Here is a 144,179-nt window from a genome sequence, read left to right on the forward strand (position 1 = left end):
AAATATAAAAATGGGACAGGGGATAACAAAATGCTCTGTTTGGCATTCAAAGCCCTTCATAATCTAGTTGATTACTACCTTTCTCGACTTCTTTCACCTTAATCTTCTCCATGCACTCTTCCATTTTTGTGACACTAGCCTCCCGGGCTATTCTACCAAAAAGATATTCAATCTCTCTTCTCTTGATATTATGTTCTACTTCCTCACCTCCATAGCATTCTGGCTTCCCTTAAATCCCAACTAAAATCTTAAATAGAGACAGACAGAAAGTGAGACAGAGACAAAGAGACTGAAACAGAGAGATTAAGGCACAGAGAGACAGAGAGGAAGAGAAGGGTCATGTATATTAACTATTAGATTGATGAAGGAAGGAAGGAAGGAAGGAAGGAAGGAAGGAAGGAAGGAAGGAAGGAAGGAAGGAAGAAAAGAAGAAAGGAAGGACAAAAAGAAGAAAGGAAGGAAGGAAGGAAGGAAGGGAGGGAGGGAGGTAAGGAGGGAGGAAAAGAAGGAGAGAGGGAGGGAAAGAGGGAAGGGGGGGAGGGAGGGAAGGAAGGAAGGAAGCCTTTCATGACCCCTTATAATCCTAGTGCTTTTTCCCTGTTAATTATTTCCTATTTGTCTTGTAGAAGCTTGCTTAATATATATATTTGTTTGCATGTTGTCCTTCTCCATTAGATTGGAATATCCCTGAAGGTAGACATTGTTTTTTGTATGCCCAGTGCTTATCTCTGGTGCTTGATAAATGTTATGACTAGATGGAATGTCACAAATAGGAAATTCAAGAAGTCCACTCTGATTCCGGCCCAGAATCCAGGAAGAAGAATAATGCTTAATAAGACTGGAAAGGTTGAATGAAGCTCTTGAAGATCTTGAAAAGACAGAGAAGCTTGAATTTGATCAAAGAGACAAGAAGGAGTCACTGAAGTTTCTTGGGGATGGAAGGAGGAGAGATGGGGTCAGATCTCTGCTATGGTCAAATACTTGGGTCATTATGTATCCAGAATTTAGAAAATTCCTAGCCAGTTCTGTCTTTCCTTCCCACCTTATAACTTACTCTACTTAGGAATTAAATACATTTATATTTATTAAATTGAATTTAGCATTGATACTCAGGTTCTTCCCTTCTCCCTGACCCTCCTCCACCCTGCCCCAACATTTCCCTTTACAAGTACCGATATCATTTCAACAAAAATAAATTCAATGCTTATGGAAATCTCACTGACCTTCAAACTTGCCTTGGAAACTCAATTCTACCAGTGACACTGTGTTAGTAGGCTTTATCACTTCCCAAATAAATATTGACAAATAAGCAATAATTGTGCTTTTGGATCTGATCAATACAGATCATATGAGGTGCAGATGTGAATTATGAATTACTATCCCTCCCTTCCCACAATATGGTTATCATGTAATGGGGAAGACAAGAGAGAGAGAGAGAGAGAGAGAGAGAGAGAGAGAGAGAGAGAGAGAGAGAAAGAAAATAAGCTATAAATAGGAAATAAAGGAAATAATACAAAGAAGGTACTGGGATTAAGAAGGGTTAGAAAAGTTTCCTTGTAAAATGGGATTTTAGTTGGCTCTTAAAGGCAGGTACAAAGGAGGGAGAGCATTCCAGACAGGAGGGACAGCCAGAGGAAAAGTCAGAGCCAAGAAAGAGAAGGTTTATAGAATAGGAGGTTAGTGTCACTGGGCTTTAAGAGTACTGGAGACTAAGGTCTAAAAAGACTGGGAAGTTAGGAGGGGACTAGGTTTTGATTACCAAACAGCACATTTTGTATTTGATCCTAGAGGTAATAAGAAGGCACTGGATTGGGTAGGGAGGGGGAAAGTTGACTTTATAAGATTTATATTTTACAAAAATTACATAAGTGGCTATAAGAAAGCTGGATCAGAGTAGGAAGAGACTGGAGGCAGCAGACTATTGCAGCAGTCCAATATGAGGCAATGTGGGACCTACACCAGATTGGTGGCAGTGTCACAGGAGAGAAAGGGGCTCTATTCATAATTCTTACAATCTCAATACAATATTCAAGAGATGTAATAAGGTGAAATCACTAGGTCTTGGTAACAGATTGAATATGGAGAGAAGGGAGACAAGGCAGCAATAGTGAAAAATGCAGGATTACTCCTAGATTGTGAGCCTGAGAGACTGGGAAGATGGTGTTACCTTCTATAGTAATAGGAAAGGTGTATGTGGCGGGGAGAGAGGGGGGTTTAGAGAAAACGATAATGAATTCTACTTTGGACATACTGAATTTAAGATATCGGTTTTAAAATTTTCCTTCTTTTCTCTGGCCTCCATCAAAACTCCCAGCCCCTTTTATCCAGTTTCCAAATTATCTCAGCTGTATATTCAAATGATTTAAAATGTAGTTAAACATTCCCAGGAGGGAGAGAAAGGAATTTGAAATTTAACCTAAATAACTCAAATTAGTGAAAAATTTGAAAGAAAATAAGTAGATACTAGAGGGGAACTCTTTGGGGCTTCTAGCCAGTTCTGTCTTTCCTTCCCACCTTATGACTTACTCTCCTTAGGAGTTAAATACATTTATATTTATTAAATTGAATTTAGCATTGATACTCAGGTTCTTTCCTTCTTCCTGACCCTCCTCCAGCCTGTCCCAACAGTTCCCTTTACAAGTACCGATATCATTTCAACAAAAATGAAGTCAGTGCTTATGGAAATCTCACTGACCTTCAAACTTGCCTTGGAAACTCAATTCTACCAGTGACACTGTGTTAGTGGGTACATCACTTCCCAAAGTGAGGTAGAGTTTCTTCATCTATAACACAAGGGCTATAAAATTCTTCTCTCTGACAGCTTTTATAATCTATGATTCTGTGGGTGGCTAGCCAACCCTCCTTGTCTTTAAGACTTCAAATAAAACAATCCTACTACAAAGGGCTTTCTATTGGAAAAAAGGCCAAAAAGGTTAAGTCTTGAAGCAGAAAGTGTTGGGTTAGGGGGCATTTAAGAGGCTTCACTCACTTAACACAGGGATTCTTAAACTGTGTGTGTCAAGAACCCCTTTGGTAGTCTGATAAAGCTACAAACTCCTTCTTAGAATATTTTAAAATAATTGAAATAAATACTAGATTTCAGTTAGCAAAGTTCATAGACAGCTAAAATCTATTGTCCAATGGACCCTAGGTTAAGAATCTCTGACTTAAAGAATTGTCCCCTGTGGAATAGAATGAGTTGACATTTTTTTCCTTGTAGAAATGTACTATGATATAAATGATTAATTAATAACAATGTAAATTCTGTCTTGGGCTTAATAAATGTGTTATAATCTATAATTGTCTCAAAGTGTAGGGAGATTACTTTGGGAGTGGACATCAAAATAAACATTCTCATGAAAAAAAAAAAGAAATGTAGCATGAAAAGCTGTTTGAATTGCAATAGGAGATATTTTTATGATATAAGAAAACTTCCTAATTATAGTACTGTTTCCCATTCTCTTTGAAGTAGGATTATAAGATCAAAAGGCTGACGGGACCTTAGCAGTGGGTGTATTTGGCATATAAGCTAGTGGATTTTCAATATACTGCACTCAATAGCTTCTCTAGATAATTCTTCCTTTTCTTTATCAGAATTGTTTTATTTGATAGCTGCCTAGCCTTCCTTGGCTATTGAATCTTCAAGCTATGGCATGCTTTCTCTGAACCTTTAAAATTTGCTCTCTCCAAATCAAAGTTAAAGAATAGACTGCCTTTCCTAACCATCACAAATTTTTAGATAGAATGCTTCCCCACTGCCCCAAGTTTCCTCAATCTACTCCATTTTCTCCTTATCAATCATCTACTACTGGTTGATAGACTAGGACCAGCATAGTAATTCCCTACCTTAATTTTTTTTATTTTATGAATGATGAAGTTATTCTTCAGACAAGGCAAGAAAGTATTAGCTACAGTGCTTTAGGCAAAGGAAACCATTCTAACAGATGTATGGTTAATTGAATCCATCACTAGTAAACAATCATGCTCTCATGCCTTCCTTGTGATTGGTTTCCTCTATTCTTCCTCTATCCTCTTTCTTTCTCATTTGTACCATGTTCTGAAAGCAATATTGGTTCTCTTTTCTGTCACTACTGATCTTCATCCAGATGCTTTTCACAATATCTCTGACTCAGATGAACGTATTTCCTCGTATTATACAGTGCTATTCTGCCTTTTTCCTACTGTTTTTTCTCCTATTCCTTTTAAAAAAGGTTTGCTCTCTGCAAAGATGTAGGTTATAATCCACCAAGCCTCAGGGACACTCATGGTTTTGTTGTGGGAGTTTCTCATTCAGGGTTCCATAGGAACTCAGTGAATTTCAGATAAATATTTTATATATTGATATTTTAATATAATGTACTCCATGTTGTTGATGTTTTGTCCTTTGTTCTTAAAGGGGACCATGGCCTTAGGAAGATGAGGTCATGACTTGCAAGGGAATTGGATTTAAGTTAGGGAGGAGTGTGCAAAGTCACCAATCTCATTCTCTCTTCTGAAGTCATCTGGTTCCAGGAGCAAGATATAGATCAAGATGATAGAAATGGTCCCAGATGCAATTTAAGTTAAGGTCTTTCCTAAGTCTCAGTTTGACTGAGGTAATACCCATTTAATGATTAAGGGTAGGTAAGAAATGAGGCCAAAAAAATGCCTCTTTTATCTAGTCAAAAAAAAAATTAATCAATCTGGGAGGGGAAGACCCTCAGGATTTCTGGCAAAACAGAAATAATTGCTCAGTCATCAGAGCCCAAACAATGACCAAATGAGACTTACACATCAAGACATTACCTTCCTGATGTCATAATCCTCTTCAAGAATGAAGGACAAACAATAATTTATGAGTAGTTGCAGTGACCTCACTGGTGCAGTTACCCCACCATACAATACACTTGGACAATGAAGTTTGGTTTCTTCCTTCCTTCCTTCCTTCCTTCCTTCCTTCCTTCCTTCCTTCCTTCTTCCCTCCTTTCTTTTTCCTCCCTCCTTTTCTTCTTTCTTCTTCCTCTTCTCCCTCAGCCCTCATAGGGAATCATAACCTTACCCATGAATGCTCTGCCCAAAGGAATAAAAATTTTGATTTCTGAAACCTCTCAAAATATCTTGAAGTTTAGGGGCTAGATTTATTTTTTTAAAGGACCATTCTTTAAACCTAAATTACTCTGGTTCTTATTGACTGGCCAACAAGAGGGCCCAGCCCCAAGCCTCACTTGTTCAGTGTTTGGGTTCTAATGGCTCTGAGTGAATGCAAATAACAATTGTTTTTACTTTGGCCAGAAACCTGAGGGTCTTCCCCTCTCAGACTGATTTTGTTTGGGGTTTGTTTAGTTTTGTTTTTTGTCATTTTTAATAGGTAAAAGAAACCATTCTTTGCCTTATTTCTTACCTAGCATTAATCACTGAATGGATATATAGATGTAGATGTTTTCAAGATCTAAGAAAAGATTTTGACATTTGATCAGTGTCTTCATTTTCTTTGATATCATAAGTCAAAGTACATACATACACAAGCACACATGAAGACATACATATATATATATATATATATATATATATATATATATATACACACACACAGGCACACAAATACATACAACAGTTGAATACTACATTGTTCAATCCCTTAAGTTTTTACAAGTAAAGAAAGGGACTCAGAGAGATTAAATGATTTACAAAAGTTCACACAACTAGAAGTAGTAGAACTATTTTGGGGGTGGGGAGAAGTGGGAGAAATAGCCTGAACAAAAATGAGTAAATTCAAAATACACACAAGATTAATTTCCAGGCAGTGAGGGACCATAGGAGCTGGCACTTGAGTTGAATCTAAGGGAGCAATGGTTTCTTAAAAAAAAAAAAAAAAAAAAAAAAAAAAAGATAAGGACGGAAAGCATTCTAGGCTTAAGACAAGCCTATATTAAGACCTGAAGAAGGGAGATAGAAGGTGCTACACAGAGAGAGATGAGAGAACATGTGATAACATGTGTCAGGGGGAATAGTGGGAAAAGAGACTGTAAAGATAAGTTGGTACCAGATTATGAAGATATTTAAATGTCACACAATGGCTGGGGATTGTAGTGAGGGTAAGGTGCTTTTATAGACAGACATCTGCCTTGTATTTCAGAAATATCAACGTACATATGGGTAGAAAATAGATTGGAAAAAAATGGTTAGAACTGGAGGCAAGAAGACTACTTAGGAGACTACTATAGTAGTCCAGACACCTAGTGATGAAGGCTTGAAAATTAGTATTAGCCATGTAAGTGGAAAGAAGGGAATGTGTGGACAAATATACTGGAGGTAGCTTCTGAGGCAGCTGATAAGATATCTGGAGAAGGAAGAATGAAAGTAAAAAGGCCAATATGACTAAGCTAAATTTCTGGGGACTAATTACCTCTGCTCTGAAAATTAAAGTCTATCAATCCTAAATTCTAGGTGCATACTTCAAAAAAACTTTCCAAGGAGGCAAACAATTCTTTTTCCATTCATACAAAAATCTCCTATTAAAGTACAGTATCTTGGAGAAAAGAAAGGGTGGGGAGGTGATTCTAGTTTGAAAAGTTACATGTTCTGTATCAATGGAGTAAATTGCTTTTTTTTAATCTACAGAGATACAAAGGTACAGTGCCTGGTATGCAGGTACTTAATAAATGCTTGTTGACTGAGTGACTGACCAAGGTTGCAAAGATCTTTAACAATAGAAGCCTTTCGCCCTTTGCAAGGGCATGACTGGGTATACTTCTTCTTTGCTTTGTTCCTTTCTATAGAGGTAAAAAAAAAAAAGGGGGGGGTGGAGTTTCCTAAAATTTAGGTCCTCTTCTTGGAAATTTGAGGAAATTCAAGGAAATCCTCAGTGTTAACCTATGAATTCAAAGTCACATTTCATTGACTCTATATTAAAATTGCTGCATTACCAATACTTTATGCACTTATATAGACATCTGAAACCTTGAGTTTTGGGGCTCTGTTACTGGATTTTGTCACCCATGACTTTCAGACAAATATTTACATGGGCTCCTAACCTGAGATTTCTAAATTTTAAGGGGAAAAAATGTTAACTTCATTTGGTATCTCATTTTATTTTATGCCTTTAAAAATATTAGAAGGGGTCTATAAGTCTCCCAGACTGCCAAAGGGGGTTGATGTCACAAAAGAGGTTAAATCTCCCTGCAGAATAAGTTTGAAGGAGCTGTTGCTTCATTGTAAAGTCCCCTCCCAGCTTCAGAGAGTAGATGAAAGGTGAATTCCTGATTCAACTTGCTATCATGATGGGTGGAATTGTTAGAAATAAAGAAAAGGTGAGCCTATGTAAAGGCAAGCATTATCTCCAAAAGCCCAGGGCTCTTAGTTCATCCCTGTTTAAGGGAGAAAGAGCTTTCAACTTTAACATAGGAAGGTTTTGAGAAGATAATCATGCTTTGGAAGAATAAAGAATAGGGATGCTGATGGGAGATGGAGGAAGCTAAAGCACCCTCAGGAAATGAATGTGCAGTTAGCACCACTCAGAAATAATAATGCATTAGGAGAATGTGGCTGATGAGAATGACTAAGGAAATTGTGAGAGCTCTCATGTATAAATGAGAAAGCATGTGTCACTCATAGGGTCACACCACAAATTGCAAAAGGAACAAAAAAGAGTCAAGAACAAGAGCATACTATGAGGACAACTATGCTCTGTGATGGGAGACTTATTTTTGAAGGGAACAAATGGAAAGAAAAGTTATAAATATGTGTAGTTGGAAAAAACAAGCTATCCTAAACTTAAACCCTACACAGATTCAGGCTCAGGCTAAAAGAGCAGATATGTAGATGTTATTAAAAGAAATGTGGTTGAAAAAAAGATGAACTTGTCATAGGACAAGGAATATAAAATATGGACAGACACAGTCTATCATTATGGTACATTCTGTATATCAAGGGAATGTGAATAAGGTCCCCACATTTTGGGTGGATGTCCTATGATGAATTTATGGAACAATTAGTATAAAATCAAAGGCTAGACAATCAATAAGAGTGTGTACTCAGCTCTGAAAGTACAAATAAAAAAGAATTAGTCTTTGATCTGGAAAAGTCTGTATTTTACCAGAGAAATAGAACATGTTCATAGATAAGCAAATATAATATATAAAGAAAGCAACTGGATGAATCATTTCATTGGCATAAGGAACTTCTTGGTGTGGAAATCCCATGAAGCAATACAAAAAGACAGTTTCACTTAAATGTATCTTTTTAGAGAGTTGTGAACACTAGAACACTGTAAAGATCATAGGATAATGTAATTATAGGTCTGGAGATCAAATATTCATAGATGGAGACGGATGAGACCTCAGAGGCCAAATTCCTAATTTTCATTTATTTTAAGTTAATTTTTAAAAATATCATTTTCAATGAAAAAAAAATAGATTTTTCTCTCTAGGCCATCCCTTCTGCCACTGAGAAAGAAACAAAACAAAACAAAACAAAACAAAAAAAAAAAAAAACCAACCTTGTAACAGATATGCATAGTCAAGCAAATAGAAATTCTCATATTGGCCATGTCAAAAAAATCATACTCTATACTCTAAGTCCATTTTACAGATAAAGAAACTGAGGATCAGGGAGTTGTTAAGTGACCTGCTTAAGATTATATATGTACTAAATATCTGAGATAGGAATTCAGGTGCTTTCAGTCCTGAGCTAGCAATTTTCCAATGTGGCTTATACAACACTACCAAGTGCAGCCCCAAACAGATTAAAATATAAATGGGGAAATATTTAACAAAATAAATAAAGAACCAAACAGAGATAATACTAATATATGGTTTTCTAAATCAATGTGCTCCTGTAGGGATCTTTATATATTTAATATTTAATGGACTTTGTTTCTTTCTGGGTTTGATATTATACCATATCACTGAGTGACTTGGCTAGGATTCACAGCTAAAAAGTGTCAGAGGTAGGACCTGCATCCATGTTTTCCTGCTTTCAATATAGGCTGTCTCCCTCATGTTATGCTGCCTCTATGCAGGGTTTATGTATGTATGTACATGCAAGCATATTACATGTATGCATATATGCACATATACACACATGTATCTATATTTATACTTACATATGTATATATCTATATATACATAGATTATATATGCTATAACTTAGATGAGTTAAAGATTGTACCATTATAAGGAATAGAATCATAGTTCCATTTGTACACCAGAGCAGATACTATAATGTAACACAAATAATAACAGTTGTTAATGGATATGACACTACCTGCGTTGGATTGGCAGGTACCTCTGTTTATCCTTTATGTTCTAGAAAAGCTAAATGCATGAGATTAACATATCCCTGCCTATACATTAATAAAATGGATATCAGAGATAGGTTTTAGGTGCTTACAGCAGTAACTAAATTGACTGGCTTCTCATTGAGACTTCAGGTTTAATTGTTTTGACCTCTGGTGGGGGAATTGGGATTTCTACCATCTTTTTTCTAATAACTGGCAAACTAGCAGCTTAGCTCTGTTACAGCTAGATTTTATAACAAAGAAAAAAGCCAACTACTAATAGCTATGTTTAGAAAATTAATTAATATTGAAAATAGTGGTGAAATTCATATTATTACCATTTCAATATACTCCATCAGGGAATATCTTTAGTGGAAAATAAATTTTGACAGTAGGTAGCTGCTAACAGTGGGAAGGTTTGTACTGGATTTCAAAACAATCATTTGGTAAAAATGTTATGGTTAACATGTCATGCTTCCTATGGGCACTCAAAAATATGTAATCTATGAAGAGTATGACAATAATGATCAAGATCATGTCCTGCAATTAGCATCTAGAGCTATTTAGTGAAAGATATGTACTTTATTAGGAAGGATGGAGCTACCGCCTTGAAACATTCTGGGTGCAAATTTGTGACCATACAGGTCAAGGACTTGTAGGGAAGAGGAGGGAATTGTTGAGAAGATAGAGGACTCTTTTTGCAAACCAAGTATTTTTACAATCTGACAAGAAACTATTTTAAGTCTCTGTTCAGGAACCTTGTTCACATTTTGTTCAGAATGGTCTGCATATCAAAAATTTCTCTGAATAGGAACTGAGAAAATGTACCTCTCTCCCGTCTTAACAAAGGTAGCAATCTATGGGTGTGGAACACAGCAGATACTGTCAGACCAAATTGATGTGATGATTACTTTTCCTAGACAAATGCACATTCTCTCTTTCTCTGTCTCTGTTTCTTTCTTTGTCTGTCTGTCTGTCTGTCTCTCTCTGTCTCTCTCTTTGTATCTCTTTTCCTTTCTTCTTTCTTTCTTTTCAGCAGATAAATATACTGATGATTAAAATGGTAATAATAGAATTCTCAGAAGAATCCTAGAGTTATAAATAACCTCAGTTAATCACCAAAATTAACTTTTGTCCTCCTTCCCTCACTCCCTCCTTCCTTCCTTCCTTTCCTTCCTCCCTTTTCCTCCTTCTCTCTCTCTCCCTCTCTCTCTCTTTTTCTTTCTTTCTTCTTTCTTTTTAGAAATGACGAATCTGAAGTTCAGTGAGGTTTAAGAACTTTAATCAATAAACATTTTTTAATATAAAATATGAGGCAAGATCCTCAGCTAAGAGGATGGAAAGAGGATGAGCCATGAGAGGTTTGAGGAGGACTGAAAAAGTTTGAAAGAGCTACTACACTATGAAAAATGTAGAAGGATTGCCCAGCAGCCATAAGGTTGCAGTTTGGATTGTGTAACATAAATTTTCAGTGAACCCAGGCAGAATGGTTATGTGATTTTCTTTTCTTTCTCTCACCAATTATGTGTACAGGAAAGAAAGTGGCAGACCTTCGGAGTCAGCCATCATTGAAGTTTGACAAGGTGCAATGGGTAATTATGATAAGAGGATTATGGACCCAAGAAGACACTATAGATGCAATTGAACTGGTTCACCAGAAACAATGGGGAAAAGAGAAGTGATGGCTAGTGAGGAGAGAGGGCCCAGGAGAGAACTGAGGGGATAAAGAAAGTGGGAAATCATAGTATGGAAAAAGAGTAAGATTTTGTAAGGGAAGACAGAGGAAGAGGTGAAAAGCCAATAGATTATGTTCAGAGAAAGGGATTTCAAAATTCTTAAATGTAGAGGTAGTATATTTGTGGGTGAAAGCAAGATCAATGACCACTTTGTATTTAATTGGGAAGGGATGAAGGAATAACACAAAAAGGAAATGTTAAGGAACTGTGCAGTTGAGCAGTTGAGGAAAAGTCAACATGCATGTTGAAGAGGAAAAATGTGTGAGCTAAGTACTGAATTCATTAAGGAAGGAAGAGGAATGATTTGAAGGTCTGTAGATAGCAGCTACCAGGATAGATATAAATAGCATGAATCTCAAAGGAAGAAAGATGACTTGATTGTGAAGGTAGAGGGACCATATGGTAATGGTGACAGGAAGCAAATAATGTTCCTACTCTTTTATTTAAACCAGCCAGCTGAAGGGAATGAGTGAAAGTACAGTCAGTACTAGAAAGAGGGGCAAAGAGATTTTCATCCACAGAGAGACGGGTTCTAGTGATAGATAGAAAAGGGAAAGAATAAGAGAGGGAAAAAAAAGATTTATGATGAAAGGAAGATTGTTGCCTATGGAACTTGTCCAGAATCACATGGGCAACAGATGGAGGGTTTGAACCAGGTCCTCTAGCATCCTACTCCCTTTCTATGATGTCATAACCTACCATGGCTGGAAGATCATTGCTTACAAAGTGTAAAGAAGGAGAGAAAGAGGGAGGAAAGGAGAGGGAGGAAGGAAGGAAGGAAGGAAAGAAGGAAGGAAGGAAGGAAGGAAGGAAGGAAGGAAGGAAGGAAGGAAGGAAGGAAGGAAGGAAGGAAGAAAGGAAGGAAGGAAAGAAGGAAAGAAGGAAGGAAGGAAGGAAGGAAGGAAGGGAGGCACATAAAGATTAAGCCAATATAGCTAAACAGAAAGGTAGACAGATAGATGGATGGATAGATAGATGGATAAATAATTAAGGTGGTAATGATAGAATCCTCAAAAGAGTCCTAGAGCTACAAGGAACCTCAATCATCTAATCGAACCTAATTCCCCATACTGTGAGTTGATGGACAACATTCTCTGACAAGTGGTCCTCCAGTCTACAGTTGAAAACTTCCAGCTGTATTATTTTAGGCATGTCACTTAACTCTCAGAGTTTCATTTTCCCCATTTATAAATTGGGTCATTTATACTTGCTACCTCACAAGGTGATTGTGAGAAATGTGCTTTGTAAAGCACTATGTAAATATGAGTTATTAATACAGCCCAGATTCATTTTTATACTGCTCTAATTAGGAAGGTTTTTTTCCTTCTATGAATTCTAAATCTTCATTCCTGTACATTTTCCTCATTGGTTCTGGTTCTTATGATCATAGTTGTAACCCCAGAAGAGACCTGAGAGGCAACCTTGTGATTTTAAAAATGATAAAACATGAAAAATGACTTAGCTAAGATCATACAGTCAACATGGTTACTATTTCATATGTGTTATGAATTTTGCTTATTTAAGAAATAGATCTTATTCATGTGGGATATGAGGGAGGTCAGGACAGTTTCAGGTCTCTCTGGTAATTCACCATATGAAATAACAGGGAGATTTTTTTAAATGAGACAAATGCCCATTACTACTTTTCTGAATACAAGAAGTGGGGGGTGCAGTCCATTCAACTTCCCTATATAAACATATGTAGGGACATTACATACTATTAAAATGACAACTATTTGGATTATTAGTATTAGCAGATTTCATTGGCAGATGGGGGAGGGGGGAGATTTTACAAAGCTTACAAAGGATTTTCCCAGGATTATACAATATAGAATGCAGTTTTCATTACCTAGCACACTCCTCACTTCTCTGATTTGTCAGCTTCACTTCTATATTCATGCCCAACACTGTAGTGTCCTCAGCTCCCAACAAGCTTGTTGAGATGAATTTAATTGAATTCAAGGATGATAAAACTGCAACTGGGGATTCTCTAGAGAGGGTCAGCCTTCTATTCTCTTGATAGAATGAATTTATTTAAATGAAAAGATTTTTCTCACCTGAGAAAGAAATAAAACACAATTCAGTTCAATTCTCTCATGGAGAATCTACTATGTAGATCCCAAGTACTTAAGGGATTCAAAAATGAAGGAGGCACTGCTTTCACCATTCTTTTTAGTCTAGTAGAGAAGACAAAACATCTATACAAATAGCTATAACTGGTTGCCATAATTTGGTAAGCTTTATAGGAAAGAAGAAATTTTAGTTTATATTTATTCTTCATATATACTTATATGTACAAGTTATCTTCCCCAAGAATGTAAATTCCTTGACACTTGAGATAGTACCTGGCACACATTATGTATTTAATAAATGTTTATTGAATGATTAAATGATTAATGGAGGAGATGCCTAGGGATGGCTCAGATATAATAACATCTGCAGTGAATATCAGTCTCAACTCTAGGGAGCCTATAAAGCAGAAGTCAAATGTTTCTGAAATTATATAATTATTTTATGATCAAAGAAAATAATAGAATCAAATAAAAATAGTTTAACAGGAAATTTAAATGTATCAGAGTAAATTCATAAACCATACAGATTCTCAATAACAATATTCTGACCCTTTTTAATGTTTTTTTTTTGTTTTGTTTTGTTTTGGTGGTGGTGGTGGTTGGTGGTTGGTGGTCGGAGTGTTTTGGTTTTGGCCCAGACCTGTGATTTCATGGATTTAAGGAACTTCTGGTTTGGAAATTCTCTTCATAGATCCAGGTAAATAACTAACTTGTTAATATCTTACTATTCATAAAAAGTTGCCTGGGAGACTTACCCATAGTCAAATAATTAGTTTTTGTCAAAGGCAGGAATCAAATCCAGGTCTTTCTAGATTGAAGTAATATATCTACTATGCCAGGATGTCCCTATAAAGTCAGAAGAAAACACCTAGAAGAAAAATTATGAAAATTCCCAAAACAAGCTGAAAATTCTTGTGGCATCTCTATGTTTATCATCTATGTGCTATGTGGATAGAAACTAACCAAATAAAAAAAATGAATTAATTTTTTTTCAATTAACAAGTGTTCTCTCTCTCTCTCTCTCTCTCTTTCTCTCTTTCTCTCTCTCTCTCATCTCCCTTTAAAAACCAGATTTGCATTGTCAAGCAAAATAAATTCCCTTACTGACTACGTACAAAAAGAAATTTATAAAGTCAGAGAAAAGTAAAACTGTAGTCTGAAGTTATATTTTGATTCTCAATTCAAAAGGAATTTGCAACTAAGAAAAAACTTTAAAATTTCTTAAATTATCAGGCTGAGTAGTTCTGGTTTTCCCATTCATCAGAACATTTGGAATCAGTCAGCTTCAGTTGGCACTCCTTGCAGTACTTACCTGAAAATGAAACATTAAATCCAAGCTGTATTGTAGAAAATTATTGACTGTCCTTCCTTAAAACAATTCAACTTCCTACCTAGTTTGAAAGGCATTTCTAAGGTGAGGTTTGGGCTAAATTATTTTCATATCTAAAACCTCTACAAATGTGTTTCTGTAACTACCATGGCCTTCTCTATCTTGCTGGCTGGGCTGCTTAACCCTTCTGTGTCAGGACTTTTGAATTTCCAGCATGTCAAGATAATCTCTTTTGTAGGATAGGTCAACCTCAGAGGCAAGTTCCAGAAAGCACATGCTCAAGAATTAATGCATGTTATTTATAATCAAGCTGCCACATAAATGTCGACTGAAACAAGCTCCCCTATCTGAAAGACACCATAATTCCAGGCATAGGGCTCTAGCTGCTCCCTTTGAAAGCCAATACACGAATAGAATACATTATTTCTCAACTATTTTAATCTAAATGAGAGTTCCTTAAAGGTGAGTGCTTAGTTACCTCTGAAGAGCTTTTAAAAAAAAAAGTCCATATTTTCCATTTGTTTCCCAGGTGATACAGTTACTGTAAATCCATTGAATGGACATACTTCAGGTATATGTGGATAGCAAGGAACAGAAATTTCCCCAAACTTTTAATGCCAAGTAATTTTGTGAGACAAAGTAAGCCTATCCTGATCCATGTTTGCCCCTTTTACTGGTGTCCTCTCCCAGGAAATTACTTTGTAGTAATGCCTGTTGTATCTATTTTGTCTTTACACATATTATAATAATAGCTAATATCTATATAATGCTTACTATGTGCCAGTCCTTATTTTAATACCCATTTTACAGAAAAGGAAAAAGAGGAAAACAAGAGGAACTTCTTTCTGAGTCATACAGCCACAGTTTCTGACTTCATGATCCCATTTAGGATTTTCTTGGCAAAAATATTGGACCATTTGTCCTTTCCTTCTCCAGCTCACTTTATAGATGAGTAAACTGAGGTAAATGGTTCTGTGACTTCCTCAGGATTACACAGCTATCAAATGTCTGAAGCCAAGTTTGAACTTCTGAAGATGAGTTTTCCTGACTCTAGACCCAGCACTCTATAGCACATACACACAACTAGTAAGGGAAATTTAACTCAGCTTTTCCTGACTTTGAGCCCTCTCTATCCTCAGCACCAGTCTAAGCTGCTACCTGTTACTTGCCCCCTGCCATTTGAGTAAATTCCTTGAGAGCCAAAACAATTTCATTTAAAAAAATTTTCTATACCTATTCCCCTGGGCTATATGCTCATAATAGGCAATTAATAAAAGCTTGTGGAATTGAATATAATAGCAGTTTGGTTAAGATACATAATTGGTGGTGTTTTTCTAACTGATGAATGATTATCCTTTTTTCAGATTCAAAGGGAGTACTATATAAGTTATCATTGAGACTTCACTCCACATAGAGGTGAATTTGGTGATCAAGTCCTGAAATTTCTTTCTATTGCTTTTTGACATCCAGGGAGATGTACATGGATAGAGCTGACAAAGTCCTCTCCCTCAAGTCCAAATGTGATTGAAAAGACTGCTCTGTGAAGAGCAATCCCTACCTAACAGATTTTATTAGGAATTTGACCTTTGGGTAATGACAAAACCTATTTCTACAGAGCCTGCCAATGTTTGAGTGTCATCATAATTCAGTGGAGTATTTTTGTTCAAACTTTGCTTACCTTTGATTGCTTCATTCTAGCAAAGTCCATCTGTTGCTGTCATTTCACAGCTGACGGTCCTTGGGGTGTAGCATTGCTTCAAACCACGCTTCATTGGAATCAAAGATAACTTGGAACACCTACAGAGTGCATTTCAAACTAACAATGTGTTGGAAAGTGGGCAGGAATCAGAGGGGAAAACCTGCCCTGGCTTTGTATCTGTAAGAAGTCTTACTTTCATGGAGCTATTGTGAAATACAGGCAACCTGATTTGGTAATGCTGTGATTTTATCATTGTGAGAAGCTCCAGGGGCAGAATTTCTTTTATCAATGCAAATCAGCATGTTTACTACAGACTGAGATAATGAGGGGTTAAGTGATTTGCCCAGGATCACAGAACCAGGATGCATAAGAGGCTGGACTTGAATCCAGGTTGTCCTAGATCTGAGGTCAGCTCAGCTCTCTATCTAGTTACTACATCATGCTGTTCCTCCAGCTTCAGAAGAAAAGGGAAGGTATGTCATGTGAATGAATAGTTGGTTACAAAGATGGTTTCTAGGACAGGGATGACAATTTAAGTGCAAAAATGGTAGATTTTTTTGTCTCTCTCTCTTCCTTTCCCTTTTTCTCTTCCTTTTCCTTTCCTTTCCCTTTCTTCCTTCTTTCCTTCACAGGAGAGAGTTCAAGATGTACATTATGCAGTTAGAGGTACAAAATTGAAAATTAGGAGAAAAAAATAGATGAGGGAAAACATATTTTAAAATTGTTATCAGAGAGATGGTAATTCCTCTTCTGCTCCCCTTCCCTTCTCTCCTCCCCTCATTCCTTTCTTCACCAGGAGGGACTCCAGCTACCTAGGGCAGGAATGAATTTATTATGATTACAATTTAATCAACACATCTTTTAATTTCTTTCTGTTTTAGTGGTATCTTTTCTTTTAAGATGAAAGTTATTTACAGATATAATCCTCCAACAAAGAGGATTTCCCTCCAACAAAGAAAAAAACAAGTAAAATCAACCCACGCCATCTAAGCGTTACATTTGCATTTCCAGCTCTTAGCACAGTATATAATAAGTTGTTGTTTGTCATTCTGGAAGAGGACCAGGGGATCAGGGAAGTGATACCATGACATGCAAGTGAATTGGATTTAAGTGAGGCAGGGCTGTGCAGGGTCACTTGCCTCACTTTCCCCTCCAGAATCATTTGATCCAGTGGCCAGATATAGATCAAGATGATTGGATATGGCCCTGGATGCAAGATCTTCAACAGGTCTCAGTTTACTGAGGCTGTGACTATTGTGATTAAGGGTAGGTTGCAAATGAGGCAAAGAATCTCCTCTTTCACCTGATCAAAAAAAAAAATCTTAATAAATAAATGATTGAACGAATCTGGGAGTGATAGAGACCTCAGGATTTCTGGTCAAGCAGAAATGATTGCTATTTAAATTCAATCTGAGTCAATCAGGACCAAACAATGAGCAAATTGGGTTTGGCCTAGGACCTGTTCATGGCCAATTAGAATCAAATTGATTTTGGTTTAAGACCTGGTCTTTAAGAAAGAAATCTAGCAAGGAAATTCCAAGATATGTTGGAAGGTTTCAGAGGTGCAAAAGAGAAAAAAATTCTTTGAAGAGCATCTGTAGGTAAGGGTAGGATGCCCCATGTGGACAGGGGGAGGAATGTGTATAATAATAAGTACATATTGACTAACTTATCTGACAGATTATAAGATTTCAGATCTTAATCACCTACCTCTTCAACAAAAGAAAGTTCTGTGGAAAGGATATTAACCTAAAGAATTTCAGATCTGATGAAAAGGATTTTAAACTGAAATTGGAAGATTTGAGGAAGGAAAAAACTGTCCACAGTAATAGAGAAATTAGGAAGAGAGAAAATCATGTGGGAAAAGATAATGAGCCCAGTTTTGAATAAGTGGAATTTAAAAGATATATAGGATATACAGTTTAAGATGTCCATTATGCAGTTGGAGGTACAAGATTAGAAATTATGAGAAAGAATAAGTGAGGGAAAATAGATTTGTCATCAAAGAGATGGTAATTAAATTCATATTAGTGCATAAAAGACAGCTAGGTGACAGAGTGAATAGAGTTCAAAGTGTGGAATCAGGAAGACTTCTTGAATTCAAATCTGACCACTACACACCTGTCAGATTGGCTAAAATGACAGGAAATGATAATGAAGGGGATGTGGAAAAACTGGGATACTAATACATTGTTGGTGGAACTGTGAATGGATCCAGCCATTCTGGAGAGCAATTTGGAACTATGCTCAAAAAGTCATCAAACTGTGCATATCCTTTGACCCAGCAGTGTTACTACTGGGCTTATATCCCAAAGAGGTCTTAAAGGAGGGAAAGGAACCCACATGTGCAAAAATGTTTGTGGCAGCCTTCTTTGTAGTGGCAAGGAACTGGAAACTGAGTGGATGCCCATCAATTGGAAAATGACTGAATAAGTTATGGTATATGAATGTTATGGAATATTATTGTTCTGTAAGAAATGACCAGCAGATAATTTCAGAGAAGCCTGGAGAGACTTACATGAACTGATGTTAAGTGAAATGAGCAGGACCAGGAGATCATTATGCACAGCAACAAGAAGACTATATGACGATCAGTTCTGATGGACGTGGCTCTCTTCAACAATGAGAGGATTCAAACCAGTTTCACTTGTGCAGTGATGAAGAGAGTCATCTACACTCAGAGAAAGAACCATGGGAACAGAGTGTGGAACACAACATAGCATTCTCACTCTCTCTGTTGTTATTTGCTTACATTTTTTTTTCTTTTTCTTCCTTCTTAATCTGATTTTTCTTGTGCAGTAAGATAACTGTATAAATGTGTATACATATATTGGATTTAGCATGTATTTTAAAATATTTAACATGTATTGGACTACCTGCTGGCTAAGGGAGGGAGTGAGGGGAAAGGGGAAAAATTTGGAACAAAAGGTTTTGCAAGGATCAATGTTGGAAAAATTACCCACGCATATGTTTTGTAAATAAAAAGCTTTAATTAAAAAGAAAAGTTCTAATCTGCTGTCAGATATTTCCTAACTTTGTGTTCTTGGACAAGTCACTGAATCCTCATTGCCTCAGTTTCCTCATTTGTAAAATGAGCTGGAGAAGGAAATGGCAAACCATACCAATATCTTTATCATGAAAACCCATATGAGGTCACAAAGAGTTGGACATGACTGAATATGAGTTTTTTATTGTTAGTATTTGAATTAAAACTTCTTAATATCTTTATGTTTGAATATGGACAAGAGGTATAGGTTTTTATCTGTCACATTGCATTTTATTGCCTTCTTTTAAGAAAGTAGACCATTTAAAGTGTTTCAGTTAAAGGAAGAAGTTTCTTTTTATTTACATAACTGCCTTGAACATGTGAGTGAATGAGACTGATTGGATGAAGTATTTCTCAGTGTTGAGTCACATGATCCCTGATTCCAGAACTGGGACCTTGGGGAGGTCATTTACTTTCTGGAGGAATGAACTTTGAACTTGGCTCTAGTCTTTTGCTTTTAAACCCTGGACAAGCGGGAAGCAGGTCATGTTCCAGGAGCACATGGTGGGAGTTGGGATGGCTCCCAGGGGTATGTCTGGGTCTCTCCCTGCAGGGATTAAATAAATGTTTTCTCTTTGTACCTGATGATGTCTCTGATTAGTTAATTGGATTGGGAAGGGGGTCTTGCATCTGACCGGTCCCAAACTTGAGTAAATATTGAGGTTCTGTATTGTAACCCCTAAGTTGGTCATGTTTCAGTTCTTTGCCCAGTTTGCTTTGTATTTAGTTTACATTTATGCATTGCTGTTACGTTTGTTCAAGGAAAAAAAAAAGTATTTTGAAGTTTACATTTTATTTATAAAGGTTAAAACAGTATTTATTTTGTAATTATGATTTGGATTGGGGAAGGGGGGCTACATTATAAACACTTATTGTAAGAAACTGGAGAACTTTACCTAAAGCAATACCTTGCCAAAGATATAAGAAGAGCCTCTTTGATGTGGACATGACAACAAAAGTTCATGAGATCAGGAAAAGAGATAATATTGAAGGACAAGAAAAGAGGACCCAAAAAAGGACCATAATACAGAGAGAAATTCTGTGTGTGTCCTCTAAGCTGCATTGGGAAACAGAAAACCTAGAAAGTCCAAAGGTTGTTTGAAGCAACACTGGTTCAAAGAATAAGAACTATATGTTTGACCCCAGTCAAGTCACTTAACCTTCAGTGCCTCAGTACTGTCCATGGTTATTCAAGTTAATAGTCCCTCCTGACCAGATACATCTCCATGAGACTTTGGAAGGTAATGGGAACCACACCCTCATGATCCAACACCATATCTTTAAGGCATATCCTTTTAATGCTATTGTTGAGTAAGCTGATTTGTTAACTCTATGGGATAACAAGCAGGGATACATGAAGCTGACTTGTACTGACTCCCAAGAGCTGATTGTTAAAATTTCAGAGTGAGCATTTACACCTCAGAAATTGGAAAAAAGACTACAAATCAGGGCTTGATTTATTGTTTTATTGACTGTCTAGACTTAAGAGAGTGATGGAGAAAATGTTAACAAGACAGATGAAGTTTTAAAGTGTGTCACACATTTTTTTTTTCTTCCTTCTCAGAGAATCAGTTGTTAAACTTTTATCATCATTGTACTCCTGTCTACAAGTGTCTCATTTTGTTCCAATTCTGTGCCCAAACCACTGAACTGGGCTGAGTAAGAACAGCCCTAAAAATGAAGATATCTATAAAATCCTACACTTACAGTTCAAACTGTAAATATAAGAAGCAATAGTTCATGACAAAGACTGGGGATGTTAGTGGATTTCAAGTTTAATATCTATCAATTGTGTGACACTTCAACCAAAAAAACCTTTATGTCAATTTGACTATGCAAGCATATAAAATTCAATTCAAGGAAGGCAGATTATATTCTGGCTATACTCTGTTCAAGAGTTTTGTGTTCAGTTCTGGCCACATTTTACAAAAGACATTGACAGTGACGCACAATCACAGGACAGTCAAAGGATCTTTAACTGATGACACATTAAGATTTGTTGAAGGAGCTGGAAATATTATCCTCAACAAGAGAAGAAAGGGAAACAATATTTGAATTTAAATATTTGAAAAGTTCAGAATGTTGATGAAGGTTTCATATTATTGTGCTTACCATCCAGAAGGAAGAACTAAGAATAACAAATAAAAGTTAATACAAGACAGCAATTTGGCTCCATCTAAGGTTGTTAAACCTGTGGTCTCTGCACTTGGTCTAAAAAAACCACCACACAACTATTTTGGTAATCACATTTCAATATAATGACTTTCTTTTATAATCCTATGTATTTAAAAATGTTATTCTGAGAAGGGGTCCATAGGCCTTACAAAACTGCTCAAGGGATCTCTGTGACAAAAAAAAAAAAAAAAAAAAAAAAGGTTAAGAAAACATTCTTTTCCCAAAATAGAATGACCTAATTTGTGTTGTTGAGTTAACCTTCCCTGGAGTTCCTTAAGGAAAGACTGAATGACTGCTTGTTCCATGTATTGTCATACCCATGCCTGTGTAGAAATATCCTTTGTTTTAGATGCTCTTGAAATTCTCTCAAAACCTAAATCTGTTTTTAACAGACATATTGTTAGTTCAAATGTTTTAGTTCCTTGCATTAGGCCATAATAGAATTACAAATGAGTACTTTCCTTTTGGTTTTCCATGTAGGATAAATCAGTCAAAAGAAGTCAGATATATAAGGGTCTTTCAGCAAAGAACTCTGGCTCTATAATAGATTGCACACATGATGTTCAAGCAATCTGATAGAGGAAAGATTACTAAGTCTTGGTGTGGGAATACTAAATTCAAATCTAGCTTCAGACATGAATTAGCTATATTATCCTAGTTAAGTCAAATGCTTTATATACTCTCTGAACTTTACTTTCCTCATTTGTATAATAGTGATTATATCTGCAGAGTGACTTAGTTGTTTTAAGTATTAAATAAATAAGAAAATGCTTAAGCACTTGGCAAATCTTAAAGTCCTATAGGAATGTCAGTTATTATTACTGTTGTAATTAGTATTTTTTATTATTATTGTATTATTTATCACTAATAGTATTCTTGGTCCTTCCACCACAACCATATTCCTAACAGTGCCATGTATATTTGTCTATTCTTAACTCTTCTGTGAAGCTATAAGGCTTCTTTTTTTTTTTTATTGTGGTAAATTGCAATAAACTCTTGATTTTTGCCATATTAACTTCTAAAAATGCAATGTTACTGCTTTGAATCCAATTTTCTTTCATGAAAAAAGTACTTGATTATTCTGCTGAAATTATCCCCTCTTGAAGTTTCAGAGACTATATTGCCTTCTCATTTTTCACCAAGTTGTTTAAGATATGCAGAATTTAATAGTTTTCAGTCTATAAATTCAGAAATTGGGATATTTAAAGGCCTCCCTAGTCTTAGCCTTGCATATACTAATCACAAAGATTATGAAATGTGCCTAAGGAGGAGATGTTTAATATTCATTTTCCTTCTAAATCTAAGACTGTTCCTTGGATTGTACACTGTACTTTTTGCAAACCCTTTGGCAAAATTAGGCCTGTATAATTAACTAACGGTGTGGAATTTGTGGTGCATTGCGATTATTACCCTTTAGAAAAACCCTATTCCAGTATTTCATCATGATAGAAGTGACCCAGGATTTTCAGAGGTTATGCCAGCAGAGCACAACTTCTGGCCTTTTCTCAGGCTTCATGTACTTGACTTCTGTCACAGTTTCACACCTCCTTCTTGAGCACATTTCTGGGTGCTTCTCCTACCTCTCTGACCACTTTTTAAAATGTCATTTCCTGGATTATCATCCATTTCCTAACTTCTTAGTGTGGGTATTCGCCAAGGTTTTGTTCTAGATTCTCTTCTCTTTTTAGGTTCTCCTCTCTGTATAAAAACTCAAGTCTATATACAGGCCTTACCTCTCTCTTAAACTTCCCACATCCCCATCAACTGAATGCTGGATGTCTCCTCTTAATGTTCCTGAGTATGTCAAACTCAAAATGTCAAAACAAAGCTCATTTTACCCATCTAAGCTTTGGGGATATATTTTCCATCTACAAGTTCCTGGGAAACATTATTTCATAAATTTATGAAAACATCCTGTCTTTCCTATAAAACAGAAATTTGAGTTCATTATTTATTATCAATTTTTATTTATTAATTTCCTCGTTTGTAAAATGGAAACCATAAGTAAACTTATCTCCTAGGGTTGTTATGAGGAAAAATGAGTTAACACAGGGAAAGAGTTTTGTAAACCTTAAACCACTACATAAATATTGGTTTTGTTATTACTATTATTGTAATTGCTAGTGTTATCATATTGCTAAAGACTAATCCTATTCCTTTAGGAGGAATGTGGAAAGTACCCAAGAGGAAAATTTGGGTATTTTAGGATTTGTTCTTTTTTTCTGAAATAAACAGTGAAGGAATATGCAGAAAAGCATAAAAACAGGATACTTGTTTCCTTTCCTAAATCATGATTTTGTTGGGGGCTTTCCTACTTTATTTTATTGTTTATTTTTGCCTAATGCAAATAATAAAGTCCTTGAAGGTGAATACCATGTCTATTTACATATCTTGAACAGAACCATTTTTTGAATTTTTAAATGCAAGTTTATTTTTTTTCAGTGAAAATATGCCTTTTCTCATTGAGGAAGATTCCCCTTTCCCCCATAGAAACATGTATAATTAGACAAAACAAATTTTCTCCTTGGCCATATGGATGTGTGTGTGTATATGTTTGTGAACGTGTATGTGTGGAAAGAGAGATCTATATAGATCTATATATGTATATAACATATATAGACCTTTCTACACACACACATACATGCACATACACACATGTGTGTGAATATATATTTCTCTATATATACACATACATTCCATATCTTATATATCAAGATGACATATATTTGAAATATGCACATATTATATATATATATATATATATATATATATATATATATATATACCTATTCCATTTCTCTTAATTGCTAAATCTGATGAGTTTTTCTCAGTCTTCATCCTTCTTGACCTTTCTGTAGCATTTGATTTGTTGATCTCTCTCCGCTCCTAAATTCTTATTCATTTTTCACTGGTTTGCTGAAAACAATGTAAGTATGTCTCCTATGGAAGGAAATGTGTGTGTGTGTGTGTGTGTGTGTGTGTGTGTGTGTGTGTACACATGGGGGAATTTCCTTTATCCCTCCAAAATTGCAAATGGAATTTTTAAGCTATTTAAAATTTTTCCAAATGAAAAATTTCAGTGGGTCCTGAAGTAATTTTTGAAAAAAATTATAAATACGCAATTCTTTTCAATTAGTGTACAATGATAATTGATTGACCTAAGAGAAGAGGGACATTTATTAGTCAAATTTCAACAAAACCTTTTGCATAAGTGGTGAATGGGACTGAAAAATTATTATAATGATTATCATATTATTATCATGAACTATAGCAATGAGCCACCAATTTTTGTGAAGGATATTTTTAAACTGTAATAATGATTAAAACCAATTATTAAACTACATTGAACCTAGAACTAGACTTTCTAATCTCTATATCACAGTGTTAAACTAAGACTTTCAAAAATTAAAACTTGATCACATTGTTTTACAAAAAGGTTTGTGTCATTAATGAACAAAATATTTTATTTCCTCTTTAACTGAAACTTTTAAATTTCTATTTTATGTAAACTGTATTCCATACTTATTAGTAGAGTAACATGTATATAAATTCTAAATAATTAAATATGTTAATATCTGTGTTTGAAAATTTTTGATGATGGGTATATAGTTTAAATAGCTAACCACTCACAGTTAAACATTTTAAAAATTCCTTACAGTATAAAGTATAGAATACATAGTTAGGAAAAACTAGAAATAAATCTCCTCTCTAATACTAGCTGCATAATAATACAAAAGCCACTTAGTCTTTTTGAAGTTAAGGTTTCTCATTTATAAAAAAGGGAACCAAAATAACATAAGATCTCCTCACAGGATTATTGAAAGATTCAACTAAGATATGTATACAAAATATTTCCCCAATTTTAAATTGCCATATAAATATCAATTATTACTTTCATCATTATTATTCATTGTAATAGTTTTGAATTGATGGCTTTAGTTTCTTGCTAATTCTCTGAGGTTTTCTAAGTATATCCTCATTATACCAGCAAATCGGGATAATTTTCCTGTCCTTTTTTGGTGTGTATTCCTTTAATTTCACTCTTCTATTTTGTTAGAGCTAATGTTTTTTTGGATGATGCTAATAGGGGACAGAAGGGCATCTTTATCTTATCCCTATTTGTCCTGGGATTTTGCTATGGATTGATTGTTTTTTGTTCTATATGGAAAATGGAAGTGACAGTATGAAACCTCAATGGTGACAATTCCTTGCCTTAAATCCAGAAAAGAGCACAGATTAGCAGTACACAGTGAAGATAGTTTTACTTATAAAACAAAGGCAGTTTTGTACTTCAGGTCTCCACACTTTCTATAATCTTGTTAGATTATACTGAGAGTCTAGAGGTATTCTTCTTTTCCTCTTGGTGGAGCCCTTGTGACTTGTGAATTTCCACAATTATGTGGAACAAAAATAAACAACTTGAGAGGTTCCTACCTTTGAGATTTACTTCCAAATACAAAAGTGTCTGTTACAGAACATTTTATTATATGTTGGATAGTCTGATGCTTAAAAGTTTCTCTTAATGTGAAGAAGTGGGAAGCAGTTTAACTAATACAATGCAAAACACCTGCACATAATGCCCACTAATGACAGTTTCCTAGATCCAAAGCTCAAATTGTGGGGAGTTGAGTGTGGATAAATGCCATTTCCCCTTGTTAAATTGATTCAGTTAATTTATGTGAGAGAGCAAAAATTAAGAAATCTTCCCCATGTGATAAGTTTGTCATCCCTTTTGGGAACCTGCCCACAGCCCATATAAGGAGAAGAGTACCATTTCATCACCTGTAGCAGATTAAAACCTAGGATAGTACATGAAGACATTAGAGGTTTGTTGTTTGTTTTGTTTTGAAATCTTGCTAAGTTGTATGATTCGATACTCACTTTCCCATTAAATCTCAGGTAACTTAAGATCCTGTCCTGTTGTTACTTTTAATTTTTTAAAAAATTGTTAAAAATATATGGGGATGAAAAATAAATATTGAATATTTTGATATTCATTTGATTTTTTTATTCAACGACCATTGTATTTGACACTGATGCATTAATAGTGCTTTAAAATTCTGATTTGATGCAATCCAACCAAATTTAAGAACTGTAATTTGCCAGTTATTCCTTTGTGATAAAAAAGGCAAATAGAAATTCCAAGTTACAGTTGTAGCTTGAAGTACATTCTGTGGATCTATTGGGATGTTGAATATTTCCTAGAGAAAAAAAATTATTATTCTATCAATTTTATTGCCACAGCAGTTCTCACATTTCTTCCTCTTTATTTCACAAGAACACCAGTATCTCCTTATCTCTTGCCCAGACTACTAGTACCCTAATTGTACTTTTTGCTTCCAGTCTCTCCAATTTCCAATCCATTCTTCACCTACATGCCAAAATAATATTCCTGAGACATAGTACTGACCACCTCCTCCTACTCAAAAATGTTTAGTGATTCTATTATTTATCGCCTCTAGGATAAAATGCAGTCTTATCATTCTGGTACTTAAGGCCTTCTACAATTTAGTTCCAAACTATCTTTTCTGTCTTATTCCACATTCCTTGGTCTTCATGTAGGAGTTATGTCATTTAAAAAAAAATTTATCCCCAAGGCCCAACACAGTGCTGGGATGTAATAGATACTTAGTAAATACTTGTTGATGGAGTTTGCCATTTAGCCAAAAGGGATTACTATTTTTCCAGTTTTCTCAGATTATAGTTTTCCAGATTCCTCATTCCTTCTTCCACCTATATATAAAGTATACACATGCTTTGAAAGGATGTTTCTCATTTGTGTTTTTCTGAATCTGTATCTTTCATTCAGGCTCAATGCACATTCCAGTTTATCTAATTTTCTTATTGTTTGTGTCTCCCTCTTTAGATTGCCTTATGTGGAATTCCTCATATGTCTTAAGGCAGTTTTAAGTTATTAAAGCTGTATTCTTTTTATAGCTGTACTTAGCATTTACTCACAGAGTTGTGGTGAGGTCCTATTGAAAAAATGTCTACAAAGAATTTTGCAGGCCTTGTTTATATAAAAGTTTAGCTATTATAAGCATAATTATAACATATAATTATGTTTTCGTTACTCCTTTGGGAGTATTGCATTTCAGGATCAGAAAACCTGGCTTGGCAGCCTGATTGGTTTTTAATACCCATGGGGTCTTGGGCAGGTTAGTTGATTTCTGGGGGACATGGATTTCTGGGTCCTCAAACTACAGCCCCTGGGCCAGATGCAGCAGTTGAGGACATTTATCCCCCTCACCCAGGGTTATGAAGTTTCTTTATTTAAAGGCCCACAAAACAAAGTTTTTGTTTTTATTATAGTCCGGCCCTCCAACAGTCTGGGGGACAGTGAACTAGCCCCCTATTTAAAAAGTTTGAGGACCCCTAAATGGAATGGTCTCAATTCAAGGGAATTGAGGCTTAAAGTCATTTGCCTAGTTACATAGATAGCAAGCTGGTGAGGGGAACCTCAAGTTCCCCAGTTTATCGTTGTTTGTACATAATTATCTCTAGGAGATTGTGAGGGCTTTTCTGGGCATTTCCGCAGTTTAGTGCATTATCTGGCCCATCTCAGGCACTGAATAAGTGTTTATTGATGGGCTGATAAAATTCCACCCAGAAGACCTCTCTAATCCCGACAATAATTCAGCGATTCTAAGGGCCTGGTGAAATCAGGAAGTAGAGATTGACACTGGAGCCGCACGAGCCGCCTATCCCAGCTCCTAGTAGACCGACAATCTAGCTCCCGTCCCCTTGCTCCCCTCTCCCTCCGGGCCAATAGACGGACTCCCCAAGGCGGGGATGGGTCGGGGCCTGAGTGGCCGAGCCAGCTGGTTGGGTGGAAGCCCCGTTTAGTCGGTCCTAAGCGGACTCCGGAGAGGAAGACCAGAGGTTGGGTTGGGCGGAGCTCAGCGCGCGGGAGATTTGACTAAGAGGCGCGGGGAGCTTCCTGGGCTGGGCACGGCTGTCCGGGCTGTTGCTTTTTGCTGGGACTGGCAACGCAGCCGGGGAGAAGCCAGTCGGGGCGATGGTGGAAGGGCCGGGATGCGCCCTGAATGCAGAGAAAATCCGGGCCCGGGTGCGCCCGGGACAGGCAGTGACCAGTGTAAGAGGAAGCGCGATACAGCCGCCCGGGCCCCCCAGGTCCCCAGCAGCTTTTCCGGGGACTTCTGCGTCCTCTCCCTGGGTAAGCTTATCCTGCTTCCTTGCGGCTGAAGAGGGAGAAATGTTATATGTAGGATTAGAAGAAACGTTTGAGCTCATCTAGGCTTGCCTTTCTCCCCCCCACACACTTTTTACTTTTTTTATTTTTTACAAATTAGAAAACTGAGGCCTGTAGAATAACTTGCCCAAGATCCCCCAGGTAGTAAATGACAGAATTTGAATCCCCTTTGGCTCGAAATCAAACATTCTTCCCATCCACCGCACCTACAGGTCTAAAAGAAGAAACTGGAAGTAAAGGACCACCCTGCCCTAAAGAGCCCTCTGGGACCTAGATTTTCCTGGGGTCTGAGTTAGAGGCTTCCTTCCTTGGTTCAGATCTCTCTGTGCTTGCAAAACATTGGTCCTCCTGGTGCACCCAGTTTCCAGAGGGGAACAAGCCTCAGCCTTGTTTGTTCCTAGGAAATTTAATCTCAAATTGACCTTTTTGTCTCTGTTCTAGTCTCTAGTGTCTTCCTTAGATGTATTTCCTGGGGCGAAAATGTGACAAGATGGGGAGGGCTTTGATTGCCGGAGGGGTGTCATCTAGTTCATCCCATTCATTTTACAGTTAGGAAAATGGAATCCACAGAATTTAAGTGATTTCCATAGTCAAACAGATTAAAAAAAAAAATCATGACCTGGATTTGAACTTAAGGCCTCATGCCAAAAACAGGGTTCTTTCCATTATACCAGGTGTTTCATTTAATAGATTATTAGAATAACAATAGACCTTAGACAGTATCTTCAAATTGCCTTTTGTTTATCTTGGTATATCTTTGTTTAAAATTATAAATGGCTTCTTCAACAATAGAATATGAGGCCAAAGATTGTTTCATTTTGTCTTAGAATCTTCTGCTGTTACAACCATAGCCCCAGTCCCACAGGAAAACTGGGTTTGAGAACTTAAAATGACCCAGCAATCCCAACCCCCTTTTTGCACTCCTTAAAAACTCTTGTCTCCTTCCCTCCTGCATAAAATTAGCAGCTTAAATCTTATGCAAGACTTCTGTCTCCCTGCCCCTGTCTTTGATATATCCCCTTAACAAACAGTTGCAAATATGTCAGATAAGAAGCAGGCTAACAAACCTGTTTGCTGGTTTCTTTCGATCCTAAAAAAGGCCTTATGTTCTTTTGTTTGACGCCACGAGCTTTGGATGCGAATCTTGTGTGGCCAAAGTTGACTTTAATAAATTCCCCAATTAAAAATTCTCTGTATGTTGGCTGATAAAATTCCACCCAGAAGACCTCTCATATCTCTAACAGTTCTGATGCATATTAGACATTTCATAAATACTTTTTTACTGAATGATCTAATGAGAACTGATGAATGATAGGGCCACAATTCCTACTCAAGATCTTATAGAATCATAGGGTAGAAGAATCTTTGAGATGATGAAAAAGCTGAGGTGAAGAGAAAGGAACTGACTTAGCCAAGATCACACAGCTAAGAAGTATGATGTAGTGTAAGGGACAGACCAGAAAACCAGCATCACATTGGAACTCGGTTTTCTCATTTATAACAAAAGCAGATTACAGGATGGTCTCTGAGGTTCCCCTTCAAGTTATAACTGTGATGCTATGACGTGGTCTTAGGAATAGGAAGTTATTTTTCTGCTCTTTTGCTCTTCTTTTAAGTTGATAGATATGCTTTGAAGCTTTTAACTATAATTTATTTCCCTTTTCTGCCTCTCTTAATGTTCCACAACTCTACAACTGATAGATATTTCACACCTAATATGTAACACTTCAAATGCATACCAGAGGCTTAGTTCAATTTTCCACTCATCACAGTTTTGCATTCTAATAAATATGTCTGGGGACTTCTACTTCCCTGAAGTGAAGTTAGTGGTTTATTTATTTATTTATTTATGTTTAATTTGCCTTAGCACAAGTATTACTTCTTGCTTTGTGATGCTCTTAGTATTCATTGGAGATGGGGGGCATTTCTCTAGTAAGAATTTAGAATCCATCCTCAAAAGATTCAGGTTAAACCATCCTGCACAAGAGCCCCCAGGAGATGTGGTTGTTGACTATTATTGGGTGGTTTTCACATTGTATTATACATTAATTCTGACTGCAAAACTTTTCTTTAGGTCCTCGAAGGGAAAAGAAAGTAGCTAATCATGAAACTAGCACATCTTCTTTCCCAAAAAACCACACCCCCTCCACAAATCTTAAAGAAATTCATTCAACAAATATTTATTGACTTCCAACAAGGTCTCTTATAGTAAGAGGAGTCCAGTCAGGAATTTCAAGAAATCTGTTCCCTGGCTTTCCTGACTTTAGTTCCCAGCTAAAATTCCACTTTCTATAGCAAACCTTTGTTAATCCCTTCCCAATGCTAAAGCTTTCCCTTTATTTACTCTTTCCAAATTATCCTTCCTGTCTATTAGTTATTTGTTTTTAGTCTGCATCTTATCTCCCTCTGTGACTCCTGGAAGAGGGAAGCTCTTTGGCAGTCTTTTGCCTCTTCTAGCACTTCTTGGTGCCTACAATATAAGAAGGTACTTAAACATTTGTTGACTAACTGATTAATCCAAAAGAAATGGAAAAGAACTGGAAGAATTGAAGTGACTTACCCAGTGATAGGGGTTCATGGATTTCAGAGCTAGAAGGGACTCAGAGATATCCCGGTTCAAACTGCTCATTTTACAGATGTGGAAACTGAGACCCAAAGGATTGAAATTATTTGCTGAAGGTCATATGGGAAACAAACAGCAGAGCCAAGATTGAAATTAGGTTTTCTGACCGTAAATCCAAATCAGAGAATGAAACCCATAAATGGTGGATCCAGGACTCTCAACTCAAGTCTTTTGACTATAATTTATTTTATATAGTTTATGTAGAATTTAAGGTTTACAAAGGACTTTGCAAATATTATTTCCTCTTGTCCTCTCAACAATCCAGGGAAGTAGATACTATTTTCCATTTTTACACATGAGGAAACTGAGGCAGGCAGAGTTTAAGTAACTTGCCTGGGGTCATGCAAGCTAGTAAATGCCTGAGGCTGGATTTGAACTCAGGTCTTCCTAATTCCAGGCTCAGCACTCAATCTATTGGCCACTATTATTTAATTCTTTTACCTTACAGGTTTTTTCCTGTGAGTGATCTGTGTACTTTTTTTTTCCTATCAAGATTCTGTTTTTGGTTTGGTCATAAGAACCTTGATTTAAATATAAGACCTTAGAAATCAACTTGCCCAACTTTCCTACTTTTATAGCTGAGGAAATTGAAATAACATAACAATCACAAAAAATATCTTAATTCATACTATGTTTTAGGTATAATGCCAAGCATGGAAGATGCAAAGAAAAAGGAAAAAATAGACTTTGCCCTCAAGGAATTTACATTCTATTGGAGAGTTAAAAGGAATGTTAAAATGAAGGGGGAAGGAAACTCTTCCCTTTAAGATTATCACTCTGCAACTGTGTTCCTTTTTGATCTGTGATCCCTTTGGAATCTCCCCCCAGATAATTTATCTTTGGGGGATGCTAGACCCTTTGATTCAATTATAAATCCTGGTCAAAAAGCACCCCTTTGAAGTGTTATTAATTCCAATAGGAGATCTGGCTAGATACCGATAAGCATCCAGGCTTGGGAACCTTGGCTTTCTGAAGCCTCAAGACTCCTTTTAAAAGGGCAGTTTCTTAGCTCACTCTTTGCAGAATGTCCAAAGTAGCTTACTCAGCTGCTAGGACCTTGCCCACTGAGAAGGCATTCTCTTCTCAGTGTCAGTCTCCATTTCCCTAATATGACTTTGCTACTAAAGAAGTCAGTCTCTTAGCAGAACTGGCTTCCTGTCCAACAATAAACTTTTCATTTTTGCCAATTAATAATTCAGGGTTTCATGAATTCTTTCTTGAAGAATCTTTGTGCTGACCATAAGGGGATTTTAATAGCTCTCTGACTGCCATTAACCTCATCAAAAAGACTAAAAGATAGGAAGGAGCCATATTTGGAAGGGCTTTAAATGCTAAATGGAGCTTATATTTGAGACTAGAAGTTATTTGTCCTTCATTCTTGAAGAGGCTCATGATATCAGGGTGATGATGCTATAACATGCATGTGAATTGGATTTAAACTAGGGAAGGCTCTGTGAGGTTACCTGCCTCACTTTCTCCTCCAGAGCCATTTGGGTTCAGTGACCAAATATAGAGCAGAATTATTGAAGATGGCCTTTGACCAGAAATGATAGGTAACAACTGAAGTATATTGGGTAGATGGGGATGATATCTCAGATCTTGTTTTAGTAATATTCACCTTGGCAGCAGTGGGGAGGGTTGATTGGAATGGAGAAAGACTTGAGGCAGGGAAATGAAGAGCCCATTATATTAATCCAAGTGAGAGAAGATGGGTATTGAATTAGTATGGTAACTTTGTGAACAGAAGGAATGTGATGTATGCAAGAGATCTTGCAAAGAAAGTATTACAAGATTAGGTAGTTGATTGTTTATGTGAGATGAGCAAGGGAGAGGAATCAAGTATGACACCTTGGCTGTGAACCTGGGTAATCAGAAGGATGACAATACCTTCAAAAGAAAGATGGAAGTTCAGAAAAATGCAGGGGTTTGGAGCAAAGATATGAGTTCTGTTTTGCACATGGGATATTCATCCATTTTGAAATGTCTAATAACCAGTTGATGGTGATGGACAGGATCTTGAAGAGAGATTAGGATTGGATAAATATGTCTGGGAATCATCTCTGTTGAGATGATAATCGAACCCATATGTATATTCTTGTTTATGAATTAATTCAGTAGCCTTTTTTCCTCCTAATTGTCACTTGTCTGATTTCTAAACAAAATGAGAACTAATCTTTCAAATCATCAACCATGTCAGTTGCTAGGAAAACAAAGATAAAAATGAAACAGTAACTGTTCTCAGAGTTGATGGTCTATTGGAGTGAAAGAGAAATGTGAAATAAAGATGGAGAAATTGGTTGTAGATAGCTTGTGGTTAATGTTTGTTTTTCACATTGTCTCTCCTGGTAAAAAGTGACTAAGTCCTTTCATTATATCCCCAACAATTAGCATAGTGATTGGCACATGGTAAGCATTTTATAAATACCTGTTGACTATTTGACTAAATAGGGAAACACTGGAATTTAGGGGGATGATTAAAGGTAAAAGATAGTCAAAACTCTTTCCTATGACGGTTGTCATGTGGGTGAAAACTGTATTGGAATGGGGAGATTAGTGACATGGAGAACCTGAAGAGATTTTCATGTGGCAATTAACTTTTTGTATTTCCTCCTTTGAAAATTATTTGCAATGTCCTTTGACCAGTTTCCTATTGGGTAGTTTATGTTACTCCTATATTAGTTCCTTTTAAATTCTAGATGTCAGATTTTAATCTTTCTCAACTAAGGAGCCTTCCTCCTTCCTAAGAAAACTGACTCTCCTGAACTCTTTTGAACTCCCTCTTCTTTCCTTTTCTTTTTTCAGAATCCCTTTACACTGTCATAACTCATCCCTGCCCTTCTGTCTCTGACAATGACATGGCCCTTCTCCATGCAAAGGCCAGTTCTTCTATGTGTGTGCTTGATCCTATTCTCTCTTATTTCCTTTTTTTCCTCTCTGTCACTTTTTTAAAAAGAAATCTGTCATGCTCCCCCAACCTTCACTCTATCTTTATCTGTGGTTTCCTTCCATACTGCCTTAAAAATGTCCAGTCTTCCCAAACATTAAAAAAAAAAAAAAACCTTCCACAGATCTAAAACTCCCTTAAGCTATTGTTCTCTATCTCTCTTCGCTTTCACAAATTCCTAAAAAAAAAACTACCTACATTTGGTACCTACACTTACTCTCTCATTCTTTTCTAAAATATCTGTAATTTGGCTTTTGACCATTCAGCTAAAAGTGTTCACTCTCAGGTTACCTCTGATCTCTTACTTGGTACATCTAATGATTTTTTTTTTTTTTTTTTAAATCAGTCTTCATTCTTCTGGGCCTATTTGCTGTGTTTGACTCTGTTAACCACCCTCTCCTCTTGAACATTCTCTCTTTGGGTTTTCTTAATGCTCATTTCTCTTGATTTTTCTCTTACAAGTCTGACTCTTTTTCAATTTCAATTTTAGCTCATTTAAACCCTAACTAAAGGGCAGTTAGGTGGCATAGTGGATAGAGTCACAAAGTAGCCAGCCCTATTCTCTCTCCTTACCTACCGAATATTTACCTACCGAATATTTCAAACTGGATGTCCTAAAGATATCTCAAATGCAACACATTCTAGATTGGATTTCCCTCAAACCCCCTCCCCCCCAACCTTCTCTTTTAAACTTCCCTATTTTTGTTGTTGGCCCACAATTATTCTGAGCCCGCAAGATTTTAACCTGAGCATTATGCTGTTTTCATCATTGTACCTTATTCTGCATATCAAACAGTTGCTACATCCTTCCATGTCAAATTCGACATCCTTCACAACTCAAAGCTTCTCATTACTCACAATCACCACTCACTACTTCTCTCCTAGACTATTTCAGTGGCTTCCTAATTCATCTCCTTGCCTCAAGTCTTTCTCCCATTGTGATTCATCCTCCACACTGCTTCCCAAGAGATTTTCCTTAAGCCCAAAGTTGTCTGTCATTCAGCTATCTTTTAAAAAATAAGTTACATTTCTTTCAATTAACAAAACTATTTTCTCTTCCTCCCACAAAAAAAGTTTTAACAAATATAGATAATCAAGCAAAACAAACTCCTCTATTTAGCCATGTCCATTTTGTAAACTTAATCCATCTTGGAAATAACTCCCTTATCAGAGAAACTTGCTTCAATTGGGGCAAACTTCACTTAATAAACTCTATTGCCTGGCTCTCAATTGCCTTTAGGATAAAATATAAAACCAATCTATTTGTCAAGGAACAGTTCAGTCCTTTCTAAATGCATATGTAATATTTCATGCCTATACCACTTCCTTCACTCCACCTCTTTAACTAAAGAATGGCAGCTCATTTTCTCATGCTTTCTCTGGGGCCATGCTTGGAAGTCTGTACTTTCAGAATACTGGTTTAGCAGCTGAACAGATGATGCTTTGAAGAGCAGAAGAGATTGGTTTGGAGAGCAAAAAGATTAGAGGTCGGGGAAACCATTTAGGAGGCAATTGTTTATTATTGGTGTTTTGGGTTTATTTGTTATTGTGTTAGTTACAGGCTATCATCTATTTCCTTTGCCAGGCAGATTCCATTCATTTGAATTGGCCTCTCGTGCAGTGATTGTACAAGAGAGCAGCACTATGTTTTACTCATGCCTTCCTAATGATTCCTCAATTATTATCATGTCACGTATAATGTAGTAATGAGATAGCCCAAAGAAGTCCAACCCCACAGACAAGAGGAAATAAACCTAAATTGTGCTGGGAGGAACTTAGCTGAGAAAATAAGAAATGATTACCTCATTGGGAAAGATAACAGAAACTAGGATGGATCACAGAAGTTAAAACTGTAAATCTACTTCTCTTTTAAAAATTAGATTTTAGAACAAATGTTATTAGACTCTCTGAATTCTCAGTACAGCCTTAAATATTTTTTCTGACTTTTCATTTTCTGGTTCTTTTGATCTGAAAGATAATCTTTAGTAAAACATAATGAGTGGAAAGATATTTTGGGGAAAGATGAGCTCTGAATCATGGCAAAGTTTTAATTCTCTCAGGCAAGATCATGTTATTGTAATAGATAGTAACTATTTACTAAGTGCCTACTATGTGCCAGGTATTATGCTAATTGCTAGAGATACAAAGAAATGCAAATTATACAACTCTGCATATCCTTTGATCCAGTAGTGTCACTATTAGATCTACATCCCAAAGAGATCATGAAAGAGGAAAAGGACCCACATGTACAAAAATGTTTGTGGCAGCTCTTTTCATAGTGGCAATTAACTAGAAACTGAGTGGATGCCCATCAGTTGGGGAATGGCTGAATAAATTATGGTATGTGAATGTAATGAAATATTATAGTTCTATAAAAAATGATAGGGGAAACTAGGTAGCGCAGTGGATAGAGCACCAGCCCTTAAGTCAGGAGAACTGGGTTCAAATCTGGCCTTAGATACTACACATCCTAGATTTTAGAAAAGCTTGGAAAGACTTTCACGAACTGATGCTAAATAAAGTGAGCAGAAGTAGGAGAACATTGTACATAGTGCAACAAAATTATATAATGAGTAATTATGATAGATTTAGCCCTTCTCTAGTGTGGTGATCCAAGACAATTCCACTAAATGGAATGGAATGGAAAATGCCATCCATATCTAGAGAAACAATTATGAAGACTGAATGTGGATCAAAGAATATTATTTTCACCTTTTTTGTTTATTTGCTTTTCTTTCTTGTGGTTTTTCCCTTTTGTTCTGATTTTTCTCTTGCAACTAATATGGAAATATGTTTAAAATGATTATATATATAAAACCTATATCAAATTGCTTGCTGTTTGGGGAAGGAGGGGGCAGGTAAGGAAGGGAGGGAGAAAAAATTTAATCACAAAATCTTTCAAAAATGAATTTTGAAAACTATCTTTATAAGTATTTGGAAAAATAAAATACTGTTAAGAAAAAAAACCCAATAACAAATAAATGCAGAAGTCTCTTCTCTGGAGGAGACAACATATAGACAGATATGTACAAATGAGCTACTTACAGCACAAATAGGAAACGGTCAACAAGCAGAAGCAATGAGAATTAAAAGGAACTAGAAAATGCTTCCTATGGAAGGTGAGATTAACCGAAGGAATCCAGGGAAACCAGGAGATGAAGCTGAGGAGCAAGAATATTCTTGGCATGGAGAAAAGCCACTGAAAATGTCTGGAGCCAAGTGTCTGATTCAAGGAACAGTAAAGAGACCGGTATCACTAGCTAAGGGATTATTTGGCCAAGGTATAAGATATATGAAGACTAAAAGGGTGGGGGAGGTGAGGTTATAAAGGGCTTTGAGTGCCTTTCTAAATTTTTTGATTTTATATTTCACCCTGGAGGTAAGAATTTTTGGAGAAGGGCAATGACTTAGACTAGTGCTGTAGAAAAATCACTTGGGAAGCTAAATGGAGTGGGAAGAGACTTGTGGCAGGGAGATCAACCAGCAGGCTATTTTACTAGTTCAGGTGAAAAGTGATGAGAGCCTGCACTAGGTGGTAGCAATGTCAGAGAGAGATGTTGCAAAGGTAAAATTATTAGGCTTTGACAACAGTTTGGATGTGAAAGAAGAGAAATGGGAGAGATAGTGAAGAGTTGAGACCACTAAGTAGTGATTGTGGGGGATTGGGAGGAAGATGGTACCCTCTATTGTAATAGTGAATTTTGAAAGGGGAGAGGTTTGGGGTGGGAAAAGATGTCAGTTCAATTTTCAGCATGTTGAGTTTAAGGTGTTCAATTGGTATTTGGAGATATGATCCTGGAAGTAAGCAGAGAATTTGGAGGTGGTTAAGTAGATTTGGGAATCAGATGAATACTTGACTCTGGAGAGCTAAGTAGTATAGAAGGAAAAGAAAAAATCTTGGGCAGAACTGTGTGGTTGGTACACCCCTGATTAGGAGTGTTGTGGGATGAAGATCTAGTAAAAAAAAAATTGAGAGAAGTCAAGTAAAAGGAGAAACACAAGGAAGAATTAAGTGTCTCCAAAAGCTAGGAAGAATAGAATGATCAACAGTGTCAAAGATTGTAAAGGTCAAAAAACATGAGACAAGTTCCACATATTTCAGGCATTTATGACAGAAAGCCAAAGATGCTAAAAGGTTTCTGCTATGTATTTGAAACACTAATTATTCTACAGTGCAGCATTTAAAACATACTTAAGGAAACCACATTTCCCATACCATTGCACTAAGCAATTGAAGCCTAAATTGCAAAAAATAAATAAATAAACAAACAAACGAACAAAATTGTAAGGGACATTTGTTTAACATTTGATTATGGTGGGGTGAGATGGGATGGAAGGGCTGAGGAATAACATGAAATCATTACTAAATATTAGTACTAAAAACAGGAGATTTCCTTTCTGGTACAAGAAGGAGGGATTCCTACAGCCATCTTTCCATACCTAAATTGACTGATATGATGATGGCTCAATGTGTACTATACACAAAAGTAGGCTAAAAATAATGTTTATTCTATTTATTATATGATGGTGGTCATTCTTTCAACACACTAAGAGATTTGTCCTGTAACAACTAAGTTCCATAAAAAGGGATGAGGTTATCTTTGCTGAAGAAGAGAACTGCTGAGAATTATACACTGAGCAACCTAAAGCACTTTCTGGAGGCAAATGGAACCCCTAAGTGACTGGACCAGGGAAGAGAGAAGAGCTGATAGTAGGCTAACTAACAAAAGCTGCCAAGGATGTCAGTTCTCTATTTTCCATATAACACAGGATCTTGGCTTTGAATCATTGAAATGAAAAAAAAAATTGATAACTGTATTTCAACATAATGATTTTTTTGTATATTCTTTTATGTCATTAAAATATTTTTCAAGTCAACAAACATTTATTACATGTTTATACTAGGAACTGGACTAAATTTTGGGAGTACAAATGCAAGAAAAAAAAGAAAGACAGTGTTTGTTTTTTAGCTCACATTCTAATTGGGGAAGACAATTACAAAAAGTTGAAAAATATGGAATCTGGAAAGATGATCAGAGGCTTCGTCGGACTGCCAAAAGAGTCAATGACATACAAAAATATTAAGAACATTTGCCATAAAGTATATCTCTTCAGTCTAATTAATATATATATATATATATATCTCTGTATATATCTATATCTATATATGTGTAACAGTCTACTTATCAGATTGTTTTCATGTAATAACTCAGCTTTGTTTTTATTACACAACAGTATAAAGCCATTGGCCATATAAGGAGTACCATCTTTAGTAGTTAAATATTCTATGACTTTGGAACTATATATACTACTGTTGCATAATCTTATGCAGATAGCATTATAAGCTTATTTTGTAAAACTATTGGATGCTGCAAAAACCTTATGGCAAGAAACAAATCTAGAATATCAATGAAGCATAGCTAATTGACGAGCTGTGAAGAATCATTCTTCCAATTTCATTTAGCATCACAGAATTTTAATAGTGGAAGGGGATCTTAGCATTGATTGAGTCTCACCTCTTCATTTTACAGATGAGAAAACTGATTTTGCCTTGCTGAAACACATTTGCTCCATATATTCTTCTTAAAATACAATCAAAATCAACCTGTAAGATAATGCTGAGATAATGTAATCTAAGAATCATTAGCCTTCAAAAAGTAATGAAACAAAGCCTAACTAATATTTTTTCAGGCCTTATTAAAAATAAAATATAGCTAGAAGTATTTCTACCAAAGGGTGAGGTGTAGATTAATTGGATAAAGGACCAACCCTTCGAAATTATTTAGGAATGTAATTGGGCAGGTAAGTAGCACAGTGGATAGAGCTCTGGACTTGAAGTTAGGAAGTTCTAAATTCAAATCTTTCAGATACTTATTAGCTGTGTAACCCTGGGCAAATCACTTAACCTGTTTGCCTTAGTTTCCTCATCTATAAAATGAGCTGGAGAAGGAAATGGCAAACTACTCCAGCATCTGCCAAGAAAACCCCAAATGGGGTCACAAAGTCAGACAGACTGAAAATGCCTGAACAGCAACAACAAAAGACATGTGATTACCAAGCTCCAGAACTTCTAGGTCAAATAAAAAATAATGTACATGATCTAGTTAATACATCACATACTGAGTACTTCCAGTCAAAATCACTTACTATCAACAAGAAATAAAAGAAGAAATTGAAATGTGATATTGTACTAAAGAGGAAATCAGTTGTGCCGAAGGAGAAGTTATAGTTCAAAACAATATAATTTTGCAAGAAAAAAAAAAAAGAACTTTTTAACAACTCCAAATTTCCAAATGTTCCTTTCTGGGAAACTTTATTTTGTTTGAAAGTACCATATATAATGAAACAATCAATATTCAACATATGTTTGCAAAATTGTATGACATCTAAATACTTAAAAAGAAAAAAAATAACTATATTATTTAAATTTCTTTCCTTCAGACCTCATTAATATACCCACGAAGAAACTATAACATAAATAGAACTGTATAAAAATTAATATGAGGGCTTTGGAATAAATAGTATTCCCACTTTTTAACAAGACACAATATCTTAAAAGGGAATAAAGGTTTCTGACAGTATCTTCCCTTCTGAAACTTATAAAGTGCTTATAACTTACAGTACCACTCTGGGTAGGCTTCCATTTATGGAGGTTACAGGTCTGTCTCTACATCCCTCTGCGCTCCATATTGCTTACCTCCTTCAAACACTTGGCTGCTCTCAGCAAGCGTCACTTGTCAGTACTCCCATTGTTCTTTTCGTGTGATACCTTGCATTCTACTATAGTTTCCCTTCACTTCCAGCATTTCATAGTCACTTTGCTGTCACTGACATCCTTGGCAGCTTTTGTTAGTTAGCTTACTATCAGGTCTTCTCTCTTCCCTGGTCCAGTCACTTAGGGGTTCCATTTGCCTCCAGAAAGTGCTTTAGGTTGCTCAGTGTATAATTCTCAGCAGTTATCTTCTTCAGCAAAGATAACCTCATCCCTTTTTATGGAACTTAGTTGTTACAGGACAAATCTCTTAGTGTGTTGAAAGAATGACCACCATCATATAATAAATAGAATAAACATTATTTTTAGCCTACTTTTGTATATAGTACCCATTGAGCCATCATCATATCAGTCAATTTAGGTATGGAAAGATGGCTGTAGGAACCCCTCCTTCTTGTACCAGAAACGAAATCTCCTGTTTTTAGTCCTAGAAAGCCTAAGAGTCTTATGTTGTCGTTGTTATCTACCTTCTCTGTCTGTCCTTTAAGATTTCTGTGGTTTGTTCTCTGTTGGTGTCATCATTTCTTAATAGGTCTTAGATCTGGGGAGATTATCCCCTTCTTTTGTCTATCTTGCTTCCATGTCAGTGAAGCTGCTTCTGGAATATCAAGAAAAAAAGGAAACATAAAGATTAGCATAAATGAAATCTCTATAATTAGAGCATATCTGTATCAAGGAAAACCATATCAATGACTTTCCCCCTCCTTGCTTTGATGTATCCATGACTTTTTTAGTGGAAGTACTCCTTCCACTGATGCAAATCATGTTAATTCCATGCTTTCTGCAATTCTTGTTGAGGTTTCTCTATTAATCTTTCATAGAAGATCAATTATTCAGAAGCCTTTGTTCTTATTGTTCAGCAATTCCAGCCATGCAAATTGCCTCCCTCTTTCCTCTCATTCAGCCTACATGATCAGTCTGCCTCCTTTGTTGATCATATACATCCTTGATAATACCTTATATTGGTCCCTGTGTACAAGTTACTCTTGATGACAAACTACAGTCTGCTTATCTCTTCATGCCTTTTTCTATTTTCCTGTGGGTTGTTTGGAATTTAATGATAATCTTACAAATTTGCAGCCCCAAGGCATTATTGATGGACTATTAGCATGAAAGAGATAGTCTTTTACTGTGGTGCGAAGTTAGAAGTTAGAGATGAATGAGAGCACTAATTATTCATTTTCACATAATTTGTACAACTTGATGTCCTTTCTCTTTAATTTCCATTTTATTCATATGCAGTGCTTATTATCCAAAATGTACCACATTGAAGAATTAGTTCAGTATGCTTCTTCATTGGTTCAAGCTGCTCATCCAGTTGCATGTTATTTTGATACTCATCCACTTTGTTTTTCAGTGTGGATAGTTACACTGATCTTTTTTTTTTGAATAATTAGTGACTTATCTGAAGAGCATTTATAATATTCTAGGGTTCAGTACAATTAATACATCATCTAGGAATAAAAAACTTAATCATCAAGAGATTAATTTACCCTTATGATGAAGAAACTTTGCTTGATATCAGCATTCTGTAGTAATTTCTGTGTAATTATTTTGATAAATGCTGGCCCATAGAAGAGCTTTAAAAGCTGTGTGTCACATTCCATCTAGTCAAATGCTTGCTTGAAATCATTGTACCATACATATAATAGGACCTACAGCTCTAAATCTATGGGTATTATATACCCATAAAAATATATTCTGCTAGAGTCAGCTGAAAGCATACCTGTCCTTATGTTTTCATCAATACCATAATAGAGATTTAATATGGTCTCTTAATAATAGAGACTTAATATATCCATAGAACTATTATGGCAATGAGAAAATAAGGACATAGGTCTGAAATTAATGATTGATCTCTTTGCAGTTGCTATGGGGGTAGGATAGGAAACTAGGAACAGACCATATAAAAACAACATTTTAAAAATGTATTTCATTTCAATCAGCAAAAATTCGCTTTTTTCTCATCCACTTCCAATTTTTTTGAGAAAACAAACAAATTATCAAAAAACTGACATTAAATCATGTATAGTCAAACAAAAGAAATTCCCACATTGGCCATGTCCAAAATAAATAAACACACATATACACCTACAGACACACATATACATACGTAAACATACACATACAGACACGTGTAGTTATACAGACATGCATACTTATATACATGTGTGTATGTGTGTGTGTGTCTACCTTGGTCTGCACTTTGAGTCAAATCTTTATCAGGAGGTAGATGGCTCATTTTGTTATCAGTCTTCCAGAATTATGGTTAGTCATTGTGTTGATGAGAGTTCCTAAGTCTATCAAAGTTGTTTTGTCTTTATAGTAATGATGTTCACTTGAATTTGTTCTCCTGGTTCAAAAGTAGTATATTTGCATTCTGTTCTTGTTGTAGTTATTCCTTTCTTGAAATGATCCTACATTGCTTTTACAGTTATATTTCTCCAACTAATTTTTCTTTTCATATGTGAGAAAAAAGTAACTTGCACTGAAGCTGAGATGCACTTACTCTGCAATGAGAAAGTATCTTCTCCGTGTTCAATCATGCATAGGCAGGATAAATGGTAATCAGCACAATAAATCATACGTTGTGACTCCAAAAAATGTGTGTTGTTTTGAAGATTTCTTATTATTAAGCCATTCTAAAATAGTAAGGGGAAACCTCTCTCAATCATACTTAGGAGTGACAAAGGAGGAATGGAGAAAAGTGTAAATGTCAAGTAATATATTAACTGCTGAATAGAATTACAAAGGGCATCATGAGAAAGTGCATTGTCTAATTGTTTATAGCTTGGGCCAAGATAAGTTTTCAGCAGCTAATTTTAAAATTGTTTCTGGTTAGTTCTCTTGAAAAATATGATCATATTTCATATTGCAACAGTACCTTCTCAATCATATGTTGATGACAAAAACTGCACTTATGTAGTAGAAAATAGCTCTTAGATATCATAGATCTAGGGTTGGAAGGGACCTCAGAGGTGTTCTTGGCCAGCCGCACCCATTTTAAAAATGAGGAAACTAAGGTCCATGGAATATAGTTGGCTCACAAGGTCATAGATATGGAGTGTGCATCAGAGACAGGATTTGAAGCCAGGTATTCTGAAGCTAGAGTCAGTATCCTTTTAACTTATCACACTGCCCCTGAAATTATAGGAAACTGAGAGTTTAACTCTCACTGGAAGTAAATAAAAGCTGACAGAGTTCACTTAGTTTAAAAAAAAAAAAAGTTGAGAATTCTGCTTCAAGTCTTTGTGGTTAAAACTTCATTAATTCAAACTTGGTTAATTTGGAACTATAATCTGGTGAACTGAAAAGAACAATGGAAGGGAAGTCAGAACACCTGGATTTTAGTTTCAGCCCCACCTTAATTTTAAATTCTTCAGGCTTGAATTTTCCTCATCTGTAAAACAAAAGAATTGCATTACATGATTTGAGGATCTATTTTAGATTTAAAATTCTTTCATTCTAAATTTTTAAATGAAAACTAATCTTATATTTATCTTTGGATTAGCTACTTTGAAATATTTAATAAATACATATTTTGAACAATATGTAAAACTTTTCCAAACCTGTATGCTCTTCATCCTAGAATAGTATATCAATCAGCTAGCTGCTCTGGGCTCCTTTTTTAAAAGAAAATTGGTGGGAAAGGCCTGGAGAAGGGAGGAATGAGTGATGTGAGGTATGGAGGTTTATGAGAGATCTCTTGAGGGTCATAAGATGGAAAATTTTGAGAATTATTGCAGTCTTATGACCTATATCACCCTCATAGCAGGAGAAGGAGGGAAAAAAGTGTCCAGTTTTTCATTCAGGCATTGCCACCACCCAATAGCTTTAGAACCAATAGCACCAGTCTCCACAAGGCCCTTAAATCTCTCCCAAGATCTACTGAGGATTCTTAGTTTCACTATGAGAAATATAGCTCTGGAGGGATATGGATTGAAAGGCATATTTTTATATTTTGCCTTAGAAGAGAGAGAGAGAATGTGTGTGTATGTGTGTTCTTGTGTGTGCATGTTGCTGTGTATAGACGCAAATTTTTCACATAGATCTCAACTTTCAACAGAATAATGATGCTCAGAATCGAGGTCCTGAAGGGACAAATTATATGACAAAGAATTTTTAGTTTATTTTTCCACCTGTCTGCTAACTGCTCCTTCCCCTCTAATCCCCCCCTCCCAATTTCTTCCATTTTCTCTTTTTAAATGATTGCATAGCAGTTTGGCAGGATCTCTCTTTATAAACAGCTGATTACATTACCTGACTTTGGAGAAGATCTCACCTCATTTAGATGCACCTGTGCAAGCAGTAATATAAATATGTTTAAGAATTGAATTATAATTTTGTTTGTTGTGTTTGTGTATTTGTATGTGTGTGTTTCCTACCAGATTGCTCCAATGAATAGTGAGAAAGATTCCTGTTGGAATTTCCCAGAACTGCTTAATGGATGTGTTTACAGTGGTGTGGAAACTTTGGGGAAGGAGCTTTTTATGTTCTTTGGGTTAAAAGCTTTAAGGTAAGATAAATGTGTATCAGCATGTCTTTATTTTTTAAAGAGGTGCTTCTTATAGGATTCTTCCTGCTCTTATATGTCCTAGTAAAACATGACTGATAAAATCCTAAGGAAGTAACTGTGATGTTATTATAAAGTAGTGAATAAATTCAGATTATGATATCATCATAAATGGAGACATTTGGAGGAGGGGCACATAACTATATATTCTCATTCTTATATGTCTATAAGAGATCACAAAATGTATTTAGTGATATCTCCATTGTTTATTTTTAAATTTTTGTCCTTTAAAAATTATGATTTTTAATAGTGGACAAAAACATAAATTTTTAAAAATTAATAAGCTTTTATTTCTCTCCTTCCATTTTTCCCAGTTGACAAAAAAGACAAAGAAAACCATCATTACAAATATTTATATTCAAGCAAAACAAATTCCTGTAAAATAAACATTTCAATATACAAAGAACATAAAACTATTCTATATAAAACTATTTATATCATGCAAATAGTAGCTTTGTGACCATTACTATTTCTCTAAGTATATGAAGCAACTCTAGTACTCTTAATTGGGATGAGTTGCTGATCTTCATCAGTGGAGGGAGTTTCTACATATGGAAGTTTTTTACACAGATGAAATCAGCAGACTGAATCAATAAAAACCTGAAAAAAAAACTCCTTCTTACCTCTCAGGATTATTATAAAGAGAAAGCTTTGTAGAATTTAAAGCACATTGTAAAGGAGTTATTATTACATCTGGAAATACCAATTTATTGTGTATCTGTGTGTATATATATATATATATATATATATATATATATATATATATATATCTCGATACTTAGATTGCTATATCTACACAGAATATACATACATATGAAAAATTGTTGAGTTACAATTTTGATATAACCTGAATTTGGGCTGCTAATTTTTATTAAAGTCTTAGATTGACTATCTTAAAAGTTATCATTCTATCTTAAGGCATAATCATAAAATAAATAAAACATAAAATGAACAAATTGAAAAATGTAAACTTCTTTTTAAAAAAAATTAAATGAATCCTATGCTCTTAAACAAAGGAGAATGAGTCAAAAATATAGAATGTGACTACAATGTTTTAGTGTTTTTCCCCTGGCAGTGTTTATCAAATTTGTGTTTTTGTTTGCTGGGATTTTTGGAGTTTTGTTTTGGGTTTTTTTTTTTTTTTTAAATTTCAAAATGGGTAATTTTAATGGTAAATCAGTGGTCCCATCAGTGAAAATGAAATCCCCTACAAAAGTTAATTATCTTTTTTTATTATTATTATAGCTTTTTATTTACAAGTTATATGCATGGGTAATTTTACAGCATTGACAATTGCCAAACCTTTTGTTCCAATTTTTCTCTTCCTTCCCCCCATCTCCTCCCGCCGATGGCAGGTTGACCAATACGTGTTAAATATGTTAAAGTATAAATTAACTACAATATAAGCATACATGTCCTAACAGTTAATTTGCTGTACAAAAAGAATCGGACTTTGAAATAGTGTACAATTAGCCTGTGAAGGAAATCAAAAATTCAGCTGGACAAAAATAGAGGGATTGGAAATTCTATGTAATGGTTCATAGTCATCTCCCAGAGTTCTTTGGCTGGGTGTAGCTGGTTCAGTTCATTACTGCTCTATTGCAACTGATTTGCTTCATCTCATTGTTGAAGAGGGCCACATCCATCAGAATTGATCATCATATAGTATTGTTGTTGAAGTATATAATGATCTCTTGATCCTGCTCATTTCACTCAGCATCAGTTCATGTAAGTCTCTCCAGGCCTTTCTGAAATCATCCTGTTGGTCATTTCTTATAGAACAATAATATTCCATAATATTCATATACCACAATTTATTCAGCCATTCTCCAATTAATGGGCAGCTACTCAGTTTCCAGTTTCTAGCCACTACAAACAGGGCTGCCACAAACATTCGTGCACATACAGGTCCCTTTCCCTTCTTTAGTATCTCTTTGGGATATAAGCCCAGTAGAAATACAGCTGGATCAAAGGGTATGCACAGTTTGATAATTTTTTGTTGGCTCCTCTTTTCTGTGAGGTCATGTGTTGCCTCTTTCTTGGCAGCTACTGTCCTTGGATAACAGCATCAGCTTGTGATCCTTTTTTTCTAAAATTCATAACATCATCAAATATCTGCAAATGCATGTAGTTATGATATATTGAAAGTTACATTATTACAGTAAGAGATAGAAGTGATTGGGGAAGGGAGTGCTATGGAATTTGGCTGTGAACAATGCAATTTACCATGGAATCTTCTAGAGATGGATGTATAAGCATTGATACGTTATCAATGAGCAGACATAAGGTATGAATTTATTTCTGTGGAATAAGAGAGCTTTTTTTATTTCAATTTTATTTTTTTTAATCAAATGTCCTTTACTATGCTTATAAGGGAAAAAAAAAAACCAACACTTCTAAATTCAGGGATATCAGTGGTCCCTCATATAGTACTAAAATAAGAACACTCTTTGGCTTCTATCTGAGCATTCTGTTTTTATCCTTGAGAAATATGTGATTCAGCATCAAGATGGAGAAAATGCCCAAAGACTGCCTCTTTTGTATTCATTACCTACCAAAAGAAAACATAGATGTAGCATTTTCTGAGGCTGGTAGAAAGCCTCTAATTGAAGCTGAACTTGGGGACCTAAAATCAATTGTTTATTCTGTAGCAACTTAATTTAGTGTTCTGAATATAGAAGATAATTCAGTTTATTTGCTATATGTAGACTTGTATTGGAAATGGAAGAGATTTTAGAATGAATATCAATTAAATATTTTTACTAATAAGACAAGTAAATTGACTTGCTCTAATTCAAGATAGTACCAGTCAAGACTAGAAAATGACACTCATTCTTCTGCATTCCATCTTGCTTTCCTTTATTCACTCTTTTCTTCCAGTTTTATATTTTTTTCCTTTTAAAATGTGTCATTGATGTGCCTCTTTTTTTCCATCATTCATACTTTACAATGATTTTCCCAACTTCCTTATCTCATCCAAATAAGAACCCTCCCATGTAAAAAATAATAAGTATAATTAGACAGAACCCTCAACACATTGGCTATGCCATTCCACACTTATACTCCAAGAAGTAAAATGCATAATTCATCATTAGTACTCAAAAGTTAGCCTTAGTCACTGCATCAATCATAATTTTCAACACTTTGTTCTTTTTTGCACTGTTGTGTTTATGTAAATTGTTCTGATTTTGCTAACTTCACTCTTTATCTATTCATATAAGTTTTTCCAAGCCTATTGAGATTTTTGGTATTCCTCATATTTGCTGCCTAATGATCTATTATATTCTTGTGCCGTAATTTGTTTAGCTATTCCACAACCCATAGGCACTTTTCAATTCTTTGCTGTTACAGAAAGTGCTGTCATAAATGTTTGTTATTATATGAGGTAATTGCCAATGTCTTCAACCTCCTGAGATTTTTTTACCCATTTGTTATGGTGAGTAATATGTTGAATTATGTTGTTGGTGAATTTTAAAATTTTAATTACAGATTGCATTTTCTAACTGTTGGACCAATTAACAACTTTAACAGTAGAGTATTAATGGGTAGATTTTCTATAGCTCTTCCAGTAGTGACTATTTCTCTTTTTCATCTTTGCCAATTTATTGAGTATGAATTGGAATTATAGAGATATTTGATTTCCTTCTCTGAATAATAATTTGAAAGACTCTTTCATTTTTCATTAATAACGTATTTTGTCTTTGGCAAATGTTTGTGTTTTAATCACATATTCATTGAAGAGTGGTTCTTGTTCATAAAAACTTCCCAAAAATGTGAGATGTAAATTGAATATATGACGTGTACTTGCTGCAAAAATTTTTCCCAATTACTTATGTATTTTTTAATTTTAGCTGCATTGACTTTGCTTATTTAGAAGCTTTTCACTTTTTTTTGTAACTGGATCAGTTTAATCTTTTGTGATTATCTCTTTCTTTAATTTGTTGAGATTTCTTCCCTTTGCCATAATTCTTTAAGACATACATATTGTTTCATTCTCTTCTAGAATTAAAAAAATAACATATTTTGTATTTAGGCTATCAATTTAAAGCTTTATGTATATGATGTAATATGTGTACAACACTACTCTTTCACTTTGCTCTCTTTAGCTGACTGACTGTCTAAGCAGTGAAGTTTCAGTCTGGTACCACAGTTTGGAGAATTTATATTAATTTTGGATGAAGCTGTCATATATCTTATTCCATCATTATAAATTTGCTAAAATCAGGATAAATTTGATTCTCCATTTTTTCTCATATTAATGAATGTAATAAAACTTCTACTACATACAAAAGCTTTACCAATGTACAAATTGAGGGTATTTGGAATGAAGGAGCCAAGAGTAGGAACCAAACAGGTTTTCACAAGCAGTATTCAACAATAGATTACATTGTTGTAATGTATCAATCATTAAGCATTTGACATATTGGTATTGAGTGTTTTTCCCCCCAACAAAATCTGAGTCACACATAAAAAATATTGAACATGCAGAGCTGATTCAATGTAAGGAAAACTATCAGCATTAATTGATCTTATTAATAACTAAACTAACAGAAATAGAATTATCTCAATAGATGCCAAAAAAGCATCTGATAAAATCTTATACCCATTCTTATTAAAAATACTGGAGAGTATAGGAATGAATGGAGTTTTTTGATAAGTAGCATATGGCTAAAACCATCAGCAAGCATTATTGTATCAAGGATAAACTAGAAGCATTCCCAATAAGATTGGGGTGAAACAAGGTTGCCCATTATCATCATTATTATTTGATATTGTACTAGAAATGTTAACTTTAGTAAAGGAGTAGAAAAAGAAATTGAAGGAATTAGAGTAGGTAATGAAGAAACAAAATTAATCAGTCTTTGCAGATAGTATGGTGGTACACTTAGAGAATCATAGAAAATCAATTTAAAAACTATTAGGAACAATTAACTTTAGCAAAATTGCAGTATCTAAAAGAAACCCATATAAATTATTGGCATTTCTGTATGTTACCAACAAAGTCCAGCAGCAAGTACCACAGAAAGAGAATCCTCATTTAAAATATTCGTAGATAATATAAAAGTATTTGGGAGTCTACCTGGTAATACAAATCCAGGAACTATATGAACACAATTACAAAATATTTTTCACACAAATTTACATGTAAACAATTTGAAGAATATCAAGTACTCATGGGTAGGCCACATTAATATAATAAAAATGACAATTCTATCTAAATTAATCTACATAAGTATTTGATATATATATTGCCATACCAGTCAGACTGCCAAGAAATTACTTTTTAGAGCTAGAAAAAATAACAGTAACATTCATCTGGAAGAATAAAAGGTCAAGATTTTAAAAGAAATTTTAAAAAATGGAAAGGAAGGTGGCCTAGTTCTACCAGACCTAAAACTATATTATAAAACAGCAGTCATCAAAACCATTTGGTATTGGCTAAGAAATACAATAGTGGGTTAGTGGAAATAGATTTAAGTTCACAAGACACAGTCGTCAATGACTGTAGTAATATAGTGTTTGAAAAACTCCAGCTTATATTATTATATAATATTATATATTATAAATTATAAAAATTATATAAATTTATAATATTATATATTATAAAACAGCAGTCATCAAAACCATTTGGTATTGGCTAAGAAATACAATAGTGGGTTAGTGGAAATAGATTTAAGTTCACAAGACACAGTCGTCAATGACTGTAGTAATATAGTGTTTGAAAAACTCCAGCTTCTAGGATAAAAACTCGCTGTTTAGCAAAAAAATTAAAAAAAAATGCTAGAAAATAGTGAGGCAGAAATTAAGCATTGATCAATACCTAATACTTTATACTATGATTTAGACATGGAAGGTGATACTATAAGCAAATTAAGGAGAACAAGATCTGTGGAAAAGAGAGGATTTATGGCCAAAGAAGAACTAGAGGAAATTATGAAATGCAAATTAGATAATTTTGATTCTATTAAATTAAAAGGTTTTGTACAAACAAAATCAATGCAGCCAAAATTGGAAAGGAAGCAGAAAGCGGGGGGAGAGGGGGGAATTGTTACATCCAGTGTTTCTAATAAAAGCCTCACTTCTAAAATATATAGAGAATTGACCCAAATTTATAAGAATACAAGCCATTATTGATAAATGGTCAAAGCATGGAAACATTTTTCAGATGGAAGAAATTTTAGTCATATGAAAAAATGCTCTACATCACTATTAGATTGGTGAATTAGATTAGTGATTAGAGAAATGCAAATTAAGACAACTCTGAGGTACTATTTCACACCTCTCAGATTGGCTAAAATGACATGAAAAGATAATAAAAGTTGAAGGAGATGTGGGGAAACTGGAACATTAAAGCAATGTTGGTGGAGTTGTGAAATGATCCAACAATTCTGGAGGGAAATTTGGAAACATGCCCAAAGGGCTGTAAAATTATGCATATCCTTTGATCTGGCAGTGTCCCTAATGAGTCTGCATTCCAAAGAGATCATTAAAAAGGGAAAAGGACTTACAGGTGCACAAATGTTTCTAACAGCCCCGTTTGTGGTAGCAAGGAAATTGAGTGGATGTCCATCAGTTGGGGAATGGCTGAATAAGTTATGGTATATGAATGTAATGGAATATTATTGTTCTATAAGAAATAATGAGCAGACTGATTTCAGGAAATCTTGAAAATACTTACAATGTTCAGTTAAGTGAGTAGAACCAAGAGAACATTGTACACAGTAGCAACAACAACATGTGATGATCAACTGTGATGGACTTGGTTCTTTTCAATAATAGGAAGATTCAAGTCAATTCCAATAGACTTTCAGAGAGAGAGATGATGGATCAAAACAGTATTTTCATCTTTTTGTTGTTGTTTGTTTACTTGTTTTTCTTTTTCATGTTTTCTTTTTTCCCTTTTGATCTAATTTTTCTTGTGAAGAGTGGAAATATGGAAATATGTTTAGAAGAATTGCGCAGGTTTAAGCCATTAAGTCATGCTTGTTCTTTGGGGTGGAAAGAAGAGGGGAAGGAAGGAAGAAAAATCTGGAACATGAGGTTTTGAATGTTATGTTATGTTTGAATGTTATGAATGTTGAAAAGTATCTTTGCATGTATTTGGAACAATAAAAAACTATTATTAAAAATTGAAGCTTCCATACATTATGTAACAGAAATAATCATGTTCAATGATTACAAACATGATCATAAACATAAGATAAGGCATAAAATAAGAAAAAATGTTTATCATAAGCACTGTAATGGAGAAGATTTAGGGACAAATAGAAGTAATTATTATTTATTTCCTTCAGAAAGTTTATTCTTCCAGGTGCTCCTTTTTGTGGATGACATTATACTCATTGTATTAAGTCCCAGAACTCTTGGAATTGTTTTAGTGACTCAATGTTTAATGTTTCCAAATGATTCACACAAAAAAACAACAAATAAAAAATGTCATTTGCCCAGATTATTGCATATTTTTGAATGGAAAAACTCCATACAGCCTGGACAAAGATATTTATATCTAGGTCATCAAATAAAGAAAGATAATAATTTGACTTAAATTGAGCAGGAGAAAGCTGGTGGTCATGGTTGCTTTTAGGAAATTATAAAACTCATTTAATAAGCCCAAGTTTCCCATGAAAGAAAAGGTTCATCTTTTTAATATTAGCATTTTACCACTATTGCTATATGTCAGTGAAACATAGAGTATGAAGAAATGAAAATGAATATCATACAGTGGTCAGTCCATAGAGGGGAGAATGGTAGATGTGAGCAGGCTACAACATAACTAACGAAGAATAATAGTAGCAAAAGATTTCATCATCAAGTAATTATTTGCTAGAACAAAAACATGGATAAATCATTTTTCAAATGAGGTATGACAGATGACAGTGTTCCACTGGTATCCTTGCAATGTTAAAAGAAAGTGAGGAAGGAGATGTTATACTTAACTGTGGCTAGTTTATTGAAGGACATGGATAAGAGTGGAAAGACATGATTGGATTGTAATCACTATTGTTAGAAGGAATGTAAAAATTGAGATGATCACAGAACCATCTGAATTACTACCATTTTCATAGAATTGTTATAAGCTTTGTTAATATTCAATTGTTATGTAAATCTGAGTAGAGAGGCCAAAGAAGTATAGTATAAATAGTTCCTGTGAACTCCCCACATCTCCCAAGGACTGAGAAGTGTGTCTAATATCTATTCTTTGGAGCTTAATTTATTCTTTGTGATTTTGCAGCATTTTATTTCAATTTTCTTATGGTTTTTGTTTTTTCCATTCCTATTTTTATAGTCACTATTTAGATACTTTTTCTTGGTTCTGTTTATTCAATAGTGTATTTCAAGAGTGAGAGAATGCTAATAATTGGAGGATGGGAAGAGATCAAGAAAATCCTCTCATAAGAGATTGAACCTATGTTTAAAGAAATTGAAGGATTCCATTCTGACATGGAAGTAAGGAAGAAATATTTTCTGGACATGTCAAGAGATCACTTAGAGCAAACACACAGTAGGAAGAGATGGAAGGTCACTTTACTGCAAGTAGTTCACAGGCCACTTCACAGGCCCATAAAATGGGAGGAGAAATATGAAATATTAGATTGATGTTCAGGACCTAATTATAAAGGGCTTTAAAAGAGTTGACTTTACAGTTCTGTCTTTCATATAAAGTAACTTTGATACTACTTAACATTTTCATTTTGGACCACTGTCCTACAGTTACTGCTATTAACATGTATTTCTAATCCAAATGGACAGAGTTGTCTTCTCATTAAAATATTTGTTGAAAAACACTATCAACAAAAAAAATTTTTTTCAAAAGATATTTGAGCTTTCTAATGTGACTTTCTGATTATTTTGAAAATTCAGATACGTATAAGCTCCAGAAAGTGTATTTGAAACCTTTTGAAGCATATGTATTACCACCGAGTCAATTGTATGATATCTCAGAGTATTATGTGATATGTGATATCGTGAAAGATTATACAGCACTGGCTTTTTAGAAGACCAAAAGATCCTTATGGAATCCAGAGTGCTATGTAACAAAAGTTTTACTGCTTCAATACACTTTCACAGACTTTCATTTATTGTGGTAAGAAAAGCTGATAGTAAAATGTGGATTCTAAGTATCAAAGATGATTTGGAAAACAAGCAAATCACTTTTAGTTTAAGAAATGGAGGTGTTGTTTTTCTCTTTTTAAGGTTCAAGATTGTCCTTATCTACCACTACTGGAAGTCTTTTTTGCTTTGCTTTGTTTTGTTTTTGTTTTCAGTTTCCTTTTATTTATACTTTCATGATTTCTGATCTCATCTCTTTTTTTTTTTTGCACTTAACAGTACCTTTTTTTTCTTTTTTTTTCTAAATTACATGTAAAGATAGTTTTCAACATTCATTTTTGTAAGATTTTGTGTTCCAAATTTTTCTCCTTCCTTCCCTTCCTTGTGCCCTCCTTAACATAGCAAGCAATCTGATGTAGGTTATACATGTTCAATGATGTTAAATATATTTTCACCTTAATCATGTTGTGAAAGAAGAACCAGAACAAAAACGAAAACCATGAGAAAGAGGGAAAAAAATCCAGCTTTAAAATACTATGCTTTGATCTTCATTCAGATTCCATAGTTCTTTCTCTGGATATAGATAGCAATTTCCATCATGATTCTTTTGGAATTATTTTGGATTATTGTTTTGCTGAGAAGAGCTAAGTCTGTCATAGTTGATCATTGTACACAGTTTGTTAATATGTGCTTTGTTCAGATTCTTCTCACTTCACTCAGCATCAATTCATTTAAGTCTTTCCCAGGATTTTCCGAAATCCACTGCATATCGTTTCTTATAGAACAATGATGTTCCGTTACATCCATATACAAAAACTTATTCAGCCATTCCTCAATTGATGGGCATCCCCTCAATTTGTAGTTCTTTATTACCACAAAAAGAGCTGCAATAACTATTTTTGTATATTTGGGGCCTTTTCGCTTTTTTTTTAATGATGTAGTTTTGCTATCAGAATTGGTGGTATTGCTGGATCAAAGAGTATCTACAGTTCACAACTTCACCAAGAATGCATTAATGTAATTTTCCCACATCTCCAACATTTATCATTTTTCCTTTCCTGCCATATTACCCAATTGGATAGGTGTGAGGTAATAACTTCTAAAATTATATTCACTTCCTTACTTCTTATATATTTTATGGTTAAAATTAACTAGATCTAAGAGATAGAGGTTGAGGTCCCCCACTAGTATAGTTTTGCTACTTGTTTCTTTCTATAATTCACTTAACTTCTCTAAAATTTTGGATGCTATACCAAAATTGGTGAATATCTGTTTAGTATTACTGTTACTCATTTTTTCTGATACCTTTTAATAAGATATATTTTTTTCCTTCTCCCTTTTAATTAGGTCTATTTTTGCTTTTGCTTTGAGATCAGGATTGCTACCCCTGCTTTTTTTTTTTTTTTTTTCAGTTGAAGCACAATATATCCTGCTCTAGCCTTTTACTTTTACTCTGTATGTATTTCTGCTTCAAATGTGTTTCTTGTAAATAGCATGTTATAGGATTCTGGTTTTTTATCTCCTCTGCTATTTATTTGTTTTATAAGAGAGTTTATCCCATTTGTATTCACAATTATGATTACTGTGCATGGCCCTCCATCCTATTTCCCCCTGTTTGTATTTGTCTTTGGTTTTTACTGTTTCTCCTTCAAAGCTCTTTTGACGAATAATACAAAACAAAGGAAAATGAACCAATGCCTGATGAAATTCTTGCATAGGGAAACCTGGAAGTCACACACAGACTATCACAAAGATTAGAGGAACATCATTTACAAATTGTATCACATATTAACCAAAATTTGTATCCTAGTAATATATGATGAATGGGGAAAGCTTTCTAGGCAGTGCTTGTCAAAGTTTCTGTTTTTTTATGCCATTTAAGTTCTAGACCATGAGAATATCTAAAAAGGTGCTTTGACATATTTTGGATATGTTAATGGGCTGACGTCAAGGTAGCACAGATAGGTGTTGGTCTGTTCTCCACCCCCACACACCAAAATCATATAAAAGTGAGACCTCAAACTGTTGTCTCCTGAGGTGTCTTCCATTTCCATTAGGTTTGTGCTGCTTAATGCTCTCGGCTCTAATTCATGGTTATATAAGAGATATTCTTGGTCTCTCCCCTTCCCCATCCTTGTTCTTATGCTACTTGACTCCTTTCACTATTGTCACCCTATTTCTGTCATCTTCCCCTGTACCTTTGTTCCTGTTTGTTTTTATTCCTTCTCTGATTACCATTTCATTTTCTTCTGCCAGTTGTGGTTTTTCTTGGCAAGGACACAAAGATCCAGGTGTGCGTGCTCTCATTTTATAATTGACAAATTAATTATCAGGTCACCTGTCCTTCCCTTTCCTAACCTCTCCTGATGCCAGTGCCTCCCCACTCCCCAAATTCCCTTGTTTTCACTTTGTACATGTATCATATTTGCTTACATATGTATGTCTTCCTTAAACGGAATTTAAAACTTCATTGAGAACTAGAACTGTTACTTTTGTTATTTCTGGTCCAAGTGCCTAATATAGTGCTTGATGGGTGGCTACATAATAAATGCTGGTTGATTGCTCTTATTCACCCGTCTTTTATCCCTCCTACAGTTAAAAACCACATCTCCTTACAAATGCTTCTTATAATTTCTCAGAATGAATTCTACTTTTACAGGCTACTATTCAATTACTAATATATGGCTCATTTCTCACCCTTAGGTAATTTTAAGTCTCTTGGTAATTTTCATGAGAAACTATCCCATTTGCCATAATGCATTTCTCATTGACAGTAATGAGAAGCCTAGTATTGATTCATTCAGGCTTACAGATGCTCAAAATGTACTCCTAATAGTGATATCACAGAAAAGTGTTTGCTTTGAAGTTCTCTTTAATTATGTTTAAAAATCACATCTTGACCAAAATGCTAAAATATTGTTTTAGGGAACCTTTTTGTTAAATGGAACTTTTTTTTATTACCAAATAACTGTCTAATAATGGATCAATTTTCTCACCTAAAAATTGAGGGATTGCTCTCCAACTTTAAATTTGTGAGTCTTTAAATCTAGCAAAAATTTTTGCATATCAGTCATAATTGACTGTCATGCTTATACTTTTTTTTTAATTGGTTAAAAAAATTAAGTACTTTATACCTAGCTCTTGGTTTGAAAGAATACACAATAAAGTGACTGATGATAATAATGCAAATAATTATTGAGCATTCACAAATAAAAAGGTATTTAAACTTTTTTTTCTTAGTAAAGGAGGTAGGCTCACTATTTGCAGGGTTGTTAAGGGGACTGTATTCATAGAATCACAGAGTTTGGAAGGAACTTTAGAAACTGTCTAATTCTAGTGCAACTCTAGTGAAAATTTATTTTGTTATCTCTGCAACTTCCATCCATAATTCTGCTGTTTGAGATTAAATTTCAAAAATTCTAATTCACAGGGCAAACTAACTTCAAATTGAATGAAATAGCAATTGATCTGCAATTGACATAGTGGTAGCTAATCATTTGAAATTTTAAAAATTGTTAAATATTCTCTTATTTCCTTTTATGTTTTTAAGGCATTTTAATTTGCTATTTATATTCTTTTAATGAAAATTTTTTGAAAAAAAAGAATGTAATTTTGATATGAGAAGCAACTTGGCGCAAAGTAAACCTGAGTTCTGGATCTGCACCTAATCTTCTGTATGGTCATCAGCAAGGCACTTAACTCTCAGGCAACTCTCAAAGACTATAAGTTTATTAAAAATTATAGGTCTGCACTGGTAGAGCCATTTTCCACACTAGGAATATTCTACTTATTCTTTTATTTAACATCAATCTCTTTTCATTGGTGATTAAATTCAAGTTTGCAAGAGACATTATATATACATATGTGTGTGTATATATATATATATATATATATAATTTTTCTAGTTACATGTAAAACAATTTTTTAACATTTGTTTTTAAAATTGAGTTCCAGATATTCTCCCTTCCTATCTCTCCCCATTGAGAAGACAAATTTCTATAAAAATCATTTTGTGAAAGAAAATGTCTCCTTTCACCCCCCACTCCAAAAAAAAAATCTTTAAAAAATAAAGTTTAAAAAAAGGTGTGCTTTAGTCTGTATTAAGACATAATTCTTTCTTTGGATGTAGATAGCATTTTTCATCATAAGTTCTTCAGAATAGTCTTAAATCATTGAGGATACAATATTTTTGAAATGCACTTTTAGTTCCTTTGCTTTTCACAATGCTTTTCTGTTCTTTCTTGTGATTTCTCATTGCTGAGGAATAATCTTGTGTTATTCAGATTTCCTTTCTTTTATATCTGGAGATCTTTCTCTTGGCTTCTTCTAGAATTTGTTGTTTGTCATGGACATTATTAAAATTTAACTACTGTATCTTCCAATTTAAAGAGCTAGGTTTTTTTTTTTTTTTTTTTTTTGTTTTGTTTTGTTTTGTTTTTTCTGGAGGCTATTTATGAATTCTTTCCATTTATGCTTTGTTTTTATATTCAGAGATTCTGCACAATTTTCTTGGATTATGTTCTGCATTACAGAAGTTACTTCTGCATATACTGTCTTCACAATCAACTGCTTTAATTTCATAGTTCATTTTTTTAAACATTGTTGCCTTTTGTTTTATGCTAGAGTTTTTCTCCTCAATATTTTTGTGTTTCAAAATTTTAACCTTTTTTTCATTGTAGATTTAATTTTCTCTATTCTCCTAATTGACTTCTGAAAATTTTTCATTGAGAACTCTAAATTTTAAACTTATAGTCATTACTGATTCCTTTTATTTTTCATTCATCTATTGAATCATCAAATTTTTTATCATTACACTAGATCTTTGGATTGTAAGAATTTCAATAGGCATTGGTTCGTTTTCCTTTGTTTTGTGTTATTTGTCAAAAGAGCCTTGAAGATTTAGTGCTATCCTTCCTACTGACCTTAGGATTCTTAGTGCCTAGCCTTCCTTTTAACCTTAAGATATGATTTATCCACTTGTGTCCTAGGTTCTTTGGTTTGTTTATTTTGTCTGTTTCTTTGTTTGTTTGGCTTTTTCATATTCTTGTTTTATTTTTGTTTTGGGGGAGAGGGAGTTGGTTAGTTTTCCTTCATGACATCTTTAGTTTTTCAGCTAAAAAATATTCTTTCATCACTTACTTTCTGATTTCCCCTCTTCCCATCCATATATATATACTTTCTGCAACTGGTACATAAAGATATCCCACTCTTCTCAAACAGTAGGGAATTAAACTTCACCAGCCTGAGTCTAGTTCTTCTTTGGCCACAAATTCTTTCCTTCTCCACAGATCTGAGAGGTAGACTTTATTCTTCTAATGTTCTTATAGTATCATTTTTTATGTCTGAATCATGAGCTCATTTCAACCTAATCTTGGTATAGGATGTTAGGTGTGGGTCAATGCCTAGCTTCTGACATACTCATTTCCAGTTTTCTCAGCAATTTTCATCAAATAGTGAGTTCTTATCCCAGAAGCTGTCTTTGGGTTTATCAAACACTAGATTTCTAATGGTTTTTATAACATAAAAGCTGATTATTCTTAATCTTAAGAATACTAAAGATGTGTAATGATGAGACTATCTACCAAAATTTCTAAATGTAACCAAAGAGCTCCTGAGAAGGAAAATTATCTCCCTTCCAAAATGAGTAAAACAGAAGTTGGAAGTTCAATGAACCACATAAAAAGTTTTTAAAAATAAGCCAAGAAAGGAGAAAGATCACTAAGTACCACAGAATAGTCAGGGAAAATGTGGTCAGAGAAAAGAAGACTGGATTTAGAAAAAAAAAAGGATAATATTAGAGCTCAATTTCAGCAGACTGGTAGGGAATGAAGATTAGTCTCAAATTATGGAAGAATGGATGATGAAATAAGAAAATAAACTTATTTATTTTTCATTTATCTTTTCTTGATGTAGCTGGTGTCCTTGTGCGTTATAGAAACAGTATACCTAGTAGGTTCAGAGAATTTAGATTTAGGAAAAACTTCAGATGTCACCTAAATCCAACCTTATTATTTTAGAGAAGAGGAAATGGAGGGGTTAAATGAAAAGATAAAGGTTAACCTAATCCAGATCTTTTGAGTGTTTTTTTCCCATTACACAGCACTACATCTCTAAATCAAAAGTAGTAGTTTTTAAAGCCCATAGGGCTATAAAACTGTGCATACCCTTTGATCCAACAGTATATGCTGAGTCTGTATCCAAAGAAAATGCAAAAGAGGGAAAAGGACAAACTTTGGCAAAAAATGTTTGAAGCAGTCCTTTTTGTAGTAGCAAGGAACTGGAAATTGAGTGGATGCCCATCTGTTGGGGAATAGCTGAGTAAGTTATGATATATGAATGTAATGGAATATTATTTTTCTATAAGAAAGTGATCAGGTTGATTTTAGAAAAACCTGGAAAGATTTACCTGAACTGATGCTGAGTGGAATGAACAGAACCAAGAAAACATTGTACACAGTAACAAGATTATGTGATCAACTGTAATGGAATTGACTCTTTTCAACAATAACATGATTCAAAACAATTCCATTAGGCTTGGGATGGAAAATGCCATCTACATCCAGAGAAAGAATTGTGGAGATTAAATGTAGATTAAAAATATTGTTCTTACCTTTGTTATCATTTATTTGCTTTTTTTTTCTTTTTTCTTACTTTTTTTTAAAAATTTGATCTGATTTTTCTTGTACAGCATGACAAATATGAAAATATGTTTAGAAGAACTGTACATATTTAAGCTATATCAGATTGCTTACTGTCTTGGGGTAGAGGAGAGGGAAAAAAATTGGAACACAAGATTTTGCAAAGGTGAATGTTGAAAACTATTTTTGCATATATTTGGAAAAATATTTTTTATTAAAAGAAAACAATAATTCTTAGTTTTAAAGTATTAAAAACAAATATATATATACTGATGGATTAATTCCTAATAATAAATTTTGAAATACATAAGAGATAATAACTCATATGTTTTCTTTAGAATAGTGCTGTAAGGTTAATAATGTAAATATAACTATCTTCCTTTTATGGATATGGAACTTAACTCTCAAAGGAATGGATTAACTTGTTTTATCACACCAGTGGCAAATTTCAGAGCCAATCTTCAAAACTAATTGGATCTGTTGATGCCAAATATAACATGATTGTTACAATACACTGTAGCTCAAGTAGGTCTTAACATGATATATAACATATGATTCATTCAATGGTGCTTAGTTAATTGTATTACATATAATATATACATACAAATATATATATATGTGTATATATATATATATAGTGTGTATTTGGGTATATGTGTGTTTAAAGATATACATATATATATATATGTATATATGTATTGCTTAACAGCATCTACTTATGGCAAAATAAAATCTGACAGATTTCAATAATTTCTCCCTAAGTAAAGAAAATTGAACAACTGAAGGATCTTAAATGTTGTCACTATGGCTAGAACCCCAGTGTCAATTCTTCCCCCACCAAAAACCTTAGTAATCAGTCTTCATGAGTGATTACGGCCAAAAATCCATCACTTTGTGCTGAACCTCTTTGTAAGTCTCCCCAAAGTTAACTAGACTGGTCCTTGGATGAAAGACAAATAGTTCTTCCCAAGCTTGTACTTGAAGTATTTCTAGCTTGATAGCACCTGCCAAAACTTATGCTCAATCAGTATGACCTTGGAGAACTCAGGGTCATCTCCAAGACTAAATGAGAAAATGACCTAAAAATCATTTTTTTAAAGACTAATTTATTTCCAGGTACTTTTCTGTGTTAATACTGTTGTAGGACTAGAGGTTTTCCAGCCAAGCCCTCTAACCCAGATGAAGTTTCACTATAGGAGATGATGGAGGAGTTATTTTATGAGCCATGCAACTGAAAAGACTTTGGATATGATGACTTCTGGGCATGACAGTTGTGCACCTTTTCCAGGGAGTGAATGTCCATGAAGTAAATTATGGAGTACTTATAAGCCCTCATTTTTCCTTTCAGATACCATGGGGCATGTTAAATGCACTTATGACAGATAACAGGGCATACAGAGTTTAAAACCCACATTTTTAAAGTGAGCCTGCTTAACCTTGTACAATACTTTAACACGGCACTTTAGAATTAGAAGCATATAGCAGTAACATTTGTTGCCAACCTAGCTCTATTTATTAACTCAGCAGAGCTATGAGAAGGAGTATTTGAAAGCCAAGATCTGGTTCTTTATCTTGAAAATCATCTTTGATCTTTCTTATCTGAGGTCTTACATAAGCACAATTAAAAAAAAAAACTGGACATGCTAATAATCAATCCTATATAAACTGAAAGCTTATGAATTTTTCATAGCAATATTGTAACTTTAAAGCTAACCGTAAATATTTATAAAGCTTTTTCTTCCAATACTTCTTAAAAGGAGATCAGTGCCTAGAGTGGCTAGGAGATAATGGTGTTTTAGCTCATTTTCCTTTGAAATGTAGAAAAGTCTTCAAATTTTCTTATATTATTCTCCCTAATGTACACTATGAAGGATAAATATTATGACTTATGGTTAGGATAAATCTTGTGATGGTAAATATTATTGAAAGTACACTTTTCTCACTGGAGTGAATGGAAATAAAATATATTAAGGGATTTAAAGTATTTTCTTAAACATATATTACAGATAATGCAGCCTAGTCTTTTTTCCCCCTTTATAATTTTTGCTCACAATTCAGAAAAGGCTGGGCTGTCCATATTGTGGTCTTCTTAAGAAAGCAATCCTTTCTTCCAATTAAAAATGATCCAACTATAAAGGAAAAAGTAGGACTATATTTACTTGGATTTACTGTTGTATCCTTTAGAAAAGAGTAATATTTCTCTTGGGAGGTCAGTCTTACTTTAGAAAAAAGAGTTCATCTGCAATTTTAATTTGAGATTAAAAAAAAAAGACTCAAAGGTTGAAGACTTGTGTTGAATAATTATGGTATCAAAGTATTTGTTTTAAATCTGAAAACCACTGTTTGTAGAAATTAGGCAGTAGGGAGTCAATACTTTGTATATCTCTGCCCCTGGCAAGTTAGCATCTCTCTGAATTGTATTTGTTTTTCAGAATTCATTTTGGAATGAATGGCTCTGTCCTGATTAATCCTCCCAAGAGTAAAGATCAAGCTAGAGCACCCCCTGCTTTTGAAGTGCTGCTCACCAAAGATTTGATTTGTTTCTGTGACTCAACTGTAGAACTCAGGTGAGATGAAATCACTTCTGAAAAAAAAAAATCAACATCCAGTCTTTGGAGATTAGAAACTTAGACAAAAAATAAGTGTATATATCAAATGGAAATGTTAATCAGCTCCATCCTAGAATGAGTGCTTTCTCTAGCTTCCTACCTTATTGTAAGGCAGATTGGGGGGGAGGGGGAACAATTAAGTGTTTATTGATGCTCTTGACCTATAACTTAATTTTTTTTTTCCATTGGTCGCCTCCTAATGATTCTCCTCTATTCCTTTGCCATAGAACCTCTCAAATTAAATTATAGCTGAGTAAAACAAATTGAAATCTTGACCATGTTTACAAAATATACTCCATTTATATCTATTATTTATGACTTTTGTTGATAGAAAAGAGTAATACTTCAAAAATTCACTAAAGTATGATTAGTCACCGCAATGATCCAGAGTTTTAATGTCTTTCATTGTTGTTCTCTCTTCACTGTAAAGAACTTTATGATCATCTCAAAATTTTCACAGGGTTATTCTCAGCACTGTCAAGCTGAAAGGGACTTTATAAGTCATCAAATCCAACTGGCTTCATTTTTTTCAGATGAATAAACTGAGTCTGAGGCTTGATTTGAACACAGGAATTTCTGATTGCAAGGCCAATTCTCTATTCCTTCTGCCATTGAGTTGCCTCATAATAAGGAACAAATTCTCCAATTGTTATGTCAATATTTCACATAAATTTGCAAATTCAAGTTGCCATAATTTATTTGTATTTATGACAAAGCTCAAAAACTTCGTGATTTCTTTTTTCTTAATTAACAAAACTGTGAAATTATTCAAAAGTGATATATTTTCCTTCTCTGCAGGAATTCTTTGGAAAGCAAACAGAGAATAAGAATGATGGAAGACTTAGATGTCTGCTCACCCAAATTTAACTTCTCAAGGGCAGAAAGTGAAGTGAAAAAACAGAAGGATCGGATGTTATGTGATGTGTTATTAGATCAGAATGTGTTACCTGGAGTTGGAAACATCATCAAAAATGAAGCTCTCTTTGATAGTGGACTCCACCCAGCTGTTAAAGTATGCTTTAAAGAGGTTTTTTTGTTTTTTTTTTTTTTTTAGTTTTTCATATTGCTTTATTTATAGAAACAGTAAGATCTCTTTATATTGTTGGGAATGAGGGAGTAAAACAAGCCTTCATCTCACATATTGTATCATGTTGTTGTTCAGTCATTTTTCAGTCATGTCTAACTCTTCTTGACCTCATTTGGGGTTTTCTTGGCAAAGTACTGCAACAGTTTGCCATATCTTTCTCCAATATTTTCCATATCAACCTTTAAAAATTATTTATGTGTGACTGTGGCCAAAAATCCATCATTTTGTGCTGAACCTCTTTGTAAACCTCCCCAAAGTTTACTAGACTGGTCCTTGGATGAAAGACAAATAATTCTTGCCAAACTTGTACTTAAAGCATTTCTAGTTTGATAGCACCTGCCAAAGCTTATGCCCAATCAGTGTGACCTTGGAGAAATCAGGGTCACTTCTACTCAGTTTTTACATCATCTTTATTCTGAAATATATATACCCTACTCATTCAATGAGCATTCTCTTGTGACAGAGAAAAAATAATCAGATCAGTAAAATAAACCATAACAGAAGTCATGACTGATTGTAAACATAGTGTTTCCTCCCCATTGCCTCCCACCTCTGCCAAATATTTCTCTGCCAAAAAAGGGAGAAAGGTCCAGAGCATATATGCTCTGTGGTAATGTGGGCTGCTTTAACCCAGAATCAATCTGTGTAATAATGAACTTTTACCATAATGCCCACTTTATATGTAAAGCAACATTTCACAGCCACCTCAGTGACAAACATATGCCTACCACATGTGATCTCTTGAAGAAATATATAACTATCGTTAAAGTGCTGGTACATTTACTTCAGCATTTCCAGGATCTATAGATCCTGGAATGGACACTCCTTTCACAGATGTAGTACCTTGCCCTGCCAAAGTGAAAGGCTTCATAAGCAGAGACAGAGAAAGACAAAGAGACAAAAATGGAGAGACACTAGAGGCTGGTAGACAAGGGAGATAAGAGAGAGACACATGAGAGATAAGAAAGAGAAGAAAAAGAGACAAACTAGAGACAAAGAGAAATGAAACAAATAGAGACAGAATATGTTCCCTGCTGATCAATCCTTTGATGATATGCTATACTTATAGAGCAAATAATATAAAAGAAGACCTTGCAAGAGCTTGTCCTTTATGTGATTGGGAAACATTAGAATAGGACTGTGTTGGGTAATGACGTATTTAAATCCCTGTGAGAGTTATTTGTGATAAAAGTAAAACAAACAAAAAACAAGACATAAGGGTGTGTGTGTGTGTGTGTGTGTGTGTGTGTGTGTGTGTGTTTAGCATCAAAGTATATTCCGTGGAAACAGAGCTGCGTTATAGCAAGACTGATTGAGAGATCTACTATATCCCAGTCAATGGCACCTTACAAATATATGTTTCATGTGGTTACCGTACTAGCAGACCAAGGATTCTTACCCTGTTTTGTGTAATGGACTCTGGTGAATATTGTGGAAGCATTCTCAGATTCATGTTGTTCATTTTTTTTTTCCATTCTTAATTGAAGGATATATTAAATTTCAGTTAGATTATAGGGAACATAAGGATTAATTTTTTACCATACAAGTTTATGGATGTTTTCAAATGTGTTCACAGACCTTATAGTTCATGGATCTCAGGTTAAGAACTAACCTCAGAGTTCGACATTTTTTTCTGGGTCTGACAACTATGCCTTTTACTCTGTGGTCTGTGTCTGAATTCTTATGTTTTATCACATGTGACTACAGATCTCCATATGATCCCAACGAACATTGATAGTTGATCTAAAAGGTTTAGCAGGAAGTCAAGGATGGATCAACAGAAATATATTTGTACAAGTATGGAAAAGTTAAACAAGTCAGTGCCCTGCTAATAGAAAATATGAGAAAACATCTATTTTTGTTGGTGGTGGTATTTTTTCTTTTTTTTTTTTAAAGCTAGTCATTATAATATTGGAGAATGAATTATTTTTGTTGATAATAAGCAGGTAGCAAAGTTTTATTGCAGTAAAGAAAAAAGGATGTTACTTAGAATTATTAAATTGTCTAAATTCAGGTTATGTTATTGTAAGTCAATTAAACACATAAACTCAGTTTTGCTTATTTAATTTCTTCATTGGTTTGAAAGATGTTAATCTGGTCTCTTAATGAAACAGAATTCCTTAACATTAGCAAACTGTTATAATCAGTATTTACACTGATTCCAATTGACTACAAAACTGTATGAAAATAAACCTTAACAGATATTTTAGGATCTTTTCTTCCTTTAAATTTTCTTTATTCTTGATATCTACTTAGAACCCCTTATGGGATATTGAAGATTTTCTCTGGATCTTCATTGAAGTTTTGCATCTGTTAAGTTTCCTAGAATGAGGAAAAGGAAGAGAGGAGAATAATTGGGATCACTGTGAATATAAGCCAAGCAGCTCCAAATCACTTCCCCTTCCCTATCACAAGCAAAAATACAACAAGGAGGGAGGGGGGAAACTAACAAAAAAATATCTACAGCCAACCAGAGACACCAAGGAAGTTTTGTGTCGCTTGAAACTGTAGGCTGAGGGAAGGAGGACATCTGAATTATCCAGGGTCCTAGATAGAACAAAAAAGAGAAGCAGCTTAATCTGCTACTCCTACAACTTTTTACCCCAGTTATTGATCGGATGCAGATTAGGTAAGGTAAAATAAAGGAATGTATGGTAAATGAAATTTAACAAGAGTAAATTGAGGCAGTTTCCCAAGCAAGATATCATTTATTAATGGGGTATGCAGCCTGATCTAAATGATGGAAGACCTCAAAGTGAAGTTGCAATATATTTTTATAAGTATAGAAAAAAGAACAGAACAAAAATCATGTAACTGGCCAGCCTTATAGAGGAAGAAATTATTAGTGACATCAAAGAAACTGGGCATAACCCCTTGTGGGATCACAGCCACCTTTCATGATTTCTAAGAAATGCATTTGTGAATTTTATAGGTGCTAGTAACATTCTGAGTTATTGGTAAGGAAAGACTTAATGTTAACTGAGGAATTAAATAGGACCCCTTAATTGTTCAAGATGACATACGATCAGGTAGTCCTAGTTTTTTTAAGGATACCCCACAAACCTTGAAGGAAATGCTGAGATAATGTGTTATGAGAAGATTGAGAACACAGTTTTTCTTTAACTAATAAGCTTAAGCCTTTAGAAAGAGAGAGACTGAACTTTAACCTACATGAGCTGCTTTACTCAAACATCAGAGAGATACTTCAGGTTTGAAAGAATATGGCTATATAATAAAATCAAATGTAAACTGTAGGAATTAATTTACTCATAAGCAATAGATTGAGGAAAGCCCATCACCACAGAAATAGCCAAAGTAGTTTCATTAAGAGACTGTAGAATCATCATGAATCTAGAGCTAGAAAGGATCTGAGAGAACATTGGATCCAATGCCCTCATTTTACAAATAATTAAAATAAATTTAAAAAAATTTTACAAATAATTAAATAAACATGTGATAAGCATAAGTAGATTCATATAGAATGTTAAGTGTTTGCTCAAGATCACTTAGGTAGCAAGTAGGGAGGACTACCATTTAAGCCAAAGTCTTTAGACTGTAATAAATGGTTTTTTTTAATGCCCTGTAACAACCCAAATGGCTTATCCCTTGTAGACAAAACAACTTCAGAAATACAAAGTAAATCTACACTAACAGTGTTATTAGAAATAGTAAATAAGTTAAATTATATAATTATTATAACATAATAATTATATATTATGTAATTATTATAACATAATAATTATATATTATGTAATTATTATAACATAATAATTATAATACATTATATAATTATATATATATATATATATATATATATTATAACTTTAAATGAGTTAAATTAGTTTGTAAGCACATTTCAACCCTCTCCCCAAAAAGTACATAAGAAAAAGCAAGGAATAAGCAATTAAATTGCAAAGCAACAGAGAACTAAAACATTGATAGAAACATGAGAAAGCTAAAAAGCAAAAATGTATTTGTGCTAGGCATGTATTTGATTCAGTAACTTTTATCAGAGGGAAAAGATGGTACAATCTAAGAATAAGACAAGAAAGTGAAAGAGAACAACAACAACAAAAATCATGGCAATACAAATAGAACTGATTGTCTTAAGAGAAATGGAAGCAAAAGGCTTCTCCCAAAGAGGGTCAGGATGTCTCAGACAAGCTTAGTAGTGTAAAACACAAAATTTTATTTTGGTTTAATTTGGTTCATTGATTTAATTGAACTTTAGGAATTAAGTTGCAATGTGTAGATCACTAGATATTTAAAAAATTAGAAAATCTTGTATCTCTTCCATGCTCAAGCTGTCAGAAGTCAGAATAAGTCCCTCATTCCTCTATAAAATAGGAATGCTGCAACTATAACTTTCAAGGATATAATGAGGACTAAGAAATGAAGGATATTATCAAGGATATCTAAGCCCTTATGTTGAGTCTGTTACAGAAACTAAGAGTGCTTTAGGTTGAAGTGGAAGGTATTTCCTTTGAAATAACCTTACAAAGTACATGCAAAATATAATTAATTCTTCAAGGATAATACTAAATTTATTTAGGACTTCATTTTTTAAAAAGTCCCTCCATCAGGTCTATGAATATGTTCTTCCATTAAAAAAAATACTAGTGATCATAGGATAATGACTTAGGAATGGGTTTAAAACTCATCTAGGTCAAATCCCTCATTATACAGGTTAGAGAACAATGATAGAAATATATTGAGTATATTGACTTTGAATGCATAATTTATATTTGTGCATAAAAATATTCTGAGAATTGAAAATCAAAGAGATACCCATCAATTGAGAATTGGATAAACAAAATGTGATATATGATTGTGTTGGAATAATATTGTGCTATAAGAAATGATAAGCAAGATGATTTTAGAAAAACCTGGAAAGATGTACATGAACTAAAGGAAAGTGAAGTTTAGCAGGACCAGGAGAATGCTGTACATAGTAACAATATTATTTGATGGCGAACTGAATAATAGTGATCCAAAATAATCCCAAAGGATTAAGGGTGAAATATACATCCATTTCCAGAGAAAGAATTGATATTGATTATATACAAACTAAAACATGCTATTTTTCACTTCCTTTTTAAAATTTTATTTGCATTTTCTAGTACAAAATGACTAATGGAAATGGAAATGTTTTATATGATTTTACATGTATAACATATCAGATTGCTTACTGTTGGCAGGGTGGTGATAGGGTACGTGGAAGGGAAGGTGGAATTTGGAATTCAAAATTTAAGGAATAAACAAATGTTAAATTGCTTTAACATGTTATTGGGGGAAAATAAAATATTAAATAAAAATATAAAAATAATATTCTGTTTAATACTAACATTTCAAAATATAGTATTTATAAATTAACATGTGACACCAGTTAAGGATAGCAAAAATATTGGAATCTGGTTATCTATTTGCTATATTTTGTTACCTTTATATGTTTATGTACTCATCCACATGTGCATAATCATTTTACTGATGTGTTTTACATTTTTTAGACTTTTACTTTTCTCCCTCCTGTATTTCTCCCCAAAAGAGGGGGAAAAAACTTATAACAAACATAATATAGATAAGCAAATCTAATTCCCATATTATCTGTATCCAAAAAAATATGTCTCATTCTGCATATTAATCCTTCACCTCTCTGTCAGGCAGTGAGTAGCAGCCTTCATTGTCCATCTTAATGATGTGTTTTTAATTTGAATTTTTAAATAGTGAAGGAGTGATCAAAATATCCTTAAGCATTTTTCCTTCATTTTAAGGTTTCTCAGCTAAACGACGAACAGACACATCACCTTGTAAAAATGATATGTGACTTCACAATTCTCTTTTATAGGGTAAGAGAAAAATGTTTGAACTTATCTAAATATTCAACTTTATTTTTGTTGGCAACAAAATGTAAAGGTTGTTTATAGCCATCTAATAGAAAAAAATATAAAGCTATCCTATGGTCCCATTGCTATTTTAAAAAAAGAAAGCAATTCTTTCCTAAATAATATAGAGTAGGTGTTGATCTGTGTTTGACCAAACATGGCAGGGCTGATGACCTCATATCCAATTGTCCTTCAAAGAATCATAGGTATGGAGCTGGAAGAGATACATTAGAGGTCATCAAATCCAATTAAATAATTTTCCCAAAGTCACATAGCTAGTAAATGTAAGAGGTAGGATTTGAATTCAGGCCTTCCTTACTCCAAACCATGTGTTCTATCCTCTACTTGTATTTCATATAGGATGGACTAGTGTAGGTGAAAGATGGAGAATGGAAATGTTAGAATGGAGGAGACTGTCTTCAGAAAGTTAACAAAAATATTTTTTCTTTAAAAATATATTTAGACACATTCACCCTGATAGTGACTATACAACATATATAATTGTGTTAGCTTTTTTATATAGTGCATCTGTTGAGTACTCAGTCGTCGTGTTTACTGTAATAAAAAAAAAATATGGCTTCAGTTGGATTTAGAGCATTTGCCAATTTTTAGCATCATTTAATGAAAGGTATACATATACTTCCCAGCTCATTAGTAGGTATCCCCAATGAGGACCCCTGACTATCATTTGTATTTCACATGCTCAATTTCTATTTTCATTTGTTCTTCCAGAGAGAGTGGTTACAGAAAATTTCCTGTTCTGTAAATTTGAAATTTCAGTACTGTGCCAAATTAATATTAAGTCTGTATGTAATTTTCAGTTAATGTATGCTGAACAATCTTTCTGGATTTCTGCAATTTCGTACTGCTGATTGAAAGCTACAGTGTTCTCTTTAAATAGTCTGTGAGTAGGATTATATCTGACAGAAACTGTCAAAATGTCTTTTGAAATGGCATTGAAATTGTTCATGTGTTGTACCTAAACAGAATACTTTCTGTACTGGAAACGTATTGAATGTTTTAAAAGTAGGTGTAAGATGATGAGGACAGTGATAATAATATTAATAGCTGCTGACATTTATATAGTGCTTTGTAATTAACAAAGTAATTTTATATACATTATCTTGCTGTACAACAACTCTTTGAGGTAGATTAGAGTAATAACAACAATAACAACAGTTGGCATTTATACAGTGATTTAAGGTCTGCAATCTGCTTTACTTCTGTTCTTATAATAAGTCCTATTATTATTCCAGTTTTACACATAAAGGATCTGTAAAGACAAAGGGCATAAGGATCTTGCATTTAGCTAGTAAGTAGTGAAGACAGGATTCAAACTGAGATCTTTCTGAATCCAAATCTAATGTAATTTATACTGTACCATAAAGCTTAATGCTTTAAACCATATCTAGGCTTTAGATTAGAATAAATTAGAATAAAACATTGCCAGTGAGAGGAAGATGTCGTCTGGGTTATTGAAATTTGACTTAACACAAGGATTAGATTTTTTGAAGTGACCAGTCATGGCATTCTTTTGATATCTTCATTGCATTTGAAGTGGATCCCAGACAGTTTTTATATCCCATTATAGATAATAAGATGATTCTAAGCAGAGAACAAGAAATGGAAAGATATAAGATTATGAAGCAATTGTGTCAAGTCACAGATGTTTAAGACTCTTGGAAATAGTTTTTTTCCCTAAAAATTAAAAAAAAAAATGCAGATCTTTTCAAATCTCTTTAGGATATCACATTTGTGAATAACTTTGAAGATTATAAATTTGATCCCTTAGTAAGACAACTGTTGTGGTAGTTTGTAATATAAAATCATATGATTGTTCTGTTTTTAAGTGCCGCAAAACAGGTTCAGCTCTTTATAGACACTATAAGGTGTACAAACGTTCTGACTGTGGTCAGTGCTGCAGCAAGATAACTGTATGTCGCTTGGGGGAGAATAATAGAATGACATATTTCTGTCCTCGATGTCAAAAGGAAAATCCTCAATTTCTTAATATAAGGTAAGATATTCAATACAGCTTTCTTATAACATTGCTTCCTAAGAATGCCAAGAGGATTAGTAAGAAGCTATAGCTAATATTGGTTATTACCCTGTGAAGAAATCAGCCATTGAATATTTATTAAGTACTAATTATGTGCCCTTCCTGTGATAGATATCAGTGATTCCAAGATAAAAACAAAACAGTCTCTACCTTCAAAGAGCTTACATTTTAATGAAGAAAATGTCATATATACATATAGGTGTAATGTATCTAAAATAGACTCAAGATAACAAGAGCTATGAAGATACTAGCAGATCACAGATCAGGGAGGGTCTTCTGCAATAGTTGCCTTGAGAAAGAAAAAATAATCTCATAATAAAGTCAGAACAATATTCCTTCTGGAGGTTTTGTGGCCCAAATTCCTGTCCTTGGGTAGCTTACCACCTGTCAGAGTTTTGATCATTGGGTTAATTTCCATCCTCAGCTAAATTGCATCTTTCTCATGAGACAACTACCAAGAGATCTAGAAGTATCATTTTGGGATCTTTGGAGGATGAATTGCAAAGGGGAGAAAATGGCTATAGGAAAGAATTATAGGAGCTTATGAAAGCAAAGCTTGGAAGGAGGATCTGAATAAATAAAGGTACTTCAGGTATGAGTGAAGGGAATGAGATAGGTGTAAGAGATGTAATGGGAGGAATTTACAAGACTGGTCAAATTGGAGGATATAGTTGTAAACTTAGATGACTGGAAAGTTGGTGGCACCCTTGAGAGAAATAGTGACATTTAGAAAGAGGAATGGATGCGTTGAATGGAAAACAATGTTTTGTTGAGGATTTTGAATTTGAAACTTCCAAGAGGAGTTTTCTACAAGACATCTGACAAAATGAATCTGGCAATTAAGAGAGATAAGGGCTGGCTAGATATGTATTTAAGAGTTACCTAAATAGAAATGATACTTGTTTCCAGAAGTGATGATTAAATTCATCACTTAATAAATATTTATTAAGCATTACATATCATCAAAATAGTGAGAAAAGAATAGAACCTAGGACTTGGACCTAGGGTTGGTTCACCTATGCATAAGGAACAAGATACAAGTGATGATCCTACAATGGAGACCAAGAAGAGTTAGTCTAAAAAGGGAGAAGATAAATCTTATTAGAAAGTGTCAAGAAAACCCCAAGAGGAAAAAGTATCTAACAAAAGGGCATATTTGATACTATTAACCATTGGAAAAGGCTATTGGGTTTACCAGTAAAGAACCATTGTTGACTGTGGGAGGAAACAGTTTCTGTCTATAGAAAGAAAAGAAAAAGTATCTAACAAGAGGGCATATTTGATACTATTAACCATTGGAAAAGGCTATCGGGTTTACCAATAAAGAACCATTGCTGACTGTGGGAGGAAACAGTTTCTATCTATTTATAGAGAGAAAAGAAAAAATATCTAACAAGAGGGCATATTTGATACTATTAAGCATTGGAAAAGGCTGTTGGATTTAGTAATAAAGAAACCACTGCTGACCATGGGAGGAAACAGTTTCTATCTAGTTATAGAGATAAAAGACAGATTTATAGGGGGATAACAAGTGAATGGATAGTGAGAAGTAGGCATCGGTCTTGGCTTTTTCTAGTTGTTTGGCTTTTAAGGGAAGGTCGAAAATAAGGCAATTAAAAGCTTGAGATGGTAGGATCAAGCCAGGCATGTTTTCTAGGCAGAAGGGAAGGAGTTGGGGGAGGGGGGAAGATGAATGATAATCAGGGGAAGAATAGGTGTAATTAAAGAGACAAGTTCTTGGAAATAATAGAAAGGTCAAGAACAGAAGAAAATGATTTGATATTGGCAAGAAAGGTTCCCTCATCCTCATCCAGTCATAGCAAAGGAGGAAAGAATTGGTAATGATGCTAAGGAGATTTGAATTATAAAACTAGGGATGAGCTTGCAATGGATTCATTTTTTTTCAGTGAAGTATGATGTAAAGATCTTTGATAGATATGAAAGAGAAGGGTGGTTTGGGGACTTGAGAAGAAAAGACTTAGAACCTCTATGAGGAGTGTGAGATAGAGAATTGATTAGGATAGAATAAAAATATTGACTCTGAGCAGTAAGTGTCCAGGTAAAATGAGGAATGCAAGTTTCTAGGGGACTCAAATTAGCACAGGATTTCCTGGGCAAGTTTGCATTTGGAAAGAGAGAAACAAAGATCAGAGATGAAGACTGAGAATGGTTTTAGAAGAGGTGAGCTGGAAGGGGACAGGTAGATATGGTTAGAAAGGAATAACAGATATAGATAATGAATATAGAAGGCTTGTGGGTGGTGACATGATTAAAGTCATGGTTGTCTTCAGTGTATTATTAAGAGGAGATCATTCTAGTCGAGAGTGACAAACTGGGAAACAAAGGTAATTGAGAGGACACCTGTATGCAAATTGGAAGTCTTCCAGTTTGTGCACAAGAATTGGAATGAATAGGAAACTATGAGTTAGATACTGACCTCTTTGATGAAGGGAAAATGACCTGGGAATTGGGCCCTAATATCCACCAGAATCAGGATAGATTGATGTATGGATTGAGTGGATTTCAGAAGGAAGACAGTTAAATGAGTAAAGGCAGTTGGGGGGAGGGCCTGGAAATTATAATGAGGAGCAAGAAACATGATTTTATAGACAAATCTAATTTTAGATGTACATAATAAAGGATCTTTCTTTTGTTCTTGTCTCTGAAATATCGAAAACCTACAGACAAAATAATTTATAGTAGATCTGCTTATAATGTTGATTTTTAAATGTTTCATCTTACAGCAAGCTGTCCACAAGAAACAGTATAATTGGCTGGGCATATAGCAGGGGGCTGTATCCTAATGAACATGTTGCTCAGAAAATGGAAGAGGAATGGACATGTGCTGTCTGCACCCTAATAAACAAATCTTCTGCTAAGGAATGTGATGCTTGCATGACTTCAAGGCCCAATGGTAAGATTGAGTCCGGATTTCTTTGATCATGCTATCTGCAAGACTGTTAATTATACAAAGTCAAGTATCTATTTTATTCTTTCCTGCTGTTCAATAATCATAATATAGGAATAATACTTTCTTCCTGAAAGCTCAAAGAAATTATCTTTAATTTGAGCAAGTCTCCATGGTACAAGTATTCATTCATTGCAATATATGTATTTCTGCATGTAAAGTAAACTATCTCCATAGAGATCTGTAAGCACCTGTTTTTTTTTTCCTCTTTTTATTTTAGGGGGAGGGAAAACATGCTTGTGCTAAAACAGTAAGTTCTTTTGTATCTCAAAAATTGAGATTATCACATCTGTTCTCCTCCCCTGTTTCTAATGAATTATTCAATAAAGCTTTGTTTTATGCAGATTTCAGCAACTTTCTAGTTTGTTATTCAGTCCAAGTGTTATAAATTGAAAGGGAGGTTTTCTGAAAGAATGTGTTTGCAGGTGGAATGGAAAAATTCCTCCTCTCTTCTTTATCCTTCCCACCCCTTGTTATTAAAAGCTTTACATAGACAATTGTACTGATTTCATTGAAATCCTTCAAAATAACTCTTTGCAACTTGCAATCTTGTATGTTCAGAGAAATATAAAACCCTCCATAGAAACCTGTGATTAAGACCCATCTCACTGATGTTGATTCTATTGTGTTCTCAATGTGTTATTTCCCCCCCCTCAATTAGAACAGAACAAGTTCATTCTTGACTTATGTTCTCCCACACTTTGTAGGCTGAAATGCAGCCTCTCATTGTTTGGGCCAAGGAAGCAGGCCTTGCTGAGAGCAGAGATTCAGTAGAAGCTGCTTTGATGGTCTTTACCCTCATGTTCCAAGATTACAGTAAAGCATTACAAATCCTAGATAAGAGCAAACTTGGATTTCTAAATTTACTTTTCCATTCACAACATTCTTACTCTTTGCTAATAATCTTTCTTACCATTTTCTTTGGTAACCTATACAACAAAGATATAGATCAGAATAACATCTTGATAGAACATATTCTTTACACAGGTTCCATAGTTCTTAAATACAAAGAATTATACTGCAGACTGTGATTTCAGTTCAGGGATATTTAATAAATGTGAATAGCCCTTTTTATTTGTCTATATTCATATTAGGCATTTATTGTAAATCCTGTTAATCCATAGAAACAAGATTTATAATGCCATTCAGATTCTATCCCTTTATCAACCATAATAACTTAAAACACCTGTATTGGTTTCAACTGCAACTCCTTTGGAGAGAATTTTATAAAACTCTACATCATTATTTCTATTTCTATAGTCTCCCCAGTTCCTAGAAGCTGATAGCTCAATGTTACATATGGATTCTTGGAACATGATAGAAGGCAATGGAAGACTTTGTAAATCCCATCTGTGGTACATAAACGTTTTCTGTGAAAATCATGATACTCAAATTATGATCTTTTTTGCTAACAACTAAGTGGGACAGTGAATAGAGTTAAGTACTTGGGAGTCAGGGAAATTGTTAGTTCTAATCTTGCCCTTTTAAAAATTATTTTTATTATTTTAAAATTTTATTTATTTAATATTTTCCCCCATTATATTTAAAACAATTTTTTTACATTTGTTTTTAAAACTTTTGAGTTCCAGGTTCTCTCCCTTACCCACCTTCAATTAAGAAACCACATGTGAAGTTATGCAAAACATTTCCATAAAAGTCATGTTGTGAAAGAAAACATAGATCTCTCAACCTAATGGGGAAAAAAAACCCTCAAGAAATATTAAGTTTAAAAAAGAGAGAATGCTTTAATCGATATTCAGACACAATCAGTTCTTTCTCTGGGTATGGATAGGATTTTTTATCCTACGTTCTTCAGAATAGTCATGGATGATTGTACTTCTGAGAATAGCAAAGTCATTTAAAGCTGATCATCCCAAAACATTGCTATTATTGTTTACATAGTAAGTTTCATTTTGGTTAAGAGACTTGTCCAGGTTAACCATCCTCAACCTCAATTACCTGTAAAGTAACATAATAACAGCACTTATTTCACACGGTCATTGTGAGAATCAAACATGTAAATCATTTTGCAGGCCTTAAAGCACTATATTGTTGTTCTGTCATTCAACAGTTGTGTGTAACTCTTTGTGGTCCTGTGGACCATAGCATAACAGGCCTTTGTCACCTGAAATGCTTACCTTCCATTGTCAGGCCTTTTAGCATTTTTTAAAAATACCATCTATGTTGTTTTCTTGGAAAAGGTCCAGTTCTGGTTTACCATTTTCTTCTTCACTTTTATGTAGGTGGAGTGTCATATGATTTACTCAAGGTTACACAGCTAGTGTATGAGGTCAAATTTGAATTCTGGTCCTTTTGACTTCAGGCCTACTTCTCTATCCACTCTGCAGCTGTGCTGCTGCAAAATGCTCTATAAATGCTAGCTATTATTATTAACTGAAAATAGTTAAATTTGAAATATACAGAGTAAGTTTTATTCTCCAAGTAAGATATATTATTTTTCAATAATGTTTTTTTCTAAAAATAACTAGCAAAACATTATGTGAAATATAATAACTAACGTGTTTATAACACTTTGAGTTTTCTAAAGTGCTTTACAAATGTTAAGTCATTTTATCTTAACAACAGTCTTGGGAGGTAAATGCTATTTTTATCCCAGAAATAGATGAGGAAATTTAGATAAGCAGGGGTTAAGTGGCTAAGACACCAAAAAGTGTCTGCTGCAGAATTTGAACTCAGATATTCTTAATTTCAGGTATAGAGAACTATTTACTGCTCTATCCACTGAGCTGCCTCAATATATTAAAACTCCTTTTCTTTCCATTTTAAGATGCAAAAGCAGAGGAGGATGCGAATAATTCTATCACCTATGACAACAGTTTGATGAAATATCCTTGTAATAATTTTGTCAAACGGCATCCAGAAGTGAAGATCAACCGTAAAACTACATTTGGAATGACAACCCTGGTTTTGACAGACCTAAGCAATAAATTCAGTTCTTTAGAAAATATCAGAAACCAAAACCTGGAGCCCAGTGGAGATTTTCAAAACTCATCTGTTGGTAACATTTGTTTTAGCAATGCAGAGCATACCTCCAAGGAGAAAGACAAATATATGACTCTAATATCAGATAAAGTCAATGGATCACCAGTATTTGACTCTCAATCTAATTTGAGTCCAGCACAAAAAAAATTAAAGACTAACCACTCATTTCCAGAACCTAAAAATTGCAGCCTTAACTTCTCAAGCATGTATAATGCTTCCAACAATGGCCTTCCTTCTTTCAGGTATTTCACTTAAAATCACAATAGGATGGTGCTATAAGGGAGTAGGGGAAGGGGAAATAGAGAATATTAATTGCTGAGATAGCTGATATTGAGTGTGAGTAGCATAAGCCAACCTTTGAGGCTATTATATTTACCAGCCTTTCTTTTTATTTTCTCTTCTGGTACTGCTAAATAGTGAGAAAAGCTATGGCATTTAGTAATAGAGAAATCATCAGTGATCTTGAGAAAAGGAGGTAATTTCCATCTTGTCATAGAAACAAAAGCCAGATCACCAAGACATTGAGAAGCAAATGGGCTATCAAAGCTTTAAACTGCACTCAGACTTTTGGGACACTCTATATTACTTGAGTCCTAGAACTTGCCAAATTCATAAAAAGATAGTTTTTCAAATTTATCGTAAAAATGTCATGACCTATATGTATTTATCAAGCATTCAACTACTTGCTGATGGGACTCTGAGAAATCTTGAATGTCATAGCCATTAAAAAATCTATGTAGGAAGAAGGTTGAACCTTGGTCACTTCTTAGCTGCGGGAGTCTGGGCAAGATCTGTGAAATTAAAGATTTGCATTTGCCCTTTCAGGTCTAAGATCTTATGATCCAATCTTTAAAACAAATGTTTTTCTAATTTATTATGAACTTAAGAAATATGAACATTTTAGTATACAAAGAATAGAAGAAAGAATTTTGTATGTTACTTCGAACTTGATTATGCAAATGTTTTTTGGTTGTTGCGAAGGGAAAGTATGTATTAAATATAATACTAACAAAACTGAATGCTAAAGGAAAAGGGAATAGCAGAGAATGAGATGGAGAGATGGTGTCATGAAAATAGTGAACTTGACAGACTTGAACTGATTTCAAAAAAATAGTGGAGAATAGAAGAATCTGGCATGAAGAATAAGACATAGTTAAACAAGAGCTACAAAACTATTCTGCTTCTCTTTGGTCCCTTCTAAACTTTCTATTCTCCTGTATTTTAAATCATTTTGTTGATTTTCTTCTTATTTTTACTATTATTTTCTCCCCCTTCATTCCCTACTTTCCAACTTCCCCAAATGGAAGACCTCTCCTCGTTACAAATAAGAATGAATCCTATCTATATTTCAGATGAAATCTTCATTCCCAAAGTGTATATTTTGCTTTTTGGTGAAAAATGTGAACATATATAAACATGCTATATTATTATTAAATATGTAGTTATATACAACAGTGATATCAAACTCAGATAGAAATGTGATCAGTAAACCATATATTAGTATTCTTTTAGACTACATGCTGACTTAGGGGGGGAAATTCCACTTAACATTATTTATATTTCATTGTATTTTATTTATTATTGATTGGTTGATTTTGCTTGATTTATTATTTCCCAATGATATTTTAATCTGGTTCAAACCACATTCTGGAATGTTTTTGGCCAAAGAAGCCTCATGTTTGTACTTCTGGTGCATACTGTGATAGATTAAGTCTCAATCACTGCTTAATGCCAGAAACACCTTTTTTTTTTTTGGGGGGGGGGGGACTGAGATTTCATTGATATGAGTACTATATCCATTAGTGTAGACCACAACACTTCTGAGCCTTAGTCAGCTGTCTTCCTAAGATGCTGTTCTCATTTCCCCAAAATTCATTAACCCGAATTTAACCTTCTTGTAATGCAACTCTCAAACAGACTAGTCTTATGAAGACAGTCATGGAGTTACATTTGTGACTGTGAAACTCTTTCATCCAGGGTAGGTCTTATAAGAGCTTTTCCGTGACCAGCATAGTTTTCAAGGACCGAGAGTTTCTTATTAGAAACTTTCAGTGGAAAGCCTTACTACATCATTATCAACAGCCTACAAATGATGGTCAACTTTGCTTTTATCTTGGAGCTCCCTGTCCCTCCCTTAAGTCTAAACAACAAACAAAACAGTCATTCTGCCCTGAATTGTAATGTTTGCTAATTTTCGAGGTGTAAATATTCATACTAGAAGTTTAATAAGGAACTCTGGTTCATACCTCTACTCCTTTGTCTCAGGGTTCTCTATGTAAGCAGTATATTTTATTCACAAAGACACATTCAGTGAACTTCTTTAAAAGTTTTTCACTTGTTCTCTAGGCATTTAGTTAGGCCGTGTTCAACATGTTAGTTGCTTTGCAAAATCTTAAATAAGTAACCAAAGTAAACCCTGATCTAATGGAATTTACATTCTAAGTCATTCAGTAAGAATTTATTAAGTACTTACCTGGTACTTGGAAAAAGCACCAGGGATACAAAGAAAGGAAAAAGATAGTCCCTGATGTCAAGAACTTGTAATTTAATAGGGAAGACAACATGCAAACTATATACAAACAAGATACAGACAGAATAAATTGGAAATAATCAATGGACGAAGATATTAGCATTAAGGAGAAATTTTCTTTGAGTTAAAATACATATTTCAAAGAGAAACAGGGCTTAAGATGGGCCATCAAATACAAAATAACATTCTTTTTTTTAAAAAAAAAGTTTTAAATTGTTTCTTATTGATCTTTTTTTGGTTAGAACAACTTTTTTACTTCTCAGTGATTCCTTTCTGGCCCAATAAGATCCTTCCTTATGAAAATATATATACAGATATATAACCTGTATCAGATTGATTACTGTCTTGGGGAGAAGAGAAGGGAGGAAGAAAAGGAGAAAAAATGTAACTCAAAATATCAATACAATGGTGTATAAAAAGGTATGCCTCATTCTACACTGGTGGGCCACTACCCCACTGGTAAGGTGGGAAGTATTTTTCACACAAAGGCACAATTAGCCTTTGCATTGATTAGTTTTGAAATGTTTCCCTATTGTTTTCCTTTGTATCAGAACTCCTTAATCTTTATTGACCCTTTTGGCAATCTAGGCAAATGCTATGGATTCCTTTTTAGAATAATGTTTTTAATTGCGTAAAATAAAATTCATAAGATCACAAAATAAACCCAGTTATGTTGAAATATTACTATCAAGATATTTTTTTAAAAATTTCACAGACTGGAGGTTAAGAATCTCTGATTTACATTATTGTGGCTATTTTGTAATTTGTTCCCCAGGTTCTGTTTAATTTACTCTAAATTTGTTCCTACAAGTCTTTCTACATAACTTAATTCTTAATATCCATTATTCTTATGGTGTAATTGAGTATTTCATTATATTCATGTAGTGCAATTTGTTCAGCAAAATAGCATTTTCTTCATTGGATATGGATTTGCTAATGCTATTCCTTTTCTGACTAGTCAGATCAGCTATTCTTGAAGAGCTCAATAGACCTGCTATGGCTAGATTGACTTCTAGGAGTCATTAAAGCTTAATTCTTGACAAATGACAATTCTACCATAGCTTATTGGCTTATCCTGAGTGACAACTCTCCAACCTGTCTGATACTACTTTAACTAGCTTAACCAATAAATTCTGTTTCTAAAATCTTAATACCTAGGCAAAGGAGAGCACTCCTTATCCCTGACTTGTTCACTATTTGGTGGAATCACACACGATCTGTTCTTTTCAATCTATTAATCAACATTTATTAAGCATCTACTATTTGTCAGGCACTATGCTAAGTGCTTGAGGTATGCAAAAAGAGGCTAAAGATAGTCACCTGACTTCAAAAAATTCACAATTTAATATGGGAAATAATGTGCAAGAAATACATACAAAATGAGAAATTTACAAGATAAATAGAAAATAATAGAGGGAAGGCACTGGAATTAAGTATGGGGAAGGCTTCTTGTAAAAGGTGGGATTATAATTAAGGCTTAAAGGACTTTTTCAATAATATGATTACTTTCATTGTCACCTCTTAAGTCAAGTTATTCTTTGGATAAAGATAAAGTTGGAGATAAATCATAGAGATGGGGTTTTCAGGTGACAATGAATATATGACATTTTTTGCCATAGGGCTCTTTGGAGCTAGGAAGGATCTTAAAAAGCTACCTCATCCATCCCTCTTGTTTTTGAGATAAGAAAATGAAGGCTCTTAGAAATTCATTGATTTACCCAAGTCCCACAACTAACAGGAATCACAAGTAGGATTTCAATCTAAGTCTTTTGATTGTCTTCACTCTGTCCATTCCACTAAGCTACTTTTGACTCTAATTAGCACCCTAGAAGTAATCTTTCATAAAGGACAGAGATGACTAGAGTGCTGGCCTTGAAGTCAGGAAGATCTGGATTTGAGTCCTGCCTCTGACACATACTGGTTTTGTGACCTTGGACAAGTAGTTTAACTTCTCAGGCAACTTCCTAAGTAGCAAAAAAAAAAAAATTATAATATTCAAAAGAACAAGGATTTCTTCAGTTGGTAGTTCTCAGTAGTGATAATAAGAATAGTAAATATTTATATTTAAGAACTTTATATATACATATACATACATATATATATATACATATACTTTAATAGAACTTTATGGTTTGCAAAGCACTTTATACAAACTAAATCATTTTATCCCTATAACATCCTAATAGTTAAGTGCTATTATTGCTTCCATTTTACAGATGAGGAAATAGGGTGAATAGCAGAAGCTAAGTTATCACGTAGCTAGTAAGTATCTGGCTAAATTTGAACTCGTGTCTTCCTGACATCAATCCTAGCACTTTTCTCATCTTAGCTGCCTATCTTCTGGAATAAAATAAAATCTGATTAAGTGAAGTATTCTGCCTAATTTAGGAAAGTATCTAATGCATGAAAATAATCTTTCAACATCCTGCTTGGCTCTATATTTTTAGAAAAGAGATAAATAGTGCTCATTTTAAACACACTGAAATTATGGGAAATTATTAAATTTCTATGTTTACTAAATTAGCAATTTTGAACAATTTAATTAATTGAGGGCTTAAAGTTGATAATTTAAAAATAATTTCTTTGCAAACTATTGGCAGCCAAACTATATGATTAAATATGGCACAGCATACTCCTTAGAAATGCTGGTACTTTGTATATATACATCAGGGCTTCTTAATCTTTTTTTCAACTTGTAATCAATCTCTTTTCCCCTAAGAAATTCTTTAAAAATATAAAAGAATTTCATCCAACTAGATTAAAAATCAGTTGATTTGAACCAGTTATTTTATTAGTTAAAAACTGTGAGATGTCTTAACAAGCATTTTAATAACTAGAAATATAGCAATACTACTTTAGAATAAGAGCTGTTAAACTAGAGTTTATAAACTTAATGGAAATGGGCTTTTTAAGAAAATATTCTGATAGCTATTTTAATATATTTTATTTTCCTTAATCCTATGTACTTTATGCATTTAAAAATATTCTGAGAAGGGGTCTATAATTTAAAAAAAAAAAAAAGAAAAGTTTTAAAAACTCCTGCTCTAAAATTTGAAGAAAATTTAGAGATCAAATTTAGTTCTACTCCATTTTACAGATAAGTAAACTGAGCCCAACACAGATATGTAATTTAAGGAGGTGAAAAGACTTTCAAAAAACCCACAAAAGTGACATTTATATACAGTGATCTTTAAAGTTATGTTCAAGTGGTCTTATTTAAATCCCTAATGCAGTGTCCAGTACTTGGCCTTTATCTGTTTTCTTTAATACTTTTTTGTTAATCTGGTTTTAGTTATCTGAGAAAGCCCCTTCCCTTTCTGGACATAAGTTAAATCACCCTTAAAATGAAAGGGTTAAAAAGGGGCTACGTCTGACTCTAAGATGTTATGATTTATTTTGTGCATGGGTATTTAAGATCTGAATGTAATATTTCAGTTCTATCCTGGTTATCAGGGAATCTGTTTCTTAGATAAAGATTATCACTTTGCTTTTTAAATTACTTATTATCATTCCAATTGTTTTTCTCAAAGTATTTTCACTTTTGTTATTGTTATAATTTGTTTGCATGTGTCTTTTTCCTTTCATGGATTTTTTTTTTCTCTTTTGTTCTGATTTTTCTTTTTTTAAACATTTTTTATTAATTTTTTAAAATTAAAACTTTTTATTTTCAAAACATATGGATGGATAATTTTTCAACATTAACCCCTGCAAAATCCTGTGTTCCAAATTTTCTCCTGCTTCTCCCAACCCCCGCCCCCCAATGGCAAATAATCCAATATGTTATATTAAAATGTTAAATACATTTTTAAAATAGGTTAAATTATATGTTAAATATAATATATGTAAACATTTATACAATTATCTTGCTGCACAAGAAAAATCAAATCAAAAAGGAAAACAAATGAGTAAGAAAACAAAATACAAGTGAACAATAACAAAAAGAGTGAAAATGCTATGTTGTGATCCACACTCAGTTCCCACAGTCCTCTCTCTGGGTAGATGGCTTTCTTCTTCACAAGATTTGATCTGATTTTTCTTGCACAGCATGATAAATGTGGAAATATGTTTAAAAGAATTGCACATGTTTAATCTATTTCGGATTTCTTGCTGTCTATAGGAGGAGATAGAGAAATGAAGTGAAAAAATTTGGAACACAAAGTTTTGCAAGGATGAATGTTGAAAACTATCTTCACATGTATTTTTTATTTGAAAAATGAAGGAGTCTCTCCCTCCTTTTTATTGCCTATCTATCTTGTATAACTAAGACAGGCAAGTTTAAAATAGGCAAGTCACAAGAACAGTGTTTCTATTTATTTTGAAAATATTCATCTCTTCTCCTTTTTACTTATTTCCCCTCACATGTCCTTTATACTTTCTCTAGTCATACATGTTTTCCTAGTCTAATCATGTGTATGTTTTTCCTAGTCTAGTTATGTATATAATACTTATTTCAAATATATTTCTCATAGAGATTTTAGATACTCTTATCTTGCCATTCCAATGTTCCAGAAAGGTAGCTTGTGCTGGCAGTTTTGATGTGAATGTTGAAAAATATCTTACCGTGAATTGCTTTTCCATATGGAGTCAAGAAGAGATTATAAGGTTTGGCTTTTGATTTATAAAGATCTATGAGAGAGACTATCAAAAGTGATCATTTGAAAGAAATGAAGAGATTGTTTCCTATTGTGACTGAGAAGAAATTGGAGAAGACTGAAAGAAAGGAGATGGAAAGATGGTGAAGTTGGTGAAGCTATTTATTATTTGAGAAGTGATTGTACTTGTTTCTTGAAAGAAACTGCATAGTGTATAACTAAGTCTTTATAAGTAAAGAGAAGTCAATAGATGTTAGAATGAGGAATCAAGTGGACTCTGGCGGTGTTCTTTTTGCACTTCACAATATTGTAAATAATAAATTATATATGCATTGGTTTTAATATTACGTGAGGTTAAGTTATTTTTGCTATATATTAAAATAAGAGTAAACTATTGGAAAGGATAGTTCTCCAGTTTATTAACTAGCATCTTTAATGAACGGGGAGGAAAGCTTTAGCTAATTCATTAGTAGAAAAAAATTGGCAACTTTAGTTTGTATGTGAATTTTTGTGTCAAATGTGTTTCTGCAATCATCCTAGAGTTTGATATAATAAATGTTTTAAAGAATAAGAATCAAGTGATAGTTTGAGGGTGAACTACAAGCCAGTGTGGCAGAAACATTTAAACTGACTACATCTCATTATGACATGGAGTTGTCTCTGGGTTCCCAAAGCCTATAGCAATTAGAAAAAAGACATAGCTACTAAGTTAGAAAACTTTTATTATTGGTCTCTGAGGTGAACTATACCTTGTTCCCACTAATGACTAGATCAGAAAGGCAGATCATTAATCTGTCTACTGGGTGATGAATTTTTTTTTCAGTTACAACAATGCTCAGATGCCACCTATGAAGTTCTAGATACATTGTAATATGGCATATATGCTGTTATCTACATAGTGGGAAAAGTAAGTAAACTGATGAAATCAATAACCCTTTTGCCGTTTCTCCTCTGTCACACTTATTCACATGAGTTAGTTTTACCAAAACTAACCTTTCTACTTGTTTAAGAGATTCCATTCCATCCTATTTCCTTCAACAGATAACCTCTTCTGTCATCCCCACTGTCACTTATTTTTCAGTTTCCCTGTCTACTGACTCATTTCCTACTGTCTGCAAAAATGCCCATTGTCTCCCTCTGTCCTGAAAAAAATCCTTACTTAGTCATTCTGTGCCCTCTATCAGTCTATATTCCTTCTACCCTTACTAGCTAACCTCCTAGAAAAACCCATTTACAATAGCCACTTTCACTTTCTCTCTGACTCACTTCCTTATTTCTGACAATTAGGCTCCCAGCCTTATTCCACCAAAACTAATCTTTCCAAATTTTTATGCCCTAATACACAGTCAATTTTTGCATAAATACCATGTACTGCCAAGAAAAAAGGTGTATTTCTTTCTGTCCCTATTCAGTTTTCTCCAGAGATTTCAGATCTGGGTTTTCTAGGATTCTATTAACTTCCCTAGTTTCTTTCTTGTTTATTTTTGTGGTTAGATTTGTCTGATTCTGAGAGGAGAAGATTGAGGCCCCACTAGTATTCTTTTTTTGTCTGTTTGTTTCTGTAACTGGCTTAAAATCTTCTCTAGGAATTTGCTGGCTTTACCACTTGGTGCATACACATTTAGTATCATTACTACTTCATTGTTTACAGTAATACTCTTTATCAAGATGTACTTTCTTCCTTATCTCTTTTAATAAAATCTATTTTTACTTTTGCTTTATCTGAGACCAGAATTGCTATCCTTGCTTTCTTTTTTACTTCAGCTGAAGCATAGTAAATTCTGCTCCAGACTTTTACCATTTTACTCTGTCTTTCTGTGTCAAATGTATTTTTTGGAAACAACATATTGTAGGATTCTGTTTTTTAATCCACTCTGCTACTTGCTTCCATTTTATGGGACATTTCATCCCATTCACATTCACAGTTATGATTACCAGCTCTGAATTTCCCTCCATCCTATTTTCCCCCTGTATATACTTTTGCTGTCTTTCCACTCTATTCTTAATACTGTTTTTTGCCCACTCCACCCACTACCTTATCTTCTGTCGCTCCTTCCCCCTTTCTCTTACTTTCCCCCTAGTGTTTCTGCCTTCTCTTTTCTTTCCTTTTTCTCCCCCTATTTCTTAATAAATTTCCATACCCTTCTGAATAATTGTTATTCCCTCTTAGAGCCAAAACTGATGAAATCAACTTCAGATCATGCTCATCCCCCTCCCTTCTTTCCCTCAATTGTAGTTTTTTTTGCACCTCTTCATGTGATCTAATTGTCCCAGTATACCTCCCCTTTCCTCTTTTTCCAGTACAGAACTTTTAATATTTTTTCTTTGATGTTATCACATCAGAGTCTATTCACAACCAAACCCTCAGTCCATGTGATGCCCCACTCTGTCCCAGTAACAAATGCAATTCTCAAGAGTTATAGATATTGTTTTCCTATCTAGGGATGTAAATAGTTTAGCTTTTAAATAATATACATATACATATATATACATATATATATATATATATATATGTATGTATGTATGTATTTTCCTCCTGTTTACCTTTCTGTGCTTCTCTTGAATCCTGTGTTTGTAGAGTAAATTTTTGGTTTAGTTCAGGTTTTTTCAATAGAAATAATTTGAGTGTCTCATTTCATTGAAGCTCCATCGCCTTCCCTGAAAGATGGTGCTGAATCTTGCTAGGAAGTTAATTCTTGGTTATAACCCCAGGTCCTTTGCCTTTCAGAATATGGTATTCCAGGCCCTCTGATCCTTTCTTGTAGAAGTTGCCAGATCCTGGATAATCCTGACTGCTGCTCCTTGATATTTGAATTGTTTCTGTCCGGCATCTTGCAATAGTTTTTCTTAAAATTGTAGTTTTGGAATTTTGCAGCAGTATTCCTTGGGATTTTTCTTGTGGGATCTCTTTCCAAAGGTGATCAATAGATTCTTTCAGTTGGTATTTCTCCCTCTGTTTCTAGAATGTTGAGGCAATTTTCCTTAATGATTTCTTGTAGAATGCTATGCAGACTCTTTTTTTTTTTGGTTGGGGGGGGAAGGTTTCCATGGCTTTCAGGTATGCCAGTAATTTTAATATTGTCTCTTCTACGTCTATTTTCCATGTTTTCCAGTGAGGTATTTCACATTTTCTTCCATTTTTTCTTTCTTTTTAGTTTGACTGATTCTTGCTGTCACATAGTCATTAGTTTCCATTTGCCCTGTTCTGGTTTTTAATGGGTGATTTTCTTTAGTTAGCTTTTGATTAATTTTCCCATTTAATTAATTCTACTTTTGAAGGTGTTTTTTCAGTGTTTTTTTTTTTTGTTTGTTTGTTTGTTTTGTTTTGTTTTTTTGTTTTTTTGCATTTGGCCAAATATTTTTTTTAAAGAATTGTTTTCTCTAGTCCATTTTCTTCCTTCTTTTTCTAAGCTGTTGACTCTGTGTCATGCATACATTTCATTTCTTTTCTCCTTTTTTCTTCTACCTATCTTATTTGCCTTTTAAAGTCTTTTATGAGCATTTTCAAGAAGCCTCTTTGGGCTTAAGACCAATTCATATCATTCTTTGAGATAGCTTCTGTGGACATTTTGCCCTCATCCAAGTTGGTGTTTTGGTCTTCCCTGTCACTATAGCAGTTTTCTGAGATCAAGATTCTTTTTTGTTTCTTGCTCCTTTCCTTTTCTTTTGACATTTCTTCTTTTTTACTTTTATAGTTGAACTCTGCTCCTAGGGTAAAAGGGACACTGGCTCAAACTTCCTGTGCAGCTCTGAACCATGGCTTTGAGCATAGAGACTCTGTGTTTGCAGGGAGTAGCTTTGATTATTGTTTTCAAGAAACAGCTTGGTTTCCTAGAATTTGTTTGCCTTCTGAGCTGGGATTGGAAACTGGCCCATTGATTTGCTTCTCTACTGAGCCAGGACTGAGAGTCTTAGTTGCTAATTTGTTGTGTTTTAAGACTCTCTCACTGGCTTTTCCAGAATCTGTCTGACTGGGGTGAACACCCTTTTCACTCCACTGAGACTGACCTTTCTTGAAGTTTTTCCCAGTCTATCTTGAGCTGGAGAATGGTTTCATTTCTCCAGATTCTTGTTCAGAGACTTGCTTTCATGTGGTTTTTGAGGGAGACTGGGAGAGCTTCCTGGCTTTATTCTGCCATCTTCTTTGCATGTATTTTGAAAAATAAAAACTATTGTCATTTAAAAACTAAGCCCTAAATTTAATATTAGTTGATTCATTTATTTAAAAGAACCTGTGAGCTCATCAATGTACAATCCCTTTAGTGAAACAGGTTGCAGCCCATCCATGCCTGCTCATTTTCTGTGACATTAAGCTATAATCTAAAAATATTTAGCAGTAGGGATTATGCTAAAATTTTGTCAGAATGAGGAATTCTTTCATTGTAAAGACTTGGAATCCACTGAGATATTATTCTTTCTCACAGGACCATTCTAAAAGAGTTGTAAAGCACACTTTCATTTTAGATGCAAAAGATATTAAGTTCATTATAGTATTTACTATTTTTAAAAATGTAAAAATGTAAATTCCTAAGGAAAGTCTCTATGGACACTATAGATAAAAATTTCATATTATTATCAGCATTATTATTATTATTGCTGACCTTTTATTTTAAAGGAGTATCTCCCTTTGTGATTTTTTTTTAACCTTTGGTTTTAATAACTGCAAGGCTTTATTTCCCTCTGACTGATTCCATAAAAGACTAAGTGAGCTATTAAAACAGCATTATGAAAAGATATAAAAAATTAAAAAATAAAGAATTTATTCATTTCAAAGCGAGTACTCTGCAGACTTATAAAAACAACTTATTTTGGGTCTTCCTTTTTTGTTCCCTATATATGTATGATGGCAAGTAGAAAAAAATTTCTCTAGCAGCTTTATAAAGTAGCCATCTCTCCTCTGCTAGCCAAACTGTTTTTTGCTATAATATGATTGGTACCATTATAGTGTCCTTGACAAAGGAAGACATGTAGAAAATTGCCCTTAATTGCACAGTAAAGGGGATTTTTTATGGTTAATAAGAATGGCTTATTTGAGTTTACTATCTGTAAAAATAATCAATTGGAAAAGATTGAAGAATGTTTTCTTTTTTGTAGGATTTGGAGAAAGGCAAAAAAGATAGACAATTTGTGATAATTGGACAAAAATTAATATTAAAAAAGAGGATTAATGGGAGAGAGAGAAATTGGGAATATTTTAAAGAAAGTAAAGTGGCAACACTTCAGCATGGGGCAAGCAGGACAAGAAAAAGGAACATAAGAAAATAAATGTATAGTCATGCTTGTGTCATATATGAAAATTTTAGTTATTGCTTTTCTCTCCACAATATTCATTGTGGTCTTTAGAAATGGAAAAATCTTGGACATCATGAAAATCATATGCAAAATAGCAAAGAAAAGATTTATGCCATTTACATTCCTGTCTATTGTTGACTAGAGGTCCATCATTTTATTAAGAGTTGACTTCTTGTAGATGGGGGGCAGTGGTGATGTTGTTAATGATCCCCTTGGAGTGAATAAGCTGGAGTTATTTTGTAACCTGTCATTTCAGTGAATTTCAAGTTAATATGACAGATAGTACTTGCACAAAAACCACTGACAGTCCTCGCTGCAATGTACATAAGCGCCTCTGCGTTCTCCGAGTTGTGAGAAAGGATGGAGAAAACAAGGGCAGGCAATTTTATGCTTGTCCTTTACCTAGAGGAAGCCAGTGTGGATTTTTTGAAGTAAGTATAAGGTTTATTGAATATTACTTGATAAAGATAGTAAAATAATATTTTATTAAAAATTCTTGCATATATTGACTCTAGGATATAGGTAATAATTTTCCTCTAAACACCTTTTCACACTGAAGAAAAAAAAAAAAAGGAAAGCTTCCCCTCTTTCTGAGACCAGATAATGAATAACTTGAAAATCAATGAGACTCAGCAAAAAGTTTATTAAAAACACAATTAATAGGACTTATCACATCCCTCCTCCACAGAAATTTTCAAACATTAATTTGTCCCCATGAGAGAAGAAGTATTATCTTTAGCTTATGTATAAAGAATAGGATTAAGTGATTTACCCATATAGCAAATCTGTGATAAGGATGTCACAGTACTGACTTCTTGTGCTATCCACCCCCCCCTCCCACCCCAAATATGTGTAAGTGTGAATAATAAAGGATGGGAGAGAAAACATGCTGAGCTACCTGTGATTTTTACTCCCCAGGAAATTTCTATAGGTATTGGACATTTAATTAATATTAATTACAGTGTTAATATATTGGTATCTCACTGAAACATTGCTTTGTAAACCAGCAAAAGTTATATCTATTCTAACCACCCTCCCCTCCTCCCCCTTTGGTAAAGGGGAATTTAATATTGGACTATGCACTCAAAATTTTCCTTTAATTAAATATTGTTCCAGTGGAGATTATATTTGGATCATTAAGATCTGGGTTCAAATTCTGCCTGTAATACTGACTAGTTATATAATTATGGGCTTAATTCTTAATCTGAGTCTCCAGCTCCTTACTATAGAGTAATATGAAGGAACTGAAATAGTTGGCTCCTAAGATCACCTCTGTCTCTAAAGGGGTAACTCTGAACTGGATTTAACTGAAACAGATATTAATTATTTAACATTTAAGTGATTATCATGTGCTAGGTGCTAGGCATATTATATCTTATACATTGCTTCTTGTGGCAGGAATGCCACGATTTTCATTGCAGGCCCTGTGCAATATAATTTTCACTAACAGCTTTATGAAAATGGAGGAAAACCTATAAAAAATGTTTTTAAAAAAGCTAATTGAAATTGAGAATTAATGGAATTATCCAGAACATATTTGCTGATTAGGGAAGGGGGGAAAGGAAGAACTTATCTTTTTGAGAACTTAAGTTTCTTGGGGGCAAAAATTCATGTCTTTCTAAATATCATCGTGTAGCTATTCCCAGCTATTATACTTATCCTTTTATCATCTTTGTAAACTTTATAATGTCTTTATTTTCCTTTTTCAGTGGGCTGATTTATCATTTCCATTTTGCAACCATGGAAAACGTTCAATCATGAGGACCGTGTTGAAAGTTGGACCTAATAATGGAAGAAACTTTTTTGTGTGTCCCCTCGGGAAGGATAAACAATGCAATTTCTTTCAGTGGGCCCCAAATGGACCAGGAATAGAGATTATCCCAGGATGCTAATTTTTTTTCATTTGCATAGCATATCTTAATCTCTTAAAATGGTATATCTGGTATTAGTTTCTTTTTATTTAGTTTTGGGGTTAAATACTAGTTGTAGTTCACCAGGATACTTGAAGATTATTGTTGATATTGCAGCACTTTTCATAGATTTCTTTTAGCCTCTTCCGTATAAATGTAATCTTCCCGCTATTCCTGCTCTGTATTGCTTTTTCCTCATAAGAACATTGTGTTTTGTCAGATGTATGAATACCTTCTGTGTAATGAATGTATTTAATGACACAAATAAAGCAATTTTAGTAAAATAGTTATTACTTGTAATGTTTTCAGGAGGGGATACCTAACTAATATTTTTTCCAGCTGTATCTGGTATCTCTTCTTTGCCAAAGAGACAAAGCAGAGAAGTGGTGATGGGTAGATGATAACAAAAGGCGAATTTGTATTCCAACAGTGCCATTGACTATGCTATAATTTTGGATAAATCATTTCACCTCTATTAACCTCAGTTTTTCCTTTTATAAAATGAGGGAGTTAAACCATATGAATGACCTTTTGGAGTGGTCTCAAAGTGCCATGTATACATCCCATGGGGTGCATAAAACAGTCTACTGAGGGTAAAAAAACAACCAGTAAGAAAATGGACATAATTTCCCACCTACACAGCAATATCCATTCATAAGACATTTCTCGAATACACAACTATGGTTCCTGTCACATTTTTTTGCCTACTTGTCCCACATCACCTTTATCTTATCCTCTACTCCCTTTCCCCAAGCTCTATACAAGTTCCCAGCTTCTCACTGAGCCTCTCTTCTTGTAGTTATAACTGTTACTTAGGCACTGTTGGGAAAGTTTACCCATCCCAGCTGCAGCATATTCCAGGCTTCCCACCAGATCTCTTCATTGGGATACCCCATAACAAATCCAGTGAAGTAAAAAAGAAAAATTGCCTTAGTTTCCAGCTTTAGTGGAAGTGTTTTTCAGTGTTGAAATTTACTTCCTTAGCTAGCTGCATTGCTAAAATCACTGTTTAATTACTACCACTTATTTAAAATTTTACTCTATGCCTTAGAGACATAAAAGGATTTTTTCAAAAATAATAAAACATTTAATCATATTATTCTCACTAAAATTATTATTGAGAACAAAGTTTTTATTACTATTAGTTTTAATATTCTTTATTCATCTTTACCTCATTTTAAAATATTTTTATTTCATCATGTTTCATAAGAGGACTAGAATGAAAAATGAAAAAGACTTGTGGAAATGATTATGCAAATTATTTTCTCCATCAAAATAGTGGGAATACCATATCTAGACCTTAACATTCTCAGTAACTAAAACACAGTGGAAACAGAAAAACTCTGAAAAGAAAGAAGGGAAAAGTATCCTGACTAAATCAAGTGTGTGTGAGTGTGTGACATTTTCAGATCTTACTCATTAAAAAAATAGTTGAGAAAAGACAATCTCTATGCCTGTTATCCCATCTGTACAATATCTTTAAGAGCCATCCATTTATGAATTGCGAACCTCTTCAGTGGCAGTATTAGGGAAGAAACAGAAGTTTCTGAATGATATTCAACAATGAAATGTGTCTTTGCCATTTCAAAATTGAAAAAACGGGGAGAATATGATATCTTGTCCTCATTGTTTGCTAATAATGACAAAAAACCTTTGGACGTAGTGGAAAATACAATCTTAAAGGTCCTTAAAACAAAATGACTTGTATACTTACTGTGTATCTAAGTTATATTTTAATATATTTAACATCTACTGGTCATCCTGCCATTTAGGGGAGGGGGTGGGTGGGGTAAGAGGTGAAAAATTGGAACAAGAGGTTTGGCAATTGTTAATGCTGTAAAGTTACCCATGTATATATCCTGTAAATAAAAGGCTATTAAATAAAAAAAAAAAAAAAAAAATTAAAAAAAATAAAATAAAATAAAAATAAAAAAAAAAAAATGACTGCAAAACATCTATAGATAGATTCATGTTGGTTTGAAAGTCTTGACAAATTGCTTAACCTCTTAGTGCCTCTAGGTAACTTTCTAAGACTTTTAGTTTGCTCTTTGAACTGATAGTTGTAGTTTCACTGGGAATTTCCTAAATGGAAATAACCACAGATCTAGACATCCCTCCCCCAATTGTGTAGTAATATTTTTCTGGTTTTGAAAGCAAAGAAAGAAAAAGATTATACAAAGCTGTTCATCTTAATAGTCTACAAGTATATGTGGCAAAGGTGTACTAACTGATAGTCTATTGCTGCATAATGGACTATTCATATCAATTCCTAGAACTGAGTAGTGTCCATGGTGCTGATTTAGCTATCCACAATTTGGGAACTATGTAAAGAGCATGAGAAGTTCCTACAGAATAAATGAGCAACTGAGTATCATAAGAATGGAGATGAGTCTGCACATGGAGTCTCCACACCTATGAAATAATAATTCCCTAAAGTATTTTTTTTTTTTTTGCTGAGTCATTTGGCGTTAAGTGACTTGCCTAGGGTCACACAGCTAGACAGTATTAAGTGGCCAGATTTGAACTCAGATTCCCCCTGACTTCAGGGCTGGTACTCTATCCACTGCACTACCTAACTGCCCCCTACAGTATTTTTAAGGAGGATTTTTTTTCACATTTTTTCTTAGCAACACAATATGAAAGATCATTAAGGAATGTTGGTCCTCAAGGTTCAAAGCGCCAGGCTGAGCAAAGGAATTAGATGGGACACCTATTCCCAGTATCCCTTTGAATGATTCCATGGATCTCAGATGTGAGGTGAATACTTTCTTTCCTTTAGAAAGGCATGTAGTATTTTTGCCTTGCTTTCCTGGGAAAGTTTTGGAAGGAACAGTGACAAAAAGTAGGGGTTATATTACCTGAGCCAGTCAGAATTAACATCAGTTCTCCTAGCCAAGTTTTCTAGAAACAACATATTGTTCTCAGGTTCTTCTTTTCACACTTCCCCCAAAAATTCCTTTCTTAGAACAATGTTCCATTCTCTCTTCTTTGGAATCCCTTTTCCTCTCCTTGTTATGTATAGAAAATACACTCAGAATGGTAAATAAAAGTTGGATATGTGAGGGGAAGCTTTCTGCATTCTAATTTCTGGGAAAAACTAGTACATGTGTAGAAAAAGTAGCTTACAAGCTACTTAATCTCTTAGTTTTCTAGGAAACTCTCTAAAACTTATAAATTGCAGAGAATGTGCATGGTAAAGAGAATTTTCTCACTTAGAAGTTCTTTTTACCATTAAAATCAGGGTCCAGACCCAACCTCTGCTCAGAGTCAGAAAGACCTGGATTCTCTATAGCAAGACCAGTATCTGATATTTATATTTAGTCTTTGTGATTCTGGGCAAGTCATATAACCTGTTTCCCCTGGCAATTCTCTAACATTATAAATTTCATTGTAGGTGCAAGCTTGCACTGATGAAAGGAACTATCTTCTCTGGGAGTTCCTCATCTAATGATATTATATGAGCAGTTTAAAGTTGCAGGAGAAAGATTTACAAAGACTTTTCCTTGCAAGTTAGTACTAGGAGGGTTAAATCAATTTTCTAGATGAGGAAACTGAGGCTCAGAGAGGTGACAACTATAGTCATTAGGAAGCATCAGAGCTGGACCTTGAATCCTGACCTAGGTCTAACTATAATGCACTTTTCTCTAAATGACTCTCTAGAAATAAACAACTCACGTAGCATCTGTATGTATATATGTGTGTTAAATTTATAATATATATATATATATATATGCACACACACACACATATATATGTATGTGAAATGTTTAGTTGGAACATACCTATAATCTTCAATTCTGAAATGGTTTAAAATGGACATTTTCTTTTTGGTTCATCCTTTTTAGATTTTCCTGAGATTTTGTTCTGTTTTAAGTTTCCCTTTTCATGGGCTGAATTTTATGTCATTGCCTGCATATGTTAGTATTACTAAGAAGTTCAATGGGTATAGGACCTGAAATGAAAATATGTTCCAATCTGAGTCCCTGTAGATTTTCAACACAATCTGTCAGCTGCTGTTACACATTTTTTAACCTTGCTAACACTCTTCAAACATAAATTCCACTTAAATGTCATTTAAAGAGAGTTTTTGAGTTTATTACAAATGGAGGAAAATCTACAGTGATTAAAGGCTGCTGAATCTTTCTAGTAACTTAAATGACAGTTCTCACAATTGTTATTTTCTTGAGCAATTTTAGAGAAATAAGCTTACAAGAAGATAGGCCTAAACTAATCAGATTAAAGGGTATACACAGAAAAAGAAGAAAAGATAAAAATAACTCCACTTTAATGATTTATTGTATTGGATCACAGAAAGAAAATGAATAGATGATAATTATTACTCATGATGTCCATGATTTGTATGTGATGGAATAGCAAGCAAGCACCCTGTCCTTGGAGAGATGTGGTTTTGGGTCCTGGCTTTGATGCTTACTTTCTTTGTGACCAGAGACAAGCTAGTTAGCCTCTCCATGCCCCAGTTTCCTCATTAGGATGGATAATTAAGATAATACTTGTTTAGTCATTACACAGTTGTGTTGCAAGGGAAGTTATTTAAAAGGCTTGATGATCACAGTATTAGAATTGTAAAGGATCTAGAAACCATGAATGTCTTTTACCTTCTTTCTATCCCCAGCATTTAGCCCAGTGCCTGGTATATATTTCCTCTTAATAAACGCTCATCTTGTTTTTTCACAGGTGAGAAAGCTGATATCTAGGAAGCCTATTTAACTTGCTCAAAATCAAATAGGTAACAGTCATAAATAGTAGGATTTGAACCCAAGACCCCTAACTCCAGAGCCTTCTTTATATATGTATACACAGGTGCTAATTACATCATTTGATTGAAAAATAAGCCAGGTAACTAAATTTCTCAAAAAGTAAGGTTATATCACAAAGCCAACTCGGAAACTCTCAGTTTCAAGATTCAGAATTCTGCTAACTCAGAAATTTGAAGAGGGAACACTGGAACCCTATCACTTATAGGTCTCAGAAAAGATCATTGGGACATAACAAGGAGGTGACCTGGAACTATCTCTGGAACCAGAGGACCTAAGTGCAAATCCTGCCTCTGATAATTATGTGACTGAGCAAGACATAACCTCCCACATCTGTAAAATGGGAAGGGCTGTGTTTTTATGGTTTTTGTAGTCCCTCCAAACTCAAATTCCATAATCTTCCAAAAATGTTGAGCATTTTCTGATCTTGGGAGGAGGAGGGGAGTTAATAGACTGTAAATCCAAAGGGTAGATTGCACTGAGTCTGGAATCAAGAAGATTCATTTTCCTGAGTTTGAATATAGCCTCAGACACTTACTAGGTATGTTACCCTGGGTAGGTCACTTAAGCTTGTTTGTCTCAGTTTCCTCATCTATAAAATGACCTGGAGAAAGAAATGGCAAGCCACTTCATAATCTTTTCCAAGAAAACCCTAAATTGAGTTACACAGCCACTGAGAACAACTGAGCAACAATAGTCCAAAGCCCTCATTTTATTAAAGAAAGGAAATTAAGGCCTAGGTAAATAGTCATTTGCCCAAGTTACATGTAGTCAGATAGTATAGAGCTGAGACTAGAATTAATTTTTTACTACAAGGTATATTTTTTCCACTTTCTGTAATTAATGGTGAAATAAAAAATACAGATTATAATGTTCCATTTCACTAAGTTTACCCTACATCAATATCACGTGGCAGCCTGATAAGAATGACAACAAAAATTTTGTCGAAAAGTTTAAAGACCATTTTTTGCTGAGTCCATACAAAAACAGGTAACAGGCTGGATTTGGCATTCCAGGGACTCCTGATCTATAGAGTTTAGCCAGCATTTATTTTCTGGCAAAGGCAGCATCTCAGATGTTACATGGCAAATTTAAACTTAATTGATTAACCCTTGGCTTTTTTATTACTGTCCAAATTTTCAAATAAGCAACATTCTATGTAATATTTTGTTTTGCAAAACATTTCATATGTAGATCTTTTGACCCTCACAATAACCTTATGAGGAAAAGTATTATTGTCTCCATCTTTCCATCTGAGGAAACTAAATTGAGAAATGAGACTGTGCTTCTGGTTTTAGAGGCAGAGTATTAACCAAGCTACAACAGATTTACTGCTATTCCCAAGCGCAATGTTCAGCTTTTCCCAGGATTCTAATAAGCCTCTTCTGGCTCTATTTTCCCCTTCTTTAATAGGCTTCCAGGCACTGAGAACTGTGGGACTGTTTGGGTAAAATTTGAATATGTGCAAGTGATCTCTCCCTTTCTTTCCACTCCTTAGGAAAGGACAGACCATAAATGATCTAGAAAAGAGAAACTGTCTTCCTGCCCAGAAGACCAAGTGATAGATTTAAACACCTGAATAATACTGTCACCTATTAAAATTCAACAAAGAAAAAGGTATAACCCTTTTGTCTTGGATTGCAGTAGCACAAAGAACTTGAGGTAAACTTTGAGGGATTTGTTTACTTCTTGGGTTCACCCAAGATAGGTGAAAAAAGATATTAATGGTATTTCCCATAATGAATCAAGATCAATTATTTTCATTACAAGCACAAGGTTAACAGCATTCCTAAAGAAAAAAAAAATGCTTTTTTAAAAGGAGAAAAACAACAACCAAAAAAAAATAATAATAATTCTTTGAGTAATTTCAGTCTCAATAGTCTATGTCAGGGATTTTTAACCACAGTTCATGGGCTGCCAAAGGGTCTGTGAATAGATTGCAGGGAATATGTGAACTTGGATGAGAGGGGAAAAAATTATATCTTTATTCCCACTAACTTTTGTAATCCTACAGATATAATGTTTTTTCTTGTTAATTAATAAATGACAATTATTCTGTGTCACCCACTTTGGAAGTGGAAGAGCTATTCTCTAGTACAATCTCACTACTAATTAGCATAGAAGCTTTGACCTACTGATTTCTCATCTGCACCTGTTCACCCTTCAGGTAACCTTGTTCCCCACTGACCCAAGAATTTACCATATTGATGCTGTATTAGGTGCGGTTGCCTGATCAGATTAGCCCAATGTGATTCAGAACTCCCAAACTTAAAGATTCACCAGCCTCAGTCTCCCCAGAAACAGCAACTCCATGTGTGTAATTTCATGCCCAATATTCTATGTATTTTATGCATTTAAAAAATATTCTCTCAGAATAGCCCTCAAGGACTATGTATGCTTCTTCAAATTGCTGTAGCGATTCATGACACAAAACTTGTTAATAATCTCCTTCTACATAAATCCTCAGAATCACTTATTTTCACATAGAAAGACTTCTGGAGACAAATGTTCCCTTCACCCTCAGCTCCTGTTAGCCTTCTGCTCTCTATTGGTTAAAGTAGCTCTATTGTTCCATATTGGCTCCCTTCCTATATGGATTAGCCCCCGTAGTTTCTGAGGCAAGGCAAGGCAGGGATATCTGTAGATCTGCATAGGATGAAGGCAAAAGCTCCTGAGTTCCTGTTTCCCCAGAAGCAGCAACTCTATGTGTGCGGAAGTCCATGGTCCCCACTGCCTTACAGAGTTAAATTGTAGTTAGATTAACTACAGGATAAGTCACACATTATTTAGACATTTCCAGTATGGGAATTTGTATTACTTGATTGTGCATATGTTACAAGAATTTTTGCTTTTTCTTTCTCCCTCTTCCCCCAGTGGCAAGTGGAGGGAAGGTGGGGAGGAGAACAAATGCTTATTATATAAAAATAAAAAATCAACTAAATCTGATTAAGGAGACTTTACAAATATAAGGAAGGGAGGGGAATCTGCCAGTATTAATCGGCCAAATCTGGCACCATAGAGGGTAGCACAGTGGTTCTCAAAGTATGGTCTAGAGAATCCTGGGGATCTCTGAAACCCTTTTAGAGGGTCTACAAATTCAAAAGTACTTTTTATTTCCAATATGGTAAATGTCTAAAATATAATCCAGATAAACAAAAATGCTTTGGAGAGATCCTCAATAATTTTTAATAGGATAAAGATACTGAAAACAAAAGTTTGAGAACCACTGGGTAGCAGATACAGCAAAGTAAAATAGCAAAAGAGAGGGCCAGTAACTTACTGGAGATATAGCAACAAAAACCATGTCCACATAAAAATGGAATGCAATTATTAAACACTGAAGTAGAAATCTTAATACAAAGGCATTTTTAAATGCTTTACCATAAATAGTACTGAGCTGATGTTCACTGATTAAATCAATTAAAGTTACTTTTGCATTTAATTCTACTCTTTATCTCTTTCCTTTCCTCAGGCTTCATTCCCTCATACACATTCCTAAATGGGCCCAGAAGGGAAGGGGATAGAGAGAAGATGCAGACTAAATCACAGCTTTTCTAGGACATTGAATACAAATCACAAGTTTTTCAGTTTATGTATCTCTTGATATATGTTGATTTCTCTGAAATATGGGCGGGGAGGGGGAGAGAATTGGAGAAGAAACCAAATACTAGAGGGATTATCAAACAATCAAGAAGAATTTATTAAGTACTTAGCTAGGCAATGTGCTAAGTACTAAGAGTTACAAATACAAAACTTACCCTAAAGGAATTTACATTCTAGTGGGGAGATTCTCAGTCCTCAAAAAGTTTAGTATCAAGAAATGGTTAGAATGGACATATTTCTTTTCTTTTCTTTCTTTTTTTCTTTCTTTCTTTCTTTCTTTTTTTTTTTTTTAGCATTTATTTATACTGCAAACAGATTAGTTAGGGATAGAGAAAGAAAAATAAAATCCATAGCTTTAATCTATATTTGCAAACTAAATACTTGTAAATTGGATAAACTACTAAAAAAGTCAGGTGTCCCTAGGCAACATTTCTGTATCTATCTACTAGATGATAAACATACATGCAACTCCAAATCACCAGCATAGGTATCTCAGTTTATGTTTTAATAAATACTTGTCTGCTTTTAATATGTATTTATTTGTCTCATTATTCCACTATACATAGCTTGTTTGGCAGTGTTTAAAAAAATTTATTTTGTTATCAATGAAAGAAAGCAATTTAGGAAACTGAACAGTGCAGGAAAATGTTACATCTAAGTATTTGAGTGGGTTATTGACTCATTAGTTTAATAACTCATTTTCTCCAAACTTGAATAATTTAAATGCATTAGAAATGATACAGCACTAAAAAGTGCATTCTTAAACTGGTAAACACTGGATCTTGGATCTGAGCTTGTAGTTATTACTTATTTAAAATAAACAAGCAAATTCCATTGAGATATGGTCTCATTTCCAGGAACGGTCTATTAGCAGGCAGCAGTGAGTGCAACAATTAACCATATCAGCACATTAAAGCCTGATGTGTAAACTCAAACATAGCAACAAACACACATCCTACCATGGCCTATTAAGTAATCAGAAATGATTGCAGATAATTAGCTTGTGAACAGCTGCATAAACTCAAGTATTCCATTTTTTATCAGTCATGGAGACTTCAAATAGAAGGGAGGTTTATCAAGTGTGGCTTGTATCAGGAATGTCAAAATGAAACAGATGGGCAACAAATTCAAACTTTTGCCAAATACTCCCTTTTCCTTCATTTGCAGAATTCCCTCAGATAAAATTTCTAATATTTCCATACTGTAGATGTGAGGGGATGATGCTGAGAAGAGGGCTCCATCAATAAATGATTTTAAATAATTGCAAAGCTTGGTTGATGTGGAGCAAGCTGCTAAAAGGGCAACTCAAAATGAGAACAGAGATGATCTTTAAAGAGCTGTTTGTTCCCATGTGTATCATTTCTACTTGATTGTATTTTTTAGTTTAAATTTATTTCTTCTACACATGTATCACTTCTGAATGGAATTTTTTACAGAGCTCCAGGTTTTTAAAATTTGGCTATATTTGAAGTGACAAGGAGCATAATTCATGACAAGCTTTTCAGTTTTGATAGAGACTTTTTTAAGCCTAGAGCAGATAAGGCTTAGGATAGATATGAGATCTGCCTTTCTAATATTAGGCAGTAGGGTATGGTGGAAAGAGCCCTGGAGATAAGTCAATGGTTGGCCTTCCATCTCTATAAGATGATAGAGTTAAACCAGAAGATCACTAATGTTCCTTCTAGCTCTGGAACTCAGTGTGTTTATGAAAGTAGATTTGGGTTTGAGCCCTGACTCTAGTTTATTATTTATGTAACAAGTTATGTTCTATGAGAATCTTTTTCAACCTGTTCTTTCCTCTAATCTGGAGTCTAACCTTCTATATAAATATAAACATTAGAAATTTCCCAGTCTTGAGTGAAAAGTCAACTACACAAGCATGAATAAAATAAAAATTTCAATTCAAAAGATGGCTACCATCCTTCCTTCCCATCACTCCAGAATCTCTTCGATCCCTTTGCTTCTGAGCCATGTTTGCACTTTTGTTCTGAATTGTTAAAGACCATGCCTGGGTGAAGGGGCAGATCACTTCTCTGAGAGCCTCCACAGCTGTGAATCATAACACTTGAAGGAGATGCAAAGCAGCCTAATGCAGATAGTCCTTGTGGATTAGGAATGAAATAAATTAGAGGCAGAAGGAAGAAGAGAGAGGTCAGAGAATGCCTCTCAGTTTCCTTGTATCATCATCATCATCCCCTCACTTGAAGAGATCCATTCTACAAGTCTGAGTTAGACCTCCAGCCAGCCACTGGCAGGTGGCTCCCAAATCCCAATGCTGAAAGTGTTGTTTTGTTGAGGGTTTTTTTTTTTTTTTTTAACTTGACTTAACTTTGATTTATCAGGATCCACTCATCCTTTCCCTTTTCGAACTTAAATCCCTGGACGTGGAGCTGAATTGCTCTTTTACCTATTTTTTTGTAGTCCAGTGCCATTACTCTTCTGAAGTGCAGGGTTTCTGCCGTATTTCAGTAAATACTAGGGTAATAATTAGGTGGCCCTGATGGATTAGCAACTAAGTTTTTTAAAAGTAGACTCTTTTGAAATTCAGTGGACTGCTTTAACTCCAGCTGTTTAGCATAATTAAATCAAATGCTGTGTCTTTTGACATTTCCTTGATCTTCCAAACTTCTGTCACATAATTTAAAAGTCTCCAGCTTCTATCTCCATTATACCTGATAGATTCTTCATCTTTTAGCCTGCTTAATTTTTTGTTCCTCATTGCCATGTTGCTTTCCCTCACTACCCCAACCTTCTTTCTACTTTCCTGCTTTTAGGACTGTTCTACAGTTTTATTCTGAATTATTTCAATTACTTCAGGTTTTCTCTATAGGAAAACTTTACCCATCTTGAAGATTGCCACACCTGTATAATATAATAACTTCTCTTTGAGAATTTCCGAGTCCCTTAAACTAGGAGAGAATAAAGCACAGAGCAGAGGTTTTTAACCAAAAATATCTGGATAGCTTTTAAGGAGCCCATAAAATTGGATGGGGGAAAAATACATCTTTACTAATTTCTAACTCAAATTTAGTATCTCCTTCAATTAGGAATGCAGGCAACAAATATTGTAAGAAGGAGGGCACAGGTTTCATTGTATTGTCAAAGAAGTCTATGATGCAAAAATGGTAAAGAAGTCTTAGTCTAGAGGAAAGGAGCAGAGAATATAAGTTTAAATTCTAGTTCTGCCATTTCCAACAAATGTGACCTTGGATAAACTATCACCTTTCTGGATTTTGATTGTAAAGGAGAGATTTGGGGTTCCAATTTTAAATCTGTGAAATTCCCCATTATGAAAAATTGAAAACAAAAAATTATGAAAAATTCCCTAGGTGGCCAACTTAGTGACAAGCATCTACACATTTAGCTCAGCAAATGCACACAAAAGAGCATTAGGCCTTTATTCAAGGTATTTCTGGTTTGATAGACCCTGTTATATATTGTGTTCCATGGGCATAGCCTCCTCTAAGAACCCAGGGTCACCTACAGACTAGGTTGAGACATTAAAGGAGGACTTTCATTGAGGTCTTGAATTATTCAACAAATTGCTGCCAGCTCTCAACCTTTAAATATACACTTAACTCCCATCCTGACACTCACAATGTGCTATTAGACAAAAAGCACTCATAGTCAAATTGCATAGCGGTGCTTACTAGCAATGTGGACACAGTTAATATGGATACTAGTTCAACAAATTATAGGGAAAAAGAGCTCAAGAGAAAAGAAAATATTCTCCAGATAAACCACATAGTAAATAGGAAAGACAATAAGATCATGAGACATGAAGTTAAAAGATTTGGATTTAAAATCTTAGCTCTAGCAATTATTAACTGTCAAATCACAAAGAAATCCTGATCATTTTCTATGTAAAATGCTATTATTCCTTTCAAAACCTACCTCAATTGGATGTTTTGAGGTGATCACTTTATAAATCTCAGATTGAATGAAAAGGCATTTAATATAAGCTGGAATCTGTGTAAAGTTCTGAGGATACAAATAAAGAATCCCTTTCCTTTTTTTTTTTTTGTTGCTTTTTAATTGTTGTAAGTTTATTTATTTTTAATACACACTGCTTTATGAATAAATCAAAAATCCCTTTCCTCATGGAGCTTACATTTAAATGAGGGAGAAAATATATATGGAGACTATATGCATGTACACGTGCATATACACATATACATAAATGAGAAAGATAAGGGAAGAGAGAGAAAGATAGAAACAAAGAGAGACAGAGACAAAGAATGTAGGTATATATGTATTATGCTATGAGACTCATAGCCAGAGAAAGCTATTTTGGTATGGGGGAACATGGATAGTGAAAGAAGCAATAGTATAATATTACATTCCATTCATATATCATAATTTATTTATTCCCCAATTGACAGGTAACCTCTTTGTTTACTGATATTTACTAGAGAATTTCTATAAATATTTTTAAGCATATAATTCTTTTTCCTCTTTCTGTTCTTTTGGGATGGTCATAATAGTAGCTCATTTTACAGATGAACTGAAGAAGAAATGGCAAACTATTTCACTATCTTTGCCAAGGAAGCTCACAAAATGCAATCATGAAGACTTATACATGACTGAAAAATGGCTAAACTACAACACTGATAGCATAGATTTCTCCCTTAGAAAACTTGATGTTTATGTCTTTTGACTAAACAACCTTTCTAGATACTGTGGTAGATTACAGTTCCCAAAGCAAGAGATTAAAAAGTGGGGAGGCTGTTAAATGATAATAGAGAAGGCTAAGGTGGCAAAGAATGATCTCAGGGGAGGGAAAGTTTGTAGTTAAGTGATTTAGCTCCTGTTGGGTATAGTCTCTAGAGTTCTGGTTTGAAAGGAGTAATAACATTTCTATGTCATTATTATTATTATTAAAATCATAGTCATGATTTTAATCGTTACCTATAGGAACTAGTAAAAAATGAGAAGCACTTGGGAGGAGAAGCTTACTAATCTAAGTCGAAAAAAATAAATAACAATTATTTTTGGATTCATCTTTCTCTTTGAAGAACTCTTCCTCTTTTCATACTTGTTAAACCTGTCCTCTTAAAAAGAGACTCCCTCTAGATTATCAACCATCCAAATGAAGGGCAATTAAGTTACAGAGAACCTAATACAGCAAGAATGATATGACTAATACCTTGTAAATTTGATCTTAGGACAGGTAGGTGGTACAATGAATTGAGTACTGGTCTCAATTCAAGGTCAAATCCAGTCTCAGACATTTAGTAACTGTGTGACGCTGGGCAAGTTGCCTCAGTTTCTTCATCTGTAAAATGAAGTGGAGAACAAAATGGCAAACCATCCTAGTATCTTTGCTAAGGCACACTCCCCAAAAAGGGGAATCACAAAGAGCTGGACATGACTGAAATGACCAAAAGATAAAAAATCACAAAACTTAACCCAAACCAGTCATTTTGTTTGTTCTCTATGCTCTTCTGAACTTTCAAACATCTCTCCTCCTTCAACTACTTTGGAAATTTCATATATTTGATTCTGACATCTGCCATTTTAAACATAACTTTTATGTTATTCTTTTTTATCACAGCACTAAAATTGAAATTTTCCAATTTCCTTGTTTTTTTTTTTCAGTATTCTCTTTTAGTCCAATGCACAGACCTATTCTGTTCTACTCCTTGATATTATGCTGCTCCTGCTTAAGTATTCTTGAGAATATGCCTTATGCAATGTGCAGTTGATCTACAAATTTTCAATAACTCAACTGGACTTTCAATAGGAAATTATAAGAGAAAACTCTATTTGAGCATCATTTTGCAACTTTGTCCTCAATACTCTACATTTTCCCCCTCCAAATTGGTTTAATGCTTAAATTGCTTCTACCTTATAAAGGGGGCTTTAAGATAATATAGTTATGTCTTTTTTTATTATAATCCATATTTCATTATAGGAGAGAACATGAATGGTTTTGATCAATGATTCACTTCCTGAGTCTTACCAAAATGGACTTCTTTTTAAAAACTATGACATCATTAAATATATCTGACAAGTACAATCAAGATTGCCAGATCAATTTACCATTTTATGCCTGAGTAAGGAGAGATGATTGCTCATACTGGGTTTTTTGGTTGTTTTTGTTTTGTTTTGTTTAACACAAGTTATGAAACCTCTTTGGGCCTTAGTTTCTTCATCTTTAAAATGAATGAAGTGGATCAGCAGGTCTCTCAGGTGCTTTTCTGCTTTAATTCTATGATCCCATGGCATGATTTTATCCCAACATAATAATACTGAACAGTCTCTATATTTATCTCATATTTTGTCCCAAATACTTAAATCCACCTAGATATACATGAGGCAGTTTAAAGTCTGGAAGACCTGAGTTCAAGGTCCATCTCTTACAAATGCTTTCTATGTGGCTGGGCAAAAACCATTGAACTTCTCAGTGTTGTAGTAAGCTTGCTAAGACTGCAAATTTCAGAGAGGGTGCTCACCTGTATTGGAAGATGGGAGTTTCTTCAACTGAGCATTCCCAATGTTAATGAAGCCACTGGGCCAGTCCCTATCCAGTCTTATACTTTATCTTCTTGAATAGTCTGACTTTGCTTTGCTTCTTCAACTTGCTTTCCTTCTAGTTGGTCTCCAACCCTATACTTTAATAAGCTGTAGATTATTCAGAAAAAACTAAGTCATCCCACTACTTTATTAAATTCTGTATTATATTCTTCCTCCCAATCTTTGACTGTATCTCATGTTCTTTCTCCTCCCTCTCCCGCCCCAGTCCTTTTCAGAAAATGAAAACTCGTCTAAAAGGATCAATCAAGATGTCAGCTCTTTTTCCTTCTAAACAGATACTGCTACCAAGAGCAACCACTTTTCCCAATTATTCTTGGATGTTGCTAGACAACCCACACTTTAAATTTTCCAAACAACGTGTTGGATGACATTGCACCCTCCCAGTCAGGCAAGCATAGATAATTCTGCTCCACTCCTCTCTGCCTCCAATTTTAGAGGAAAACCTAGATGTAGCAGTTACATAAGTAATGTGTTTTTGTTCTAGTAAATGCATTAAGCTATGTATTGTTGGGGGGAACCCTGATACTGTCCTGACTTGGAGGGGAACCATGAGGTGAAGCACTTGAGAAACTCCTTGAAGGGGAGGAATTCTCCTTGAATTCTTGCCTCTGCTAAAGACTCACCCCAGGGAATCAAGATAAAGTGGTTTCATTCTGTTAACTTGGTGGGACTAGTTGAGTCCAGGACCACTCTTACTTAGCTTGAATTTAAGTGGTCTCATTTAGCTGGAGATCTAGATTTCTATAGACCTCTATTGAGCTGAAAATTGGCTCAGAACCACTCCCAGTAAGCTGTCCCATTCTACTGGAAATCTAGGCCTGGGGGCAGGATTCCCATTCAATTGAAACTTCCATTCAATTCAAAGATCTCAGTCTGACTTCAACTCAGACTGCCCCCAGCTCCCAGCCAAGATAAAATAGATATCTTCTTGCTCAATTTTTTGCAGAGGACCAAAGCAGGACAATGCCTTCTTCAAGGAACTCCTCCCTCTCTCCTTGCCATAGCCGCCTGCAAGGACCCCCTGCCCACTGAGAATATATTCTCTTTTCAGTGTTAATCCCTCTTTATCTTTCTCACCTACTTCTCTATGAGGACCTGGCAGAAGGTCCAAAGCAGCTTGCTCTGCTGCAAGGACCTTGCCCGCTAAGAAGGCATTCTCTCCTCTCAGTGTCAGCCTCCATTTCCCTAATAGGACTTTGCAGAGAGCCAAAGCAGGAACATGCCAGGCCAAGAGACCTTTCCTTGGCATACCTGCCTGCAAGGACCCCCTGCCCACTGAGAAGATGCCCTTTTCTCAGCATTAACCCCTCTTTATCTTTTTGTTAGGATTTCTCTACACCCTTTGTTTATCTTTCTGCCAGGACTCCTCTGATAGACCTTTACTTTTCTGTCCGGACCTTGCTACTGAGGAAGTCCTCTAGCTGTAATGCCAGAGAAACTGAGGCAGGATAGAGATTAGAGAACAATTTGATTATTAATTAATTGGAGAGTAAATCAATTGACTGGATCAGACTCTCTTCTCAGATACAAGACTCTTGTGTAACAAGAACAATGACATAATGGAGGAGTACCTGGATGGGGATAACTTAATAGGGGGAGGTACCTAGGATGACATAATAGAGGGAGGTATTGGAGAGGTTCCTGATATTCTAATGATGTCTAAAATGGATAAAGACCTTTATCCCATTAAACATTAACAGAGAATAAGTATAGCCTAAGGTCTAAGAGATAAGACCTTTACCCTGTCAAACATTAAGAAGGAATGATTATAGCCTAAAGATATAAGACCTTTATCTCATCAAACATTATGGGAATGGTTATAACCTGAGGCAGAGTAACTGAATAGGACAATTAGGGAAACTGAGTCAGGACATTAAAAGGGAACTGTGGCACAACATAGCAAAGGCTGATTTCTCTGTGCCAATAAACTTCTTTTTGCCAGTCTAACTTTGGGTTCGTAAATTCTTTTACGAAGGACCTGCACCAATCAGAAGGGATTCCCACAACTCTCTGCCCTGAGCCAAACCTCATCATTTGGTTCCCTGACCAGGAATCGAGGGGGTCCAAATCTCATCAGTATGATGATGTATGTATTTTATAAGTTTAATCTTGATATTTGTACTTTGAACTCCCAAGGCACCTAGTGTGAACTTTCCTTATGATACTTAAATTTACTCTATACTATAGCTTGTTTTCAAAATTCTCCAATATGTACACATATGTCCCCCCACCAGTTTTTGATCATAGGGGATTATGCCCTATTCATCTTTCCATTCTTCTCAGTGCCTTGTATACAAGAGGTATTTAATAAATATTTGCTTATTGAAATTATCATCTCTCATTTAAATGACACAAATTAAAATCAAGCAAATTCAGTCCAAGTTTATTAAATTTCTACATAATAAACTCTATGGTAGGTTCTGGGGGCATAAAGTTTTGTTATGGTCCCTGCCTTGATGAAGCTTATAGTCTGATGAGGAATAACATATGTGTGTGAAAAGATACTATGTGAAGTTTGATGGTTGGGGGGCAGGGAGACTCTCAATTAAGGATATCAGCAAAGGCTTCATGGAGAACATAGTAATTGAATTGACCTTAGGAGACTGGTAAAAATTTAAAACATAAATGATGGATGGGATGGAGACATTACAGATATAATAAATAATGTGAATGAATGAATAAAGGCTCAGAAGTGAGTTAGATCAGCTAATATTCAGAGGGAGGGGGAAAGAAGTCTAGATCAGCTATAACATACTGACTACATGGAGGAAAGTCAGTCAGTAAGTATTAATTAAGCACTTATAATGCCAGGGTCTGTGCTAAGCATTGAGAATAAATAATTTAGTACAGTATCAAGTTGAAAAGGATTGAGCCCAGTAACTTTGAGCCATAAAGAAAATGAAGTTTAGGCAGTAACTACATTATTTTCTTCTTTAGCAAAGGAATATGATGGCTAGGACTATGAATAAGGAAGATGTGTCAAGCAGAAGAATGAAAAACTGACTGGGGGAGAGGGGAAGGTAGAGAAAGGATAAAAGACCTGAAAGAAGACTGACAACATAGGAGAATGATAATGTGGTCAGAAATCAGTTTTATACTGGGAAAAAAATGAAAAGAATTAATATATTTAATAGGTCTCTTTTTTTTTTCTTTCAGTATCCCAGGAGCTTCCCAAGTTAGGGGACAAGAGACAACTCACAAAGCTGTTTACTTGATGTGTTATTTATATCTTAAATATTTCAAGGTCTTGTAGGGAAGAATTCTTCATCTCTTTTATTTCCTTTATGTGTCTACTGAGGGAAACATAGTTGGAACTGAAGGGTTTTTTGTTTGTTTTTGTTTTATATAGTGAGATCTGAGGGTTAACAAAAGCAAGAATCTCCCTTCTGATTTTTGTTGTTGTTTTCAGGGCTTCAGAATGTAAACTACTAGCCTTTAGGACATGAACTCATCTACTTAGCATTCAAAGTCCTCCAGAGTTTAGTTCCTACCTATCTTTCTAGTCTTACTTCATTTATTCACTGTTCTTATGATATCAGCCTGGTATATATTCCTCACATATTAAATTCCATCTCCCATCTCAGTGCCTTTGCATTTGTGGTCTTTTCATCCTCTGTATCCAGGATATACTCCCTATTCATGCCCCAATTTTAAAATCCACTTTCTTTTAAAGCAAATCTTGGGTGCTTCCCTCTGTGTGATTTGCACCCAAGATTTGCTTTAAAACAAAGTGGAATTAGAATTTGTGCTCTCACCTCTTGAGATTTCTTGTTCTTTAGTTGTGTGTGGGAATGTGTGTCCAATTCCATTTGGTGTTTCTTGGCAAAGATACTAAAGTGGTTTGCCATCTCTAGATCATTTTAATGAGGTGCAAGAATCGAGGGTAAAAGATCCCCTAACAGCAATGGGATCTCTCTCCTTGGCCGATTGTACAGGTTTTGTGAAAGAATTTGCAAATCCCTGTGAACACAGGCACGAGGTTTGTGGCAAAGAATGGGTTTACTTATGCTAAGAAAACAGTACGCTGAGAAGACAGCTTTCTTAGTAGGCAAGGTCCTGTTAAGACTATTGTAAAGATAAGTTCATACAGAGAAGAAAACATTTTCATCAGTGGGCTAAGTCCAGAAGGGCATTCTACCTAAAGATGGGTTTACACTGAGAAGAACCAACTTCTCAGCTAACCTTCCAGATTAGGAATTAGCAAAGATGGATTAACAAACCCTCGATTACATTGAGTTTAGTTCTTGGTTTGGGGCTGGGGAGTAGTTTGAGCCACTCTAGAGTGGACATTGATTGTATCCCAGGCCGAGATTTCCAATTGAATGAGATTACTTATCTGGGAATTGTCTGGGAAGGGTGCTAGTGATGAGGTTCAGTTTCCCTCAATTCCTGGTCAGGGAGTCAAAAATGATGAGGTTCAGCACAGGGCAAGTGTAATGCCAAAGAAACTGAGCAAGACAGAGATTAGAGGCCAATTCAATAGTTTATTAAATGTAGAGAAATACTGGGACCAATGGATCCATGATTGATCCTAGGGCTAGACGACACTATCATCTCAAAGAGTCTAGTCCCGAATACCAGGACAGCAAGGTTTTTTTATAGGATAGCAAGAACAGTGACATAATGGAGATACCTAGGTGGGGATAACCTAATAGAGAAAGATTACTGATATTCTAATGACATCTAAAATGGATAAACCTTTATCTTGTCAAACATTAGGAAGGAATGTCTATAACCTAAAGATGCAAAATCTTTATCTCATCAAACATTAAGAGGGAAAGGTTATAACCTGAGGCAGAATAAATAGGACAACTGGAGAAACTGGGTCACAACATTAAAAAGGGAATTTTGGCACAACACAAGAAGTTGTGCAAACCCCCTTCTGGTCAGCTCAGGTCCTTCGTAAATGAGTTTACGAACCCAAAAAGTTAAAATGACAAAAGAAGTTTATTATTAGAATTGAGAAGTCAGCTTTTTCAGGCTGCCTTCCTTAGTGGCAGATCCTGACAGAGAAGTAAAGATCTTGCAAAGAAAGTTTGTAGCAGAAAAATCTTGACAGAGAGGTGAATAGTGTCCTGTTAGGGAAACAGGTGAGAGAGATAAAGAGGGAGTAACACTGAAAAGAGAATGTCTTTTCAGCGGGCAGAGGGTTGCAGCTATGCCAAGGAGAGAGAGGGGTTCCTTGACATGATTAGGTCGTCTGCAAGGAATGAGCCCCAAGTTGCCTCTTTTTATAATTAAAACTTTGGCTAAAGGCTGGGGAGCAGTTTGAGTTGAAATCAGATAGATTTTCATATTTAAATAGAAATTTTCCATTTGAATAAGTGTCCCTGGACTAATCTCCAACTCAATAGAATTGGATAGAAATCTTGATCTCCAGCTTGAGCTAAGTGAGAATGGTCCTAGACTCAACTAGTCCCACCCAGATAACAGAATGAAACTACTTTATTTTGATTCCCTGGGGAGAACTTCTCTGAGGGAGTTTCCCAAGCTTTCCCCCCAAAGTCTGAGAGAGAGAGTTAGAGAGAGTTTTGGGGCTCCCCTCATCACTGGGAGAGTTTTGAGAGTCAGGAACACCCTTCCCCAAAGGGGACACAGTTTACATTAGGGTACCCCCAAAGGTTAAATTTACATCAATTTTATAGGTGAGGAAACTGAAGCAAACAGAATTACACAGCTAGTAAATTTCTAAGGCTGATTTTCATGATGAATCTTAATTAGTCACAGAAAATATTTTATTCTATTAAGGCTTATTGTTTCAGTGTTAATTATTTGTAGGCTATTAATTTTTAGGTTGAAAAGGCTGAGAACTATTTTTTTCTATGCTCTTTCCATCCATTGACAGAAAGATCAAAAGAAGTAAATCAAACCATTATTTTCTTTTCAGCCCAAAGAAAATGAGTAGTGGTTAGAATACTGAGCTTGGAATTAAGTGGATAGAGTCTTGACTAAGTATACACTATGGGAATACCATTACCATGGACAATTCAATTCAACATATTATTAATCAAGGTGCAAGATATTATTTTAGACCAAAAGCAAGAACACAAAAAGAGCTAATTTATATTTTACTGACAATTTACTTAACCTATCAGAATCTCAGTTTCCTCATTTATAGAATGGGGATTCTAATATCTGCACTGTCTACCTCAAAAAGATTACTGTAAGGGAGCACCCTGCAAATATCTAAATGTGTAGTAGTGGTAGTAGTAGTAGTAATGGCAGCAGCAGTTAGTAGTAGTAGTTGTTGTAGTTGAAGTTGTTGTAGTAGAGGTTGTAGTAGTAGTAGTAAAAAATATTATAACATAAACATGAAACCAGAATTAAAAGCACAGCTACTGAGTCTGTATCCCAAAGAGATCACAAAAAAGGGAAAGAACCCACATGTGCAGAAATATTTGTAGCAGCTTTTTGTGATGGCAAGGAACTGGAAATTGAGTGGATGCCCCTGAATGAATAAGACATGGTATTTGAATGGAATGGAATGCTTCAGTTCTATAAGAAATGATGAGCTGGCTGATTTCAGAAAAACCTAGAAAGGCTTACATGAACTGATGTTGAATGAAGTGAGCAGAACCAGGTGAATATAGTATAAAGTAATAGCAAGATTGTGTGATGATCAACTATTATAGACTTAGCTCTTCCCAGCAACACAGTGATCCAAGATAATTCCAATAGATTTGGGATGGAAAATATCATTTGCAAACAGAGGAAGAACTATGGAGACTGAATGTGGATTGAAGCATATTATTTTGCCCATTTCCCCCCTTTCGAGTTTTTCCCTTTGGTTTTGATTGTTCTTTCACAATATGACTAATATAAAAATACGTTTTAAATTATTGTACTTATATACCCTATATTAGATTACTTGCTGTCTTGGAGAGAGAGAGGGAAGGGAGAAAAAAAAATTGGAACTCAAAATCTTTTTAAAAAGTAAATGTTGAAAACTATCTTTATATGTAATTGGAGAAAATAAAATAATATTAAGCATTTTTTAAAAAGAAAATAAAACCTAAATAACAAATAAAATTTCAAAAACAGAACAAAGTTAAAGGCACAATATCACAAACACCTTAAATGGCTTTTCAGTGTCATTATTTAATATTATGGAGATTTTTCTGTGCTTTAAAATTTCACTGACTTAAATTTTCAAACTTCGTCCTAAATTGGAGTAGGGTTTATATTGCATACACTTTAGAAATTTGCTGATGACCTGAATGAAGTTTGAATCTTTCTTGTTTACTTTTTTATATATTCACATTGTTTTTGCTCTATCTCAATTAACCAAAATATAGACAATTATAGAAAAAGTAAAAGAGATATCACCACTCTACAGACAAAATTCATATACTTGCCATAGGAGTAAAGTCTTCAGGTTTTCATTCGACCCTATTTACTCTTAATCTGTATACAATCCTAACAACTCTTTTTAATAAGTTTCCAAATCAAATTAGAAATAGGAAGATGACAGGCATAATGACAACTCACAGACAATAATATTTCCTAACATTTATAAAGTTTGCAAGATTCTTTACATCATTTGAGCTTTAAAACAACATTGTACATTAGGTACCATGATTCCTCATATTTTGGAAATAAAAAAGATGAGACTGAAACAGTAAAATAATTTGTCTGTTGTCATACAATTTAGTAAGTGTAAGTCAGTATTAAAAGTTATGTCAAAGAAGATAAAAAAATGAATAAAAATCAAACATAAAAAATCAAAACCCTCAGCAAGTTAGGGCCTCCATATTTTAGTAAACCCAGACAACATCACTGAAAGAGACAATGCTATTGCTGACATTGCATATGCCCCTTCCTCTTTAAAAAAGTGATAGCATATGTATTTCTTGGATTCACCTCAATAAAAAATTGGTTAGCATGGTGTTAAAATGCTTATAATTTGTTTTGTTAATTATCAAATATAGTGGTTAAAATGATAGATAAAGAGATAAGTCCCCATGTTTACTGAAAACTCAGCTATACAGAATGGCCCATGCCTGGAGAGTCAAAAATTTCCAAAAATATTAATATTAACCTCCACTTTATTGCTTTTAAAATTCCTTTTTAACTTGTAAGTATTCACTGTCTCCATCCTCCTCCTCCCTAACTTTCCCACACTTACACTGAAAAGGACAACAAACCTCACAATATTCATAGTCAAGTAAAACAATTGTTTCCACTGGACAAGTGCCAAAATGTATGTTCCATTTTGAGCTCCTCATTTGTCAGGAAATAAAGAGCATGCTCTATCATTGATGCCTTTTAAATTTTCTCCTAATGCTTTTTCATGGAAAAAAAGGTGTTTTTGTCTTCCTGAAGACAATGCCAACAGAAGAAGCTCCATCTCCTACCAAACTCAAAAAGGTTTGAAGATCAGTCTTATGATATACTCTAAATCTGTTGTTTGGAATAGAGCATAACTCATTTCACTGAGTCTTATAATGATAATATTGACCACCAGGTCATTCCTCCCCCCACTCTTTTTTTAATCTGTTAAAGCTCAGAGGGGTCATGATCTGCATTAGTAGGTTTAACGAATATTGTCATTAAATTCTCTTTATCAAATCAAAATCCAAATTTTAATTGTTTAGAGAATATAAATTGCTATTTAAATTTTGTTTTGTTTTGTTTTGTCTTTGTTTTTACCATGGTGATTTACAAAACTCAGGTGTGGAGGGGTTGTTTATATAGTTAATATAATTTTATTTTTTACCTTTATATAATCAGTGCCTGACATAGTAGGTATAGATTGTAGGTGCTTAATTAATGCTTATTTCCTTGGGGAAAACATTTTTAAAAATGTAAATGGATAAATTGTTCAAGTACAATAGTGCTAAATATTTCTCTCAAATAAATATTTTCTTTCTTTTTTATTATAGCTTTTTATTTATAAAACACTGATCCTTGCAAAACGTTCCGTTCCAAATTTTCCCTTCCTTCCCCAGACTCTCTCCCCTAGATGACAAGTAGTGCAATGCATTTTAAATGTATTAAAATATATTTAAATCCAATATATATGCATATTCAAAGACATATTTTCAAAGTTAGAATCAAATGAAATAAGGAAGGATTGATATGATTCAATTCAGTTCAAATGAACTAACATTTAAGCACTTACCACATGCCAGACAGTGTTGGACTCTGGGAACACAAAAATTAATATGAAAGAATACCTACCCTTAAGGAGTTTATATTCTACTGGAGGAAACAACATGCTCATGTAAAATATATGCAGAGTAATTTAAAAGAGAGAGAAGTTCTAAGTAATGGAGTCTTCAGGAAGAAGTTTGAAAAGTGACTATTAATAGAGTGAGCTTTCCAGGCATGGAAGACAAACTGCTGGAAGACACCAGAGAGAACTATATCCTACTCAGATACATGTGAGTTGTTGTACCAAGGGGTTCATCTAAGAGTATATACCAACAAGTTCACTTTTCAGAATCTTCTCTTCGTCTCTCTCTCTCTCTCTCTCTCTCTCTCTCTCTCTCTCTTTCACAGACACAGACACACAGACACATGCCTGCTAATTAGTTCATAAAAAAAGAGGAAGCTGCCAAACTTTGGTGCATATCTTTCAGGGATGTGCACACAATCATTTCTACCATGTGTGCACAGATAAAACAGGACAGTATCCTTTGCTTTCAACTTATTAATTCTGATATTTTCATTAATTACACAGAAGTGATTGTGCATGTTACTTTGCAATAAATATTCAAGCATCAGAAGCAGTAAAATATAGCCATGCAATTTAAGTGACCTATTAATGCAGTATTATTCCTTAGACATTCCTTGAAACCAACAAAGTTAATTATTTGGAACAGAATTTTTAAGGCAATAAAAAAGGTATTTTTGGATTCCTTGAAACCAAAGAGAACTTGTAATTACAAAGTGTGGACTGCAAAATATATAACTTCCTTTGGAACAAAACTAGAAAACAATCTTTTAGCATATTCTCTTATGTGAAAGTATTTTGAATGCTATACATTTAACATCTGAGAAACAAGAAGAGAACCATATCGGAAACCAATAGTTTATTGGACCATTTCCAGGGACTTAAAGGAATATAAATTTGGTCTTTTCCCCATTACTGAGTCAGTTGTTATAACAGGAGTATGCGCATTTGCTATGCATGAGAGAGTCTTTTAAGAATAAAAACAAAGGTAGCAAGAGTACTCACAATTTCAAGATGAAAATTTTAGAACATAACTTTAATGCCATGATTAAATGACTAGGCAAACTCCTATCTGTTCAACATTTTACTAACAGACAATTCAGTTAATTCTTATTAATGCTAATGGAAAAAGATCTTGGCATGGATAATCCAAAACATATCCAGAAATTTTTCCCATTTGAGTACAGATGTGGTTCATGTTCTAAGACTTCACAACACTTTCAAGAAAATAATGGAGGTACACTCTGAAGACTCAATTTAGGAATAGCTGGAAAATTTCCCTGAGGGGCTCCCAGCTCAATTCTTCCTCTCACTACTCTCCTGATCCAGTTACTCAGCTAGTTTTGAATCCAAATAACTGTATTATGAATCCAACTGGGATTTCTATATTTTGTCCACAAAGGCTATCTTGAAAGACAGTGGGATGTAGTGGAAAAAAACAACTTTCAAGTTAGAGAACTTGGGTTTAAATCTCACCTCTAATGCTTCTCATCTATGAGATGAGGCAAATAACCTCCCTGGGCTTCCCTTACTTCTGCTATAAAATATAAGAAACTTAGACTAGATAGCCTATAAGATATCTTTCAGCTACATAGCCATCATCTTAGTCTATGACTTAATTAAGCATTACTGAATTCAGATTCATTCCTTTGTAGACAGTTTTTGCAATGCAAATATCCCCTTGCCCTGGATAGGCTGAGACTGATCAAAGTGCTTGCCTGGGCAAAGCTGTCCATTCCAGGTTGGGAGGAAGGAAATCAATGGGAGGTAATTAACTGAAGTTTGTTTGTATAAAATGAATGAATGAATAAAGTTCTTATTAAATACTTCCTTTGTGCAAGCATTGTGCTAAACTCTGGGAAAACAAATGGAAAAATAAAATGGCCCCTGTTCTCAAGAAACTTTTATTACAACAGGGGAGATGACACATAGGAGAAGTTTCAGCTGCGAGTCAGTCAGAAATGTCCCATAGTCCTTAGAGTGAAGAGGCAAAACAGATATTAATGCTTTTTCTTCAATGTCATCCCTACTGATAAAATCATATCACTTTCTATTTTACAAGTAAAGATTTCAAAGTGTCTTCTATTATTGATCAGGAGGATTAACTACAATTATTAGAAAATACCTAAGGAGAGTAGCATCTCTGAGGGTAATGATAATCAACAGTCATTCTAGACACTATCAGCAGATTAGTAATGTTATTGCTGATGACCTTCAGTTATAGTCATGCTTCCTTTAATGACTACTTAGGTGATGAGAATCAATCAGTGCTTCCTGCTGGCTTAGCCTGCTTGCTGATGTAGAATTTGCTGATGAAGAACATGTTCAGGGTTATTTTTATTGAATAAGAGACACAAGGTTTTGCTTTTAAAAAGAGAGAGAAAGAGAGTAATGATAACTACATCTTTATTCTCATTTCACTCACACTACATGGGACACATTTTCCAATATCTTTCCTAAGTGCTCACTGAAAATGATACCAAATATAAGATTCCATGTGATTAGGTCCATAGCAAGACCCCTAAGACAGTAATTTTTTCTTCTTTTTTATTGATGTCTTTTATATGTGCTTTATTGCACAGTCATTTTGCAATAACTTTGCCCAAATTCATATACACACACTAGTGTAACGGGGACACATCTGGGCATGCCCAGTTTGACTAACATGAGGCTCTATGTCCCCCTAACTTATGGGTTGGGGTAGTTGCCTTTGATCGGACCTACATCTTTTAAAGCTGGCAGATGAGAGATCCCAAGCCAGTTCTCTTCTTTCTACTATTCTCTTTTCAGCAACTTTTGTCTGCTGAATCCTAAAAATATCACTGTTTATCCTCAGCAGGGGTACCTTTAACTGACCCTTTGAAAGGGGAAGAACTTTTCTTCCTTTCAATTCTCTCTTATCCTGGCCTCAAGAAGTGAACCTGGGAGTGTTTGCTTCTGGTCAGTGTTGTTTTTCCTCCTCATTTTCAGGTGCTGGATGTGATTCTTATGGGAAGAAAGTTGACTTTGGTCCATGTTGACTTAGGAGCTAGAATTGCAGCCAGGATAGTGCAACCTTGAGAAGCTGGGATGGTTGAGACTCAAACCCAAGGGGGATTTTGAATTTGGAACCAAGAATGAATTCTGTGGGAAGTGAGCTATGCTATAAACCAAATCCCCTTCCCCTCCATTGTGTGATGGAGGGGACAACCATTAAACGTCCCATGATTTGGGGAAAAAAGTTTTGGTACTTATGGTTATACTTCTGAAGTAAATATTTTTGTGTAAAAGCTAATCTTCAGTACAGAAGACAATAGAAGGAACATCAATTCCCTTACAGCTTCCAGAGAACTCTGGGGAAGAGTGAAATCTAAGCTGCCTGGCCTTCAGGCTGTGAGGGACACAATGGTCTCTGTTTCACTTGTAACAGAGAAAAGCAAGCAATCACAGACCATCAAGGCAACCACATCTCACAATATATGCAACATGTCAGACAGCAAATGCAGTACTCTCTACTTGTAGACTTCCAACTCTCCAAAGACAATAGAGGTATGTGTTGCATGTGTTCCTGAATGAAACTTAGTGGTGAAGAAGATAACCAAGACCGTACATTGTAATTAATGTGAGTTGTTTCCTTTTAGAGTTATCTACATTAACATTATTTCAGTTACATATATAGTTTTGAATTCATGTAAGTCTCTCCAAGCCTCTCTGTATTTATCCTGCTGGTCATTTCTTACAGAACAATAATATTCCATAGCATTCATATACCACAATTTACTCAACCATTCTCCAATTGATGGACATCCATTCATTTTCTAGTTTCTAGCCACTACAAACAGGGCTGCCACAAACATTTTGGCACATATAGGTCCCTTTCCCTTCTTTAGTATCTCTTTGGGGTATAAGCCCAGTAGAAACACTGCTGGATCAAAGGGTATGCACAATTTGATAACTTTTGGGGCATAATTCCAGATTGCTCTCCAGAATGGTTGGATTTGTTCACAACTTCACCAACAATGCATCAATGTCCCAGTTTTCCCTCATCTCCTCCAACATTCATCATTATTTTTTCCTGTCATTTTAGCCAATCTGTTTCCTGTCATCTTAGCCAATCTGTAGGTCATAGATTCTTAAGGGAAAATAATATTCCATTAAATTTACATACCATAATTTATTCAGTTGTTAGCCAATCAATAGGTACTCACTTGTTTTCCAGATTTTTGTAGTGGAAATGAAGACTCTGTGGAAACTGATGTTTTTGTCCACCTCATTTAATTCTACTTCTGCCACTTAAATACCCCCAAATAATCTCTATTTCTTCTTTCAGTGCTACAGATTTGTACAACCACAGGATCACAGATTTAGAGCATAAAGCAACCTTACAGGCAATCTACTCTAACCCCTTTCATTATAAACATGAAGAAACTGAAACTCCAGGAGCTTGTGACTTACCCAAATCAACACAAGTAGTAATTGAGAGAGGCAGAATTTGAACTCAAATTCTCTGACTCAGAAGCCAGAGTCTTTGTAAAGACTTTTTTTTTTTTTTTTTGCTCTTTACATTGCTATGATGCTGAAATTCCCAATGGAATCTCACTCACTAACATTAAACTAATTTCAAAAATGGGATAATTCGCTCTCTGGGCTTCAGTTTCTCTTTGGATTGTTTATGAAAATATTTTTTGCTCTTTACATTGCTATGATGCTGAAATTCCCAATGGAATCTCACTCACTAACATTAAACTAATTTCAAAAATGGGATAATTCGCTCTCTGGGCTTCAGTTTCTCTTTGCATTGTTTATGAAAATATAAAAATAAGTGAATAGTGCAAATGATATTGTAAGTAAAATGTTTACCTACAGAAGAGGACTATTATCAAGTTCTTTTGAAGCATTTACTTCCATGTAAGCAGCATAATTGCAATGTAAACAGAGGCTAGCTCTGCTTAGCTGCCCACTTTGGTATTCTAATTACCAATCATTTTTATCTTCTCATTAAAGCAGGGCTACCTCTACCAAGTAATACCATATTAGCTCTGCTCTCATTACTGTAGGCGTTTGAAAGTAATGAAACTGAATTTCTTTTAAAAATAATTTCTATGATTTTGACTTTATATCTGTTCATACTGGCCTTTCTCCCAATTAGTTTTCATTAATGAGGTTTCCCTTAGTTTCTGTTTCTCCTTTCTAAGACAGTATACTTTGCCACAAGACGATATTCTGCAAAATAAGAATTCTGTTTTAATTTGACAGAGGACAATTGCCGGTGATCAAATTTAGCTTTGTCCAAGGGTGAGCATGAGGGCAACAACCTCCCTAGAAGAACGAGGCTAAGATTCCTTCCACATCCATTTCATAGTTCTCAGCATCGAAGGGATGCCTCATAGTTACCATCTCTTTCCTGGGAAGAAAAAAAGTGGGTACTCTATAGAGTCAACTAACCTTGTTTTCTCATTATCTTGAGAATGATCAAGAAGGATTTATTCTGAATAAACAGAGGAGGAAAATCATTATATTGTTTATACACTTTTATCATCTCCAATAAATGTAGGATTGTCCCATAGCTCATTTTCCTCATCTATAAAATGAGGGGGTGGAACTGCTTGCTTTCTAAGGTCTCTTCTAGTTCAAAATTCTATGATAGTACAATCCCGGTTATAAGTGAAAAGATAGAGATTAGGTTACAATAGAATATTGACATCCTCCAGCATTTCACTACTGTTTATTTTGTCCATTTTATTATTAAGATATTCTCCACCTCCAGCTAGTTATTAAGATATTCTCTTAAATATATACCTTCTTGTGCTCTTATAAAGTTTTTGTTTGTTTGCTTTTTTTTTTTTAACCAAGTAGGTGATATGAATGGTTTAGGGCACTCTAGAAGAGGTGTCAATGCAAATTGGTATAAACTCTGCAACTTATACTTTTATAGGGTAGCCTGGGGGCACTTAGAAGTTAAAAGACTTGCCCAAGGTGACACAGCCAGTATGTGCCCAGAAGTGGGACTTGAATGCAGATCTTCCTGTCTCCAAGGGCAATTCTGTACACATTACTCCGTATTATATTTCTTTCAAGCTTTCTTCCTTCCAAAAATCACTTCACTGTATCTCTGTGTAGCAGGGCTAATCTGAAGTCCATTCCCTTAAACAAGGCCAGATCAAGCTTCAGGTCATCCAATCCATGTCTTGTGGGATGTTTCCTAAAGTCTGATATTTTGTTTCCATTTCCTAGGAAATGAGGTGTGTGTACTTTCCCTATCACTGTTGCACATGGCAGCCTGCCCACATTTGATCACATCAGTGAATGGTCACTGTGCCTGACTCCGATGGGCAGCAGAGCAGCTACAAGTAAAGTTACAGATGGGTAGTTTGGGGACAGAAATGATAGTTCAGAGACAAAAGCGACAGCACAATAGGGAACTTTTATATTATGCCTGGGGATGGTGGAGACTGCTGCTGAATATAGAAGTGTTTAGTTAAGGAAAGAGGGATTTTTTTCATATTATGCTTCCTCCTAACAGGATCATTTATTTTCAGAAGTAGTCTATGATAACTTACTTTAGTATTCTCTCCATGAGAACAAACCTCCAGGAGCAATACCAAGCTGGTTGCTTATTGCTCTACTGTGAAATAGTATACCCTGACCAATCTATTTCAAAAGACAATACTCCAGGCATGACATAGGATGCAAATGCAATGGAACTGTTTGATTTTCAAGTAGCACAGTATGGCTAAGCCAGAGGTGCAGACAACGGTCACCACACAAAAATGAATGGCTTCCAACAAAATTTTAACATTGTACAGAAAGCAACATGTTTATCCTCCCTAAAATAACCATTGAACCTACTTTTGGGGGTGGGATAAGCTTGGAAAATTCAGGTCAGTTACTCCCTTTAAGTCATTCCTTCCCTCAAAAATGGCCATAGAATGTTGATAACTCTACATACTAAAATGCAAGATGTGAAAAAGATTCTTTTTGATTAAGAGCTGCTAAAGAAAAGAAAATATAGATTAATATTTAATTTTTTCCATCAAAACTCTTTTATAGTACTCCCAACACTATGAAGCATATCTCTTTCAAATCACTTGTTCCAATACAGATATCTCAAGATCAGTTTTGTCTCTTTACTTTCATACTACATGCAAATAATTACAAAATTCTGCCTCCTTTTTTTTTCTATGACAGTTCTAATATCTATACCTTCTTCTCCATGGTCAAATATTTGGCCTAAGTCTTTGCCATCTCATGGCAGGTCTCCTGCAATTTTCTATTCCACTTAGTTCAAACTGCCACTGTGAAAATCCGTCTTTCTGGGCTGTCAGTTCATATTGGCCATGTCACTTAGCTCCTCCATCTCTTTGTGGCTCCCTTTTAGCCCAATGTATCAAATTCAATTTCATCTCTCTGGGTTTCAATCTGCCACTCTGTCCACAGCTTCATCCATTCATTCATCTTACTGTATTTTCTCACCTGCCCTGCATGATCATAGAACTGGCTTTCAAGTCATTGATTAGCTGGGTAATCCTAGGCAAGTCCCTTTGTCTTTCAGAAGTAAAAAAAAAGTATTTCTTTAGCTGTTGAATGGGCTCAGTAATAACTGAATTTTATAAGTTACAAGAATATTATGAACAAAGTGCTTTCTAAACCTTCAAAGCCTATATACATACCAAACCGGCTTTCTTGATGATCCTTACACACTAATATTCTGTCTTTTCTCCCCATCCCTTTTCATGAGAGCTGTCCCTCCCTCATTTCTGCAATGTTTTCCTTCCTCAATTCTGTCACTCAGAAATCCTTAAAATCTCTTGATTTTTTCAAAGCACAGCTCATTGACCTGGCCCTACATGAGCCTTTTCTCTTCTCCCAGGTACTAGTCTCCAAAAATGTTTTAATAGACAGTATTTAAATAATATTTATAAATAATACTTAATATTTACTTTGCATATATTTTATAGATACTGATATGCATACATATTTGATATTATGTAATACATATCAGTAGATAGAATGTAAACTACTTGAGGGCAAAGTAGATTTTGTCTTTCTATCCTTAATACCTAGCAAAGTATGCAGAACATCAAAGATATTTTAATAAATTATTGTTAACTAAGGGACAGAATTGTTTTTTTTAATTTTTTTATTTTTTTTATTTAATAGCCTTTAATTTACATGATATATACATGGGTAACTTTACAGCATTAACAATTGCCAAACCTCTTGTTCCAATTTTTCACCTCTTACCCCCCCCTCCCTAAATGGCAGGATGACCAGTAGATGTTAAATATATTAAAATATAACTTAGATACACAATAAGTATACATGACCACAACATTATTTTGCTGTACAAAAAGAATCAGACTCTGAATTATTGTACAATTAGCTTGTGAAGGAAATCAAAAATGCAGGTGCATAAATATAGGGATTGGGAATTCAATGTAATGGTTTTTAGTCATCTCCCAGAGTTCTTTTTCTGGGCATAGCTAGTTCAGTTCATTACTGCTCCATTAGAAATGATTTGGTTGATCTCGTTGCTGAGGATGGCCTGATCTATCAGGACTGGTCATCATCTAGTATTGTTGTTGAAGTATATAATGATCTCCTGGTCCTGCTCATTTCACTTAGCATCAGTTCGTGTAAGTCTTTCCAGGCCTTTCTGAAATCATCCTGTTGGTCATTTCTTACAGAACAGTAATATTCCATAATTTTCATATACCACAATTTATTCAGCCATTCTCCAACTGATGGACATCCATTCAGTTTCCAGTTTCTAGCCACTACAAAAAGGGCTGCCACAAACATTCGTGCACATACAGGTCCCTTTCCCTTCTTTATAATCTCTTTGGGATATAATCTAAGGGACAGAATTGTAAAGCTATTGCCTAGTTCCTAGGATTCTTATAAGTAAAGTATTTTGTAAAATTTAAGAGAGTTATTATTATTACTTGGCCTAGTCAATCAGATCTTGTGTTCTTTCTATTATTCTCCCACTTTGTATTCAGTACTTTGCTCCCCTGCCATCTAATATGCTTAGAATAGCCTCTCATTTACCAGGCCACTGACCCCAATTCATCCAAATCCCAATCTCTTCATAAACTCTTTCTCAGCTTTTGAGAACTGAGGAAAGTTACAATAATTCTGATTAACTATGAACCAAATGGCTGGAGCTGCAGTTCAATTTTAGGAGAAAGAGGCAAATAACAGCAGAAAACAAAATTCTTATCACAAATTTAAACCCTCCAAAAAGCCCATAAAAATTTCTTGAGGTCAGAACCATTTTCCCTTGTAATATCCTATAACTCTATAGTAGACTGACCTTTCAGAGAAATTATCCTGCAACCTCTAAAGATCCTGAGTAATAATAATTATGATATCAGTTTACACTTACAAAGGACTTGGAGATTTTAAAATACTTCAAATTTTCAGTAAATACGTTACAATATTAAATTACTAAGAAATTATGGGCATAAAACAAAAAAAAATCAGTCCCTGCTTATGCAGAGTTTGCAATTTAGCAAGGAATGAGACATAATATTTTCTGTAGAAATATATATTATATATAAACATAATGAATTATATATATATGTATATATATATTATATATAAACATAATGAATTATATATATATATATGTATATATATATATATTTTTTATAGTGATAATGCCATAAGATAGGCAGTGAAAATACAATTATACATATTTTACAAAAAAAGAAAACAGACTGAAAGAAGTAAATTGACTTGTCCAAGATCAAAAGCTTTCCAGGACATTGAGACTTTTTGAAATCATAAGAGTACTGTCAAATCTGGACATGCTCTCAGTGAGATACTTGTTTGGGTAAGATCAGGAGAAAACAAACAAAATAAACAGAAGTTGCTATGTATTTATAGCCACACAGAGATCAGGTAAATAAATAGGGCAACCACCAAGCTTATGTACATTCATATGTACATACAACTCTCAAGGACTATCTTGAAATACTGCCCACCCTTCATAGTTGGAAAGTAGTAGAGCCCAGTGATTTTCCTTTTTAGAACTTTCGGGTCACCAATTCTTAGCTCAGCAAATAATTAGGATACTCTTTGTTAGCATACATAGTATAAGCCCCTCAGTCATGCATAGCAGAAGTAGGATCTTCCTAAATTTCCACATGGTGAACCAGAATCAGCCCAGTTGGAATATTCATGTAAGTTTCAGGAAATGATCAGTTCACCCATCATACACATACACATACATACACATATACACATATAAATGCATATACACATATACATAACATGGTACTTTATATATGTATCCATGTACATATATATGCATATTTATGCATAAAACCCCACACATGTACATACAATGGAACACTGATTTGTATAAATAAGTCTATTCATTCATGTTCTATTGTTTATATGTGCATATCATAGGCTCTTATTTGCATAAGATCTAGCCTTATAGGCAAGTTCATTTATTTTAAAATTTGTATAAATATACATAGAGGAGTCTGGAAAAGGGGAGCATTTGGGAAAGGTTAATGTAATGCAATTTTACTGAATATCTCAGCCCTATTCCTATTAATCCTATATAAATCTATTCCTATTCCTATTAATCCTATATAAATCAGTCTTGCCTCACACAAAATGAAAAGAGAGGAAAGGTGATTCCTATATAGTGGCCCATGGTGTTGTCCCAGCAGCCACTACTATGAGTGTTAGACTATATAGAAGTTTGTAACTGTTATAAGAGGCCTATGCTTTACTCAAAAGAGGGAAGAAGTAAGGAAACTTGGGAGAATGAGTGCCTTAGTTGACTGCAACCCATCTCCCTATTCTCTAGTTGTTTAATCATATCCTGTAGCTCCCACTTTAGAGACTACTGGCATAGTAAAATGAATATTGGACAGGAAGATCTGAATCTCATCTCTGATATTTAATTGTTGTGTGATTATGGATTGTTGTGAGGTTCAATTGAAATAACAGCTACAAAGTGCTTTGCAAAATATAAAGTCCCCAGTGTATCATCTATGATCCCTTGCAGTACTTCTAATCTCAGAAAATGTTTTTGTCACTACTATCCTAAATTAAATCATGCAAGTATTTTTTATTATTTCCATTTTATAGATAAGAAAACTGAAGATCAGGGTTAGTTAACTTGCCCTGGATTACCTAGCTGTCTAATGTCAGTGCTAGAACTCCAAACCAGTCTTCCAATGAGAAAGATAGTTTGCTTCCCTTCACATCAAAGAAGAGCAAAAGAGGAGGGAAACTTTGCTGAATTGGTTGGATGTTTTGTCATCATATAGACACAACTATGATAGGAATACAATCTACCAGTGTTTTGCCACAATCTGGACTCACACCACCTCATTTTTCATACATGAGTTAGTTCCATTTTTACTCTTTCCAAGAAGAATTATTTTTTCCCCTCAAAGGTGACAAAGCTGTCTCTGGGACCAGATTGATCCCTGCTTCCTTTCATGTAACGTACCTAAGATCATCAAAAAATCCTACATGTACAGTCCATATTTCTTAGATTTGGGGGGTGTCTGAGACTATTAGAATCAGCATACTTTGTCCACAAGAGAGGACCTACCAAAGCTAAGTGCCACTATTGATATAATTTTTTTAATATTTTGCTAATAAAGAGCTTTTGTTAATTGAAACCAGAAATGTCTTATTTCATCCTAACATTGACCCTGGAACTAACAGATATAATTAGATGGACCCACTTAACCATCAAATTTAAACTTTGTAGACACGCCAATAATAGGCAATAATAGTACCTTGCATAAGCATAATACTCTACAAAGTTCTTTCACAAATATTTGATGTACACAATTTTATATTTCAAGAAAAGGAGGCTTAGAGACACTGAATGTGTTTCTTATGGTTACAAGGGCAAGCAAGTGGCTGAGGTAAGATTTGCACCCAAATTATCTGATGAATCATGCTTATTCTATATACAGCAGAAGTGTGAGAACAAATGGTAAGGAATGAATTTATAGCAGATACCCAAAGCAATTACAGCAAAATTATTTTTTAACACATATGACAACTTCCTTCTGAAAAATTTAAACCAATTTTAAAAGATTATCTAATTCATTTTCATGGTGTTCCTCCTAGTTTAGTGACAAGCTTTATTGTTTTCTATTTAAGAATAAACTTGGGTTGATAGATTACTAAAGGCATCCTCAAGAAGAATTGGATGGAAAATCCAGATTTATATCTCCTAGGTCATTACTGACCTCCCTACAAGAACTCATAGGTGTCAATGATTCACCTATTAAGAAAGTGTTATCTGGAAAAATGAATTGACCCATGGAACTTAAAGTAGAAATGATAAAAATATCCATTTTCTTATTCCCTCAAATGTGTATGTGCTTGCAGTTCTGAGTTACTATGAAGTGGTTATTCCAATAGAAAACCAAAGAATGGATAGTGCACATGACTTGATAGTAAAGAAGGGAGTTCCTTGAAATGATAAGAGAGTAATGATTTATCAAGATGGAAGCAAGAGATTGATGGTAAGAAAAAGAATTTCAGGCAGGCAATGGAAATGACTAGAAATAAAAGTCTCAAGCTTTATTGGGACTTCTAAAGCTATGTTTTGGAGCTGCTAGAGGGAACAAATTCATAACCTCATTGATCATATAGCCGATAAAAGTTCTACTAAGATCTTCTGAAGTGTCTCTGGTGAATGCTTTGGGCCAAATAGTTAAAGGTCATGGCTGTTGTTTCCTAAGTGTCTCTCTGAATTCTCTTCATATAATGACTTTCTAATATGTATTTATTCCACTATATTTTATCAATACGTTAAAAATTTAATATGAACAAAATGGTGTTATCTTAAGAGGACTTCCTCCTAATTCCATTCTCTGAACCCTACTATAAATAGTTTTTTAGGTTTAAGGCCAATTTTAGATTTTATGCTTTCTTAGGGGCTTTGACTAGACACCTTTGGGAGCTAGGGATCTGACCTCTTTACAGCAATGCAGTCATTTATATGAGCAAGAACTGAAAAAGGTAAATTCAGTGGGTTCTTGGAAAAAGGTTTTTTTCTCTGCAGAAATTCAGATAATTGTTACATTTTTATTTTTGTAAATGGATAAAGACTCATTTTAGTTGTCAGGTGATTTGATGTCTTTCTGATTCAGTTATTTCTCTTAATTTTATTTTCCATCTATTTTCTTGTTTGCTGAGTGACTTTAATTCCTCAGTTAAGATGGATATACTTTATACTAGAATTCTCTTGTTTGTAGTCTTCTGTGCTTAGAGTCAACTGGCTGCTGCAGTGTGTGGAGTCTTAGATTTGGAACGTGTTAACTAGTGACTAAAGTTCTGGTGTTATACTTTTCTAGTTAATGCATTTTATTTTATATTTTTGACCACTGCAATTCCCAAAGACACTATTAAGTTATAGAATGTTGCCAGTTTGTAGTCTTTTGGATAATTGAAATATTGAAGAAGCAAAGGGCTTTGGAAAAGAAAAAGGTTCTGGACATCCTATCCAAGAGCAAATAAATTGCTATATCTGTCAGAGCAAGAGTCTAGATTGCCTAGTAGTTCATTTCTGACAGTTGTATCAAGAGATATTTACTAGGAGAGTATGATAGTCCTTGGTCTCTTTCTATTCTATGAAGAAGACACTTTATCTCTTGACTCTGGGCATTTTCTCTGGCTGTATTCCATTCCTGGAATGTTCTACCTCTTCATTTCCTCTTCCTAGCTAACCTGGCTTCCTTTAAATTTCAATCAAAATTTCATTTTCTACAGAAAGTATTTCCAAACCCCTCTGGATTCTAATTCCCTCTTTTAATTATTTTCTTTTTATCCTGCTTATTTGTGCATATTTGTCTGCTTGTTGTCTCCATCTATTTTTTTGTCCCAATACATAGCACAGCCCCTATAATAATAACTCCTTGTTTACTGATTATCACAAAAGGACAAAGAGGTACTTCAAATTCTCCTTCCCTAAACAATAAATTATCAATGATTTTTGTTGGAATACATGGGAGTTGCTGGAAATATACAGGAGCCACCTGACAGTGGCTGCTGGAGATCCAACCCAGACCTGCAGAATGGATCTCCTCATGTGAGAGGATGATACAAGGAGACTGAGAGGCCATTGAATTGTCTGATCTCTCTCATCTTCCCTCTGCCTCCAATTTATTTCATTCCCAGTTCACCAACACCTGTATCAGCAAAGGCTGCTTTGCAGCTCCTTCAGATTTTATGATTCACAGATGTGGAGGCTCTTGGAGAATTGACCTGTCCCTTAACAGATTTTGTTTTTAATTTCCTCTCATAAAAATAAGCATAGTAAAGCAAAACAAATCTCAATACTGGTTGAGTCTAAAGTAAATATTCATTCTACATATTGAGCCTATCATCCATCTATCAAGAAGTAGGCTGCTTACTTCATCATTTGTTCTTTGTAATCACGGTTGGTCAATGCATTGATCAGAAATCTTAAATTTTTCAAAGTTATTTCTCATGATAAAGTTGTTTCTATCTAAATTGTTCTCCTTGTTCTGCTCTTTCCTTCTGAATCAATTCACATAAGTCTTCCTGTGTTTTTTTTTAAATATCTATTTCATCATTTGTTATGGAACGGTAGTATTCTATTACATTTAGATATATTCTCTAATTAATAGGAATCTCCTCTTAGCTTCCAATTCCTTGCTACCAAATAGAGACCTATTATAAATATTTTTTATACTTAAGGATTCTTTTCCTGTTTCTTTGATCTTCTTGATGTCTGAGCCTAATAGTAGTATTTATGAATCAAAGAGTATAGTAGAGTAAGTTGAGTTTTTGATTGGTTACAAATTTCTTTCCAAAGTGGCTAAAGCAATTCATGTATCTATTTTTCAGCATCATGAATTTCCCTAAACCTTCTTAGTTATGTTAAAGCATATCACTTCTCTAAGTAATGGGTTCCCACAAATTTAACTCATGATGAAATTGTCTCCCATTCAAGTTTCAAAATATATCTTTTAGCAGTATTATGGAATTTGATGAAGAAGTTTGTCCACTAAATTCAATTCAATTCAATAAAAATGTATCATGTATTTACTGTGATCAGAACACTAGTGACAGTCACTTGTGAATAGCAGCAAAGTTTAAATTAAATAAAACCTTTGCTCTCCTACAGGGTACAGTCAATAGGAGAATATCATGAATATGCAAATTATTTAAATATAAAATTATATATAAATTCATCATAGAATTGCACTTGCAACAACCTAGAAAGCTGAAATTTCCTATTCTCATACAGAGATTCAGTTTCAATTCTAGGAGAGGTTGGCCTTTAAAGAAAATTATTAGAAAACTTGAAAAATGAAAATTTAATAATTCACATCTAAAAAACAAAAGAGAAATTCTGAAAATTAAAGAAAAATTAATAAAATTAAAATATAAAATAAAATATTGTCAAATAGGCTAAAATAAAATAGAAAAGATATACTATGACTAAGTTAGGTTTATAGTGTGAATGCAGGATTGTAAACAAGATTCTCTTTTTAATAAGCCATATTAATAACATAAATAATAAATATCATATGACCATATTGAAAGTATCAGATTGAATCTAATTGATCGATCATATAATTGCTCAAATCATGCTTCTTTGTTTTTGAATTCAGTTCAGAAATTCAATAGACCTATTAAGTTTAGAAACCCCATTTTCTTGTTAATCACTGTTGTCTTTTTGTGTCAAAGAAATCTATTACTCTTGAAGAATGCAGATAGATACTGGCGATTCTGGTGTTGTATCTTTTCACTACCAAGATATCCTTCAAGGATGTCTGGTTTGTAAGCAAAGAAGTCTAGTCCACTATCTCTGACCTTGCAGGTGGACTCAAACAATAAACATTTCTGAATCACAGGGGGGATAGAGGGATTTGTTGCTATCCCTCGTTCCCAATTTCCAGTCAATCATATTGGCCCTCATACCTTAGCTCTACAATCAATAATATTGATTTTACCTCTTCTGAAGCTATGTTCTTTTATCTAATCATAACTTGTGATCTGCCATGAAGTCTTGTTCTTTGTTCTGTACTTCCCTGGCAACTATAAAAAGGTGGCCATTTCCTACTTCAGTCTTAACTGAAGCTGAGATCCTATTTATTAATAAATTCATACTTTATGAATGAATTGACAGGGGTTAGAAATTTGTGACTCAATTTACCTTATTTTGATCATAACTACTAATTGTTACAGAACAAGCTTTTGTCAAACCAATATGTTTCTATCAAAAATCTAAGAAATGATAGCAGCTATCTTTCGTATAGAATTTTAAGTTTTACAAATCAGTCATCTCATTTTATCCTCACAATGGCCTTAAGAGATAAGTGTTATCAAAAAAGGGGGGGAGCAGGTAGGTGGTACAGTAGATAGAACATCAGCCCTGAAGTCAGGAGGACCTGAGTTCAAATCTAATCTCAGACACTTAACACTTCCTGACTGTGTAACCCTGGGCAAGTCACTTAACCCCAATTGCCTTGGCAAAAAAAAAAGAGAGAGAGAGAGAGAGAGAGAGAGAGAGAGAGAGAGAGAGAGAGAGAGAGAGAGAGAGAGAGAGAGAGAGAGAGAGAGAGAGAGAGAGAGATAAGTGTTATCATCCCCATCTTATGGATGAAGAAACTAAAGCAGATAGAGGATAAATGACTTACCTTGTGTCACACATTAATAAGACATTATTATGTATTGGACACTGTACTTGAATTCAGGTTTTCCTTATTCTATGCCCACTACAACACTTAGCTTAATTGTAGATTTTTAAAAAATAGGAAGAAATAGATGTTTTGTTAATATATTGGATGGTATCTATTGAAATCCGAAAGCAAACCTTATATGTAATGGAGATAAAGCAAAAATACCTACTGTCATCATTACTGTGTAATACAATGCTCAAAATTATAACTATAGCAATGAAACAAGAAAGAGATCGTAAAGGAATAAACATAAGCAAAAAGAAAATAAAATGATCACTTTTCAGAAGATTTTGAACTTAGAGAAGACAGTGAACTTAGATTCCTAGAGATTCAACTAGAAATTTAATTGAAACAACAACTTTGATAATACTGCTAGATACAAAATAAATACATAGAAACATGTTCATTCCTGTGTATAAAAATAAGCAAATGAGGCTACTAGATGGCATAGTAGATAGAGTACTGGACCTGAAGTCAAGAGAACTTGAGTTCAAACATGGCCTCAGATACTTAATACTTCCTAGCTGTGTGACTCTGGGAAAGTCACTTAATCCCAATTATCTCAGCAAAAACAAAAAACAAACAAACAAAAACCTTTAGAAAGATTTGAAAAAAGAAATTTTAGTCAATATAAACACAGAAACTAAATATTTGGAATTTTATCTACCAAGATTCATCCAGGAACTCTATGAGTAAAGTCATAAAATACTCTTTGCAGAAATAATCTAATTAATTGGTGAAACATTAATTGCTTGAGGTCAGGTTGTTCCATTATAATAAATGTGACAATAATATCTAAATGAATGGCCTTATTCACTGTTTGATCAATCAAACTACCAAACATATTTTATAGAGCTATAAAAGAATAAAATTCATAGGAAAAGGGGAGAAAATACTCAATAATTTTAAGGATGATAATGGAAAAAAAATGGGAGGTGGGGATATATGGATAGAGAGGACATCTACCAAGAAGTAATCATTAAAATAATTTGGTTCTGGCTTGAAAGAACAGAGAAAGACACACACACACACATACACACACACACACACACACACACACACACACACACACACACACAAAGATAAAGAGATAGAAATAGAGAGAGGTTCACCAGTGAAAAAAGATTATATATATATACATGCAGAAACAAAAACAAATTACAATATCACAGTGTTCAAAAAACACAAATACTCCAATTACTGATTCATTTTTTGAAATAAAAACTCCTAGGAAAATTGAATGACCAAAATTTAAGTTTAGACCACATCATGTACTATTTGCCAAAATGTAAGCCTAGATGACCTAGATAAAAAAGGTTACATCACAAACAAATTAGAGCAGCAAGCAAAACATTATCTTTTGGCTTTATGGAAAGGGAAAGGGCTCATGACTAAATAAAAAATAGCACATTACAAGTTTAAATGGACAATTATTATTTTATAGAAATTTTAAAGTCTGCATAAATTAAATTTAGTTAAAAATAGAAGAGAAACATCACTGGGAAAAATCTTTGCAGCAAGTTTCTCTAATAAATATCTTATGTCTAGGATATGATTTAAACTTATAAGATTGAGTAATTCTCCAATTGATAAGTGGTCAAAGGAGAGATATGAAGGGGCATTCTACAAAATGCCCCAAACTACTAACAACCATATGAAAGAGGATCTAGATCAATAATAATTAGATAAATGTGAATTAAAGCAACTTTGAGGTTCCACTTTATACCCATCAGACAAAGATGACAAAGAGGAGAATGACAAATATTGGAAGGGTTATAGGAGCTGTCAATTGCTGTGGAGCTGAGAGTTGGTCTGGAAAGTTATTTGAATTTAATACCAAAAATTACTAAACTGTACATATCTTTGAAGATAGCTATATCACTTCTAGGCTTGTATCCTCAAGTAATTTTTAAATAGGAAAATGGCCTATTAAAAATATTTACAGCAATTCCTTTTGTGGTAGCCAAAAATTGAAAACTGAGGAGGTGTCTGCTAGAAAAATTGTGGTATAGGAATATATGGAAATATGATCACACCATAAGAATTGACGAAATGGATAGTTTCAGGAAAATCTGGGACGACACATTGAACTGATGCAGAGTTAAATGTGCAGAACAAGGAGAACAATATATGGAATGACAACATTACAGAAGCCAAAAAAAGTATGAAAGACCAGAACTCTGATGAATAAAATGATAAACCCGGAGGCCAAAGATGAAATATACCATTCATCTCCTGCCTTAGAAATAATAAACTTATGATAAAGTAAGAGACATAGCCATCTATTCAGATATAGTTAATATAGAAATTTGCTTTGCCAGACTATTCTTGTATGTACAGAAGTATTTCTTTTTCTTTTAAAATTTAATTGGGGTTTCAAGAAGAATGTAGAAGGATAGATTAATACAAAGAACAGATAAATAAAATATATATATAAGGGATGGCTCTATGAGAGGGAGAAAGAGCAGCATAAGGGGGAAACTGAGGTGATTTCAGAACAAAATATATCAATAAAACTTTTATTAAAATTTTTTAAAATGTTGCTTTTATTCACTGTATTTATTTTAAAATGTTGCTTTTACACTGTATTTATTTCCAAATACAGATGGTTTTTCTTCCTATTGAATCATCCTTTGTAATAGAATTTAAAGGAAGATGAAAAAAAAATTCACACTGAAACCCCCATAATTTTTAATGGGAGCAAAGAGGTACATTTTAAAAATTCTCTTCTGAAGCAAAGATTTGTCATTATGATTCTTCAGCATTCTGTTTTATTTTTTCATTCTTCCCATTTATATTGTTATAGATATTGGGCATATTAATTCCCTTCTATTTACTTCATTCCATCAGTTCATACAAGTTCTCCCATACTTCTTTGAATTCTTCATATTGATTGTTTTTTATGGCATGGCAGTAACACTGCATTACATTCACACCTCACATTTTTTTTTTTACCATCCTTTAATTAATGGACACACTTTAATTTACTTTATTTCTAGTTCTTTGTTACAACAAAACTTGTTGCTATTAATAATAATTACCTTTATATGGCACTTTAAAGTTTGTAAAGCCTTGTGTATGCATTATCTCTACTATCATCTACTTTCTAGAACTACTAAATCAGCTCACAGCTCCACAATCAATTAGTATATCCCTCCAGCACTTGTCATTCTTCTGTTTTGTCATGGTAGCTAGTCTGATATGAGATAGAACTTCAAAGCTGCTTTAATTTGCATTTATCTTATCATTATTGACTTAGAATATTTTTTCATATGATTGTTGGTAGCCTGAATTTCTTCTTTTGAAGACTGCCTTTTTATATTTCTCCTTTGACCATTTATCAATTGGAGAATGATTCAGTCTTATAAATTTAAATCATTTCCTTCTGTTCCTTAGACATGAGATATTTATCAGTGAAATTTGCTGCAAAAGTCTTCTCCAGCTGTTTCCCTTCTAATTTTAACTACATTAAATTTGTTTGTGCAAAATTTTAAATTCTAGCAGTTAAATCTGAGAGATAGATGTTATTATTACCCCATTTTATAGATATAGAAAGTAGGTAGACAGAAGTTAAGTAACTTATCCAAGGTCACACAGCTAATTTGAACTCAGGTCTCCTTTATTCAGAGGCCAAAGTTCTCTTTACTTTTCCATCTTTAAGTATTTTGGTGCCTTTAGTATATCATGTCTTTTGCCTTTTGTCTTTATCTAATATTTCTAATAGTAGGATTTCTGGAATAAAGAATATAGATATTTTAGTTGATTCTGGGTATAATTGTTTCTCAAAGTCATTAAATTAGTTAAGGACTAGCAATATTTCTATGTTTGTTTCTCTGCAGCAATTCCTAAATCAGTCATTTCTGTCTTATCTCATCTTATTCAGTTTTCTGGGTATAACATGACACCATGAAGTTTAAATATGTTTTCATGGTCTGTTATTGTCTAGATAGGAAGGTCTAAGAGAAAAAAACCATAGGTTAGTCTAGAGAGCTGAGTTCAAATCCTAAGTCACACAATAATAGTCACACAACCTTGAAAAAGCCTCCAAGGCACAATATCCCTTTGTAAGCAAAGAATAAAATATTTGCTTTTCTTACTTTACAGGATTTCTCTGGAAGTGATATAAGAAAATGTTTGAAGACTGTAAAACACTATAAAATTGTAATACATTATTATAGATTGGGTACTTTTTCTTTCCCCTTAATCATATTAGCTCTCTAGTTCAAAATGTCACTTTCAAATAGTTTACTCTGATTTAAGAAATGCTTGCCATAGGGGATGCAATGATAAACATGTCTGATGTACTAAGGAGAAGATAATGTTATGACTCACAGTAATGTACCAGAGGGTAGAAAAAGTGTTTTAAATCCAATTATATGCATTTTGTTCTTCCTTCTAATATGGTGAGGTGTGAATCTTCAGCTATGGAAAAACTGAGAAAGGACATCTTTTACAATCTCTAGTAGTGTTTATTCCATATTTTTTAGCTATATTTGTAACAGACAAGGCTTTCATGAATGACCAATAGGGACCACAAAGAGACAATTTAGCCTTTTTGGACTATTTTTTTGTGGTATTGGTTCCCACTTAAAAGGGTTTATTAGGGTAGAGGCTCAATGTGTAGTATGAACAGTCACTCCTTTGAGAGGTGGATCCATCCTGAGCTTGGATTGTTTTATTTACCTCAATTCCCTTTGTCAATATAATGAAGCCTATGAGCTCCTTTTCATAATGATGCTTTTAAATGCATAGAATAAAATAAATAGAATTAAAAAGGAAAGCAAATATAGTGAAAAAATCATGTACATACATACCTATCTGCCTATATATGCATGCATGTATATGTATGTTCCCATGTACATTACACATGTGCACATGTGCATATGTGTGTGTATATATATATATATATATATGGATGATTATATAATACATGAATGTATAAATGAGCACATATATATGTAATTGTATTTAGACACAATCACAGGCCATTTATGTTAAGAACTTCTTATTTAAGCTTATGTATGTATGATACATACATGTATACATATATTGCTATCTCTTTCTGCTCACTATTTATCCTGTTTGCAGAAACTTGCAATTTCCTAGAAATATGCTATTAGTACTCCTCTCTCATTTTAGGGACTTCCTTAAGGGATTATTCTTTTCTCTTTTCCCTACTTCCTCATACTTCAGACACGAAAAAAAGGATGTGTCTCTCTCACTAAAGACCAAAATCCTTCCCAAATTTTTACCCACAGCTGTCATTAATCACAAAGGTCAAAGATTTTAGAAGATACTAGATTTTCTTTTATATTGGGGGTGGCATCATTCATAAGTAATAATAGTAGTAAATAATTGAGAAGCAAATTATTTGTAAGAAAAGTTGCCAATCTGCTTTTGATAGAGACTAAAATCCCCTTATCCTTTAGACTTTTTTTCTCTCACAATCAGTCAATAAATATTTATTAAGCACCTCCTATATGCCCGGTATGGTGCTAAGTACTGGTTATACAATGAAAGGCAAAAGACAACCTCAGCCCTCAGAGCTCAGTCTAAAGTGGGGAGGGAAGAGTCAACATGTAAGCAACTATATACAAACAAGCTATTTACAAGATAAATTATATTCAACAGAGGGAAGGCAATAGAATTAAGCTTTTTCTTTCAGTAGAAAGTGGGACTTTAGTTGGGTCCTGAAGGAAACCAGAAAATTCAGGAGATAGACATGAGAAGGGAGAACATTCCAGGGATGAAGGATAGACAATGAAAATGTTAGGAAGATGGATGGATGTTCAGATTTGAATATGCTGAGTTTGATATCAATGGCATATATGGCTTATGATGTCTGGTAGGCAGTTGGAGATATGATATTGGAGGTCAGCACAAAGGTTGACCTTGAGAATCATCAGCATCACTGTGCTTGAATCCATGGAAGTTGATAAACTCACCAAGTGAAGTAGGAGAGAAGGAAAAGAGAAGAGGGCACAGAACAGAATTCCATGGAGTCTATGGGATCAATAGGTATAACCTGGCAACAGTGAAGACCTAGTTGTTGTGTTACAAAAATTTGCAGTGGACTCAATCAGAATGGTTGAACAATGGGACCAAAGACATATGATGATTGGAGATCTATTAGGGGTGATAAGGGGGGCCAGAGACTTAAGAGAAGGGACTCAAAGACAGGATCCTGGATGTCTATCCTTCATCCCTTCTCTCTTCTATTTTCTCCTCTCATCTTTCTATTTTCTTTCTTTCTCTTCTCTCTTCTCTTCTTTCTGTTTTCTTTCCTTCCCTTCTTTTCTTTTTCTCTCTCTTCTCCTCTCTCCATCTCTTTTATGGCTAGTAAACTCTCAACACCTTTTCTATATATTCAAATGATTCAATTATTGACAACAAAAGTGAAAACATCTTTCTCTTTGCTATATCACCCCAGGTACCTTAGTCCTCTCTACAATATATGTTATAATCTGACCTCTCTTTCCATTGTGCCCTCTAAAACCTGGATTCTATTTCTAACAAACTCTCCATTTTAAATCTTTTCATTATAAACTGGTATCTTCTAGTATTTACAGAAATTTGCTTTCCCCTGTGTCTCTGGAATTCTTTATTACTAAGTATTCTTTCTCTTATGATCTCCAAAAATAGGGCCAGGAGAAGTGACAAAAATGTTTTTTGCCTTTATCACTCAGTAACACAGCCTCCTCAGCGGTTTTCTCCCTGTGTCCATTTTGCCAGATACAGACTGCTGCTGTGGTCATTTTTTGTTTAATGTCCAGCCAGATCATTCTTTCTCTTTCCTCAATAGTTCAGTATTTAGCTCAAAATCTTGACCCTTGTGAACTTCAATATATCACATTGGTGTCCCCTCAAACACCCAGATTTCTCAATTCATCAACTTATGCCTATGAGTTACATAATTAATTCACATAGACACTTGTATTTTGTCACATTTTAAATCTTAACATCATCTATAACTGTGCTTGATCCATGATCTTAAGTTCTGAAACTCCTCCCATTAGTAATAATCTCCTTTATTTTACATGTTTCCTCTCCTATTCTTTTCTCTTTTTCTCTCTCTTCCTCTATTTTCCTTCCCTCCCCTTCTCTCTCTCTCTGTCTCACCCTCAATAATCCTATTTTTTATCCTGTGACCTCCAATTCCAATCCAATTTTATCCTACTTATTATTAGCTAAGTCTATCCTTGCTCTAGCTCCACTGAAATGTTTTCCTGGTTCAGTCATGAAAATAGTCTACTCCCAGATCATTTGTCCTCTTGTCTTATTGTTGCTCATTCTTTATGAAACTCCAATCTTGAGTAAGCCCCATCATTGACCTTTTCAGCTCCTGTTTACATGCTGGCAAATTCTATTAGGTACCATGCTGACCATAAGCACTATAAATTTGTGTTAACTTTTCTCAGCTGGACCCTCATTAGTATATGCCAATATTTTTATTCTGTTCTGAATGAGTTTTTATCTACTATTCTAAATCTTTCCTCTCCTCAAGTTTTCTACACTATCTCCTAGCCCCTCACTTTCATCAAAACTCATCTTTTATTTTGTTGAAACAATAGAAGATATCTGTTGTGAGCTCCCTTTTCTCTCCTACTCCATCCTCAAAATCTTACTATATCATTTCCCCATTTTTATTCTGCTCCAGTATCTTAGAAGGAGTCAGCCCTTTTCCTTGCCAAGACCATATTATTTGACTGAAGAATACTTCACCTTCAAAAAAAAAAATCTAAATGGAAGCCCAAAGTTCCTAAGAGAACATTCTTGTATAAGGTTTCATTTCCATTCTAATTTTTATTCTCTTGTTATTCAGCATGGCATATCATGGTTTTATGGGTGATTTGTATTCATCACAGAATTTTCTATCAGTATATTTGGAGCCCACTGGGGGATGTAAAGGGCTGGCAGAAAGTGGTTCATCACTCAAAATTTATGATGAAACTATGGTTAGGCAGCTTCCAGACACTCTGTCATATTAACACTTCTGGAGGACATCATGGGAAAAGAACATTGGCCTTCTGTCGGTATTCTTGTCATCAAGAGCTATTGAATTGACCTCCAAGCCCTTTGTGTTATGCTCTTATTGTAAATGTTATAGATACTGAAACTTTTTATGTCAATACCACAAATTCATCAAATGCCAAGAAATATAAAGAGTGACTTTTCTCCATTTTATTTCTAACTAAGTTTCTCTGTCACTAATTGGTCTGGCATAGCAGGAGAGCCTTATTTAAATCATTGACATTTTCTCAAGTTCTTTCAAGAGATGAAGGCTACATTCCTCTGCCCGAGTTTCAATAATTATGTATGTACATTGCTAAATGTTCCTCTTATGTTCATGGAAGAGTACTCTCAGCAAAAAAGATTTAGACTGCCCTATTCATCTTGAATAATTTTCCTTTCTACCAATTTCTACCAATGATGAATTGAGGGAGATTTTTTTTCAGGCAGCTGCGTTTTATTTGTTTGGTTACTTATAAAAGGGGAAAAGATGGGCTCATCTCTTGTAGGCACATCTTTTTTTCATTTTCCAGGTCTTAAGATAGATACTTTGACCAAACAGAAGATGCCATATCCAGAATTTTTTGATTCAGTAACACCATCTTTCAGGAATGAGGTTTTTCTAGGCATCAGTATTTCAGAAGTGCAGTGACTTTACAGTCTGCAAAAAGGAAAAGGAAAAACTGAATTAAGTTCTTTTGTCTGATTTTACTGAAGTTAAAATAAACTATTAGGCTAACCCATTTATGAGCATTATTGCTCTATATTTTTTAACACTTAGCATAGTACCTGGCATAAGTACTTTTTTTTGTGGGTTATTTTTTTGTGTGCAGTTTTTTTCCCCCTAAGGCAATTGGGGTTAAGTGACTTACCCAGGGTCACATGGCTAGGAAGTATTACGTGTCTGAGGTCACATTTGAACTCAAGTCCTCCTGACTTTAGGGCTGGTGTTCTATCCACCATACCATCTAGCTGCCCCTACCTGGCATAAGTTCTTAATAAATGCTTGAAGAAAGTTTGTTGACATTTGTGACTTTTTATCAATATCATCCCCTACTCTGCAATACTCCCCTCAACAACCCACTAAAAAACCCAAATTTTGACAATATTCTTGAGATCTTATGATCCAGTGCCTTCTATATTGTACCACAAGAATACTGGACTTGGAGTCAAGAAAAACCTGGGTTCAAATATCACCCTCAACATTTACTAATCATGTGACCAAAGGGCAATTACTTAATCTCACTAACACAGGTAATAATTCCTATAGTGCTTACCTAATAAGGTTGTTGTGAGGATCAAATAGAAAAAAGTGATCTATAAGCTTTAAGTTCCTATTTTAATTTTAGAATTCATTATTATTATCATTAACTACCCTCTAAAATAGCATCATACAAACAGTTGTCTACTCTGGTTGCACATAGGAATGGACTGATTGAAGAATGGTTCCATCTTAAGAAAGATGCTATAATTCCTTCACCAAAATTCACTTCCCTAGATTCACAGCTATATTAATAATAATCAAATAAGGAATATACTTTTGTAAGTCCTTCAATTCAGTAGCATTCTTTCATCCCTGATACCATCATTACTTTATCACTCCTCATTCTTCCCCCTTCCAATTTCACAACTATCTTAGATGAGGAAGATTTCAATTGATTTTGAGACTTTCCCAAAGGCCAGTCTACAGATTGACTCTGGCCTACAACAGATTTTTAACAGTCTGTAACACTTTTTTGCCAATGGTCCTTATTTATTAAACCTTTTAAAGAATCTTCATCTTGTTCTTTGACTTTTCCTTTGGCATTCTTTGACTTTTCCTGTAATGGGCTGAGGTTTGAGTTGATGCACTGAGGTCCCAAGTACATGAGGCTAAATAGTAATTGGACTATACTCTATACATGATTGGATAAAGAATGGTCCCTGCCCACTCTCTGTGCAAGTCCTGATGTGTTGTACTGGAAATGATGATTTTGGTGGGTGGAGGCAGAGAGAGGAACAGGAAGAGAAGCTGGGAGAGATGGGGCCTGGATTCCATTCTCCTAGCTGCTGGTCGGGTGGCTGCAGGTCTAGCTAGCTTCTTAACTCAGCTGCACACATTGCTATCGCCGATTCTCTTCCGCCTCCGATTCTTCTCCACTGAGAATAAAGACTGACGATTTTCCCCTAACCTGAACCCTGACTCCTGCTGATTTTAAAAATACACGGTCTTCACATTTTCCCTTGGCACTACTCTCCCCATTATTGATTAGTAGTTCTTAGTATCCCAGAGCATCATAGATTTATGATCTAAAAAGGATATTATTGACTATTCCAACCCTTGATTTTTAAGAT

At 34.4% G+C, this 144,179-nt stretch overlaps 1 protein-coding gene across 2 annotated transcripts; it reads left to right on the plus strand.

Moving 5' to 3' along the window:
* The first annotated feature begins 27,911 nt into the window (after positions 1-27,911).
* On the plus strand, positions 27,912-93,333 carry NEIL3 (nei like DNA glycosylase 3). Of its 2 annotated transcripts, XM_031941578.1 has the most exons (10): positions 27,912-28,491; positions 45,255-45,382; positions 63,561-63,695; positions 64,536-64,749; positions 70,596-70,670; positions 72,557-72,723; positions 75,510-75,679; positions 78,522-78,978; positions 91,407-91,581; positions 92,860-93,333. In XM_031941578.1, exons 1-10 carry the CDS (start codon positions 28,333-28,335, stop codon positions 93,040-93,042), a joined length of 1,863 nt encoding a protein of 620 aa, XP_031797438.1. In that variant the 5' UTR covers positions 27,912-28,332; the 3' UTR covers positions 93,043-93,333. The 2 variants fall into 2 exon arrangements, with proteins under 2 accessions (XP_031797438.1, XP_031797439.1); XM_031941579.1 differs by lacking the exon at positions 70,596-70,670.
* The last annotated feature ends 50,846 nt before the right edge of the window (positions 93,334-144,179 follow it).

The sequence above is a fragment of the Sarcophilus harrisii genome, chromosome 6 (genome assembly GCF_902635505.1).
Source record: "Sarcophilus harrisii chromosome 6, mSarHar1.11, whole genome shotgun sequence".
NCBI classification, from domain to species: domain Eukaryota; kingdom Metazoa; phylum Chordata; class Mammalia; order Dasyuromorphia; family Dasyuridae; genus Sarcophilus; species Sarcophilus harrisii.

Coding starts and splice junctions, on each gene's coding strand:
- NEIL3 (XM_031941578.1), top strand. CDS start 28,333: ATGGTGGAAGGGCCGGGATGCGCCCTGAATGCAGAGAAAATCCGGGCC. Junction 75,680..78,521: donor CATGACTTCAAGGCCCAATG/GTAAGATTGAGT, acceptor TTCCATTTTAAG/ATGCAAAAGCAGAGGAGGAT. Junction 91,582..92,859: donor GCCAGTGTGGATTTTTTGAA/GTAAGTATAAGG, acceptor TTCCTTTTTCAG/TGGGCTGATTTATCATTTCC.